Consider the following 113,106-nt stretch of genomic DNA (forward strand, 5'->3'; position numbering starts at 1 on the left):
AACACAGAATTTACATATGTTTTTTGAACATACTCAAGTTACTGTATACTTTCTTCTTATTTCAAAATCTTGTCGCCTCTAAAAAAAAAAAAAAAATTGCACCTGATTGATGGAGAAACCACAGTAGTGCAAACAATATCCCAGAAGTTCCAGAAAAGAGTGAGTGAAGAAGTAAGGCCCCCAAACACCCTGAACTCCAGGACAAGGGAAGAATATTTTTCCTGAAATTAATTGAAAATTATCTCCACCCACATGACAGAGTCAGAAATAAGCACCCACAGCCTGAGAGGTGTCCACATGTACACATTTATTTGGGTTTAGAGAGACAACACAGATAAAATACTTGGATCATACACCAGTTTACATTTGGTAAGAAGAACAGATTGCCACATGTTTGTATATTTTATTTTTAAATTTTTTTAAATGTCTTTAGTAATGGAGTAATGCTGGGGAAATGTCGATGTCATTCAGAAACACCAGTTGGCAACGGTATTTGGCACACATAACTAATAGGTACACAGTTTGCATTTAGCACTTGAAACAGAAGAGCACGTGCAAGATGATTCCCAGTTTGAGGTTCCTCAGTTCTTTGTCCTGCTACTATATATTTACACCTGTGCTTTCTTAGTCCGTATTCTGAGGAGTAGTACCTACTCCAAGGCCCAGCAGTCAACACCTGCAATGTTGGCCATTTGTGACACTCCACAATCGGTTTCTTCAGTTCTTAGAGACGAAGTAGTGTTCACCTTGCATTTTCTGAAATCATGCCAGTTCTCAAAGGAGATTTCTTAGGAGGGGGCTTAGCTCAGGGCAAGTTCTCTATTAGAGCTGATGTGGAGGGCGTACAGTTTATTTTGGCAGCGGGAAGGATGAGAGAGGAGAGAGAAAGAACAGGAACACAAGCAAATGCAGTTCTCATAATATCAAAGTTCAATACAGCTACCACACAGAAGAAAACATACCAATAATATATTGTACAAGCTTTTACAGCAACACGTTGATTTGCGACACTGTACAGTTCGGATATAAAGTGCACAACCCCAATCTGAGGTGACAAGACAGTACTATCAATGTAATAAAGGCAACACAGTCACACACACTCGATTTCCTTTTCTTGCCTTACATCCTGTGACAGTACGTGAAGTTCATACCATTTGCAGGTCTCAGAGAAAGACATATTGTACTTTTTTTCAAGTATTTAAAATAATGAACACAATATTGCTATAGAAATAAAAATGGCCATGTCAATTCTGATTAAAGCTAAAACCAAACATTTCTAAAAATTTTAAAGAATGGTCCCACATAAAGTCTTCTGGCATGGGGAATTTGGGCTAATGTTCAAATCAGTCTCCCTTCCTTCTTTTTTTCTTTGGTTCCTTTGTTCCTTTCTTCTTCCCTTCCTCCCTCCATCTTGTGAGGACTACAGATCTACCTTAAAGAGTACTTATGAAACTACTGGGACCTGTTAGGCTTTTATTTTCCTCTTTTCCTGGGTTATGGGTGGTAAGGATTTCCCTGTACAGGCCTGGGCAAATTTCCTAGCAAATTGAGAAAGGACCTGGAAGGGGCAGAGGTGGGAGAGAGATACCCTGTTGGTAAAAATTATTTTGCTGGAATTTCATACACAGGTACAAAATCTCTTTTTAAATTCCACAATGTCATGAAGCTCAAAACAGCTTCTGCTGTAGAATCTGTCCTCCAAATGCTAAGCATCCTGGAGTAGAGAGAGATTGGTGCCGGGCCCCACCATCTACTCCAAGTAGAAAGTTTGATAAATTAAGTCTCTGTCTCTGAAATAGGACCTCTGGGCCTGAGGCTCAAGAGGGATGGGCAAGGTTGTACTTCTCAGCAGCCAATTTCCAGAAAGGAAAGGGACGCTTGCCCATTAGAGAAAGTCTGAAATGGGAGGCTATTCCTTTGTGAAATTCTGCAAAGGAGGCAAAGATTTTTTTTTCCTAGTTCCATAGGGAATCCATTTGCTTTTTAGACAGAAAGGCCCAAAGTCATATGCATATCAAGTCTGAATGTTTTATATACAACCTGGGAGAAATAAGGGAGAGGCAAACTCACGGTGATTTTAGACGGCTACATCCCATGGTTGTATTATGGGTTATTTCTATTTGTGAAAGGACAGGGCCCTCTTTCTTCTGTACCCTTAGTCTTTCTGACCGTTGAACTCCCCTAATGTGGCTATATGTGTATCTGCACTCTGCATGGCAGAGGCTGCAGTTTTCCTACTAGCACTTGGAATCAGACATTCTGTGGCCCCTTAAATATCCATGGGAGCTTTGCTAGCTCATGTCTCTCCATCAGGTTTGCAGAGGAAGAAAGACATTTAAAAAATATTGTTTGGATTCTAATATTTTCTGCATATTCTGGTTGCTTTGGATCTTGATGGGAGACCTAGGATCAAAGGTCTTAGTATATCTCAAAATCTAAGGAGAAGAGCTTATTTCGTGAAAGAAAAATAACCACTCGTGGGATATGAATTCTTTGCTTAGGATCTAAGTGAGAGGGAGTCTAGCAGGAGAAACTTTTGTGTGCAGAAATGGGTAGGGAATGGGGATAAGTAATTACCCAGGAGGTAAATGACGCCTTCCTGGACGGTAGCAATATGGCATCCAGGATGATGTCATTCTTGTCACACAGAGATCTCTTCTCCCAAGACCCAGGTGAACATTCTGGACTCATCACATTCCGGGAATGTGTTTCACTCCCTTTTTCTCAGGTTGATTAGGTTTTATTTATTTATTTGTTTTTTTAGTTGATCCAAATGACCTAATTAGAGAATACTGTTAGGGAAGACACTTCAAGAATCAGCATCAACCTTCTGTTCAAAACAGGTCCAACTAGATAACAGAATAGAGATGCCTACCCTAACTTAATCTCAGATGAAGTTTGACTGGTCATGCTTATAGGGTGGGTCTGCTAAGGGAAAACTGGGTGAAAAACTTAAATGGGGAATAGAATCTTAATTCTGATCAATCGTTTTAATAAGTTTACAATATTCTTTTTTGTTGGCTTTGAAATACTAACTTTGGAGATGTGATAAGCCATAACATGTTCTGAAAGAGGGACCTATACCTTTTAAGAATTTTGTGGGCCTATGTGTCAAAATAACTTTGCTAACTGTTTTATTGTGCCTTCATTAAAAGAAAGAGAGAGAAAATAAAATCTGGCTTAGGTTTCATATCTGCCCCTGCAGTTTGTATAACCCATATAAAATAAAAATCTATATGTTACAAAATAGGATTTCTTTTTAATATATATATTTTCCTTTTGTAAAATTATATGTATTTAAATACATTTGAAATGTTGCTATAGGTAAATTAGAAATTTTTTTCTAATACTATGAAAAAGGCAAGAGTTTTTATTGTCAACATACATTTTGTATTTACTTTAACCTTTTCACCGCACCCCACAGAACCTTTTAGGATTCAGGGGCAATTTGGCACTATTCAATCATATTACTCTGACATGAAAATAAAGTTTGATTTGCACACTATATTAAAAGTAAAGGAAGTATTTATAACAATTTTAAGCGTTTCCTTATTGATTAGAACACAGCTGTTCGTCACTAATTATTAGAGAGGTATTCTGAACTTAAGAAAGGGATTTTAAAAGGAGCAATTTTTAAACTGTACTCTACTTTGACACCACAATATAGAAATAGATTTACTTTGGAACAAACTACAAATACATTTACACGGTTAATTGTCTACCTAGAGAATTGAAATAGCTTAGTGAGTGAAGTTATTATAAATCTTGTCCAAGGCGTTCTATTTCTTCAATCAGGAAGTCAATGTCTTGGTGAGTGGCTGCAGGATTTGAGATGACCATGCGAAAGAAATTGACTTTGTCTCCCAAGGGTTGGTAGCTGACCATAGTGGTCCCATACTCCATCATTCTGGCTTTGATCACTGGAGCCACCTGTGGGAAAGACCATATCAGCACAGCGGTTCTTTCCTCTGGGGACAATCCCTTTGCCAAGGAACCCAATAGCGAGAAGCATTTTTAATCTTTAACCCAACAGAACCATATTTCTTCTCTCTTGAAGGAATTGCCTCCAACTTTTCACGGGACCAGAACACCAGAACAGTTTAATCCACTCAAGATCCTGAAGAGGATAGGAATAATAATGGTAGGCTCTTAGATACTCGCTACCTTAGTCTTGACTTTCTAGTTAGTGTTTTGGCAGAATGAGAAGAATCTGGTTTGGGTCCCAAACCTGAGTGGTTCAGCAATACAACATCTAGAGGAGGTTCCTCAAGCCACTCTCCAGCAGAAATTATAAAATCACTGGAAATAAAACATAATTCAGAGAACTGTTACCAAGAGGTAACCTCAGTGATGTATGAAGATAACAGACTTTTGGCAAGTTTCTTGAGACCTTAAACCTTAAACTTTTCTAGTTTCTTTTTATTCTCTTTTGGCATTGCCTCTATTTGTAAGATATTTTGAAAAATTTCCCTTAATAGTAGGAAGAACTAGTTAGGGTAGAAAGCTGAACCCAATAGGACTTCAAAACAGAAGCATATCCCAGGCCAAGATTTTACAGGATTTATGCCAGGCTGCTCATGCAGCCTGAGTAGTTCTCTGTGGGTTATGAAATTGAATTTATGTACTTTAGCTTGGCACAGAGGCCTTCTGTCATCCAGCCCTGAGGAACCATCTTCCTCTGCTCACCAACATGAATGTTCAAGTCTGACAAGACTAATTTTTATAAATATCCCTTGGATGTACGTCCGTGTTTTCATCCTTCCACACTGTCATCAATCTAACTATGTCACGCTTGTTCACTCGGCTTAGAATCCCTTTCTCTTTCAGGTCACATCCTGCACAGGCTGCAGGACTCCTCCATGGTCCTACAACTACTGTAAAGCCTTTCCTGTCTTCTCTAGCCCATTAGTATCTTCTATGTTGTAACTACACGATTCCTACCCAGAGATTCAACTACATGCTAGTTTTCTATTGACCTGCTACTGATGAGCAAAGACCTTTTCTTTCTGTATCTCATCTGTAAACTTCTGGAGGACAGGTGCAATGTCTTTTGATTCTTTTGTTTTTCAGCACAGTGCTGAGTACACATTGAGGGCTTTCTGAGTTTTAACTGACTATAAAGAATAGCATAATAGCAATGGTTAGGAAGAGATTCATGGTGATTCCAATTGGATATATGATCTGACCACATATATTTACTGTTGGAATTGATAAATATAACTTCTGATCTTTTAAAACATTAATTGCTGCAAATATATAACCAGGAATGGTAGAAGTCAAAGAAGCTTTACTCTTATTTGAGATATACGTGGTTAGAAACTCAGTTGAAAATGGCAAAAAGCTTCTCAGCAAAAGAAACAATCAATAGAGTGAAGAGAAACCCTATAGAATGGGAGAAAATCTTTACCACATGCACCTCGGATAGAGCATTAATCTCTAGGATATTTAAAGAACTCAAAAAACTTCACATCAAAAAACCAAATAATCAATAAAAGGGCTAAGGAACTGAACAGACACTTCACAGAAGATATACAATCAATCAACAAATATGAAAAAATGTTCAACATCTCTACCAATTAGAGAAATGCAATTCAAAACTACTCTAAGATTTCATCTCACTCCTCAGAATGGCAATTATCAAGAATACAAGAAACAATAAATGTTGATGAGGATGTGGGAGAAAAGGTACACTCATATGTTGCTGATGGGAATGCAAAATGGTACAACCATTATGCAAAGCAGTATGGAGATTCCTCAGAAAACTGGAACCACCATTTGACCCAGTTATCCAACTCCTTGGTTTATATCCAAAGGACTTAAAATCAACATACTACAGTGACATAGCCACGTCAATGTTTATAGCCTCTCAATTCACCATAGTTAAAATATGGAAACAAACTACAGGCCCTTCAACAGGTGAATGGATAAAGAAAATGTGATATATAATGGAATATTACTCAGTTAAAGAAGAATGAAGTTATGGCATTTGTTGGTAAATGGATGGTTAAAGAATGTCATGTTAAGTGAAATAAGTCAAAACCAAATAACCAAAAGCTGGTGATATGTGGATGCTAATTCACAATAAGGGTGGGGGATAGGGAAGAATAGAGTTACTTTATATTAGGTAGAGGGGTCTGAAGGGATATGGGGGTAGGAATGATAGTAGAGTGAAACAGACATGATTATCTCATGCACATGTATGACTGCATGACTGATGTGATCCTACAATATGTCTAATCAGAAAAATGAGAGATTACACTCCATTTATGTCTGATCTAACAATATGTATAATTCATTCTTCTGTCATGTACAACTAATTAGAACAGATAAAAAAATTTTTTAAAAAGAAAATGGCAACCATATCTTATATTCCACTGGGCTTCACCTTAAATGAAAGCTAGATTCAGAAGGAATGCCCTTAAGAACATGTGATTTTTGAATGTCAACTTGTAAGTAATCATTGCTTTACAATGAGATTTTTCATCTTCAATGTACTCAATGAACAAAACCAACAAGGTTCCCATGAGGTCCAACCATGCATTGGTTACCAAAGAAAGACAAGGGGAATAGGCAGACTTCACCTTCACCTTCATTTCACATTCTGCAAATAGTTTCCTCCTCTAAAAATAAATGTGGATAATGATTCCAGCACTCATATTTTCTGACTCTAAAGAGTTCTTATATCCCTTACTGCCCTTCCTTGTCCCATGCGGGGTATAAAGAAGAATGTTTCTGCTGGATGGATCCTTCTTTCACTGAAGGGTTAAGGAGGTACTCAGAGCACTGGGCTCATCCCAGGTAATAAATAGTTTTAAAAATTTTAAACATCTTAAGTCTGGAATTAAGTTCTGAAAGTAGATCTACTAGAATATTCTAGCGTAAGGACATGAAATTTATCACTTTGCGCTAAGAGGCATCATAAGTCACTCTGTTCCTGGGAGGAAAAATTCCAAATTAGAAAAGGAATTCCAAATTCACATGGCTGCAGAAATTTAAGGGACAAAAAAATCATAACCATTCCTCAGTTTTATTTGTACAAGTCATACTTGATCTGCTAAAACATTGATAATGCTTGACTAAAGAGACTTGAACTCTGAATTCATTTTTATGGGCAACCCAAGCAAAAACACATAAGAATGGCAGCAGTAACTAAGAACAATAATCTTCTCAGATGACTGCAAATCATAGGTCAAAAGATTAATGCAACAGAGTTTGACATAAAGTGAGATTGAATCCCTTCAGTTCCTGAAGCAAGCTGGTTGGCAGGAATCACAGCTGTCTAAAAACATGACTCTTGGTTGTTTCCAAAAAATACTGATGAACTAAAATTAGCTGGGACATGGAATATCTACCTCATTGCATATTCACTAACTGCAAGTTAAAAAGGAAAATAAGATTCCTATGATTCTGATAGAGAGTTTTCTTTTATTTCTCATTTTTAAAAGTCAGAGTCTTGATTTTCTGAATAAAAGAAAGCAAATTGGGAGAGACAGGGGTTACATATTGAAGAATTCACTAAAGACTTAATCTGTAAGGGATTTGGGGGGCCATCTTAAGAGATATAGGGTGCTTTTCTCTCCATTGACTTTTTCAATCCTTTAGAAAACAGTAGCCAGGGAACTTTTCTGTAATTTAAATCAATGTTTGTTTCCTCCTAAGAGGGCTCATCTTTGCCATGAAATAGAAGCTATTTCAAGTTATCAAATATATTTTTGACTATGTGTTAGAAAGCCTTTTTGGTTTTTCAATCTTAGAAACCTGAGAAATTTTCAAAAAATAAGAAAGCAAAATAGTTATGTTCTGAAATGTTAAAATATCATCAATTAGTTCTCCCATTAGACTTAATAGCAGACTTTGAGTTATCTAAAATATGAGGCCAGATTACTTCCTTAACAATTTATTATTAAATCCAGAGTTGGTTTTTAAAAGCTGACAATCAATGTAGGTCTATAAAAGTTGGTAGAAGAGATGCAGCTAAAGATCAAGAAAAATTACATTTAAAATAAGAGGAAGGGCTGGCTTGAGGGCACGTGCCTGTAATCCTAACAACTCTGGAGGCTGAGACAGGAGATTGCAAATTCAAGGCCAGCCTTTTAGTGAGGCCCTTACTAACTAAGCCAGATCCTATCTCAAAATAAAAATTAAAAAGGGCCGGGGATATAACTCAGAGGTAAAGTGCTCCTGGGTTCAATTCACAGTGCCAAAAAAAAAAAAAAAAACCAACCAAACCCAAAAAAAGGAGTGGGGCTGGGAGTATGGGTTAGTGGTAAGACATTTGTCTAGCATTGCAAAGCACTCGGTCCAATTCCTAGTATCACAAAAAGAAAAAAAAAAAAAAAAATGATGAAAAAAGGCAATGAACAGAAGAACCAGAAGGACCAGAAACACAAGAGGTGATTAATAGCCCATCCTTTTAGGGTTGGGAGTGTAGTTCAGAGGTAGAGACTTCCCTAGCCTGTGGGAGGCCCTGGGTTCAATCCCTGGTACTTCAAAATAGAATTAAAAATAGACCAGCTTTTTCATTCTTTTAAAATAAACATCTGCCTGGAGTCCACCTGATGCCCCTTCCCTGTGTCTAAGGTGTGTATTTGTGGACTTGTCCTACAGGGTCCCAAGCATCCTTCATCTACTCCGCCAGTGTGTGCGCCACCTGCACACTCCTGCTGCACTGACCAGGCTCATCTCTACCTCCTCATGAGGATGTGACAACCTGCGATAGTTAGAACCACTTGTCATCTAGATATCCGTCCCCAAGTCTGTGCACTCTGGGCAAAGGCCTAGGATCCACTATCGGGTTTCCTAAATGCTGTTCCCCTTCCTTGTTATGGAATGTGCAAAAGGCACTTGCTATAGACTGAATGTGTACCCTCAAATTCATATGTTGAAATCTTAACCCCCAGTGTGATGGGAGTAGGAGGTGGGGGTCTTTGGAAACCTCTGTCTTCATGAAAGGGATTAATGCCTTATAAATGGGACCCCTGACAGCTTCTCTGCCCTCTTTCTGCCATGCAAGGACACAGTCAGAAAAGGACTATCTATGAACCAGAAAGCGGGTCCTCGGCGGGTACAGAGTCTGCCGGCACCTTGATCTGGGACTTCCCAGCTTCCAACACCGAGAGAAGTAAATTTCTGTTGTTTATAAATCATTGATCTTTAGTAGCTTGATAGTGAAGTCCAAACAGGCTAAGATGGTGCTTTACTCAGCAGATGACTTTTGAGTGCTTCCTAAAGCCCTATGACATCAGGCATGCAGACACAAAGAGTACTTTCTGTACTTGGCCTTGTGTTGTCTGGAATTGAACTTTGTTCTCTTGTTTCCCACACAATACACAGAAGACTCCATGTTTCCTCCCCTTTTGGATCTCTGACAGCCCTAGGAGAAATAAGAGAATGGTTCTTGTCTGCTCTATGACAGCTGCTAGTCACAGCTGGGCACTTGTGGCTAGTATGTCTGAAGAACCCAACTTCTAGTGGAATTTAATTTTAACTAATTTAAATGTAACTAGACACACATGTGGCTATTACTATCATACTGGACATTATGGATTATTTCCAGCTCTCTTCTGAGTGTGTGGGATTTTACTGGTTCTTGTACATTATAATTTAAGGGTTTAATACTTATGAAGGAAGTTTTCTGAAACTCAGACACATTATTGACTAGACAAACAAAAGCTAACCTTGATATTTCATGTGACTCTATTTTCATTTCCAAATCTGAATTGCTGAATTCTATTACAGTCATGAAAATTGAGTCGCAGCTGAGATGAAAAGCAGAATTCATTTTGCATCTTCATAGACTCTCAGATTTGAATGATCAATAGTATAAACACAGTCTACTAATATAGATTTTAATTGCTGCCTTCAGGAAATAATTTCCATTCCTATCACAGATTATGTGAGATGCTCAAGTACAAGAGGCATTTGAAGAGTTGTATTTAAATGCAGGAACCTCAGAACTGGATGTTTTTCTCAGAAAATGAAGAAAAAAAACTCTAGGGTCTATGTCCCTATTTTGCCCCTCTCTCAGCCCAGTGCTAATGAACTGCATGAACAAATGACATCAGCCAAACTTCTCTGTGGAATCTCCGTCTGGTTAGTGGGTTTATTAAAGAAGCAGAAGGCAATAAGAATGAAGAAGTCTAAATTTCTAACTAACTTCTAACCACCTACTTTGTTAAATAAAATTCGTCAAGATTAAGAAAATTTACACTATGGAGAGGAAACATCATAAAACTCTAGGCTTTTCTCTCAAATGACTGTAAACTCCACCCACTGTAGTTTGTTTGTTTGTTTGTTTAACTGTGGCTATCATCCAGTCTAATGTGACCTCTCTACTCCCTCCCTCCTGCCTCCGGCTTGATTTCTTGAGATGAATCACTTCAACGCAGCTGCAGCCTCTGCCACCCTAGACATATGCACCATGGATCCAAGTTCTAGATGCTTTCTACCGTGTTCCTTAGGTTAGTGATTCTCAGCCTAGCTGCACCCTGGAATCAACTGGAGAACTTCTAGAACCACTTCCAAAGTCATCCAAGAGTCATTGGGTTAGAGTCTCAGGGTCTTCTTGTATTTGTAAAGCTTCTGGATGATTCTAACATACAACCAGGGTTAGAAACCCCTACTCTACTTAGGAGGCTAAAGACCTCAGTGGCACGTTAAGTTTCTTCCTCGTGAGAAGTGTGGTCCTGGGTCCCTTAAGGACAGTGTTTCTAAGCTCTGCAGAGGTCTTTAGATTTATACAAACTTCTTTTCTTTTCATAGACAGAAATAAAATGTTATGAAAGGTCAACGAGGTGGTGCAGCTCCTTAGAAGGAGAGGAGCAGGCCTGTCCAGCTCCTGGCAGTAACTGGATGAGGGTCCTTCTTCTATGGTAAATGGAGAAACCCCCAAACCAACAGACCCTCTGAGATCCAAATACACACGATCGTCCCTAGTTCCTATTCCTACAGTGTCATGGAGAGGGTCTGGCATTCGTCTCCCCCGTGTGCATGGTAAACCATGTTGACCCACGTGTAAATGTATTAAAAAGAATTTAAAATAAAAGGTAACTTACTGATTAGAGTAAATTTTGAAGTTCAAGTTCACAGGCTCTAGAGCTAGCCTATCTTTATGATTCTGGGAAAAGTGACTTTTCCCCTCCATTCTTCAGTTTTTCCATCAGCAAAATGGGTGGCAGTAGTACTCCCCACATCAACCCATGCCAGTCTGCTATGAGACTTTAGTGACCTAATGCCCCTAACAAGTTTGCTGGGATCAATACACACTCTAAATAGTGGCTGTTATTTTATTGCTCTTTGTTGATATTTTCTGGGGCAGCCTTAACCTTGGCATCTCCAGAGGGTCAGCAGCGGCTCTGTTTTTTAAATGATTCTGGCACCTGAAGTCTCTTTTGTGCTTATAACTGAGTATCAGTTTTGCTTGGAAAATCAGTGAACTTCAACAAAGGTTCTTGCTGCTTTCTGGATGCCAGTAAACATTATCATGGAATCCTTTATATAAAGACATCATAAACTCAAAAATCAAGAAGACAGATTTGTGAAAAATCTGGATGTTCTACGGGAGCCCACAGAGGAGGCTGGGGCCCATGCCCTACGTGGGATGTCTCATAAAGACACACATATGTCACCTATCTGCACAGGTCGGGCTGGTGTGCACACAAATCAAAGAAACTCAGCACTTACGTTTGAGAGGCGACTCATTCTCTCTTCATTGTCTTCCAGAGCACGCAAACTGGGAGGTACATACCAGAAGCAGACATTTGTGTGCTGAGGCTACAAAGAAGAAAGTAAAATTCAATGGGGGCCCAAACTGGCAATTTTGAAGATTCCCTGGGCATTTCAAATCTACTTACTTGTCAGGTTCAGAATACAATTCCTACTTTTAAATCAGTAGTTGTCTGTGGAGCATCTCACTTTCGCATTACATTGGGTTATTTGCAAGTTTGGTCTTTATGCCAGCTCAGAAGAACCACCCTGTCATCCCTTGCCTCCCCTTTGTAATGATCCCATATAGCTGGACAGAACATTATGTTTTTTTTTTTTTTTCCTTTCTTTTTTTGTTTTTCAGTGCTGGTGATTGAACTCAGGGACTCACACGTGCTAGGCAAGTCCTTTTACCACTGAGCCACATCCCCAGCCCTGGACAGCACGTTATGTATATCAGAAAATATCAGTGATGAGGATTGGAGTCCTCTAAACTTTTGGGGATTGTGGAAATCTGAATACATACCTTTCCATCAAACACCATTTCATATCCTTCTCGGTTTTTTATGATATTGTATAAATACTCTGCCAGCTCCAAACACTTATCAATGTGTGCTTCAAACCCAGTAGTCCCCTAAGAATGAGAAGAACAAAACCCATTAGGCAGGCGAGGATGTCAGTAGAGCTTTTAAGCAGAGATGTGGGACAGAAGTGAGTCCTCTGGAGACTGATGGTGATTCTCAGTACTGCTCGGGCACTTCCTTTACACAAGACTATTTCTAGAGGCTTTTTATTTTTTTTATTTTTTATTTTTTGTAATTACTTCCCCTTGAATGCTCTCCCCATCAGGTGCTTTTGTTCCCTTTCATTACTGTTCTCCACAGCTGACTCCTTTTCTTCCTAAGCCTCCATTCCCCAGGCAATTATTTTGATTACTCGAGGGGAAAATTTGCCTCACAGTTCATAGAAGTAATCATGGAAGCCATTAATAACAGAAGGGCTGGGCCGGTCTCTTCCTGCAGATAAGAAGCAACATCAGAGACCACCTCCCCCCAGGATGCCTGCTGAGGCCTCACCACCGCTATGTAAATTTTCCATTCCCAGACCCCATCTTTGTTCCCTAATGTACCCTCATTATAGAACAAACGGGGTAGGCACTCACTAAATGTAAGTTGAACATATAAATGAAATAATCTTTTTTTGTGGGGGAGGTACCAGGGATCGAACTCAGGGGCAGTCAACCACTAAGCCACATCCCCAGCACTATTTTTATATTTTATTTAGAGACAGGGTCTCACTGGTTTGCTTAGTGCCTCGCTGTTGGCGAAGCTGGCTTTGAACTCGAGATCCTCCTGCCTCAGCCTCCCCAGCCACTGGGATTACAGGCAAGCACCACCATACCCAGATGAATGAATGAATCTTAGGGCACATGCAGTTGCTTTGTGAGCCTGTCATTCTGCCAAGATCTTTAGAGTTCTCTTTGTTGATGGATAAATGACTTGCATGTTTGCGGTGGGTGAATATTGATTGATACTAAGGTCTTTTAGTTTTCACTTCTGGAAGTCTTGGATTTGGACTTTCGTAAAACAACACAACTGCCTTGGATTGGGGTGGTTTGATGCCAGGACATGCTAGGGAACTATTTTCAAAATGGCTTTCCTCTAATCTTCTTCAGCATTTCCTAAGTGCGAATGGAACACTTAGAAAAACAGCTAGCCCTCATCCTGGGAACACTTAGAACTGGCTTACCAGGAACTAATCCAACATGGAAACTCAAGGGAGCCACTGTAATGGAGATAAGATGGACTGACTTTCCTGTTCACTCATGGTCTCATCACTTCACTGAAAGGGGGGCCCAGCATACTCCTGGGAATTGCAAAATGCAAAGCATGTTTAAGAACAAACTGCACGGAGGGAATCTAATGGTTTCAGTAATTTCTTTGGGGAGTCCTCTCCCAGCTGATGGGCTCAAGATGTCTGTTCTGATGACCCCTAAGAAGGGCTTGGACAGATATCTGAATGCTCAGGTCAGTACCTGTACCATGAGCTCCATCAGCCTGTGGGTGCTAATGAAATTAGAACTGGTTTAACCTGAACTGAGAGCTTGGGCCCACTTGGAATGAACTCTGACTCTGTAGAAAGAGTGGCCCATGTACCAAGATCCAATTTCTCCTAAAGGCATATGCATATCTTATTAAATGACACTTGCGAAATAGCTACGGAGTCTCTTGCTGTTATTTCCATTTTTACTGCTGCCACCCTAGTTCAGGCCTTCTTACTTTTTGTCATAGCTCCCTAATCACCCTTCAGTCAATTTAGACTCTCCACCACACTCTGAATATGCACTTGAGCTCCTCCTTGCCCTTGGTGGAATGACCTCTCAGCTCTTTTGCTTGAAATCCTATTTATTCTATCAATTCTGTTCAAATCCCAACTCAAAGTTGTCTCTTGTTATAGCTTTCTTGGTTCTCAAATTAGGAAGGTGCTCTCCATTCTTTAAATCCTCAAAGTTTATTTGGGTTTCTTTTGTGACCAGTTATATTCTGTTTTATATGACAGTATCTCTGCATTAATCTTATCTGGCCTGGAAAATGATAACCTCCTTATCTCATCCTGTTCAGCACCAGGCATGAAATCAGATACTCAATAGCTATTTTTTTAAATTAATTAATATTTTAGAGATAAGGTGAACTTTCAGTTGGCAAAGAATGCCAGACATCAATCTCCCTTTAAAATTTTTTCCTCAGTCTTTTGCCAGTTCCTTTGTTATCCACATTTTCAATTAGAAAGTCTGATCATGAAGAACCATAGGGAAATCTGCCAATTTGCATAACCACACAAAAACATGGAGATTTACTGTGAAACCTCTGCAGTTACATTTAATATGACTTAATAGTCATCCTTCCACACATTAAAAAAAAGGGAGTCATTTTAAGATTTATTTATTTATATATATTTAAATATATTTAAAATAAACATATTAATTATATATTAAATATAAATTAATATATTTAATTAAAATTAATTAAATAAAAATTAATTTAAATTAATATAATATATTATATTAATATAATTATATATTAATTTATTATATATATAATTTAAATATATTTAAATATATTTATGCCTGCCACCAAGTTTTAACCACTGAGGAAAATAATCAGCAGGCCTAGGATTCCGTAATAAAGTTCAGATGAAATGAAAGGCCTACTCAAGAGAATAGGTTTACGTGGATTGTTACCATGGAGAACATCTCCTTGGCATTCCATATCAGGAGGCTCATTTTTTGCATAAAGTTACTAATCAAGTTATCTTGGACTTAATTTGATGGCCCTCATCAGTGCATTTAGCTTTCTTGATGATTAACAGATTAGTTTGAAGAATGTAGTTTTTAACTTAGGTTACTATTTGTTCATGTGGTTTATCTCCTTAAAGAGAAGATGCAGATTGACTTGAACATCACAGTCTCCAGGCACATTTAATAACAGAGGACTTACTGAATTAATGCTCTACTCTTTCTCCTTCTCTGTATTCCCTTTCAGATCATTTCCTCATTGCTGTGGGGATACAAAATAGGCCTTCAGAGCCAACTCTTCTGGGGTTTTGCTTGCAGGGAGAAGGTGGCTCCTTTCAAGGATGGCATGAGTAGGAAGCTTTTGATGGGATAATTATCCGTACTTCTGATTTAAGTTGTAGGACTGAGCTTATTACTTTAATAATTATTATCACCTCATTTTGCAAACAATGCAGCTTTGAGGTTGAAAAATCAAATGGAAGTTTTTGCTATTTAGATGTCTGATATTTGAAGTTCTATGTAACCAATTAAAAGCATCTGCACTCCTAAGAGGTGCAGCTTCTGTGATTTTTCTTTTCTCCATCATCTCTAGGGGCCTTTATTTCAGTACTTTAAAAATTGGCTCCCCTAGTTTTATTTCAGGATCACCTCTTCCTATTGTTTGATACACATCTGATGTCCTCCAAGTTATTTCTCTGAGAAACAACCAGCTGCCCCATGCTGGAGAGGAAGCTTCAGATGGAAAAGGAGCAGCAGGAACTGATGAACCGTGAGAGGAACAGTTTTATGTAAATATAGCTAATGATCATCATCTTAATGAAAGCACCACAGGAAAAACAGACAAAAAGGATGATACTCAAAGTAAGAGGGATCTAGCTCATTGTTTAGAGATCAAGTTTCCTCAGCTTGCTACCTGATATTTACACCCATAGCTTTGGAGTTCTTTCAGTGAAATAAAACCTACTCATTTTAAAGCAGATTGGGAATACCCAACAACCTATATCCTTGATTTTGTTTTCCCCCAAATGAAAGCATTGTGCACAACAGAATGAGTCTCGGGTTGGGTAGCAGGGACCAGTTGCACATCCTTATCAAGTTCTCAACTTTCAAAACAGGAAAGGAGTCCCTGCCCAGTGTAAGGGACTGGAACCCATTACATTACTGGTATCAGGCATCATGGAAAAGTGACTTTATGTGACTGCCTGATACTTAGGAATACTTGAGGAAAATCTGTCTGGGGTAAGTTCTCTTACAGAAATTTGCCTGAAGGTTATGTATGCAGTCCAGCCAAACCTGGAAGCTGTCTTAGAGTTATTTCTGTATTAAGACAGACGGTGCCGGGTGCAGTGGCACATGCCTGTAATTCCAGCGGTTCAGGAGGCTGAGGTAGGCAGATAGTGAGTTCAAAGTCAGTCTCAGAAACTTAGTGAGGCCCTAAGCAACTCAGCAATACCCTGTCTCTAAATAAAATAAAATATAAAAAAGGCTGGGGGTGTGGCTCAATGGTTAGGCACCCCTGGGTTTGATCCCTGGTACAAAAAAAAAAAAAAAAGAGAGAGACAGACTGTCTTTGTATTTGAACAACCTCTTTCATCCAGAATAGATTTAAAGAAGGTGCCATTAAATACTTGTGTTTTGCATTGTTTCTCTTCCAAGTCCCCTCCTTTTCTTGTCAGCCCACCTCTGAACTGCTTTAACGCAACTATGTTTACAGGAAAACTTTCACAAACAACAGTCTATGGAACTTGTCCCCAGGGACATGGCTCCCATCTCCTTATACTTTTGGGAAGCAGCCATTCTATGGTTTCACCTTGGTGCACCTCACTCCTGCTGGCCAAGTTGTTTGCTGGTTCCTGGGGGACTGAACCTGCTACCTCTGTATGGAGGCTACCGACAAAGCTTAGAGCCAGATATGTGTCCTCTCTGCCTGTCATGCAGCACCTCAGGGCACACCAGCTTCCTTTCATTTTTCCCTTTCTCATGTCCCTCATCAGATTTTCCTGGAATACTCTTTTTGAAGATGTGTGTTTGTATTATACAGATGGCTTTGGCCATTGCCTGGAGATAAATGAAATCTGGTGGAAACCACTGATTTGTGACCTGTAAGTTGAGAATCTGGTCAAAATTAAAAGTAAAACCTTTGCCTTTTCCAATCTGCTTTCATTGACTATAAACATATTCTCTCGAAAGGCCCCAGTGAGGTCCAGCCAGTTCTGCACACCATTAGTTTCAGAGTTTACCTTGCAGGGAGAGGAGAGGTAATGTACAGGTGAACTCTGAGCTAAACAGAACCCACAAGAAGGAGGTGGTCAGGTACTTCCGGAGCTTTAAAAAGAGCTCTATCATTAGAGGTTATCCTTCAAAATGTCAAAACCAAGTTATCACAGTAGAACAAGGCTTTTTTATTTTCCAAACATAGACTTTCAGATTGCATTAAACTACCCAGATGATCCAACACTGGCTAAAAACCAAGAGTAGGGAACACAATAAACCCAAGAAGGATAATGGTGACAACAATAAGAAACATCTCTCAAAAATCAAGATGCTCTGCCGGGTATACAAAAATTGATTTGTTTGCAAGATGAGTGTGGGCATTAGAAATAATTGGGCTTAAAAGGAAACAAACAATGGGTTTGATTATGCTCTTGCCCAGGTAGAATGCAGGTGTTGTAGATACAGGATTAAAGAAACTTAGTCTTGAGGGAGTGATTTTCAGTTTGATAATCAGCTCCTTAACACAGATAAGGTCTCTCTCTCTTTTTTGTCTTGGTTGACATTCAGCTGGTGGTACACACTCACCTTTGCCCTCCACATTAGCCACAACTTAAAAACATCAACATGGCGTCCACACTGCAAGGCCTTGTCTCCAGTGTCGTAGGACAGGTCGTAGTGTTTGTCTTGCTGGAAGAGGTAAGAGGCATGCATCTGGTTGCAACTCTGCATCAATCCCTGAAAGAATAAAGAGGAGGTTTAGGAAACTCTGCTGACTGTCCACTAGCTTTACATCATGGTAGGAATTATTAAGAAATAAATAAATAAAAGGAATCTGGTCTGTTTTTGGGGAAAGAAAACAGTGAGAATGAAAAAAGGAAGAGATAAGAAAAGTTGGGGCCAATTTCTGTCCAGGTTATTTCTGTCCAGGCTATTGTAATAGGTTAATCCTGGGATAAATAATAGCTCAGGGTTGAATATTACCAGAATTAACAAGGATATACTAATATTTCTACTCTTCCTTTTAAGAGAAGGCTTTTTTTCTTTTTTCTTTCTTTTTTTTTTTTTTATAAAAGTCAATAAGTAAATAAATCACAGTCAGTGTAATGCTCATTCTTTGGGAAAACATTCTGATGTTCTGAATAATGTTCTAATGAGAATATTTTGGAAACTCTGTTTCAGTAAAATACACTTAGTGTAGCATTTCCATCCATATCTAGTTCAAGGACTTTATCATGTAGCTCCAGTTGTCTTTGAAAACCATAAGTTTTCAGACAGTTATTGCTATCATTTTATATGTTAAAAATCTCAAAAAGCAAAGACATTGCAATTCTGAGATGAATTTAAATAACCAATCTTTCCCATGTCATGTTCCATCTCAGTGGTCAGGTTTCAGTATGATTTAACCACTCCATTGCTTACAGAAGTTGCAAAGGAAAGTGTCATTGTCAATGACCTTGGGTTTGCCTGGGTACCATAGCCCTGCCACAGAAATGAATGTCAAAGTGATCAAACTATTCCCAAGAACAGTGCATGAATCATGCTTTCTCACTAAAATAGCATTGCCAGTCTCCTCCCTAGAAACCCCACCATGTTTCAATTTGTCACGAACTACTGGAAGCCTTTGACTCTTGTTTTCTACTATGTAATTGTGATTTTATAAAAGCTTTGGCATTTGGATTTTGCTTCTCGTGTGACTCATGACAAGAGAAGAAAAGACTACAATGTGATCACTGAGTTGAAGTTAGAAGTGGGAACTCTTTTTAAAAAAATATCCTAACTCAAGTACTGTGAAATGCAACCAAAAGTTTAAACAGGTTTTGAAAGACAGGGTGTTCCAGTGGTGAAAAATAGAATTGGACTTTACCCTGTGGTTCAGACTTCCCGTTCATTGAAATTCATAAAATTACTTGTGTGAATAAGAAAAATGAAATAGAATGTATTTGTATTGGATCAGTAGAAAGACATTGAATTCAAAAAAGAAAATTTGCTGAAGACAAATAAGACATGAGAATTACAACATATGCTTCTATCCTGTTTCTTGGTCACAGAAGCTTTGTATGGTTCTTTCCCTGGCCATGCAAACTCACAGGTAGATGCCATTGATACTAAGGGAGACCATCTCAGAGAGTGGAATGGTGGATGGATCAGACCAGCTCTTCCCAAGATAAGAAAAATGACTCAAAGCATGTGACTCTAAATGTTGGGCCGCACCAGTCTCACTGCTATACAAAAGGACAAGGAAAAGTGGTGGCGATTTCCATGCATAAGGCTCTGGTGAGATAACTACCTGGTTCTGGGCCATGAAAAAACTATGAGCCATCAGCCTTCAAACTCTTTTAACATTTGCTGTACAAAATGGAATTCTCATATTCAAATAAATTTAGAAAACTCTGCATCATAAATACCTTCTTGTTAAGATACTATAATACCTATCAGCATATTGAAGTCTTCAATAATTCTAGAAATACTAAAACTTGTTTTAAACTCTAATTCAAAATACCTCCATCTTTTTAAAGCAGAGATCTCTATAACCCCAGAAAAAATTATTGCCATCTTATGGGATGCCATTATTTCTTGGACACCCCCACTCCAAAAAATAAAAGCTGTTTTTGAGAGCATGATAAACTCCTGGATTTGGAAGGAAGTTTAGAGCCCATTTAATCTATTTCTCCCCAGGTAAGGAATTCTGTCTATTCTGTTACTCACAGAGATTGTCCAATCCACATTTATTCATCTCTCCTGATGACTAATTTCTTCCTATAATTGAAAAGCTTAGTTTTTAAAAAAAGTGTTCCTCTTGTCAACCTCAAGTCAAACTTAAAATCCACTGTGCCAAATCTGTGTCATCCAAGGTTGCTAACTCAACCGCCTTCCCAAATCCTTAGGAAAACAAAACAAAATGAAACAAAACCAATCTCTGGAGTCCTTCAAACAGTGACAGCTCCTCTCCCCTTCTCGGTCCTTTGCATGAGCAACTTCCCTTTCTTGGATGTGGCTGGCAGGACCAGTCTGTAAACAGCATCTTATGCTCTGATTCTGTCACTACACACATCTCCTGTCTTCTAATTTCTTCTCATCTGAAACTAAAATAAGCTCCTGTGTTTTACTCAAACATCGATGAAAATTTTGAATGGAAGAGGGTTAGATGCCAAGCCATGAGAGCAAACATCAGATTACCAACCAGCAGGTCCTTCCGATGCAGTCATCTAGTCACTTCCAAACCTGCCTATTTTTAGTTGGCTCACATGGCACTTTGGTTCTGTAGTGACACACTGGGAGCCACTGCCAAACATCTAGCTGAAATCTAAGTAGCAAAAATTTATTTTTCCCTTCAGGTAACACAACTGAAGTTTGTATGAGCTAGAACAGATGAGAATATATCAAACTGGATGTTTATTTGATGAAAAACTGGTTTGAAAATATTTTTTTTCAATGCATTCATCTCGTTTTTGGAGGGCTGTCTGTCTTCAATTCTGTGTTAAATTTTTAATTTATTTGATGTATATATAGAAGGCATGTTGCTGAAATTTACAGTTGCCAAGAGGACGTATTAAGAAACACAGAAACAATACACTTTGACCCAGCAATTCCACTCCAAGGAATCTACTGTAAGAAAACAATCAGGAATGAGCTGGGTAAGGTGGCACATTTCTGAAATTCCAGTGGCTTGGGAGGTTGAAGCAGGAGGATTGTGAGTTTAAAGTCAGTCTCAGCAATTTAGCAAGACCCAGAGAAACTCAGTAAGATCCTGTGCCTGAATGGTTAAGTGCCCCTGAGTTCAGTCCTTAGTATAAAAAAAAAAAAAAAACCAAAAAAAAAAAAAAAACCCACAAAAACAAACAAACAACAACAACAACAACAACAAAAAAAAAAAAACAAAGAAAAGAAAAGAATCAGGAATGTGATCAAAGATCCATGTTTAAGGATTTTATCAAACCATTATGTCTTATGAAACAGGATATTATGAGGCCATGAAAAAATCACATTATGGAATATCATGTTTATAATGATATTAAGTATAAAAAAGAAAACCATGTATATACGACATAAATGATATCAGTTATTTAAAATTTGCATTTATTTACAAATAAATATGTAAACATATGATATATGTATATATATTCCTAGAAAATTATAGGAGAAAATATTTTAAAACAGTAATAATTTTTATCTCCAAATGACAGAATTTGGGGCAACCACAAATATATATTTTCTGTCCTGCCCAAATTTTCTAAAATAATCATACATTGAGTTTATAATAGAAAAATGCCAAATATTTAAATCAAGTAAAGATAAATACTCAGAAATTTCTTCTCCCCCCGGATCCCCCACCCAGGTCAAAAGCATTTTATTTTATTTTCTGCTGTGACCAACAGATTTATTTATTTATTATTTTTTATTTTTACAGACTGCATTTTGATTCATTGTACACAAATGGGGTACAACTTTTTGTTTCTATGGTTGTACACGATGTAGATTCATACCATTCTTGTAATCAATTAGAAGTTCCTTTAATGTGAAGTTGGCTTATTGATTCTATAAAATTTAATAGGGATAAACTGAAATTCCTTATTTGATGGGTCTTATCAACAAAATAAACATAGGAGTGACATGTGGCTCCTCCCTCCTCCCTCTCTCATAGGAGGGAGACACAGAGGCACAGTGCAGGAGGGAGTATCTACACAGTGACCTAGACCTTGTTCACAGAAGAATCTTGAATAAAAATGGCCATAGCTTATTCTCTTCTTTGCTGATTAATACAGATGCCTTACATTCTGAACGTGGCATTAAATATTAAACAGAATAAAATAGAATTATGAGATATGTAATACATAAACACATATACACACTTGTCTATGTATCTGAATCCTCACACTAACTTGAATCCTATATCATGCATAGTTTTCCTCATGGTAAAAATATATATTATATATTATATTACTATAATTTTTCTTATGGTAAACATTGCTCTTCTCAGATTCCAGAATTATACTGGAAATTTGATTTTTTGAGAGAGTCCCATGGAGGGTCTCGGGTCAGGGGACACCACGTGTAGTTGAGGAAGGGAGTCTTGGACTGAAAGCATGGAGATCAGGCTGAAGTTTCTACTCTGAAAGTTCAGGTGTCCTGAGCCTTTCTTGACCTCCTGACACCTGCTGCTCACCTCCCGACAGCAGTTTGGAAGAGTGCTTTCTGGGGAGGGTGAGCAACCGGCAGGGAAGAACTAACCATCCTGATGTTTCCAGAGAAAAGTCCCCTCGGCAAAGACCATCAAACCCCACCCAAGGGCTGACACAGAATCGGGGAACACGTACCTCTTCTCTAACCAGGAAGGCGGAGCACTGCAAAGGGACGCCCATCATCTTGTGTGGATTCCACGTCACAGAGTTGGCCCTAAGATAAACACATCAAGTAAGCGCAGGTTGCTGAGTTCTGCACAGGGGCCGCGGAGCCCTGGGGTGTGAGTACCATCTCTCTCACTCCAGGGTGACACCACAGTTACAAAACAAAGATGCACTCTTTAAATGTACAACTGTTCTGTCCAAGGAGGTGGCAGGTGAGGGTCTGTGTCTCCGTGTGGGGTCTCCTCTCCCAAGCTCCAGGGCAAATCTGTGTTCATGGCGGTCTCAGTCTCACAGAGACCAGGGCATAGAGCTTAGGGTCCTGCCTTTGGTCACTGGCGATCACAACCCGGGCCAGGTGAGAGGAGTACCTTGTGTGCCTACAATGCTCCTGTTCTGACATTATGGCAGTGACCTGGAGCTCAGAGGGGACACTCCTTCCACTGAGTACTTTCCCTCTTTCCTGGACACAGTTTCTCCTTCCTACTGGATTGGTGACCAGACTTCTCTACTGTGTCCTTTGTAGGAGCTTCTGCCTCGTCCCCTGCATCCCTGTCTTCTCTAGTCCAGAGCTGTCCTTCCAGTCCTGGGGTGAGCTGTGCTGTGACTGTTGCAGCAGAGACTTCTGATCTTTTCTGCCGCACTGAGAGGCACAGTGCTTCTCCCACCATGGTGGTGCCCAGCTCGGGGATTTATGCTATTTGAAAAGTCTGAACTGTAGTCCTGATTCAGATTTCTTTAATAAGAATTTTTATTATCTTAATGTGGGTATAGAAATTGTGTCTTAGCTGCATCTTTCCTCCGCCTGGCATCAGAATTATCTTCTAGTAGTTTATTACCCTCTTTTCTTTATTATTATTACTGTTATTATTATGGCAGTGCTGGGGATTGAACCCAGGGCCTTGAGCATGTGAGGCAGATGCTGTACCACCAAGCTACATCTCAAGTCCCTGCCCTCTCTTCTTAATTGTTGGTGGCTCCCTATTACCTTCAGCCTAAATTCCAAACTGTAAGGCATAGTTCATGATGCCCCCAGGGTGAACTCCAGTAATAGGTTCAGTTTTATGTCCCTTCACTTTATCTGTTTTCATCATGCTAGATTATTTCTTATTCCCTGAAAATTCTACTCTTGTGCTCCCAGGTCCTTTGATGCTGTTTCCTCATCCTAGAATGTCGTCTTCCTTGGCTTCGCTTGGTTAACTCTTACTTGTTCTTCAAGGCCCCAGATTTTTAAAGTATTATCTCTGCAGTCCTATTCAACCTCCTTCAAGGAAGGAGGGTTCCATCCCTTCCTGGCTATTTTATCTTGAACAAGTTACTCAACCTCTCTGTGCTTAGATGGGCTTCTCTGTAACAGAAGAATAGTAGTAGATAGTATGGGTAAGCGACTTGGAGCTGTGAGCATTAAATATGGTTGGGTCTTGCTCTTGATTTCAGCCCTGTCATTTATAAGCTTTGTGACAATGGGTACATGCATGCTGTTATTTTATACATTCTGTGACAACTTATAGCTGTCTGTCTAATCCTGATGAACTCAGCTTTGTCAATAAAGATGCCTGCTAGGAGAGTAAAACAGCAGTCCTCCATTCCTGTGAGAGTGAGTACTTGTTTTCATGCATTATCTATTTGTCTTTTTTGGGACAGGAGCTTCCAAGACCCACGACTACCTGGCTCTTGATTCTCTGCCTCGCCTTTCTCTCAGAAGCATAAAGATGTCTCATAAAGACGACAAAGAGCTGCACAGGATGAGTCTATGACATAGTCTATGACATGGCCTTAGTTTATTTGAGAAATGATGGCAATTTATGTAAAACAGCCTCAGGTTCATTTCAAAATGCTTTGCCATGGGATTCAGCTATGTGGCTTCTGTAGTTTTCCATAAGTTCCATAAGAACTGAATCCTCCAGGGCTGTTTCGAGACATACCCTTGCACCTCTATTTACACCTCAAATCAGCAGCCCCCAGATGAACCCCTGAGCTTCCAACCACTCATCCTTCCAGATCTATTCTCTCTTCTCTAGATCCTGGTTCGGATCTTTCAGCCCCCAAACTTCCGCACTGGGTTTGGTTTCATTCTCTCTTCCTCTCCTGGTATCACCCTGGCCGTTTCATTTCCTGGGCCGGCCACTCAGCACAGTCTCAGCTGCTGTGCACCTGGCTGGGCAGGTGCAGTCTCATAGTTTCAGTCCCAGCTTCCATCTGCTCCCTAATGTGTCTTTCTAAACACAAGGGAGGCACCTCTGCTCAACCTAGCTATGGTTCCTATGGCTGAGGGTCTCCATCTTTTTTGTCCCCACCCAAGGAATACAATGCTCCACTTTTAACTGTGGCTCATGCAGCCTTGATTTCCAGCTGAGGGGTCTATTGACGTGGCCAGCACCCCCTGGTGCTGGCTCTGGGGCAAGCTTTCAGCTGACACTCTCTGGACAGGACTTCTGCACCTTCCATCCGTCTCCTACCCCCCACCATGAATCTGAATCCACCTCTTCCTCCAACCAAACTCCTCTTAAATTTCTCCAAGGACTCCTATGCACATTCAAACTTTGGTGTCTCTGCTCGTCAGCCTGAAAACCATTTTTTTTTTTTTTTTTTCATTTCTATCCCTCATTACGTGCTGCTAAGCTCCAGTGCTGAGGCTTGATGGACACTCCCTGTAAAAATGCTGCCTAGGAGCGTTTTTCTTCCCCCATGCTCTTTAATCAGCTCCCCCTTCCCATCTCTTGAGACTTTACGGCCACTGCCTTGAATTTTAATCCATTGTGAATTGTCAGTCTTTCCCAGCAGATTCTAAACTCCTTCAAGATAGGCTTCACATCACACTCATTTTTGAGTCTGTTGGTACCTAGCGTATATGACAGAGGGTCAGCAACTGTTGAATAAATGTCCAGCCCCTGGATCTCAGCTGGAATGAGGGCAGCTGGTCCTGCAGCAGCTGCTGCCCTGGATCCTTCAGCTGGGCCTTAAAGCCTTGAGAGTGAACTTGAGAATGGCAAAGGACTTTTATAGGCAAGGGGCTGCCGGGAGAAGAGGGACTAAAGAAGTTGGTTAGTGATACAGCAACATGCTCTGGGGAGTCAGGGCTCCTGGAGTGCCCCTTAGCAACACCAGCTCTAGAAATTTCAGCAGAACTAGGAAGGATGAGAGGCATCTTCTGAGAATCTGGTTGGTTCTCAAAGGGGATCCCAGGCAGATTCCAGTGCTTTACCATCTCGAGGGAGGGCATTTGGTGATCCCTGTGACTATTGAGGAAAAGCCGGATTTGGGGGCAGAAATTAACCATAAATTTTCCTCCACTTTTAGAATGAGTCCTTTAGCTTGGTATATGATCCTTGGAAAACAGTAATTTCCTCACGTGAGGCACTTCCTGTATTTCAGCCCCCGCACATGAGGCCCCAGTAGATTACAGTGACCCTACAGCCTTAATTCATCAAAGAAGAGTGTGCCTTATGCTGGGAAGTCAGCAGGACTTACTCTCAGGTAAATGTAGCTAAGGGAGTTCTGCTTGAAGCAGAACCCTGGCAGTTCCCTTACTTTAGGCCTCCATATCTGGTTATTCCACTGGTATATTTAATTATAACAAGTTTCAGGAATTGTGGCAATAAGTACATAGGGGACTCTATGTTCCATGATGAACGTTCTGAGCTTTGCTCTCAAATAATAGTCTTCAGTACAAAAGTGTGTGGGTGTTTATTTTTCTGAGGCTCGGGATAGGTAATTCAGAGAGCTTTCACATGGAGGAGGCTCTGTGGTTTCCAGATTTGTTGCCATGGGTGGCATTAAAGTAAAATAATAGGTGCTCACATTTCGTTCCAGTCAGAAAGAAACTCACAGAAAAGAAAGTATTGTGCACAGTCTGCCTCTACTGAAAGTACTTGGCTTTAGTTCGTGTGTGTGTGGCACACATCTGGAGGAGTGATTTGAATCACCATCTCCAACTGTCTGGCGACAGAAGCATGCCTGAGCTGGGAATTATTGGTGCAAAGGCAGGAGTTGAGACTGCCCTGTTGCTATGGTGACACCCTGTTCAAAGGTGTCATTCTTGCCATAGGACTATCAATCTGAGTTCAAATACCAGCTGCTGGGGGTAAAGAATTATGAGCACAAAGTTGATAATTATAATCAGGATGCCCAGAAATTTATCCTTTGTCCTGCATGCTTTGAAGACACTTTCGCACCAAAAACTCCTTTCGATTTTTTAACCTATGTGATAAATGTGCTGAGTGAGCTCTGGGTCATTATATCTCTATCAGGGTGTAATGATCCACCAGGCCCCAGCCTTTTCTCTCTATGTGTGTCTGTTTGTCTTTTCTCCATCCATGGCCCCTTACTGGTTTCTGAATTAACGACTGTGCAGGTCACATTGTGTGTGTGTGTGTGTGTGTGTGTGTTGCTGGGGACTGAACCCAGGGCCTCAAGCATGCTAAGCAAATGATCTACTACTGAGTCATATCCATAACCCTGAATTTAATTACTGTTCTGATCACTTGGGCTGTTTTTTCTCTCTTCTTTGCCTCTCCTTGTTTAGTTCATTATATCTTCCTTAAGCTTCTAGTTTCATTTGTATCTTCTTTGTTGAAAGGGATTAGGCTTGGGAGAGGCCCAAAGGACGAAGAGCAAAGCCCTAGAACTGGCAGACTCTGGGAGGGTGATGATTCCTGCCCTTATTCCTCCTCATCTAAATGTGTCCTGCCATCCATGCACGGAGAGCTCTAGTGCTTCACTCAGTAGTGCCAAGGCCAGACTTCACCTTGTCAGCAGACTCAGGAATAGTCACCCTGTCACACAGGGTTTGGTTGGTCTGTCCCAACCCTTCCTAGCCTTCTTTCTACTAATTCAGCAGGGAACCCACCCCTCTCTCCACACTCGTGCATTCTCTGCTTATGATTGACTCCCCTGCCACCCAGCACACTCTGCACACTCCTGCCTGGGTGCCCTGTAACACCAGTGCTGACAGATGCTCTAAAACTTCATCAGCCCTCTCCTTGTCCTGGAACAGAAATTGTGCCAAGATGTCTGGGGGTAGAGCCAGTGTGAAGCTTTTCCTGAGTAGCATCTGGCTACTTGGCAGGGCATGGTGGGCATTTGGCAGCCTCTAATGAATTCAAGGCCTTCTCAGTGGCCTGGGCTGTCAGAGCTCACAATGGTAGTTGACCTGGTTGACTGACCGTGTCGCGATGGGAAAACCATCCTCCTTTTGCACATGGTCCAGAATCAAAGACTAAGGCTGTATTTTACATTCTGTATTCCCCCCCTTGGACCTTAATATGCTTTATGCTAATCAAATATTACTTCCTTTGTGTTTTATAGCTTTTCTCAATGGTCTACTGCTTAGGCTCTAAATAAAAACTACTTTCCAGTATCAATCGGAGCTATGTGAGAAAAGGGTTATTATGGAAATGAAGCCATGGCATGAGGTTATCCAAAGCATGCCTCACTTTAAGTTAACTGACAATATTTAATTCTGAATCTGGACTTTCAACATTGATAAGTTCCAAGGTGCTTATTTGCTTTGAAAAATGTATTTATTTTGAAAGCAGTGGAGTTTATCTGTTTAAGGAATATGAAAGCTATAGAACTTCTTCCTTGAAAAAATATGGACTGCCTAAAGATTTTAAATGATTTTAAATGGTTCAGAGAGCTTAGGAATGGAGCCCAGATAAGAATTTCTATGTCTGAGAAATGTTCTACTGAGGTCACTTGATGTGGAATTTTATTTTATTTATTTTTTGTAGCTTACGCGTAGCATTCCTGAGTGTAATTCACACAAGGCGAGAATGGGGCAGAGTGGGCTCAGCTCTGTCCCAAGAGTTCCTGGGACACAGTGCATTTGCTTTTCATTTAGCTTTTGATGCTTTACATTGTTAAAAAGAGAAAATGCCTGTACCTCTCCACGCCGCTCAGCTTCCACTTGTGTTTCCGGGACATCAGTAATCCCCCACCCCAAGCTGCCTGAAAAAGATCACACACACAAGAAAAGGTAGCAGTTTTTAATGACCTAGATTTCTCTAGTTTGGTGAAGAGTCTCAAGTATGAAAATGATCTGCCTGACCCAGGCAACTTAACTCGGGGTGGGGGCACTTCTTCTGGTACTAGACCTTTAAAGTTGAGTCAGAGAAACATTCTAAGGTCTCAGACACTTTCCTACATTTATGTGGGTATAAGAAGGGGCACAGTTCCTCAATTTGCATGTGATCCTACCCTCAACCCCATTACTATCAGTGAGAAACCCTGAGGTCACAGGTCACTACAATTAAAGTAGAGAAAGCGGACTGGAGAACTATTAGATGGCTTCCAAGTTACAAGACAAAATGATCCCAGCCAGTCCTACTCAAAATGCTGGGCCATAGCAGCATAAGGATCTTGCACCAGAATATATATATTAACTTATGGCTTCCTTAATTGAGAAAGTCTTACAATGAAAACAAAACAAAACAACAGAACCAAACATTGTGATTAGTTTGTGATGGTTTGTGATTAGTGATGGTTTGGCACAAACTCCTTACCTCATCATGGATCATTAACAAACAATTTGCAGATCAAACAATTTGATATTCAAACCAGACTTTGAGTAATAAGGATCTAAACTTAAATCCCTTCAATTCATACTTCTGAAAATCGACTTTTTTTCCCCTCATTTGAAAAAGGTGTTATACTTCCATTATTTTTTAGTGTGACTAAACCTGGAATCAAGACATCCACATTGTAATTTAGCTTCTTAGTTGCCCAAGCTGAGAAATTGGAAATTTGATAGTCCACATTCCCTAGTAAGTTGTCAAACTTGCCTTTCTTTCCAAATGTGTGAATATTTGACTTGAGCTCAGGTCATTTATTCTTTGAATTTCCTATATAAATGGAATTGGTTTTTATCCTTTTAGTCTTTTAAGGAAGGAAAATCTGCACGTGTGCTATCATGCAGGCTATGTTCCTCCAATGGCTCAAAGAATTGAGAACCATGATCAGTTTGAGTGCTGACCATAGAAATAAGAATATCTTCATGGGACCCTTAAGGCAGAATCAGCCTCAGGCTGCTTCCAGCAAATTCGCTATAACATGTCAGTTGTGTGTCAAGTTGCCTGCAAAACTGGTGAAAAGCTTAAATACCACTATTTTGGAAAATAAGTTGCTTAAGTTAAAAACAAAACAAAACAAACAAATTCTGTTCCATGAGCCCCAGATGAAAAACGTGCAAGGACATTTTATGGCCAGTCCCTGGGGATACTCACATCCACATGCATCCAGATCTTATACTTTTTGCAAATGTCAGCAACTGCCAAGAGGGGGTCAAATGCTCCATACACGGTGGTTCCAGCTGTGGCACTCACAAGGAAAGGAACATATCCCTATGCAAATGAGAAACCCAAATAATGTAAGTAGGAGTTCAAGGTTTCTTCTAAATGCTGATTAAAAACAATGGAACCCCTTCCCCTCTCATACTCATTTGCACTTTTAAAACCATCAGAAGGGTTAACACCTCCCTGAAGCTTGGTTCAAATCAAAGTCCACTGCACAGAATCTGAACTCTCCAGGTTATTCTGCTGGTCTGGACAGTTGTCTTTGGAGAACAGACATTCAGTTCTCCAAAGAAGTTAAATGGAACCAGAGGCTATCAGTGATGTCTTCCTTCAGGTACACTTTCTGGCCCCCTTTACTCTCTTTACTAGTTTTCCAGTCTTCCTTTTACACCATGGGGTCTTTGAACTTAATCCACATCCTAGCATGAGCAGGCGGAAGGAAGAGAAGGAACCCTGGCTAGCTTGTTTGGAAAATGCTATTTGGAAAATGCTCAGATAATGTATTAGGAGTCTTTCCGAAGGGATGGTTCACATGGGACTAAACAATAAGCCAGGGCTTACATCCATCCCAGTAGTCCTCAGTCTGGCTGGCCAGGGCTAAATGAAAATGGATGGAAATAATAGGCTGAAGCAAGGGAAGAATGCCACAAATAGGATCAGCCTAGTCACTCTATAATGACCGTGTCCTGTAGATTTATAGAACATGATGTTACAGAATCCGTCTTTAGGTGGCAGCAAAGGCTTAATTTTGTCTTTTGTGGGACTAGAAGTTGTTCTGGAGCAAAAATCCGGTTGTAGGGAGGAAAGGCATACGAGAATGCTCATTTCTGAGTTCTTAATAATAAAACTCATTTATACTGTGCTAAATCAGGAACCATAGATTGTATTGACTAAAAGCTAAACAGAGGAGTCTAAAGACAAACTCTCTGACTTGCAAACTATCCAGGTATGGGATGACTTTCCAGAGCTTCGTGGTGATTCTTCAGAATTTGTTACTTGTAAAAAGAATTCTAAATGACTGCCTGTAAAATGAGATGCATGGAGAGCCAATCATATAAGTATGTGTTTGGGGCAGGGAAACTTGGCCCGTTTAGAATATCCATATGACAGCAACTTACACACTGTATGAACATTCTGCTGCTTCCTACTTGTGAAGATGATCTTCCTAATGTGGGACTGCTTAATGCCAACCCTCATCTTAATGCCTCCCTCAGAGGGAGACAAAAGTTTTGGGAACTCTTAGAATATTTCTGTGCAAATATTTTATTCAGGAACTTACTAAGTTTCTGTAAGGCAGAGCCTATGCATAACACAGAGAAATGGACTGGATGCAGAATTCCATATTCTCATAGAAGCTAGGAGATTGGAATTTGGATCCTGTTTTAAAAGTAAAAGATAAATGAGCTCTCCTCTGGTTAGAAATAGAAATATGGATCCATAGTTTGTTATAGGCTAGATAAAGATCTCTGCAAAAACTTACTTTCTGTTTTGCTTCAAGAATTCTTCTTTCAAGATCAGATGGGATCATTTTTCCTCTGAAAGAAAAAATATATATATATTATAGGTTTGCTTGGAATGATTTACTTTCTTGTCTTCATGATGTAAGTGGCCACATTAGGGTAAAGTTCTGCCTTGTATTGCTGATTACAATGCTCAGTTAAGACAACTCATGGACTGTTTCTGAGAAGGAAACACATTTACTTCCCTGTGTGATACCAGATTACAATTTCTTGGCACATATGGGAGACTCCTGGCCATGTTGTGTTGTTCTTGGTAGGATGGCCAGGGTGTGGTGTCCCTTTACTCTGCTTTTTAGGTCATCCTTTTAATTCATGTAAGTCAAGTCTGATTCAGAGCAAGACATTTGACAATGAAAGAACATTTTTATTCCAAAATGGGTAAAAATGGTGAATGGATCTGCAATTTCACACAAAGATAAAATGCCAAGAAGAATTCATTTTGAAACATTCAAATGAAAATATTAAGTCCAAAGAGCTCCCTAAGTATATTTCAAGTGCTAAAAAGCAAAAAGCAGGCCGAGTACTCCTCGGCTTAAATTTCAAACAGTTAAATAAAATGGCATTGGAATAAGGAATGCCATTTCATTCCCCAAATATTTCTTTTCTAAGATAAAACCACAGATAGTGCTTTGCTGATTTTTATGATGCTTGGAGATGATTTCTAGAAAGCTAGAAATGGCTGGGTGTGTGATCTTACTAAAATTGCTAAATTTTCTGTGCCAAATATTCCTGGAAAATAATAGTACTTAGTGAATTATGAGGATTAAATAAGTTAACAAATTCAAAATTATTTAAAAGGACTTGGCATATGATATGTATTCAATAAATGCTAGCTTGAATTGTCCAGATTGTTTGTTTGTAGTGTGACATTCCTATTTCAAGACTTTAAGGAAAAAAATTAAAGAACAAAACCCAGAGTAGTTACAAGGTACTGTAGGCAGTGAAATATTCACTAAGGTTGCTCAACTTTTCACATCAGGATCATAAAGAATTTGGAAAAAATAAGTTGCACTGGGCAACGTCATTATATCTTATGTTGTCTTGCCTAAGCTTTTACATATTGAAATATGTTGTTTTATTACAAATTCCTTCTCCAATTTTTCTTTTTTTGGATCAGTTATTGAACCCAGGGATGCTTAACTGTTGAGCCACAACCCAGCTCTTTTCTATATTTTAGTTAGAGACAGGGGTCACTAAGCTGCTTAGGGCCTTACTAAGTTGCTGAGGCTGGCTTTGAACTAGTGTTTCTCTTGCCTTAGCCTCCAGAGCTGCTGGGATTACCGGTGTGCACCACCCTGCCCAGGTACTCACTATATAATGCCCAAATCATTTTTAAAAATAATTTGGGCATTATATAGTGAGTATTTTTCCATTTTTATTTCAGGCTAATAAAGGAGGTGTGACAAAATAATTAGAATAAAAAAGCAGACAATAAACCTCAAAGCACTGAGAACCACTGATTTAGGTGAAATTATTTTTCAAAGCAAAGCCATTCACATGTAATTACCTGGGCAACGGTAATGGACAAATCAATAATGATTAGTTTGTTGGGCTGGAACGAAACAAAGGGCTTTGCTGGTACATTTGGTGCAAAGGGTCTGGGCTTGGATTCGGAGCAGCCCACCTTTGGGGAATTCCCATGGAACTGGGGAGAAGAGGGAGGGTGTCTCACTCCATATTTTTGCTAGCTCCACAGCTGCAGGGGGCAACCTGGGTCAAGCAGTGACATTCAACCTTTCTAAGACCAGGTGGTGCTCCAGTCCTGCTATCAACACAGTGTTCACATTTCACAGGAAATTTGGGCATTATGTTTATCTTTTAAAAACAATTTTGAGCACATTGGGATTGTCATAGTCATTTTGTAAGTAAACATGGAACTTGAGAGAGGCACTCTCAGAAATCGTTTTATAAATCTTGAAATTTACCTAGTTTGTCAGAAGCTTGGGGAATTTTGAGAAGACGAGTTTGACAATCACTGTTTTCTCATCAAATCCATTCAGGGCATTTTATTAACTATAAGGCAGTAAAGTATCACTGAGAAGTCAGAGGTTAGTAGAGTACATTTGAATTAGAAGAGGTTCAAGACCTGATATGAGTCTAACCTCAGAACAGGAAACAGGTTAAGAGGTGCAGTGACCGTCAAAGTCAAGTAACTTGACCAAGACAAGTTGCTGATGGTTAGGGTGGATTGGAACTGGAAATAAAATGCCAAGCTTCCATAATAAACTCGAAGGGGCCAAATGTACAGGAGATCCATCTGGAAAGGTTAGATTCCTTCGGGATAAGATAATATCCGATTTTTGTGAATGAGAGTTGTCCTCCAAGCCTGCCTGGAAACAGTAATGAACATATAGTCTGTTTCATTTTCTGTTAGTGAGCTTTGGGCACAGGGAGGGAGGCTTGTCCAATAATCAATAGAATATTTTCATCTAGCTTAGTGGAAAGAGATGGTTGCAGCCCTACTCTTTCCTAGGCATTTTGTCTTCCGATCTCATTTGTATCTTGTTCCTGAAGAACCCAGACCTGGCATAAGGTTGGGGTTAGATAGACATTTGTCTCAGGCATAGACCAGAAGGGAAAAATTTAACTGAAGGATATTAATATGTTTATTATACTTTAATATCTGATCAGACAGTGAATATAGGGCCTCTGGAAATAATCTTTCATCTTTTCATCTTAGAATTAATGAATTACTTTGGAACACTGGTCCCTGCAACTTAGCATACATAAATATCAACAAAGTACTTGTCTAAGGTACAGATTCCTTGACTCCATTCCTGGGATTTTAATTCAGCAGGTAAGTATAGGCTTGAGAAGTTCATCTGTTTACCGAACACTACGAGCCAACAATTTTTAGGATCTGGTGTACAAAGGTAGAGAGAGCAGTTTCTACTCTGCAGGTCTTCTTACATGCTAAAAAGGAAGACAATAAACTGATTGACAAATATGCTTAGGCATCTGATTTCTAATGAGCACACTCAGGAATTCTGATGCAGGTAAAACCAGGTCCACATTGTTGAGAAAAGCTATTTAGAAATGGAAATTTTAGCCCGGGACATGTTTAAATAATCGTGTAATACACGAGTCAGGTGCTTTTTCTATGACCCAGGATTTGGAGCCATTATGGCTGTAGGGCAGCAAGCAGAAGGAGCTCCAGATGCAGCTTTGCACATCCTCTGCCTGCCCATATGCTGTGGGGCGAGAGAACATTGGGTGTCAACCAACAGGCTTCTGTAAGGATTAGAAGCTGTCTGTCCAGTCCTGGCCTTTCCCTGGGTGAATGGGAGGCTTGGAGGCCAGTGCTGCACTTACTGGTCTGGTCTGAAAGTATTTCCATGGCATAAATGATAGCATAAATGTGTATTTTTAACATTTACACATCCAGCCTTTAAGCCCCCAGGTAAGCAACCCCTGGTGCTTTCTAACACTGGTCTCAGTTAGTAGTTGTGCTTAGGAAGGGGCTACCACCAAAGAGAGGGCTGTTGCTTTGTATGTGGCCAGGGGGCCATATATGCAGAGGAATTCTTTCTTTTAAAAAGTCATTTGATGCTGTTGGGTTAGATAACTTTAAAATGTTGCCCAGCAAAATCCCAAGCAGCATGCCACGTAGAACTTCCTGAGAGAAAGATCTTTTCTTTTTGGGAAGAGAAAGATTACAATGTGGACTGTGGCTTCAGACTCATGTCTCTGTTCCCGTGGCTCCAAAGGAAAGAAATGGCTATCTTATCTATGGGGCACATCACTGGAGCATGTATACCCCCAGGCATTTCCACTGGCTGACCCTGCCCAAAGTGTTGAAATTCTATCAGACTCTCCTAAGTTAGTAGGGTTTGACTCTGTTCATAGCATATGTGTGCAAAGAAGAAAGGATGGTGAATGTTTCCTACTAGAAATTGACTGAGGTTTAGATCACTGTTAATAGGGGCACACCTACAGGGTTGATGAATAACCAGTCTTAGAAGCAGTTACCACACTATGCTTTACTACATGACCCCTGCTCCTCCTGACAAACCTACAAGAGAGTTTTTTTTCTTTTTTTTTATTGTAAACAAATGGTATACATGTTGTTTCTCTGTTTTTTACATGGAGTAAAGGTATACCATTTGTGTAATCATAAATTTACATAGGGTAATGTTGTTTGATTCATTCTGTTATTTTTTCCCTTCCCCCCACCCCTCCCACCCCTCTTTTCCCTCTATACAGTCCTTCCTTCCTCCATTCTTGCCCCCCTCCCTAACCCTAACCCTAACAAGAGAGTTTTTATTGTACTACCATGTAGATAAAGAGACAGAGGTTCAGAGAGGCAGCTAAATGTGGCTAAAAGCTTGGAATATGGAGTTGGAATAACTGAGTACCTACCCCAGATTCAATGCTAACTGAGTATATACTAGAAGAATTAACTTCTTCCTTTTACCCATTTATAAAATGATAACAGTACTTTCTTCATGAAGTTTGCATGAAGGTTAAGCGAAAGTAAGTATAAACACTACAAAGTCCTAAGTATAACACTCTGCCTCGCATGTGGTGACCACTCCATACAGGTTAGATATTCTCATTATTATCCCCAGTAGTAGAACAAGAATTATGTGGATGCCAGGATATCAAATCTAGAGCTGTCTGATATCAAAACTCAGGTTCCTAGCACCATATAACAGCCTGGCCCTAACAGAAATTTTCAAGTTGAACTCAGGAACTGCAGTGACGTATGCGAATTCCCCATTCGGTTTCCTGAAAGTCCCCTGAATTGAGTAGCTCCCTGACCCAGGCTCTTACTGCTATCCACACTGGCTAGTAAATAAGAAAAGCATGCAACTTCACTCCGAAACATATTGTTTTATCGTCCTTTGATGTTCTTTCCAGTGCAGCACCCAAATGCCACAGGAATAAGGGAAAATCTCCTGGCTTCTTGTTTTGTTTTTTCACTAGTCGATACTAAGCAAAGCTATGACCCTAACATGATTGCAATATGTAGATGGCAAGGGGAAGTCATAGACCCAAGAGAATTTTTGAATTGCTCAGACTAGAGAAATTGTACAGACTGACTTAGGGAAGGACTATTGAAGATGAATTGCACAGCAGTAGTAAAAATAGTAAAAATGACCAGTGTTTCCCTGCGGGGAAAGAGCTGCTTGTGTCTTCACCTGACTGCTGCTAGCTGAGCAACCTGTCTTAGGAAAGGTCCCTAAGAGAAATGAACAAGCAAATCAAAATAGATCATTTAGGAAGTCCTAGTATCACAAAAACCAATTTCTTTGTCAAGAATTTTACCATACTTAGAAAATGTGGAATTTCTTCATCCTTCGATAGATACTTCTATTTGGGAAAAAAAAAATGAACTGTAATGATTAACATTATTTTTCCCTTTAAGATTTGTTTTCCAATATGCACAATATGCATATGTCACTCCACGTTATGATCCGATTATGGGAGTAGGATTTTTTATTTTATTATTGTGTATAATTCTAGTAAAATGTATCCTTTTTGTTGACTTTCTCCAAAAGTATTTACTTAATGCACACCATTCGCACTACACAAGAATCCAAGTAATGTGCATCTAGGGACTCCAGATATGATGTGCTAAGAAGCTATTCTCCTTTTTATATGAAACTTCCTTTTTGCTTCCACTGAAGGCTAGTAGGAGAGCTGACAGGGAAGTAAATGGTGAGGGAAGATGTCTGTGTGGGCAAGAAGGAGCCCTGACAACCTCACACCACTTCCCAAAGTTTGGGAAACTTTTCTCCCGAAAGTTTCTATGGAGAGAAGAAAAGGATTATGACAAGAGTTTCCATTTGCCACACAAGAAATCATGTTTGGCTACTATAAATAACTTTTGATGTTAGGAGAAAATAAAACTGGCAATTAAAGAATATTAAAAATAGACAAAGGTGCCAAAAACATATATTGGAGGAAAGATAGCCTCTTCAACAAATGGTGCTGGGAAAACTGGAAATCCATTTGTAATAAAATGAAATTAAGTCTCTCACCCTGCACAAATATCAACTCAAAGTGGGTCAAAGGTTTAGGCACCAGACCAGAGACCCTGCGCCTAATAGAAGAAAGAGTAGGCCCAAATCTTCATCATGTCAGCTTAGAACCTGATTCCTTAACAAGACTCCTAAAGCTTAAGAAGTAAAATTAAGAATCAATAAATGGGATGGATTCAAACTAAAAAACTTCTTCTCAGCAAAGGAAATAATCAATTACATGAAGAGAGAGCCAACAGAATGGGAGAAAATCTTTGCTACACATACTTCAGATAGAGCACTAATATCTAGAATTTATAAAGAACTCAAAAAACTTAACACCAAAACCCACAAATAACCCAATCAATAAAGGGGCTAAGGAACTGAATAGACACTTTACAGAAGAAGAAATGCAACCAATCAACAGACCTATGAAATAATGTTCATCATCTCTAGCAATTAGAGAAATGCAAATCAAAACTACTCTATGATTTTATCTCACTCCAGTCAGAACATAAGCAACCGTAAGTGTTGATGAGGATGTGGAGAAAAAGGCACACTCATACATTGTTGGTAGCACTGAAGATTGGTGCAACCACTATGAAAAGCAGTATGGAGATTCCTCAGAAAACTTGGAATGGAACCACCATTTGACCCAGCTATCCCACTCCTTGGTTTATACCCAAAGGACTTAAAATCAGCATACTACAGTGACACAGTCACATCAGCTCAATTCACAATAGCTAAACTATGGAACCAACATAGATGCCCTTCAGCAGATGAATGGATAAAGAAAATGTGGTACATACACACAAAGGACTATCACTCAGTTTTAAAGAAGAATGAAATTATAGCATTTGCTGGTAAATGGATGGAACTAGAGAGTATCATGCTAAGTGAAATAAGCCAGTCCCCCAAAACCAGAGGCTGAATGTTTTCTCTGATAAGCGAATACTGATCCATAGTGGGGGGTGGGTAGGAAAGGATGAAGGAACTTTGGATTATGCAGAGGGGAGTGAGGAGAGAGGTGGGGAGGTGGGGATGGGAAGGATGGTAGAATGAGTCAGACATTATTACCCTATATACGTATATGATTATGCTACTGCTGTGACTCAGCACCATGTACAGCTAGAGGAATGAGAAGTTAGGCTCCATTTGTGTACAATGTGTCAAAATGCATTCTTCTGTCATATATAACCAATTAGAACAAATTTTAAAAAATTTTAAATTAACGACATGAGACTCTTACATATGAAAATATGAAAAACATACTAAATCATTCTCAGGGAAAAATGTATAGCCCTAAGTCTTTTTTAAAAAATTAAACAGAAAAAATAATGAAATATTTAATCCAAGAAGATTGAGAAACAATACCTAATAATCTAGCCAGAAGTGAAAGATGAAATACTGGGGAATGATGTTGGCCAAATTATTTTGTTTATTGTGTGCATGCGTAACAGCAAATCCTACAAATATATACAATTATAATGCACCAGTACATTGAAGGCAGAAGGAAAGAATACATTTTAAATTTAAAGTTGACAACTAAAAACTTAAAAACTGTGACATTGAGAAAAGACATAGTTGAATACACCACAGTGAATCTCACCTCCATGTACATCCACAAGTTTGGGGTTCTAATTAGAATAAGATATATTCCATGCTTATATAATTATATCAAAATGGATTCTATGGTCGTGTATAACTAAAAAGAACCAATAAAAATAAATTAAAGATTAAAATAAAACTGTGACATTGAAAAGTTCAATAGATAAATATCTGATTAGTCTAATAAAAAAGAAAGAAAATGAACTATTTGAAATGAGAAAGGAGGTTATCGATAAATATATTTTCCCCACATTTTTATTTGTGCATTATATTTGTATATAATAATGGGATTTGTTATATATTCATGCACGCACACGGGATGACTATATAATCTGGCCCATATCACCACCCAGCACGCTCCTCCTCCCTCCCTGTCTCCCACTTGTTGGTCCTTTTCCTATCCTGATTTCCCTTTGATTTTCATGAGATCCACTCCCTCTACCTTTCTTTTCCTTTTTCCTCTCTAGCCTCCGCATATGACCACCCTTGACCTTCTGAGTTTGGCTTATTTTGCTTAACATGATGGTCTCTAGTTCATCCATTTTCCTGCAAACGACATAATTTTATTTTTCTTTATGACTGATTAAAACTCTATTGTGTATACAAACCACATTTTCTTTATCTATTCATCCAATGAATATATTTGAATACTCAAAAGAACTCTGTATAAAGAATTATGCTAAATTTAATTTTTTTGAGGAAATGTAAATTATAAGGATTGATTAAACAATATAGAAAAATTGGAAAAAAAATAATTTCCAAGAAATAACTAGGAAGAAAGTTCCCCAAACTCTAACCCATTACCTAAGAAAAACACCAGGCTACATTATACATACATCATATATTATAGTGGTGAATCCTGGTCAGTATGCGATTGGCAAATAATGTGTTTTAAACTCATAGAGATGATAATGAGAAGCTGCAGAACTCATTTTCTGAAACAAAAATGTGTTAAATATATCCCAGAATAGCATGCAGGTGTATTTTACAAATAAAGCAACAAAATATACTGAATTTAATATTAGAAAATATAATCCAGAAGAAAATTAAATGTGAGCATAGGACCACGTAGAATTTGTTGCAAGGTTGCAAAGGTGTGAACTACTAGAAAATCTTTTTTGGCACAATTCATCCAATCAATAGACCAAAGTGAGAAAGTCATAGTGTCCTTTCAATTGATGTATAAAACACAGTTTAAGAAAGTCACCATCTATTTCAGAAGAGGAGAAAGGAAAGGGAGAAGAACAGGAGAGAGAAGGTAAAAAGAGAAGAAGAAAAGAAGAAGAAGAAACAGTTTTTAATGAATTAAGACAAAAAGACACTTCTTTGACACATGAGGAACATTCATTTCAAATCAAGAGTTAACATCATATCAATGCAACATCCTACATACGTTTCCATTAAATTTAGGAATAAGAACATTCTTCTTAAAGGAATAGAGAATTCAAACATTAACTGGTAAGGAAATTAAATCAGCAGCCAAAAATCTCCCATCCAAAAAAAAAAAAAAAAAAAAAAACCAAAGCCCAGGACCTAATGGCCTCTCTGCTGAATTTTACCAAACACAGAGACACTTATAGAAGGACTAATAACAATGCTTCCCAAATTCTTTCATATAATTGAAGAGGAAGGAACACTTTCGAACTTATTCCATAAGGTCAGAATTACCCTAATACCTAAGCCAGAAAAGGACATTACAAGAGAAGAAAATTACAGGTTGCTATCTCTGAAGGACACCAATGTTAAAATCTTCAACAGATTACCAGCAAGATTAATTCAACAGCGCTTGTTTTAGAAGGATCATAAACAATGACCACGTGGGATTTATCCTTGGGATACACAGATAATTCAACTTATGCAAATCTGTAAATGTGATATGCTGTATTAACAAAATGGAAGATAAAAACCATATGATCAGCTGGGTGCCATGATGTGTGCCTATAATACAGTTATCTGGGAGGCTCAGACAGGAGGATCGATGGTTCAAGGACAGCCTTGGTAACTGAGCAAAACCCTGTCTCAAAATAACAATTTTAAAAAGGTTGAAGATGTAACTCAGTGGCAGGGTGTCACTGGATTCAATCCCTATTTTTGAAAGAAGAAAAGAAAAAATCTCATGTGATCATTTCAAGAGCTATAGAAAAGAACCTGACAAGATTCAATAGCCCCTCGTGTTAAAAACTCTCAATGAATTAGGTGTGGAAGGAATTTACCTTAGTGCAATAAAAGCCATATATGACAAGCCCACAGCTAACTCATCATATTCAATGGAGAAAAATTGAAAACTGTTCCTCTAAGATCAGGAGTAGGACAAGGATGCCATCTCTTGGCATGTCTACCAGGCAGACTACAGGAAGTCTTAGCCAGATAAATTAGACAAGATAAATAAACAAAAGGTATCCAAATCGGACTGGAAGAAGTTCTCTCTGTTTTCATATGCTGTGATGTTATGCATAGTAAAACCTAAAAATTCCACCAAAAAGTCATTTTGAACTAATAAGTGAAATTACATAAAGTTTCAGGATACCAAAATTAACACATAAAAATCAGTTGCATTACCATATTCTAAAATGAACTATCCAAAAAAATTAAGAAAACAATTCCATTTATAATAGCATTGAAAAGAATAAAATACTTAGGAGTAAATTTAACCAAGGAGGTGAAAGATAAGTGCAATGAAAACTATAAAGCATTGAAAGAAATTGAAGAAGAAAAAAAGAAATTAATGCAAATAATGGAAAGATATCCTGTGTTTATGAATTGGAAAAATCAATATTGTCAAAATTTCCATACTCCTCAAAGCATTCTATGGAATCAGTGAAGTCCCTATTGAAATTCCAATTTTTTTTTCCACAGAAGTAGAGAAAATGATTCAGAAATTAATGTGGAAACACAAAAATCGAGAGTAGCTATAGCAATTCAAAGCAAGAAGAACAAAGCTAGATATATCACAATCCCTGGTTTCAAATTAAATCAAAAAACTGTCGTAGTTAAAAAAAAAAGAATATGGAACTATTGTAAAAACACACAAACCAAAGGAACAAAACAGGAAGCCCAGAGATAAATACATGCCTATGTGGTCAACTAATCATCTCTGAAGGTGGTCACAATGCACAATGGGGAAAGGACAGTCTCTTCAATAAATACTGCTTGGAAAACTGGATATCTGCATGCAAAACAATCACATTAGGTTCTTATTTTCCACTGCACACAAAAGTCAACTTGAAATGGATTGAAGACACATAAACATAAGACATGAAACTATAAAACTCTTGGAAGAAAACAGGGGCATTGGTCTTGGCAATGATTGCTTTTTTATGCGACCCCAAAAGTACAGGCAATAAAAGCAAAAATAAACAAGACTGGGAAGCCATCCTTATCTAGCAGAATCAGATGGTTCCCTGTCTAGTTCCCCTAAGAGAATGGCTCCCCTAACTCTGCCCTATCCTGTCCATCACAGAAGAAGCTCCTCCCAGTCTTGCCTCCTTTACCTGTCTGTCTATAAATAAAAGAGGGTTGGGCTACTCCAGGTTTTTGTTAGAGTCCAGAGCTGGCATGGCCAGACCCGTCACGCCCCCTCTCATTTAAAAAAAGAGTATTGGCTTTTGTGTGTTTATTGAGTAGATAAGTTTTTGGATAATTGTGTGATACATAGCCAACATCCTCCTCCAGCACTTAACCTTTTTCTTATCCACACGGGATGTGGCAGAGAGGCCCCCACAAAAGGCTACATGGAACTAAAATTTCCTGCACAGCAAAGGAAACAGTTAGCAAAAGGAAAAAGCAGTCTGTGAAATGGGAGAATATATTTGCAAGCAAATGATAGATAAGGAGTTAATATCTGAAACATAAAAAGAACTCAAACAACCACACAGCAAAAAAAAAAACCCCAAACAAACAAACAAACAAACAAAAAACTCCCCAAAACCCAAGTCAGTTGATTGAAAAATGGGCACAGAATCTGAATCGACAATTGTCAAAGAAGACATGGAAATGGGCATCAGGTATGTGAAAAGGTGTTCAACATCACCTAATCATCAAGGAAATGCAAATTAAAACCACAGCAAGACATAGCTTCACAGTGTTAGGATGCCTATTATCAAAAAGGTCAAAGACAAAAGTGTTGATAAAATATGGGGAAAAGGGGACTCTTGTACACTGTTAGTAGTAATGTACATATATTCATAGCAAGTATTTGGAAATCTGTATGGAGATTCCTCAAAAACTAAAAAAGTAGACCTACCATATGATCCAGAAATCCTACTTCTGGGTATATATCCAAAGGAAATAAAATTACTATCTTACAAAGATTTCTGCACTCCCATGTTCATTGCAGCTTTATTAATAGCCAAGATATGGAAACAAGCTAAGTGTCTACTGACATATCAGTAAATAAAGAAAATGTGGTAAATATTTTAATGGAATATTATTTGGCCTTGAAAAAGAAGAAAATCCTACCATTTGTGACAAGGATAGACCCGGAGGACATTATACTAAGTGAAATAAGCCAGGGGCAGAAAAACAAGTTCTTCATGAAAGGTCAAACTCAGAAATAGTAGAAGGGTGGTTCACAGAGGTTGGGGGAGGCAGAGAATAGGTCGATGTTGGTCAAATGGTACAAAATTCAAGTCGTATGATGAATAAGTTCTGGAGACTGAATGTACAGAATGGTGATTATAGCTAATGTATTGGGCTCCTGAAATCTGCTGGCAGTAGATCATAGGTGTTCTCACCTTGCCCAGAAAAAATGGATAATTAAGTGAGGTGATGGATATGTTAATTGACTTTACATTTTTCAGTGTATACGTATACAGAAATATCATGTTATTGACCTATTTAGATACAATTTTTGTCAATTACACCTTAAAAAGACTGTATTAAAAAAGAACATTCTTAAAATTTTAACCAATATACTAAGAAAAAGATAACTATTGGAAGGGAACTAGAATAATAATGAGCATGTGAGGTTATAAATGAGTAAGGCATAACTATCACAAGTTTAGAACAATTCAAAAACCAAGAAGCTTCTTATATTCCAATAATGATCAATTGGAAAGATAATAAAAAAGATAACTTTAACAATGGCAACAAATTTTTTTAAATATCTGGAAATAAAAGCTAACAGGACACTATGAAATCTACAGGAAGAGAAAAAATATCTTTACCAATACATACAAAAAGGTTTTGGATAAATGGAAAGATGTGTGCTGTTGTTTGATGAGAAAACTCAACATTGCAAATATATGCAATCGATATCATGAGTGCAATTCCAATAGAATCCCAAGTGGAATTTTTAGGGGAGTCAGAACCTGGGGAAGTAATTCTAAAATTTCTAAAAGGAGTAATTCTAAAAGAAGTAATTTCTAGAAGAAAATATAGGGGAAGAAACTTTCATGACATTGGATTTGACAATGATTTCTTGGTTATGACACCACGACAAGACCAAAAAAATTTAAAAAAGAAGAAGAAAACAAAGTCAAATTGGATTTCATGAAAATTAAAAACTTCTGTGCACCAAAAGACACTATCGACAGGATAAGAAGGCCACTACAAACTGGGAGAAAACTTCTACAAAAAATCTGATAAAGAATGAATACCTTGAATATACACAGATAATACCTAAATCTCACCACCAACAAAACAGATCAATTCAAAAATAAGCAAAGAACTTAAATATGCATTTTTCCAATGAAGATGCACAGATGGCGAATTGACACATAAAAAGATGCTCATCTTCACTAATCGTTAGTTCAATAGGATCTCTCCTCTTAGGATGGCTACTTATAAACTAGAAGCATCGGTGAGGATGTGCGGAAACTGGACCCTCTGTGCTCTGCTGGTGGGATTGTAAAATAGGCCAGCAGTTGTAAAAAGCAATATGGAGATTCCTTAAAAAGTTAAAAATAGAATTATCATTGTATGACCCAACAACTCCCTAGCTAGCATCTACCCAAAACAAATGGAGTCGAATCCTGAAGAGGTAATTGTACACCCATGTTTCTAGTAGCATTCATCACAATACCCAAAATGTGGACACTTCCTGAGTGTTCATGGATGGATGGATGAATCAACAAATGTGGGATGATCATATACAAGGGAATACTGCTCAGTTTTAAAAAGGAAGAAATTCTTCCTTTTACAACGTGGATAAACTATCGTGCTAAGTGAAATACACGAGTCACAAAAAGCCAAATATTTTATGAGGGAGGTATTAGAGTAGTCAAATTCATAGAAAGTATAATGGCGGTTGCCAGGGGCTGGGGAGAGGGAGTGATGTGGAGTTATTATTTAATGGGCAGTATTTCAGTTTTGGAAGATGAAAAGAGTGATTAAACCATCCTCTGATGGCTGTACAACTATGTGAGTCCTTAACACCCCTGAAATGTACACTCCAAGATAGTTAAGATGCTGTGTGTATTTTGCCACAATTTTTAAAATTGTAAAGGTGGGGAGGCCCGTTTAGCAGGTGAGTGCTAGAAGTTCTCTTCTGAGTCCAAGCCCTGCTCTTAGTGAACCAGCCGTGTGATCTTGGACACGGCACCTGGGAGGTGTTGAGTCAAATGGAGAAAGGAAAACTTGCCATACCGTTGAACACTGTTGTGTTTATTGACACCCTTCATAAAGTGACTTCATATCCTATATTAGCACCAGGTAAACGTAAGGGAATAACTCTGCTGTGTCTCTAATGAAATGTATTAGTTCATTTGTATAAAGTGCCTTGAACTGTGCCAGGCACGTGGTGAACACTCAATGATTAGCCGCCATTATTATTAAAAAATCTGTCCTCACAGAGGACTTAAGGAAGCACACACACCACTAGTGCCTGAGTTCTCTGCATTAAACTCATAGGAAAACTGACACTCAGGGAGCTTCTCTAAAGCCCTGCTTGGGAATGATTGATTCAGTGTCTCTTCCAAGTCTGTCCTACTACAGGGCTCTCCACCGCTCCCCAAGGACCTGAAAGAGTGAATTAGCATCCCTAACCTCCTTCAGGCCCTGGTCACAATTCAGTTAATTTAATACAAAGAGTCTAATGACCCCAGATTATTTGTATTTTGAATAGCCTAAATCAATTGTCTGATAAAATGTGATACTTAACAAATACAGAAAAATGTAATCTAATAGTGATTGATACAGCTAGTGATTTTTTTTAAAAAAAGTCTAAAATGATACAAAAGCCCTAGTAGTTAATTTGTGGTCTAAAAGCATTAATTAAAACAACAGAACTCTTATTAGCAGGAGATAGGACAGCAGTGACTCTCCTCTGCCAGCCAGGTTTCATAGTGTTTTGGTCACGTTTGTTTCCTGGAAGGTTTCAGCAAATTACTAGCACTTTGGCTAATGTAAAGGGAATCCTGAAGAGAGGATAAAGAGAAGGAGAAATGGAAGAGAGAGCAGAGAGTGGGAGAGAGTGCTCAAGAGAATTAATTTCTTAAAGTACCTGGAGTTCCTCACGAGTCCACATTGATAATAAATAAGAGAGAACAAGGTCACACACATGAAAAAAGATAGGTCTTCCCCACAGTAGAATGCGGGAACTAACACACAGGAAGAAATGACAGTTAGAAAAATCACTATTTTGCAATCATCATAACAATAATTCAGCAAGAATCATGAATAAATGCTAAACTATGGATGAATGTTTCAGGATATTTACAGTCTCAAGGCCTCTATTACAAGATACTTCTTAACTGCTGATGAAATAATAGACATTTTATAATGGGGGAACCTGGCAGGCAGCACCTTAACCAAGTAGTCAAAGTTAAGGTTACTGAAAAAGGGACAAACCTCCTGATGAGATGCACAGGAGAAAGACAAGCATCCCCTGCCTGGGAGTCCTGCCCAGGTGCATCATGGGAATCCAGCCATGAGGGAAAAGGAGACAAGCCAAACTAACTACAACAGAAATGATCTACACCTCAAAAATACCAACGTCATGAAAGACAAAGCAAGGTGAGGAAACACTCGAGACTAAAGGAAACTGGAGAGACAACTAAAGGACATGTCTGTGTGCGGGGCAGCGGGGAGCTATGAAGAATATTATTGGAACAATTGATGTAATGTTAGCAGTATTTGTGTCAAGTTTCCTGATTTTGATAATTGCCTGTGATTCGTGTAAGCGAACATCCTTGTTCTTAGTAAATACACACTAAGGTATTAAGGGGTAATGGGACTAATGCCTGCAAAGGATCCTCAGAAGGTTCAGAAAAATATAGGTATGTGTATATGTATGATGAAATTAATATATGTAGTATTTATTGTATTCAATATGGAATAATGAATCACATACATATATGGTGAGGAAGAGAGGGATAAAGCCAAGGTGTCTGAATGTTCACAATTGGTGAATCTGGGTGTAGGGAATGTAGGGATTCTTGTTACTATTCTTGCAATTTTTCTTGACGTTTGAAACTATTTTAATTATTCAAAATAAAAATAAAGTTGAAAAGGGGCGACATCTAAGAACCTTTCCAACTTTAAGGGGCATCTGGTTGGAAAGCCATTACCGAATGTCTCGCAGGCTAAGCTAGGCCTGTGTCTCCTCCTCTCTAGGACTCCACATGCTGCTCTTCCATCATGCCCCTGTTGCCTCCTCCCTGTTTCCCTTCCAGTTTTCTGATGTGAGATAATTTCAGAATAAGCTCCTCAGAGAAAGATCCTACACAATTTTATCCAAAAGAATAAGGAACTCCACTGTGCTGTAGAACACTAGATCTAATTTCTCCCATTCAAGTATCATCTAGTCCCCATAAACACGTACAAATATGTGTCCGTATTTTTCAAAAGAACAAATTAATAAGATACCTGTGCTATTTCAACCCCTTTTTTCACATGATTTACATTTCCTCTCTAGCCTGTCCCTCACCTCACAGTGAAACAGGCCTTAATGTTCTGCTTAAGACAACAAAACCAATGCCCACTGTCTACATGGATCAACGTATAACACCATACCCCATAAATCTCTACAATTAAAATACAGACATTACTAAATAAATTATTATTGACACTAGGGTCTACTATTCACCAATTTCTCAACTGAATTCTTTTTTATTGTTACATTTTATTTCTAAATCATATTTACAACATCTTTGAGAAAAAAGACTGTCTTTAATATTTACATTTTCCATGGGGCCTATCATTTTACACATAGCAAATGTTCGATAAATACTTACATACTTATTAAATGAAAACAAATGAATGAAAACACAACAAAACCCAAAACCATGGACTTAGCTGGCAAACGGAAGCCTGGCATTTACCCTTGACTCCTCTCTCGACCTGTGCACCACTCAATAGACACTTCCCATTAACTCAGAACTCCATCTCCTCTGTTCTCCACCCAGTTGGCCCACCACCCATCATCACCCATCATCTCCCGTTCCTATCTCCACGACCACCACTAACTTCCAGTCTCTAACCCACACGCCACTCTGCATTCAAAAATGCTCTAACGGGGAACTTCGATGTTGCCTCCCTGCTAAAACCCTTCAGTGATGTTCCATGTCCTCAATCAAAAGTCAATGGCTTAATATGCTCAGAAGGTCTTTCAGGACAAGGACATTCTGACCATATCTCCCCAGCACTTTGCTCCTGTTCTTTGAACAAGCCAAGCACCGGCCCGCTCCCTCCCTGTCCCCCGCCCCCGTGCGTGGTTTATAATGTGCTGTGACCTCTTCCTGGTCATTCTTTCCTTTCCTCTTCATTTGGTTTAACTCCCATTATCCTTCCTCTAGATGTTGAATGAATGAATATCAGTAATTCTCCTTTCCATAATGATTATTTTCCTCAAGTGTTATTGCTTGTTTCACAATAGACTAAGTTTCGTTGTGTCTGTGACTCTGTCCATCTTGTCTGTCTGGGCTCCATCCAAGGCCACTGCTACAGCCAAAACAGTCCTGCTGCCATCATACAGGAACTTCATATTTTTTCCAAATTATCATCCATATAATAGCCATTTACTTTCTTCTTCCCTGAGTGAATCTTTGGGAAACATCTTTTTTCTCAGTGGTCTAATCCAATCCTCAAAATACCACTCAGTTTTCTTTCCTCTAAACATTAATTTGCTCTTCTTCTCTATCCGTATACACAGCAATACATCATTGATTTGGATTCTGCTCATTCAAATTTTACAAATACTGGACCCAGAGACAGAGTAAAAATTCATTAATCCTATCACTGTGAATATTCAATATTTTTTGCTAACAGGGAAAGAGAACTCCTAACCAGGATTTATGAAGTCAAGGGTTCACTTTACACATTTCCCCTTTTGAATTTAATAGATAATTTTTAGAAAACAATATGCTTCTCATTAAATGTAAGCCATGTTGAACTAAAGTCTTGTATTATATCTTATTCTATTTATTAGAATACATATAATAAAATTAAAGTGCTTTTTGATTTTTAACTTCTGGGAGAACCTAGGCCAAACAAATGAAGATTAATATACATTTTTCTTTTTCCATTTTAACTAAAAACTGTGTTTCTCTTTGAATGGGTCAGCGAAGTAAGCCCCTGTGACTGCTAATTAAGGGAGATTTCTAATACCTTTCATCACACGGGGCTCTGTGTGTGTCACTAGAAAGGCACAGACTGTTTCCCTTCAGTTGTGAACCTTCTACTAAATAACAGATAAAACCTCTCTCCCCACTGTCAGACTGAGGTGCCGAGTCAGAAAGAGTAAATACAAGAAATGAAATCCTTAGAGAGCAGGTCCCAAGTTTGTGTTTGAGGAGAGCCTTGATGAGCTTCATAAGGCACATTAGGGAAAAGAAGCACCCAGGGACAGTTTGCCAACCTGGAGTGATCCAAACTGCATGTCTGTCCCCAAGGGTAACAAGAACAAAAGGGCTGCCTGGTGTTTTAACTGATTCTGACTGGAGTCGTGACTACAGATGACCGTTCAAGGCCTTCTCCTCCACTGCCAACCGCACGCACTTCAATTTTACATCAGCCACTGAGGCCTGGATCTTCGTCTTAAACTCATACAACAGATCATGTGAATTAACAATGTATAATTAAAGACCATGCGTAGACACAAGCTCAGCTCTCGTTTTCACTGGCAACATACTCAGGTACAACACTGTGAGGGGGGATAAATGAGTGAAGGCTTCTGAAAAGCAGCTTGGTCTGAGATATCACTTTCCTTAAAAGCATCCATATAATTTAAGCTAGTATTTATAATGAAGAAATAATCATAAATGGAGAAATCTTGGACAAAGGATGCTCACTGATGGCTTGAAACATTATAAGAGTAATATCAAAAATAAGGAAACATACAGTAGCAGGTTAATATTTTGTTCTTACCCCATTCTGGGTGTCCTTTCTGCGTTTTACATTTGTCCTTACAATAATCCTATGAAGCAGATGCATTACCTCTTTCCCTTATTCAAATAAAGAAACTGACGCACATAGAAGCATTTGCCTGAGCTAGTGGTGGAGTTGAGACTTGAAATCAAACAGTCCAGCCCTAGAGCCAGCTCTGTAAAATACTATGATACTTTCTGATATTACATAGTGAAGTGTGTTTGTGTTTGTAATAATGTGGGAAGATATTTATGTATCCTGTGTAGTTAGAAAAAGAAACATGATCACAAAACTATAAGGATAAAAGAAGAACAGAGAAAAGAAAGAATGGACCTGTATGCTTGAAAAAGAAGACTCAAAGGTTTAGACCTGTGATGGCATTAGTGATGAATGATCTTGGGGTGGCAAAACTATATTTTCCCCTATTATTTTCTATTTTTTAAAAGTAAGCAAGTCCTGCTTTGGGATGGTAAAACTTGTAATTTGTTTCTTTTAAAGCACTTAATGTGTCTCCTGCTTCTGCTCACGTGTCTCTTTTCTTTTCCTTCTATGATCTTGTTTTCCCTTATCCTTTTTTTCTCTTCCTTTCTCCTTCCTCCTTCCTACAGTGCCTCTTCCTCCTTCTCCACTCCTACAAGGTTCATGAACAGTATGAGAAACAAGACTCACCCTGGCTGCCTGAAGGCCTCTTTCCCTTGTTTCCTCCAGGGTGGGGCAATAGTGGGACATTTTCTTAAAAAGATAATTTTTAGCCTTGTATTTTAGTCTTTCTAATGACTTCTAAAATCATCAAAAGAAAAATCTTTACTTTAAAATTTGGGGCTACCTGGCCAGTCACAGATCGCAGTCTCCCCAGCTTCCCAGTGTTCTTTGCTTATGCCCCTTTCTCTGCCTCCTTGGGTGAATGACACCTCTGTGCCATCTGTGCTGGCAGCCCTGTGTCCCCTTTCTCTGCCACTCTTCTGCTTTCCCTCTTGCTCTTTCTTCCAGACCTAATTTTCTTTTGAGCATGATGCTGCCTTCGGAGAGACAGTAGTCAGGAGGTCAGCTCTTCCTCCTGTGAGTCCCTGGCTGGTCGGTGGGTGTGCATCCAAGACCACTTCCTGGTCACACCTGATTTCCACAGGAGTAGAAGTAGCAAGACAGATGCTTTAAAGAGTAGGGTGAAGAACCCCTCTGTTCTGCCCGGGAAACTATTAGCCCCCTGGAATTCAACTCAAATTCACCTGCTAACTAGGCTAAAAGGGAAACCTGACCAGGGCAGAAGACCAGGGGCTGTCTAGGTAATTTTTTCCCCTGAATTTAGGTCCCTAACAATGGTGATATTAAGAAAAATGTTAAAGTTACCTAAACCTTTTTTTTCTATGTATTCTATTGCTTTCCTCTTTACAAATAGATTTCTCTTTAGCAATTTATTCCAGCAATAAAGAGAATAAATATGAAAGTAGCATTTTTTTCGCAAGCTTTTCTTCAAATCTCAGTTTGTAAGTACCTCCTTAGGGAGGAACACTGGTAGTCTTAAAAACATCAAACACCCACAACTCAGAGGCTGAGGCAGGAGGATTGCAAGTTTGAGGGCCAGCCTCAGCAACTGGTGAGACCCTGTCTTAAAATAAAAATAAGAAAGTAAAGAGATTTTAAAAAGCAGGTAGGGATATAGCTCAGTGGTAGAGCACTTCCTGGGTTCAATTCCTAGTACCCACAAAACAAAACAAAAAATAGTTCTTTTTTCGAGATGTGTTTGCTTCACACCAATCCTCTATAACTTCATGCCTCTCTTATTGCTAAGGCCTCTTACTGGTCTAATGATCAGAGACCCTTCCCCTTCTTACTTCCTGAAGTGTGGCTTCATTCACATTCTACTTGGATAAAAATGCTTTTGAGTTACCTTGTTTCCAGGTCTATAAGGGTCAAATGATAAATTTAACTCCTCTTTCCCTAAAGGAAAAATACACCTTTTTCCACCCCTTGATTGTAAAAATATGTGTTCAGAGCTAATGATCAAACAAAATCAGCCAGTACATAGAGGTGTAAACAAGAAAGTGCAATCCTTTAATCTCACCACTGAGAAGGAGATGTGGTTATTAATTTGCTGGGTTTTTAGAGCTTTTAACTCCCACCTGGCCAACAGCATCTGCCATTACTGTCCCCTTCCACCTACCTCTGGTCAGCCCACTCCTTGAGTCCCCCAAGACGCTCATCTCCTACTTCCTTTGGAGGCTTTGCCGGGGGTGCTCAATCTTCTGGGATTGCTTCTGCCTTTCCCTTTCTCCATTCAACTAATTTGAAAAATCCAGCAAGTCCCCCTCCGCATGAAGCTTTCCAAGTCTTCCCATCATGGGACTGTGTGCTCTGTGTCACAGGACTGAACCATTCATTGATCACCTTCTGATACTACTGACATCTCCCCACCTAGATCACATGCTGTCAGGGACTGGGATGTGCCCTGTACTTTTCTGGTGGGAAATTCGTACACTGCTGTCTGACAGATATATATGAGTAAAATCAATGGTTAATTGAGTAGCTTTCTTTTCATTTAATGAAAGCCCTATTGAGTCTCCAGAAACTGAACCTAATTTCTGTAGGTTTCTGTAATTGGCCAGTGATATTTTACACACGGATATTCCGAAAATGCCTTCAAATCTATCTTTCGAAGCACCACATCTAATCCCCACAACCTCTGGGATTTGGGTGACAATTAAGACAGGGATTTCTCACAAGAGAGCTCTTTGATTTCAGCACAAAGTTGCTGAGTCAGCAACAACTCACAGGATGATTTACTTCCTGCTCACTAAACTGTCCCCAGTCTGTAATCACCCCCGTGGAGTTTACACAAGCCATGGTGCCTCAGTGACGATCCCTCATACATCAGGGCTTCGATTGCCTGTCATTGCTAAAGCACCCAGGTGATAAATGCCCTTCCTGCACCGTCTTGGTGAAGAATATTTTGATTGATTTACTAGAGGTGTGACAGAGTCAGTGGTATGGAGACACAGCATCGTGGACTCCATGCAGGAGCCTGTGTGAAGAGACTCAGAGAAAGGCAGTGGCTGGGTGACAGCAGGCCTCCTGTCTGGCAGTCATCACCCATGTGCACACCACGGTGCATGTGCATGGATTTGCAAATTGCTAACCTACAAGGGTTGCAGACTCAGGCTCACCTCTCATCACATTTAATCAGAATCACGCTGTCTGTTCCAATTCCTAGGCTGCGGCTCCCTTCTTGAGAGAAAAATGACTCTGTAAAAAAAGTAGATTTGTAATTAGTTTCATACAAAGATAAGATCCAGTCCCTCTGCTGGTTTTTAAAATCCTTTTCTTGTGTCCTTTCATTCTCCAAAACCTGAAAAGGTGGCATCCTTCACTTGCCCCTTTCTAAACATATGGTGGTGAAATACGTATAACTTCACTAAATATATCTTAAATACCATCTTAGCCACTTTTTAATCATGCCAGTCCAGTAACCTTAAGTCTTTCCACATTGTCATACAACCAGTATCACCCTCCATCCCCAGGACTCTTCCATATTGCAAAACTAAAACGTACTCATCAAACAGCCATTCTCTTTCTGTCACTCCAACCCCTGGTAAACCATCATTCTAGAATCTGTCTCTGTGAATTTGACTACTCTAGATATCTCATATAAGTGTACTCAATCATACAGTATTTGAATCTTTGTGATTGGTTTATTTCACTTGGCATAATGTTGGAAAGGTTCATCCATGTAGTAGCATGTGCCAGAATGTCCTTTTTGAAGACTGAGTGATATTCCACATGTGTATACACCACATTTTGTTTACACATTCATCCATTTCTAGGCAGTTGGATTACTTCTGCATTTTGGCTATTGTGAATAGTGTTATTAGAAACATGGGCATACCAATATTTCTTTGAGACTCTGCTTTAGTTTTTTTTGGGTAGATACCTAGAAACTGCTGTGCCACATGGTAATTCTATTTTTAATTATTTGAAGAACTACCATACTACTTTTCACAATGGCAACACCACTTTACATTTCCACCAGCAGCACACAAAGGCTCCCATTTTCCACATCCTCACCAACATTTGAAATTTCTTTTTGTTTTGTTTTGTTGAGGCAGGGTTTTTGCTGTGTTGCCCTGGCTGATCTCAAACCCCTGGGGCTCTGCCTCAGACTCCAGAGTAGCTGGGACTCTAGGAAGGAGCCACTGTGTCTGGCGATTTTCTATTTCTTGATAATAGTCATCCTACTGGATGTGAGGTGGTCACTCATTGTGCCTTTGATTTGCATTTTCCTAGTGAGGAATGTTGAACATCTTCTCATGTGCCTATTGGCTGTTTATACATTTTCTTTGGGGAAATGTCTACTCAAGTTCTCTGTCCATTTTTGAGTGGTATTGTTTGTTGTTGAATTCACTTGTTTTTTTTTTTTTTTTTAAGAAAAGATGTTGGCAATTGTAATTGGATCTGATACCCCAGGACACACAGACTCCAAGCCAATTTACATAAAAGGCGGAAGCACACATCAACCACCTCTAGTAGCTATGTATTGCATAGGCTTTTTTGGCTACCAAGAGATTACACTCAGTTTCTCCCAAGACCAGTGAAACTGCTTGCACTCAGGTAAGGAGAGAAGTTGGCCCTAAATCCAGCACTCTTCATCCCAGAGTTCTCAGAGGGGCTATTTGTCCAGGCAACTACTAGTCTGGGGGCCAGACTCAGGAATGTGACATAACAGTTACTGGCTGGGGGCACGGAGAACTTGTCTGGTGGAGAAGGGGGCCAACCCTGACGGACAAAACCGCCTAACCTTTGCACTTTGGGCTTGACTCTAGGTTAGGCTTCCGTGCTCAATGGCTGTAATCACGTGCCAATTGGATAGCTGGAAAGGCTAACCTAAGACCAGCTGCGCCGCATCTGCCCATCCGACCTCTTACCATTAACAACAGATCATTAAGCTGTCGAGAGGAGAGCAGAGAGCTGCTTCTGCTAATTTACACCTCCAAAGGGTGGCTGACTGGAATTTTAAGTTATGGTCCTGAAGAGTTATGTTTGTTCTCTTTTTCAAATGCCCATTTTGACTCACTGGAACTATTAAATATGTGGCATAAGAGTCCTTAACACACATATTTTTAGGGAGTATTGCAATAAGCAAGAAGGAATCACATTTATAACAGTAGCAAATAACATCAACCCATAAAGGAGGCAGTCTGAAGGAGGAGTTTTAAAAGCTAAGTGTAGGTAGAAATAATGAGAAGGGCCATTAGACTCATTTTACAACCTCAGAGTGACAAAGTATATCATTATTACCAAGATACCTAGGAAATAGGAAAAAGAAAAAAAAAAGCTTAATTGGGTCAGGGATTGTAAAGACGGATGACTCCCCCATCAAAAGACAGTGCTTTCTCTTTCATAATTAACAGAGGTTGGGTGACCCCAAAGAGAGGGAGTCCAGAGAAAAACAGTGCTAGAAGGACCCAGAACAGAGGAGCCAGCTGCCCCACCGAGCAAGCACAAGCTCCTCAAATTTGCCTCTCACTAAATGAGCACTTGAGCACTAAACTGCAAAATGTCAGATTGGGGCTAAGTAAGAGATCTGGTGAACCTGGTCAGTGAGAGGATCCGTTCCTTTCTGGTCTTTAATGAGAAAGAATAGGCATTCTTAAATGAGGAGCAATTACCCAGCTTAATTGATCACTGTAGCAAATGCCACAGAGTTACAGAAAAGCACATGCCCCAATAGAAAGCTTAAAGATGGGGAACGCAAGTGAGATGAGGCATGAAAGAGAAAATAGTACCCGAACATTAAGTCTGTTTTATTTTCAGGAAAAGGGAGAAGAGAAATAGCTAAATGGTGTCCAAGAATAGCAAGGGACCCGTGGAGAGGAAGGAGTTTGATTGGGTTGGGGGAGACACTACTTAATGAAGAAGAAACAGTGCAGGACAGCTTAAATGGCATGCCTCTCCATGCTGGTGGGACACACATGGGGAATCTTTTTCAATCCTTGGCACCAAGTTTAATGGAACCACTGTGGATGAACAAGAGGAGAAAGCATCCAAAAAACAACCTCCCAAATGCTGAGGAGCCTGGGAAACAGGTGTCTTGAGAGAGCTTAGACAATACTTGGTCAAGAGCAGAGGGCTTTAGGGACATATGGTGTAGGTGACTTTCATGCCTGGAGGACAGTGCCAAGGTGGGGCTAGGAAATAGACTGCTCTGAGTTGCATCTGAACAAAACTTGAAAGATGTAAGAATCCAGATTTTGCTCATACTAATCAACAATCAAGACTCTTGTAGCTAGATGCAGTGGTGCTGCCTGTTTCCCAGCAACTCAGGAGGCTGAGGCAGAAGGATCACATGTTCGAGGCTAGCCTCAGTAACTTAGCAAGCCCATCTCAAAAATAAAAAAATAAAAGGGCTGGGGATGTAGCTCAGTGGTAAAACACCCTGGTTTCCATCTTCAGTATGAGAGAGAAGAGAGAAAAAGGAAAATGAGAGAATGAAAGAGAACAAGAGTGCATTGAGCTGGTGGAGGGGCCCAACTTGATCATTCCATTCAGCTCTTTGGACCACTAGTTGACCAGTAGGTGCAACAGGAGTTCCTTTACTCTTAATGAGGACAGTACAATCTATTTCCCTTGGGAAGGATAGGAGAGTAAGCTGAATGATAAAAACCTTGAGACAACCTGTTCAAAAGTCTCCACATGCCAGTTTCTCTTCCTCTATTAGAATTCAGATAAGAAGATGAAAAGCCTTCATTAATTCTTTCAAACCACTGTTATTCATCCAAGTGTTTAACTGAGACTTGGATTCCACTGCCTAGGCAGATCACTAGGCTTCAGGGACAGCTTCTGCTAGGCCTGGAGTACATGAAGATGATTAAGACAGTATTCAATATCCACCTTCCCCCATCCCTCAAGCACCTCCCCTCTGCTCTCTCTACCTGGTGGTTCTGGCCATCCTTGTCTTCTGTGAGCTCGCAATACTTTGTCTTGCCTTTGTAATTGCTACTGAATTTCTGGAAAACTCTTCCACCAGATATTTACCTGGTTCTTGCCCTCATTTGATGTAGATCTCTGCAACCCTATCATCTCCAAAGAGAGAAGTTTTATGACCACCTTATAAAATAGCCCATTCCACCCTTCTCTTTTGTCACTATGTGATTGTGATAGTGTTTATTAATTTACTGTCTTCTCCCTACTAGACCATAGGAGACTGCACAAGGACAGATTTTGTTTTAGTATATAACCAGTAATATTGTTGAAACTTGTTTATTGTATGCTCGGAGAACAAGTCCTAGGAACTTTCTACTATTTTTTTTGCCATAAATCATCTACGCTACAAATCCCAATGTTGAGGTGGTTTTGGTGACATGAAGCCAGACAACAGTGAACTAAATGGATCCCATTGCGTCTAACCCAAGGCATTTCTAAAAGCAAGTCTAGAGGTCTTCTTGTACCCACACCAGAAGACTTAAAATGGGGTCCTTCCTAAGCAGGAGACAGTTACATGCTTTCTACCCAAACCAGCTGCTTGGCATGAAGATGGAATAATCCAGTAGAAATTAGAGAAAGGACCCACTAGTCTGGGAATCAGCTCTTAACTCTACAGTATTCTACAAATGTTCTACCTTGCTCTATCCATTGCCTTTGGACTTGATCCTTGTGTACAGTACTCCTCCCCTGGAGTGTGATAGAACAATGAGCAGAGATGAATGAGATCGTTATACATCAGAGATCCCCAACCAGTAGATCTTGAAGCTCAATCTTTGAATGAGCTGAATCTGCTTCTCTGACCCTTCCCCAAGACTTAGAGTGCCTTACCCCCTCAGTGACTGCAGTGCCAACAGTATTCCTCCTCGGCCACTCCTTCTTCACGCCCCTCCTACATACCTGTTGGTTTGCCTCCTAGACATCCTAAGATTGGAGGGAAATGGAATCTTCATCTCTTAGACTGACAAGCTCTCTTCTTACTCCTGATCATCAATTGACTTAAAAGAGATTCTGATTTCCAAGGTATCTGATTTACAAAGAAGGTTGGACTCTGTGAGACCACCTTATTGATTTCTAATTATTATTTGGAGGGGAGGAGATGACTCAGCTACATGTTTGGAGATTCTGTGTGATTCAGAGGTAATATGAATCTGTACACAGGACATTTCTGTGAAGCTACTCCCTTACTATTTATACCCAATTCTAATTATTCTTTTAAGGTCAGCCCATTGTGAGACTGCAACCTAAATGTGTAGTAAAAGAAAGAAATGGTGTGCACTCTTCACACTGGTTTGGAAAACTTTTTAACGAGGAAAGAGAACCAAGGATGATATTTGGTGGTAAATGCAAACACTGATATTGAGAATGCATTCGGTCATTTGAGGCACTCAACGAACAACAATTTATTTCCTTGATTTGGGATTCTGAGTGGAATAAATGAAAATGTGTAATGGAAGAGGTAATGTAAAGCAAAATGACCTGATTTGTGTACCTGGTTCTATTTAGACAAATTAATTTCTCATTCTGAGATACTTTTTGCTGAGCAGCAATGATGAATTCTTCTCTCAGCAGAATTGTCATGGGTCATGTAGATATCATGTGTGAAGTACCCAGCACTCAATGGGTGCACACAAAGGTGTATCCCTCTTATTCTCCCATCCTCCTACCTAATGTGATAAAATCCTCAGGTTTTCCTAGTTAGCCCGAGTGGAATTTTGAAATCTTCAAACAAAATTAATGAAAATTCACCTTATTTCTTAACACATATGTCATATAGAGTACGTAAAAAAAAAAATCCCAAAATTCTACAAGTAAAAATAGAGAACCTAAACTCTCTTGATCTTGATTATTGCTCTGATATCTTGGGACAAACTTTTAGGAAATAATTTGCCCCTAGACATGTCCCTGACTCACTATTTTCTCTGTTGCCTCCATTTTGACTCCTGGGTGGTCTCATCTTTCTCCTTGTGAGACACCAGTGGGTGGCTGGTTATAATGCCAACTATGGTGCCAACTCCAGTGTGCTCACTGAGGGCTAGACACTGTGCATATACGTATCACCACTTCCATCTTACAAACATGGAGGAAACTGAATCACTATTCTACATTCATGCCCTGGGAGGTGGCAGAACAGGGCTTGTCACCATTTCTGGTCAATTCCAAAGCTCATGGACTTGAATCTACTAACCTGAAAAAAATAAGTCTATCTGTTGCTTCTAATCTGACCTTGGAGCAAGGGACCTTGGATCACAGTCACCAGCTGTGATTTTGGGAGCACTGGGAAAGGTGACTGTCTCCTCCAGAACCTCTCTCCCTCTTCTTTTCCCCAGGACGACACATGTTCCCTGAGGGCAGGCACTGGGTCTGTGTTGTTCATTGGTGTCTCCCAATGCTTGACTCAGAGCAGCATTGAATGAGTGAAGAAAGGAACAGGAAAGCGTCTCACTGCACAGTGGTGGGAAATGGACCTTACTGCCTGGGTCCTTTGTCAGTCATTGCAGTGGAGATGCCTCCAGGAGAGGCAATACCTGGGTCCTAAGCACTCACACCTCAGCATGGCTTTCAGGTTCGTTCCCAAGATTGTGTTTTGATAGGACTGGATGGAGGAGAGAGTAACATGGAGTGATGAGCATTCTGAAATTAAAGGGAGTAGGAATGCCAAGGCAGAGCAGGTGTGTTGAGCTGAGCTCACATTTTCACTTGCCATCAGTTCTATCAGGCTAAGCTTTTGCCTAATAGGGAGAATTACATTTTGTGGGAGTTGGGATTTTCAAAGCTTCCTGAGTCATTGATTTTTTTTTTTATGCTTTTGTATTTTCTTGTTGCTTTTGAGATCTACCTTTGGAATTGAAACCCCCTCAGTCATATGCGGAAACCATTTTTCTGAAGCAACTGTGAGAATTCTCCATGGAAGAGGGCCAAGGCCGTGAGGGACCTGGGTAGACTACTGATGACCAGTTCCAGGAGATGTAGACATGAGCTGGGCTTGGTGTGTGAAGGGTGGTCATTTGCCTAAAAAATCCCATTGTCTGTTATGATTATGAAGAACATTTTTTCCTAGATGAATAGGCTGTTTCATGGAAGTTATTTCTGGAAGAGGTTATATCACATGAGCAAATAGAGGAATGTGGAATTAAGTGCATGGTTTAGGATTCAGAGCTATAAATGTGAATTGTGAATCTGTGATCTTAGCTTCCCTCTAAACCTACTTTCAAGAAAGAACCTAGAACTCATCAGCTTAATTTTTGCCATGCCTGTCATGGAAGAGTCAGGGAAATTCTAAGATCTCTTCCAGTTCTGAGATTTTTGTGGTTCTATATTTTGGGGGAAAGTAGTCTTAGGACTTTTTAGTTTTGGGCTAAATACTCTTATTTTAACTTCATGATTTATTTACTTCTTCTAATTGTCTTTATCAGCTGTATTATTTAAGTTAGTTCTATTAAAGTTTTATAAGAAAACAGTGGATCTCAACAATCAGAAATTTTAACACCTTGCCCTTCTTATCAGCTAGGTGAAGTTCTAGTCAGAGTTGGTGGCCCGAAAAGAGGTAGGTAGCCCTGATGTGATGTGACTGAGACAAAGTGAAGTGTCACTTAGAAAAGAGATGACTCTTCCCTTCCTGAAGTTTCTGGTTGGGTGCAGCAGACTACAGAGTCTCTCAACATCATCTCCATCTCTATAGTGCTAGACATGTCAAGTTATAAATTCAGTGCTCAGAATAGAAAAAAGAACAGTAACTAGAACTGCTTCAATAGGTCAAAAAATTATATTAGCACTAGAACAACCAATATGCAGAAAATGGAATTTGGGACAAGATGCTCCAAGAGGATTCAGAGTAGCCAGCTACAGGGGGCATTTGGTCATCCAGTCCAGTAGTGGTGTTGGATGAGTGGGAAATTGAGGCTCTAGGGCCAGTTCTGCCATTGACAGACTGTGAAACCTGGAGCAAAGCGTTCCCCATCTTTGAAGCTTAGTTACTTCAATCTTTAAAACAAAGTCATTTTTAAAAGTACCTACTATTTATGTAGAGTTTCTTATGTCCCTGGCACTGAGGCAAGGACATGTTTTCTAAGGCTTTCAGATGATTTTCCAGAAGTCTTGGGTTCTGAAAGCCTCTCAAAGAACAGGAATAAAGACCCTGCAGCGACACTTCCTCATCCACTGGCCTCCCTGTCCTCACTGGATTAACACAGCAGCCTCTCCAGGACCCTTCTCCATATGAGGAAGAACCTCCCCCACCACATAAGGACCGACATCATGTAGTTTAAAGAAAAGGCATTAGAGGAAGGACTTGGTAATATTCTTTTGTTAGCCCACGGAGAGTTATTTCTGAAACAGGTGGAAATAGAATTATTGGAAAAGACCAAAGGAATATGTGCCTTTAGCCTGAAGCCAGAAAGAACGACACTAAATAATTAATTGAACATAAAAGCCTGAGGTATAGAGCCCAAAGGAACTAGACTTTCAAAGGACCCAGAGCTATAAATGTGAATTGTGAATCTGTGATCTTAGCTTCCCTCTAAACCTACTTTCAAGAAAGAACCTAGAACTCATCAGCTTAATTTTTGCCATGCCTATCATGGAAGAATCAGGGAAATTAACACTTCCTAATCTGGAGTGTTAAGGAAAAGACTCACTGGTACGTGCTCATCTGTGCAGAAGGTATGGGTCAAGTGTTGAAAGAGACATGGAAGCACTTCAGATATGTTCGGAAAGTGCCCTCCCGTCATAGCCTAGGTCCAGGAGATAATAGGATGATTTTTTTGGTAGGGAGAGGGAATAATAAATAACTGTCACATTAAGAGGAGGAAATCCAATTAGGGATCAAGGTCAATTGATGAGACTGTTGTACATAAAGCTCTGATCTTTGAGTTTAGTTTTTACAGCATTAGTCAGGGCAAGAACTTCACTGGTTCGGGAGTTGGGAAATCCCATTTAATTCAGGGTCTACCTACCTGGCTACTTCAGCCTCTTCAATTTTAAAAGTCAAAAAACTTGCCTTATAAGGATAGGAGAATCAAACAAGTGTCTATATACATTGAAAATGTTTAGAGACTGTCAAATATTAATTCAATTTAAGGTATTTTACATTAGGAAAACAGTTTGCCTGTTATAAATGATAAGCCTAGGAAGCTGTAGCTCAGTGACAGAGAACTTGCTTAGCATGTACAAGGACTTGAGTTTGAACTCCAGCAATGTGAATGAATAAATAAAATAAAATAAGCCTATATTGGATTTTAGGAAAAGTTCATAATTCAAGCAATCTTTCATAATTATGTGTGAGAAGAGAGATACAGGAAGGAGGATGGAGAATCAAATGGTGGTTGTATACCCAAATTGTCTTTCTTTCTCTTAGAAATAAAAGAATAGACTCCATGTTCATAATATCTAGAGAAGAAAGTATAGTGAAATGATTTCAGACCCCAGGGACTGAGCTTTTGGGAATGGGCTAAGTCAATTTACATCAAGTGTGAGGCTGAAATACTCATAAAAAAACAGAGACACCTGGTAGAGAGCCCCGGACAGCTTATTGCTTGACAAATCTCCTCTGGGCTTGGAATAGTTTAGAAGTCAAAAGCAAAAGATGCCTGATATAAGATCATCTGGGCTTTTTAAAACTGAGAGTATGATGATATTTAACTATTTTGGGGTCCAGGTCCACTACAAGGAAATAGTAATTGAGAAGAAAAAGTATATCGTGATTCTTTTCCAAAAATTTTTTTTGGTTTTTAGATGGACCCAATACCCTTGTTTTATTTATTTATTTTATGTGGTGCTGAGGCTCGAACCCCATGCCTCACACATTAGGCAAGTGCTCCACCACTGAGTTACAACTGCAGCCCTGTGATTCTTCTTTTAACTCTTGAAGAAGCTGAGAAATGAAAATTATCTCCTGATGTGGTACTAGGTGTGGTTGGCTGAGAAATGGATTCCTCTACCCCCAGAGATGTCCACATCTTCATCCCTAAACTCTGGGAATGTGTTACCTTTCATGGCAAAAGGCAGATGCAATTAGGTTGAGGATATTGGGTAAAGATAATCCCAGATTGTTCAAGTAGGCCCAATGCAATCATAAGGGTCTTTATATAAAGGGGGAGGCAGGAGAAGCAGAGCCAGAGAAGGAGATATAGTGATGAAGGTGGGGGTGTGTGTGGGGGAGAGAGAGAGAGAGAAATTGAAATTGGAGACAATATACTCCTGGATTGGAAGGTGGAGGAAGAGCCATGAACCAGGAAATGTACGCAACTTTTGGAAGCTGGACCAAGGCAAGGAAATAGATTCTCCCTGAGAGCCTCCAGGAGGAACACAGCCCTGCTTTTCCCATTTTAGATTCCTGACCTCCACAAGTATAAGAGAATGAATTTGTGTTGTCTTAAGCCACCAAATTTGTGATGATTTGATTCAACAGCAATAGAAAGGAAAAAATGCTTGGTAATTTCAGGCTGTGGTTTTCTCTGCTAAATTTGACCCCTATGCTTTGAAGAAGGGCATTTTAAAAAAATTAACAAAACTCCCAAATGTAACTGAAAACAATCATTAGTTTCTTTTAATTCCGTGGCCACTGAGATGGTAGCAGACTGTATCCACTGGCTTCCAGTCTGAACTTTCCTTTTGTTTCCATGTTATGAACACACAGACACACGCCCAATTTACAACAGAAAGCAGAAACAGCCTGTGGTTGATCTGAGACCTGCTATGGCTCCCACCTTCTGCACACCAACATCTCCTTGAGAAGCCCTTAGTCTTCCTACAGACCTCTCTCTGCCCTCCCTGTCTTTCATTTCCCTAGCCATTAGAAGACTTTTTGGCCTTCTTCAAGACAGTTGTTTTGTAAACCCTGGGCTATTTGGGGGCAGAAGTCATTAAGGGACAGTTTGATGAATTACATGGCAGCTAATGCTTATCTGGCACCTGTCAAGGAATGCAGCTCTGGTTGACTGCAGGGTCTGTGTAGCAGGAGAGTTGGGAAACATCTATAGTGTGGCTAGCAACTTGCTTTCTGCTTTACCCTGGCATGTAAGAAGAGGGAGAGAGGGACAGAGAAAGGAGGAAGAGGGAGAGAGAGAGAGAGTGTTGCATGGGAGAGTTGCTTGACAGGCAGCCTAAAGCTGTTTGACTATGTGATCAGATTGGGCCACATTTTTTCATTGCCAAGGTGGATGTAGGAAGAATGGCATGAACTCTTTGAAGGCTGTTATGGTTTGGATGTGAGGTGTTCCGCAAAAGCTCACCTATGAGACAATGCAAGAAGGTTCAGGGAAGAATGATTGGGTTGTGAGAGTCTTAACCCAATCAATGAATTAATCCCCTGATAGGGATTAACTGGTAACTGAAGGCTGGTAGGGTGTGGCTGGAGGAGGTAGGAAATTGGGGGCATGGCTTTGGAGTATACATTTGTATCTGGCAAACCTCACTCTCTGCTCTCTGATCATCATGTGAGCTGCTTCCCTCTGCCACACTGTTCCTCCATGATGTCCTACCTCACCTTGAGCCCTGAAGAATGGAACCAGCCTTCTGTGGATTAAGACCTCTGAAACAATGAGTCCTCAAATAAACTTTTCCTTCTCTTAAATTATTCTGGTCAGGTCATTTAGTCAAGGTCACAAAAAAGCTGACTAAAACAAAGGCCATGGAAGAACTGTGAAGTTCAATGCCACAAGCATTCCACAAGGAAGACCAGAGCTCTTGGCCTCTGCCTGATCAGCATCCAGATGATAGGCAGGAGCCTGTGCTTGGCTGAGAAAGAGCTGGTCCAAAGATCAGAAATGACAGACCTCTATGTTATTTTTTTCATGATAATAAACCTCTGATCAAGTCAACCAAAGACTAACATTAAATGGCTCAAGGCACCCTGATCTGATCAACTCACAGAAATACTTACCAACAGGGTTCTGTGAAGTCGTGATTCTAAGAACACAGCATGGCTGATTCAAAGAGCTCATAGTCACTACCTTCTTCCCTCCGTCCCTTCCCCTAACACACAACCTCGTTACAGAGAAGTGAAGCGTGGGAACCAGAGGTGAAAACATTCTGTGGTATCTTTGTGTTTTTCTTGAATTTCAGAGACAAGGAGGACACTCCATTGTACCACTCGGCTCTTCTCTCCCCTCATTCTCTCCTAAGAAGTGTCTTCCAGAAAGAGAACCTCCAGGGTTTAAGCATTTCCAGGCGTGATCCCTTCAAGTGAGGTTTTTATGGAACATAAACTTAAACTTGGAAAGAACAGAAACACGTACATGCTCCGACGTGAAGGCAATGAGCCTGGGGACAGCAGCCATTCCTTTCTCCTTGACTTCCGGGAACATCTTAAAGCGAGCAATCAGCATGGCGTACATGTTAGATATGGCGCCACCTACAGGGCACAGCAACACACAGTGACTTTTTCTACTCATTACCACCAACGTTCCATACGCAAGCAACATCCCTTATTTTCACTGTCCTCCTTGGGTGTAGGCGAGAACCTTATTGCCTGTCCTTTGAACTGAATCCTCAGACTCAAGAGGCTCTAACAAGGGCACATTTGGCCTGAGAAGAATTATTTCTTTTCACTTCTGTTCATGCTGAGACAGACCTTCCCCAAAGGTCAGTTATGATGAACCTCTATGCTATTTCTTTTATGGCACTAAAATCCTTGGTCAAGTCAGTAAAAGGTTAAAACTAAATGACTCAAAGAGCCATGATGGTACAATACTTATAAGATCAACTGACTAAGTATCTAATCAGAAAGATCATATCAAGATGGACTGTTGGATTTTTATTACATAGAACATAGCATCAGTGGTCCCAATGAATTCATAGCTACTTGTGCTTGAATGGAGACAAACAAGCTGCCGTTAACAATGTGGATTTTAAATCAATGATTCGTAAAGAATTCAGGATAAATATCCAAGTTCATATCATACTCATCTATTCACATCTCAAACAGTTCTTTACTCTTAAAGACAATGTGGAAATATAATTGTATTCGTTAACGCAGTCTTATTTTATAATTATAGGAAAATACACAGCCTAGAAATGTTAAGCCCGTGTGGAACTACTTTTCTTACATTGTTCTAAAACTGTCAGGGATTTTATAAGATAAGGTTTGTATCTTATAAGTAACATCTCAATCAACAAGCAAAGAAAAGTAAACTTTCCCCAGGGTTGTTGGGAAGCTTAGAATTTTTGCCATCCAGGAAAAAGATTGTTATGAATGCAAATGAAAATGCTGGCATCAAAGGCATGAGACTGTCAGGCACAGTGACACCCAAAGGGAGATACCCCCAGGCCCAGCTATGATGTGAATGCTTTGAGTTGCCCTTTCTCCTGGTGGCTGAGGAGCAGGAGGGCTCCCTGCCAGGTTAATGGCACTTGGAGGGTTGGGACCTTTGTCTCACCAGCCCTGGGCTCTGACCCAGACAGGCCACCTGGGACAGAGCAATCATCACCCAGATCCTGGCTTCCTACCAGTCAGAACGAGGGCAGGTCTGGACCCCAGAGACACAGGACAAGCAGAATCCAGGTCAAACCGGCACCAAGCAGATAACCCCATCTAAAAGGCTAACTGTAGGATGCTGGATGGAGGGGCCAGCTGTGATAGAAATTTTCAATCTAGCTCATGGTTTCCCAATCCTGGAACTTATTCACATTTTGTGCTACAAAATTCTTTGTGATGAGGGAGATCCTGGGGAATATAGGTTATTATCTTTGTCCCTGGCCGCTATCCACCAAGTGTCCACAGCATCCCTCATCCCCAGTTATGACAACCAATATGACTACAGACAATGTCAAGTGTTCCTTGAGTGTGTGGGGTGGGGGTGGGGGGACAAAAACCTCCCAGTTAGAGCCACTACTCTAGTCATTATTCTCAAAGAAGCTGGGGGAAGAAGAGAGGGAGAAGAGAAAGGGGAAGATGTAGATGAAGAAAGTGATCTTCACAGTTATACAAGAAATGTCCATCCTTTCCCCTCAACTCCTCATTGTGTAGCTCAGTCTTGGCAGCCCTGAGTGGATGAAGGACCTTGTGTGCAAAACAGGTGTGAGACAGATGCACAAATTCTACATACACTTATCTCCTAGGATAGGAAAAGTTGTAACTAGGCAAAGCTTTCTCCCCCCACCCCTTAGTGCTTGTCCTTCACATCCTACTGGGCAGTACTCTAGTTGTCTCTGGTTCACAAGGAGATCACCTCCATGGTGAGATCACATAAGCACAATTCTTCCAGGAGTCTTAAAGGATTTTCCATGAAGTGAGAAGCCTCTGGGTGGTATAGGTGGGGGTGTAAGGTAAATTGAGCTGAGTTCTGTATTCAAGCCATAGACTCTTTGCAGTTAGTCCAAGGGATGGTACTTTTAGATCATAGGCAGATAGGATGTGCGACTTTTCCTATCCCTACCCCTTAAATCATAAGACACTTTGAACCCCAGGAGCAAGGCTAGATGCTACTTGGCAAAGCATCAGCAAATAAGGATGCTATGTATGCTTTCTCTCCTGTGACACCTTAGAGGAACAATCAGGTTGCCCTTTGGCTTCTCTGTTGACCCTTCCCCTTCAACTTTGGAATATCTATGTTACACTATAGCATGACCTCTAGGACTTCCATCTTGGGGTGAGAGCAATATGAGTCTTTACTCCCCAAGGAAGAAACTACATGATTAAGCTTCAGTCTACTCTGCCTGATAAGTTCCCATTATCAATGAGGATGGAAGGGTGAGTTACACTTAGCCTAGTATAAACTGTCAAAGAGAAATCTTGCTTTGGGTGTGTTTTCTAGGGCATGTAGGTTCTATGACCAACCAGGTTAATTAGGCCTGGCTCCCTGTCAAATTAGTCAAATTTTCAGGGTCAACAGGTGCATTTATTCTCTCCCCATTACCCCATTACTGGGAGCTATTAAAATAGAGATGAGGATGCTCTCAGAACATCTCGGCCTCTGGAAATAATCTTTCATCTTTTCATCTTAGAATTAATGAATTACTTTGGAACACTGGTCCCTGCAACTTAGCATACATAAATATCAACAAAGTACTTGTCTAAGGTACAGATTCCTTGACTCCATTCCTGGATTTTAATTCAGCAGGTAAGTATAGGCTTGAGAAGTTCATCTGTTTACCGAACACTACGAGCCAACAATTTTTAGGATCTGGTGTACAAAGGTAGAGGAGCAGTTTCTACTCTGCAGGTCTTCTTACATGCTAAAAAGGAAGACAATAAACTGATTGACAAATATGCTTAGGCATCTGATTTCTAATGAGCACACTCAGGAATTCTGATGCAGGTAAAACCAGGTCCACATTGTTGAGAAAAGCTATTTAGAAATGGAAATTTTAGCCCGGGACATGTTTAAATAATCGTGTAATACACGAGTCAGGTGCTTTTTCTATGACCCAGGATTTGGAGCCATTATGGCTGTAGGGCAGCAAGCAGAAGGAGCTCCAGATGCAGCTTTGCACATCCTCTGCCTGCCCATATGCTGTGGGGCGAGAGAACATTGGGTGTCAACCAACAGGCTTCTGTAAGGATTAGAAGCTGTCTGTCCAGTCCTGGCCTTTCCCTGGGTGAATGGGAGGCTTGGAGGCCAGTGCTGCACTTACTGGTCTGGTCTGAAAGTATTTCCATGGCATAAATGATAGCATAAATGTGTATTTTTAACATTTACACATCCAGCCTTTAAGCCCCAGGTAAGCAACCCCTGGTGCTTTCTAACACTGGTCTCAGTTAGTAGTTTGCTTAGGAAGGGGCTACCACCAAAGAGAGGGCTGTTGCTTTGTATGTGGCCAGGGGGCCATATATGCAGAGGAATTCTTTCTTTTAAAAAGTCATTTGATGCTGTTGGGTTAGATACTTTAAAATGTTGCCCAGCAAAATCCCAAGCAGCATGCCACGTAGAACTTCCTGAGAGAAAGATCTTTTCTTTTTGGGAAGAGAAAGATTACAATGTGGACTGTGGCTTCAGACTCATGTCTCTGTTCCCGTGGCTCCAAAGGAAAGAAATGGCTATCTTATCTATGGGGCACATCACTGGAGCATGTATACCCCCAGGCATTTCCACTGGCTGACCCTGCCCAAAGTGTTGAAATTCTATCAGACTCTCCTAAGTTAGTAGGGTTTGACTCTGTTCATAGCATATGTGTGCAAAGAAGAAAGGATGGTGAATGTTTCCTACTAGAAATTGACTGAGGTTTAGATCACTGTTAATAGGGGCACACCTACAGGGTTGATGAATAACCAGTCTTAGAAGCAGTTACCACACTATGCTTTACTACATGACCCCTGCTCCTCCTGACAAACCTACAAGAGAGTTTTTTTTCTTTTTTTTATTGTAAACAAATGGTATACATGTTGTTTCTCTGTTTTTTACATGGAGTAAAGGTATACCATTTGTGTAATCATAAATTTACATAGGGTAATGTTGTTTGATTCATTCTGTTATTTTTTCCCTTCCCCCCACCCCTCCCCCCTCTTTTCCCTCTATACAGTCCTTCCTTCCTCCATTCTTGCCCCCCTCCCTAACCCTAACCCTAACAAGAGAGTTTTTGTACTACCATGTAGATAAAGAGACAGAGGTTCAGAGAGGCAGCTAAATGTGGCTAAAAGCTTGGAATATGGAGTTGGAATAACTGAGTACCTACCCCAGATTCAATGCTAACTGAGTATATACTAGAAGAATTAACTTCTTCCTTTTACCCATTTATAAAATGATAACAGTACTTTCTTCATGAAGTTTGCATGAAGGTTAAGCGAAAGTAAGTATAAACACTACAAAGTCCTAAGTATAACACTCTGCCTCGCATGTGGTGACCACTCCATACAGGTTAGATATTCTCATTATTATCCCCAGTAGTAGAACAAGAATTATGTGGATGCCAGGATATCAAATCTAGAGCTGTCTGATATCAAAACTCAGGTTCCTAGCACCATATAACAGCCTGGCCCTAACAGAAATTTTCAAGTTGAACTCGGAACTGCAGTGACGTATGCGAATTCCCCATTCTGTTCCTGAAAGTCCCCTGAATTGAGTAGCTCCCTGACCCAGGCTCTTACTGCTATCCACACTGGCTAGTAAATAAGAAAGCATGCAACTTCACTCCGAAACATATTGTTTTATCGTCCTTTGATGTTCTTTCCAGTGCAGCACCCAAATGCCACAGGAATAAGGGAAAATCTCCTGGCTTCTTGTTTTGTTTTTTCACTAGTCGATACTAAGCAAAGCTATGACCCTAACATGATTGCAATATGTAGATGGCAAGGGGAAGTCATAGACCCAAGAGATTTTTGAATTGCTCAGACTAGAGAAATTGTACAGACTGACTTAGGGAAGGACTATTGAAGATGAATTGCACAGCAGTAGTAAAAATAGTAAAAATGACCAGTGTTTCCCTGCGGGGAAAGAGTGCTTGTGTCTTCACCTGACTGCTGCTAGCTGAGCAACCTGTCTTAGGAAAGGTCCCTAAGAGAAATGAACAAGCAAATCAAAATAGATCATTTAGGAAGTCCTAGTATCACAAAAACCAATTTCTTTGTCAAGAATTTTACCATACTTAGAAAATGTGGAATTTCTTCATCCTTCGATAGATACTTCTATTTGGGAAAAAAAAAATGAACTGTAATATTAACATTATTTTTCCCTTTAAGATTTTTTCCAATAGCACAATATGCATATGTCACTCCACGTTATGATCCGATTATGGGAGTAGGATTTTTTATTTTATTATTGTGTATAATTCTAGTAAAATGTATCCTTTTTGTTGACTTTCTCCAAAAGTATTTACTTAATGCACACCATTCGCACTACACAAGAATCCAAGTAATGTGCATCTAGGGACTCCAGATATGATGTGCTAAGAAGCTATTCTCCTTTTTATATGAAACTTCCTTTTTGCTTCCACTGAAGGCTAGTAGGAGAGCTGACAGGGAAGTAAATGGTGAGGGAAGATGTCTGTGTGGGCAAGAAGGAGCCCTGACAACCTCACACCACTTCCCAAAGTTTGGGAAACTTTTCTCCCGAAAGTTTCTATGGAGAAGAAAAGGATTATGACAAGAGTTTCCATTTGCCACACAAGAAATCATGTTTGGCTACTATAAAACTTTTGATGTTAGGAGAAAATAAAACTGGCAATTAAAGAATATTAAAAATAGACAAAGGTGCCAAAAACATATATTGGAGGAAAGATAGCCTCTTCAACAAATGGTGCTGGGAAAACTGGAAATCCATTTGTAATAAAATGAAATTAAGTCTCTCACCCTGCACAAATATCAACTCAAAGTGGGTCAAAGGTTTAGGCACCAGACCAGAGACCCTGCGCCTAATAGAAGAAAGTAGGCCCAAATCTTCATCATGTCAGCTTAGAACCTGATTCCTTAACAAGACTCCTAAAGCTTAAGAAGTAAAATTAAGAATCAATAAATGGATGATTCTCAAAAACTTCTTCTCAGCAAAGGAAATAATCAATTACATGAAGAGAGAGCCACAGAATGGGAGAAATCTTTGCTACACATACTTCAGATAGAGCACTAATATCTAGAATTTAAAGAACTCAAAAAACTTAACACCAAAACCCACAAATACCCAATCAATAAAGGGGCTAAGGAACTGAATAGACACTTTACAGAAGAAGAAATGCAACCAATCAACAGACCTATGAAATAATGTTCATCATCTCTAGCAATTAGAGAAATGCAAATCAAAACTACTCTATGATTTTATCTCACTCCTCAGTCAGAACATAAGCAACCGTAAGTGTTGATGAGGATGTGGAGAAAAAGGCACACTCATACATTGTTGGTAGCACTGAAGATTGGTGCAACCACTATGAAAAGCAGTATGGAGATTCCTCAGAAAACTTGGAATGGAACCACCATTTGACCCAGCTATCCCACTCCTTGGTTTATACCCAAAGGACTTAAAATCAGCATACTACAGTGACACAGTCACATCAGCTCAATTCACAATAGCTAAACTATGGAACCAACATAGATGCCCTTCAGCAGATGAATGGATAAAGAAAATGTGGTACATACACACAAAGGACATCACTCAGTTTTAAAGAAGAATGAAATTATAGCATTTGCTGGTAAATGGATGGAACTAGAGAGTATCATGCTAAGTGAAATAAGCCAGTCCCCCAAAACCAGAGGCTGAATGTTTTCTCTGATAAGCGAATACTGATCCATAGTGGGGGGTGGGTAGGAAAGGATGAAGGAACTTTGGATTATGCAGAGGGGAGTGAGGAGAGAGGTGGGGAGGTGGGGATGGGAAGGATGGTAGAATGAGTCAGACATTATTACCCTATATACGTATATGATATGCTACTGCTGTGACTCAGCACCATGTACAGCTAGAGGAATGAGAAGTTAGGCTCCATTTGTGTACAATGTGTCAAAATGCATTCTTCTGTCATATATAACCAATTAGAACAAATTTTAAAAAATTTTAAATTAACGACATGAGACTCTTACATATGAAAATATGAAAAACATACTAAATCATTCTCAGGGAAAAATGTATAGCCCTAAGTCTTTTTTAAAAAAAAACAGAAAAAATAATGAATATTTAATCCAAGAAGATTGAGAAACAATACCTAATAATCTAGCCAGAAGTGAAAGATGAAATACTGGGGAATGATGTTGGCCAAATTATTTTGTTTATTGTGTGCATGCGTAACAGCAAATCCTACAAATATACAATTATAATGCACCAGTACATTGAAGGCAGAAGGAAAGAATACATTTTAAATTTAAAGTTGACAACTAAAAACTTAAAAACTGTGACATTGAGAAAAGACATAGTTGAATACACCACAGTGAATCTCACCTCCATGTACATCCACAAGTTTGGGGTTCTAATTAGAATAAGATATATTCCATGCTTATATAATTATATCAAAATGGATTCTATGGTCGTGTATAACTAAAAGAACCAATAAAAATAAATTAAAGATTAAAATAAAACTGTGACATTGAAAAGTTCAATAGATAAATATCTGATTAGTCTAATAAAAAAGAAAAAATGAACTATTTGAAATGAGAAAGGAGGTTATCGATAAATATATTTTCCCCACATTTTTATTTGTGCATTATATTTGTATATAATAATGGGATTTGTTATATATTCATGCACGCACACGGGATGACTATATAATCTGGCCCATATCACCACCCAGCACGCTCCTCCTCCCTCCCTGTCTCCCACTTGTTGGTCCTTTTCCTATCCTGATTTCCCTTTGATTTTCATGAGATCCACTCCCTCTACCTTTCTTTTCCTTTTTCCTCTCTAGCCTCCGCATATGACCACCCTTGACCTTCTGAGTTTGGCTTATTTTGCTTAACATGATGGTCTAGTTCATCCATTTTCCTGCAAACGACATAATTTTATTTTTCTTTATGACTGATTAAACTCTATTGTGTATACAAACCACATTTTCTTTATCTTTCCCAATGAATATATTTGAATACTCAAAAGAACTCTGTATAAAGAATTATGCTAAATTAATTTTTTTGAGGAAATGTAAATTATAAGGATTGATTAAACAATATAGAAAAATTGGAAAAAAAAATAATTTCCAAGAAATAACTAGGAAGAAAGTTCCCCAAACTCTAACCCATTACCTAAGAAAACACCAGGCTACATTATACATCATCATATTATAGTGGTGAATCCTGGTCAGTATGCGATTGGAAATAATGTGTTTTAAACTCATAGAGATGATAATGAGAAGCTGCAGAACTCATTTTCTGAAACAAAAATGTGTTAAATATATCCCAGAATAGCATGCAGGTGTATTTTACAAATAAAGCAACAAAATATACTGAATTTAATATTAGAAAATATAATCCAGAAGAAAATTAAATGTGAGCATAGGACCACGTAGAATTTGTTGCAAGGTTGCAAAGGTGTGAACTACTAGAAAATCTTTTTTGGCACAATTCATCCAATCAATAGACCAAAGTGAGAAAGTCATAGTGTCCTTTCAATTGATGTATAAAACACAGTTTAAGAAAGTCACCATCTATTTCAGAAGAGGAGAAAGGAAAGGAGAAGAACAGGAGAGAGAAGGTAAAAGAGAAGAAGAAAGAAGAAGAAGAAACAGTTTTTAATGAATTAAGACAAAAAGACACTTCTTTGACACATGAGGAACATTCATTTCAAATCAAGAGTTAACATCATATCAATGCAACATCCTACATACGTTTCCATTAAATTTAGGAATAAGAACATTCTTCTTAAAGGAATAGAGAATTCAAACATTAACTGGTAAGGAAATTAAATCAGCAGCCAAAAATCTCCCATCCAAAAAAAAAAAAAAAAAAAAAAACCAAAGCCCAGGACCTAATGGCCTCTCTGCTGAATTTTACCAAACACAGAGACACTTATAGAAGGACTAATAACAATGCTTCCCAAATTCTTTCATATAATTGAAGAGGAAGGAACACTTTCGAACTTATTCCATAAGGTCAGAATTACCCTAATACCTAAGCCAGAAAAGGACATTACAAGAGAAAAATTACAGGTTGCTATCTCTGAAGGACACCAATGTTAAAATCTTCAACAGATTACCAGCAAGATTAATTCAACAGCGCTTGTTTTAGAGGATCATAAACAATGACCACGTGGGATTTATCCTTGGGATACACAGATAATTCAACTTATGCAAATCTGTAAATGTGATATGCTGTATTAACAAAATGGAAGATAAAAACCATATGATCAGCTGGGTGCCATGATGTGTGCCTATAATACAGTTATCTGGGAGGCTCAGACAGGAGGATCGATGGTTCAAGGACAGCCTTGGTAACTGAGCAAAACCCTGTCTCAAAATAACAATTTTAAAAAGGTTGAAGATGTAACTCAGTGGCAGGGTGTCACTGGATTCAATCCCTATTTTTGAAAGAAGAAAAGAAAAAATCTCATGTGATCATTTCAAGAGCTATAGAAAAGAACCTGACAAGATTCAATAGCCCCTCGTGTTAAAAACTCTCAATGAATTAGGTGTGGAAGGAATTTACCTTAGTGCAATAAAAGCCATATATGACAAGCCCACAGCTAACTCATCATATTCAATGGAGAAAAATTGAAAACTGTTCCTCTAAGATCAGGAGTAGGACAAGGATGCCATCTCTTGGCATGTCTACCAGGCAGACTACAGGAAGTCTTAGCCAGATAAATTAGACAAGATAAATAAACAAAAGGTATCCAAATCGGACTGGAAGAAGTTCTCTCTGTTTTCATATGCTGTGATGTTATCATAGTAAAACCTAAAAATTCCACCAAAAAGTCATTTTGAACTAATAAGTGAAATTACATAAAGTTTCAGGATACCAAAATTAACACATAAAAATCAGTTGCATTACCATATTCTAAAATGAACTATCCAAAAAAATTAAGAAAACAATTCCATTTATAATAGCATTGAAAAGAATAAAATACTTAGGAGTAAATTTAACCAAGGAGGTGAAAGATAAGTGCAATGAAAACTATAAAGCATTGAAAGAATTGAAGAAGAAAAAAGAAATTAATGCAAATAATGGAAAGATATCCTGTGTTTATGAATTGGAAAAATCAATATTGTCAAAATTTCCATACTCCTCAAAGCATTCTATGGAATCAGTGAAGTCCCTATTGAAATTCCAATTTTTTTTTCCACAGAAGTAGAGAAAATGATTCAGAAATTAATGTGGAAACACAAAAATCGAGAGTAGCTATAGCAATTCAAAGCAAGAAGAACAAAGCTAGATATATCACAATCCCTGGTTTCAAATTAAATCAAAAACTGTCATAGTAAAAAAAAAAGAATATGGAACTATTGTAAAAACACACAAACCAAAGGAACAAAACAGGAAGCCCAGAGATAAATGCATGCCTATGTGGTCAACTAATCATCTCTGAAGGTGGTCACAATGCACAATGGGGAAAGGACAGTCTCTTCAATAAATACTGCTTGGAAAACTGGATATCTGCATGCAAAACAATCACATTAGGTTCTTATTTTCCACTGCACACAAAAGTCAACTTGAAATGGATTGAAGACACATAAACATAAGACATGAAACTATAAAACTCTTGGAAGAAAACAGGGGCATTGGTCTTGGCAATGATTGCTTTTTATGCGACCCCCAAAAGTACAGGCAATAAAAGCAAAAATAAACAAGACTGGGAAGCCATCCTTATCTAGCAGAATCAGATGGTTCCCTGTCTAGTTCCCCTAAGAATGGCTCCCCTAACTCTGCCCTATCCTGTCCATCACAGAAGAAGCTCCTCCCAGTCTTGCCTTCCTTTACCTGTCTGTCTATAAATAAAAGAGGGTGGGCTACTCCAGGTTTTTGTTAGAGTCCAGAGCTGGCATGGCCAGACCCGTCACGCCCCCTCTCATTTAAAAAAAGAGTATTGGCTTTTGTGTGTTTATTGAGTAGATAAGTTTTTGGATAATTGTGTGATACATAGCCAACATCCTCCTCCAGCACTTAACCTTTTTCTTATCCACACGGGATGTGGCAGAGAGGCCCCCACAAAAGGCTACATGGAACTAAAATTTCCTGCACAGCAAAGGAAACAGTTAGCAAAAGGAAAAAGCAGTCTGTGAAATGGGAGAAATATTTGCAAGCAAATGATAGATAAGGAGTTAATATCTGAAACATAAAAAGAACTCAAACAACCACACAGCAAAAAAAAAAACCCCAAACAAACAAACAACAAACAAAACTCCCCAAACCCTCAGTTGATTGAAAAATGGGCACAGAATCTGAATCGACAATTGTCAAAGAAGACATGGAAATGGGCATCAGGTATGTGAAAAGGTGTTCAACATCACCTAATCATCAAGGAAATGCAAATTAAAACCACAGCAAGACATAGCTTCACAGTGTTAGGATGCCTATTATCAAAAAGGTCAAAGACAAAAGTGTTGATAAAATATGGGGAAAAGGGGACTCTTGTACACTGTTAGTAGTAATGTATATATTCATAGCAAGTATTTGGAAATCTGTATGGAGATTCCTCAAAAACTAAAAAGTAGACCTACCATATGATCCAGAAATCCTACTTCTGGGTATATATCCAAAGGAAATAAAATTACTATCTTACAAAGATTTCTGCACTCCCATGTTCATTGCAGCTTTATTAATAGCCAAGATATGGAAACAAGCTAAGTGTCTACTGCATATCAGTAAATAAAGAAAATGTGGTAAATATTTTAATGGAATATTATTTGGCCTTGAAAAAGAAGAAAATCCTACCATTTGTGACAAGGATAGACCCGGAGGACATTATACTAAGTGAAATAAGCCAGGGGCAGAAAAACAAGTTCTTCATGAAAGGTCAAACTCAGAAATAGTAGAAGGGTGGTTCACAGAGGTTGGGGGAGGCAGAGAATAGGTCGATGTTGGTCAAATGGTACAAAATTCAAGTCGTATGATGAAAGTTCTGGAGACTGAATGTACAGAATGGTGATTATAGCTAATGTATTGGGCTCCTGAAATCTGCTGGCAGTAGATCATAGGTGTTCTCACCTTGCCCAGAAAAAATGGATAATTAAGTGAGGTGATGGATATGTTAATTGACTTTACATTTTTCAGTGTATACGTATACAGAAATATCATGTTATTGACCTATTTAGATACAATTTTTGTCAATTACACCTTAAAAAGACTGTATTAAAAAAAACATTCTTAAAATTTTAACCAATATACTAAGAAAAGATAACTATTGGAAGGGAACTAGAATAATAATGAGCATGTGAGGTTATAAATGAGTAAGGCATAACTATCACAAGTTTAGAACAATTCAAAAACCAAGAAGCTTCTTATATTCCAATAATGATCAATTGGAAAGATAATAAAAAAGATAACTTTAACAATGGCAACAAATTTTTTAAATATCTGGAAATAAAAGCTAACAGGACACTATGAAATCTACAGGAAGAGAAAAATATCTTTACCAATACATACAAAAAGGTTTTGGATAAATGGAAAGATGTGTGCTGTTGTTTGATGAGAAAACTCAACATTGCAAATATATGCAATCGATATCATGAGTGCAATTCCAATAGAATCCCAAGTGGAATTTTTAGGGGAGTCAGAACTGGGGAAGTAATTCTAAAATTTCTAAAAGGAGTAATTCTAAAAGAAATTTCTAGAAGAAAATATAGGGGAAGAAACTTTCATGACATTGGATTTGACAATGATTTCTTGGTTATGACACCACGACAAGACCAAAAAAATTTAAAAAAAAAGAAAACAAAGTCAAATTGGATTTCATGAAAATTAAAAACTTCTGTGCACCAAAAGACACTATCGACAGGATAAGAAGGCCACTACAAACTGGGAGAAAACTTCTACAAAAAATCTGATAAAGAATGAATACCTTGAATATACACAGATAATACCTAAATCTCACCACCAACAAAACAGATCAATTCAAAATAAGCAAAGAACTTAAATATGCATTTTTCCAATGAAGATGCACAGATGGCGAATTGACACATAAAAAGATGCTCATCTTCACTAATCGTTAGTTCAATAGGATCTCTCCTCTTAGGATGGCTACTTATAAACTAGAAGCATCGGTGAGGATGTGCGGAAACTGGACCCTCTGTGCTCTGCTGGTGGGATTGTAAAATAGGCCAGCAGTTGTAAAAAGCAATATGGAGATTCCTTAAAAAGTTAAAAATAGAATTATCATTGTATGACCCAACAACTCCCTAGCTAGCATCTACCCAAAACAAATGGAGTCGAATCCTGAAGAGGTAATTGTACACCCATGTTTCTAGTAGCATTCATCACAATACCCAAAATGTGGACACTTCCTGAGTGTTCATGGATGGATGGATGAATCAACAAATGTGGGATGATCATATACAAGGGAATACTGCTCAGTTTTAAAAAGGAAGAAATTCTTCACGTTTACAACGTGGATAAACTATCGTGCTAAGTGAAATACACGAGTCACAAAAAGCCAAATATTTTATGAGGGAGGTATTAGAGTAGTCAAATTCATAGAAAGTATAATGGCGGTTGCCAGGGGCTGGGGAGGGAGAGTGATTGAGTTATATTTAATGGGCAGTATTTCAGTTTGGAAGATGAAAAGAGTGATTAAACCATCCTCTGATGGCTGTACAACTATGTGAGTCCTTAACCCCCTGAAATGTACACTCCAAGATAGTTAAGATGCTGTGTGTATTTTGCCACAATTTTTAAAATTGTAAGGTGGGGAGGCCCGTTTAGCAGGTGAGTGCTAGAAGTTCTCTTCTGAGTCCAAGCCCTGCTCTTAGTGAACCAGCCGTGTGATCTTGGACACGGCACCTGGGAGGTGTTGAGTCAAATGGAGAAAGGAAAACTTGCCATAACCGTTGAACACTGTTGTGTTTATTGACAACCCTTCATAAAGTGACTTCATATCCTATATTAGCACCAGGTAAACGTAAGGGAATAACTCTGCTGTGTCTCTAATGAAATGTATTAGTTCATTTGTATAAAGTGCCTTGAACTGTGCCAGGCACGTGGTGAACACTCAATGATTAGCCGCCATTATTATTAAAAAATCTGTCCTCACAGAGGACTTAAGGAAGCACACACACCACTAGTGCCTGAGTTCTCTGCATTAAACTCATAGGAAAAACTGACACTCAGGGAGCTTCTCTAAAGCCCTGCTTGGGAATGATTGATTCAGTGTCTCTTCCAAGTCTGTCCTACTACAGGGCTCTCCACCGCTCCCCAAGGACCTGAAAGAGTGAATTAGCATCCTAACCTCCTTCAGGCCCTGGTCACAATTCAGTTAATTTAATACAAAGAGTCTAATGACCCAGATTATTTGTATTTTGAATAGCCTAAATCAATTGTCTGATAAAATGTGATACTTAACAAATACAGAAAAATGTAATCTAATAGTGATTGATACAGCTAGTGATTTTTTTAAAAAAAGTCTAAAATGATACAAAAGCCCTAGTAGTTAATTTGTGGTCTAAAAGCATTAATTAAAACAACAGAACTCTTATTAGCAGGAGATAGGACAGCAGTGACTCTCCTCTGCCAGCCAGGTTTCATAGTGTTTTGGTCACGTTTGTTTCCTGGAAGGTTTCAGCAAATTACTAGCACTTTGGCTAATGTAAAGGGAATCCTGAAGAGAGGATAAAGAGAAGGAGAAATGGAAGAGAGAGCAGAGAGTGGGAGAGAGTGCTCAAGAGAATTAATTTCTTAAAGTACCTGGAGTTCCTCACGAGTCCACATTGATAATAAATAAGAGAGAACAAGGTCACACACATGAAAAAAGATAGGTCTTCCCACAGTAGAATGCGGGAACTAACACACAGGAAGAAATGACAGTTAGAAAAATCACTATTTTGCAATCATCATAACAATAATTCAGGCAAGAATCATGAATAAATGCTAAACTATGGATGAATGTTTCAGGATATTTACAGTCTCAAGGCCTCTATTACAAGATACTTCTTAACTGCTGATGAAATAATAGACATTTATAATGGGGGAACCTGGCAGGCAGCACCTTAACCAAGTAGTCAAAGTTAAGGTTACTGAAAAAGGGACAAACCTCCTGATGAGATGCACAGGAGAAAGACAAGCATCCCCTGCCTGGGAGTCCTGCCCAGGTGCATCATGGGAATCCAGCCATGAGGGAAAAGGAGACAAGCCAAACTAACTACAACAGAAATGATCTACACCTCAAAAATACCAACGTCATGAAAGACAAAGCAAGGTGAGGAACACTCGAGACTAAAGGAAACTGGAGAGACAACTAAAGGACATGTCTGTGTGCGGGGCAGCGGGGAGCTATGAAGAATATTATTGGAACAATTGATGTAATGTTAGCAGTATTTGTGTCAAGTTTCCTGATTTGATAATTGCCTGTGATTCGTGTAAGCGAACATCCTTGTTCTTAGTAAATACACACTAAGGTATTAAGGGGTAATGGGACTAATGCCTGCAAAGGATCCTCAGAAGGTTCAGAAAAATATAGGTATGTGTATATGTATGATGAATTAATATATGTAGTATTTATTGTATTCAATATGGAATAATGAATCACATACATATATGGTGAGGAAGAGAGGGATAAAGCCAAGGTGTCTGAATGTTCACAATTGGTGAATCTGGGTGTAGGGAATGTAGGGATTCTTGTTACTATTCTTGCAATTTTTCTTGACGTTTGAAACTATTTTAATTATTCAAAATAAAAAATAAAGTTGAAAGGGGCGACATCTAAGAACCTTTCCAACTTTAAGGGGCATCTGGTTGGAAAGCCATTACCGAATGTCTCGCAGGCTAAGCTAGGCCTGTGTCTCCTCCTCTCTAGGACTCCACATGCTGCTCTTCCATCATGCCCCTGTTGCCTCCTCCCTGTTTCCCTTCCAGTTTTCTGATGTGAGATAATTTCAGAATAAGCTCCTCAGAGAAAGATCCTACACAATTTTATCCAAAAGAATAAGGAACTCCACTGTGCTGTAGAACACTAGATCTAATTTCTCCCATTCAAGTATCATCTAGTCCCCATAAACACGTACAAATATGTGTCCGTATTTTTCAAAAGAACAAATTAATAAGATACCTGTGCTATTTCAACCCCTTTTTTCACATGATTTACATTTCCTCTCTAGCCTGTCCCTCACCTCACAGTGAAACAGGCCTTAATGTTCTGCTTAAGACAACAAAACCAATGCCCACTGTCTACATGGATCAACGTATAACACCATACCCCATAAATCTCTACAATTAAAATACAGACATTACTAAATAATTATTATTGACACTAGGGTCTACTATTCACCAATTTCTCAACTGAATTCTTTTTTATTGTTACATTTATTTCTAAATCATATTTACAACATCTTTGAGAAAAAAGACTGTCTTTAATATTTACATTTTCCATGGGGCCTATCATTTTACACATAGCAAATGTTCGATAAATACTTACATACTTATTAAATGAAAACAAATGAATGAAAACACAACAAAACCCAAAACCATGGACTTAGCTGGCAAACGGAAGCCTGGCATTTACCCTTGACTCCTCTCTCGACCTGTGCACCACTCAATAGACACTTCCCATTAACTCAGAACTCCATCTCCTCTGTTCTCCACCCAGTTGGCCCACCACCCATCATCACCCATCATCTCCCGTTCCTATCTCCACGACCACCACTAACTTCCAGTCTCTAACCCACACGCCACTCTGCATTCAAAAATGCTCTAACGGGGAACTTCGATGTTGCCTCCCTGCTAAAAACCCTTCAGTGATGTTCCATGTCCTCAATCAAAAGTCAAATGGCTTAATATGGCTCAGAAGGTCTTTCAGGACAAGGACATTCTGACCATATCTCCCCAGCACTTTGCTCCTGTTCTTTGAACAAGCCAAGCACCGGCCCGCTCCCTCCCTGTCCCCCGCCCCCGTGCGTGGTTTATAATGTGCTGTGACCTCTTCCTGGTCATTCTTTCCTTTCCTCTTCATTTGGTTAACTCCCATTATCCTTCCTCTAGATGTTGAATGAATGAATATCAGTAATTCTCCTTTCCATAATGATTATTTTCCTCAAGTGTTATTGCTTGTTTCACAATAGACTAAGTTTCGTTGTGTCTGTGACTCTGTCCATCTTGTCTGTCTGGGCTCCATCCAAGGCCACTGCCTACAGCCAAAACAGTCCTGCTGCCATCATACAGGAACTTCATATTTTTCCAAATTATCATCCATATAATAGCCATTTACTTTCTTCTTCCCTGAGTGAATCTTTGGGAAACATCTTTTTTCTCAGTGGTCTAATCCAATCCTCAAAATACCACTCAGTTTTCTTTCCTCTAAACATTAATTTGCTCTTCTTCTCTATCCGTATACACAGCAATACATCATTGATTTGGATTCTGCTCATTCAAATTTTACAAATACTGGACCCAAGAGACAGAGTAAAAATTCATTAATCCTATCACTGTGAATATTCAATATTTTTTGCTAACAGGGAAAGAGAACTCCTAAACCAGGATTTATGAAGTCAAGGGTTCACTTTACACATTTCCCCTTTTGAATTTAATAGATAATTTTTAGAAAACAATATGCTTCTCATTAAATGTAAGCCATGTTGAACTAAAGTCTTGTATTATATCTTATTCTATTTATTAGAATACATATAATAAAATTAAAGTGCTTTTTGATTTTTTACTTCTGGGAGAACCTAGGCCAAACAAATGAAGATTTAATATACATTTTTCTTTTTCCATTTTAACTAAAAACTGTGTTTCTCTTTGAATGGGTCAGCGAAGTAAGCCCCTGTGACTGCTAATTAAGGGAGATTTCTAATACCTTTCATCACACGGGGCTCTGTGTGTGTCACTAGAAAGGCACAGACTGTTTCCCTTCAGTTGTGAACCTTCTACTAAATAACAAGATAAAACCTCTCTCCCCACTGTCAGACTGAGGTGCCGAGTCAGAAAGAGTAAATACAAGAAATGAAATCCTTAGAGAGCAGGTCCAAGTTTGTGTTTGAGGAGAGCCTTGATGAGCTTCATAAGGCACATTAGGGAAAAGAAGCACCCAGGGACAGTTTGCCAACCTGGAGTGATCCAAACTGCATGTCTGTCCCCAAGGGTAACAAGAACAAAAGGGCTGCCTGGTGTTTTAACTGATTCTGACTGGAGTCGTGACTACAGATGACCGTTCAAGGCCTTCTCCTCCACTGCCAACCGCACGCACTTCAATTTTACATCAGCCACTGAGGCCTGGATCTTCGTCTTAAACTCATACAACAGATCATGTGAATTAACAATGTAGAATTAAAGACCATGCGTAGACACAAGCTCAGCTCTCGTTTTCACTGCAACATACTCAGGTACAACACTGTGAGGGGGGATAAATGAGTGAAGGCTTCTGAAAAGCAGCTTGGTCTGATATATCACTTTCCTTAAAAGCATCCATATAATTTAAGCTAGTATTTATAATGAAGAAATAATCATAAATGGAGAAATCTTGGACAAAGGATGCTCACTGATGGCTTGAAACATTATAAGAGTAATATCAAAAATAAGGAAACATACAGTAGCAGGTTAATATTTTGTTCTTACCCCATTCTGGGTGTCCTTTTCTGCGTTTTACATTTGTCCTTACAATAATCCTATGAAGCAGATGCCATTACCTCTTTCCCTTATTCAAATAAAGAAACTGACGCACATAGAAGCATTTGCCTGAGCTAGTGGTGGAGTTGAGACTTGAAATCAAACAGTCCAGCCCTAGAGCCAGCTCTGTAAAATACTATGATACTTTCTGATATTACATAGTGAAGTGTGTTTGTGTTTGTAATAATGTGGGAAGATATTTATGTTATCCTGTGTAGTTAGAAAAAGAAACATGATCACAAAACTATAAGGATAAAAGAAGAACAGAGAAAAGAAAGAATGGACCTGTATGCTTGAAAAAGAAGACTCAAAGGTTTAGACCTGTGATGGCATTAGTGATGAATGATCTTGGGGTGGCAAAACTATATTTTCCCCTATTATTTTCTATTTTTTTAAAAGTAAGCAAGTCCTGCTTTGGGGATGGTAAAACTTGTAATTTGTTTCTTTTAAAGCACTTAATGTGTCTCCTGCTTCTGCTCACGTGTCTCTTTTCTTTTCCTTCTATGATCTTGTTTTCCCTTATCCTTTTTTTCTCTTTCCTTTCTCCTTCCTCCTTCCTACAGTGCCTCTTCCTCCTTCTCCACTCCTACAAGGTTCATGAACAGTATGAGAACAAGACTCACCCCTGGCTGCCTGAAGGCCTCTTTCCCCTTGTTTCCTCCCAGGGTGGGGCAATAGTGGGACATTTTCTTAAAAGATAATTTTTAGCCTTGTATTTTAGTCTTTCTAATGACTTCTAAAATCATCAAAAGAAAAATCTTTACTTTAAAATTTGGGGCTACCTGGCCAGTCACAGATCGCAGTCTCCACCAGCTTCCCAGTGTTCTTTGCTTATGCCCCTTTCTCTGCCTCCTTGGGTGAATGACACCTCTGTGCCTCTGTGCTGGCAGCCCTGTGTCCCTTTCTCTGCCACTCTTCTGCTTTCCCTCTTGCTCTTTCTTCCAGACCTAATTTTCTTTTGAGCATGATGCTGCCTTCGGAGAGACAGTAGTCAGGAGGTCAGCTCTTCCTCCTGTGAGTCCCTGGCTGGTCGGTGGGTGGTGCATCCAAGACCACTTCCTGGTCACACCTGATTTCCACAGGAGTAGAAGTAGCAAGACAGATGCTTTAAAGAGTAGGGTGAAGAACCCCTCTGTTCTGCCCGGGAAACTATTAGCCCCCTGGAATTCAACTCAAATTCACCTGCTAACTAGGCTAAAAAGGGAAACCTGACCAGGGCAGAAGACCAGGGGCTGTCTAGGTAATTTTTTCCCCTGAATTTAGGTCCCTAACAATGGTGATATTAAGAAAAATGTTAAAGTTACCTAAACCTTTTTTTCTATGTATTCTATTGCTTTCTCTTTACAAATAGATTTCTCTTTAGCAATTTATTCCAGCAATAAAGAGAATAAATATGAAAGTAGCATTTTTTTTCGCAAGCTTTTCTTCAAATCTCAGTTTGTAAGTACCTCCTTAGGGAGGAACACTGGTAGTCTTAAAAACATCAAACACCCACAACTCAGAGGCTGAGGCAGGAGGATTGCAAGTTTGAGGCCAGCCTCAGCAACTTGGTGAGACCCTGTCTTAAAATAAAAATAAGAAAGTAAAGAGATTTTTAAAAAGCAGGTAGGGATATAGCTCAGTGGTAGAGCACTCCTGGGTTCAATTCCTAGTACCACAAACAAAACAAAAAATAGTTCTTTTTTCGAGATGTGTTTGCTTCACACCAATCCTCTATAACTTCATGCCTCTCTTATTGCTAAGGCCTCTTACTGGTCTAATGATCAGAGACCCTTCCCCTTCTTACTTCCTGAAGTGTGGCTTCATTCACATTCTACTTGGATAAAAATGCTTTTGAGTTACCTTGTTTCCAGGTCTATAAGGGTCAAATGATAAATTTAACTCCTCTTTCCCTAAAGGAAAAATACACCTTTTTTCCACCCCTTGATTGTAAAAATAATGTGTTCAGAGCTAATGATCAAACAAAATCAGCCAGTACATAGAGGTGTAAACAAGAAAGTGCAATCCTTTAATCTCACCACTGAGAAGGAGATGTGGTTATTAATTTGCTGGGTTTTTAGAGCTTTTAAACTCCCACCTGGCCAACAGCATCTGCCATTACTGTCCCCTTCCACCTACCTCTGGTCAAGCCCACTCCTTGAGTCCCCCAAGACGCTCATTCCTACTTCCTTTGGAGGCTTTGCCCGGGGTGCTCAATCTTCTGGGATTGCTTCTGCCTTTCCCTTTCTCCATTCAACTAATTTGAAAAATCCAGCAAGTCCCCCTCCTGCATGAAGCTTTCCAAGTCTTCCCATCATGGGACTGTGTGCTCTGTGTCACAGGACTGAACCATTCATTGATCACCTTCTGATACTACTGACATCTCCCCACCTAGATCACATGCTGTCAGGGAACTGGGATGTGCCCTGTACTTTTCTGGTGGGAAATTCGTACACTGCTGTCTGACAGATATATATGAGTAAAATCAATGGTTAATTGAGTAGCTTTCTTTTCATTTAATGAAAGTCCCTATTGAGTCCTCCAGAAACTGAACCTAATTTCTGTAGGTTTCTGTAATTGGCCAGTGATATTTTACACGGATATTCCGAAAATGCCTTCAAATCTATCTTTCGAAGCACCACATCTAATCCCCACAACCTCTGGGATTTGGGTGACAATTAAGACAGGGATTTCTCACAAGAGAGCTCTTTGATTTCAGCACAAAGTTGCTGAGTCAGCAACAACTCACAGGATGATTTACTTCCTGCTCACTAAACTGTCCCCCAGTCTGTAATCACCCCGTGGAGTTTACACAAGCCATGGTGCCTCAGTGACGATCCCTCATACATCAGGGCTTCGATTGCCTGTCATTGCTAAAGCACCCAGGTGATAAATGCCCTTCTGCACCGTCTTGGTGAAGAATATTTTGATTGATTTACTAGAGGTGTGACAGAGTCAGTGGTATGGAGACACAGCATCGTGGACTCCATGCAGGAGCCTGTGTGAAGAGACTCAGAGAAAGGCAGTGGCTGGGTGACAGCAGGCCTCCTGTCTGGCAGTCATCACCCATGTGCACACCACGGTGCATGTGCATGGATTTGCAAATTGCTAACCTACAAGGGTTGCAGACTCAGGCTCACCTCTCATCACATTTAATCAGAATCACGCTGTCTGTTCCAATTCCTAAGGCTGCGGCTCCCTTCTTGAGAGAAAAATGACTCTGTAAAAAAAGTAGATTTGTAATTAGTTTCATACAAAGATAAGATCCAGTCCCTCTGCTGGTTTTTAAAATCCTTTTCTTGTGTCCTTTCATTTCTCCAAAACCTGAAAAGGTGGCATCCTTCACTTGCCCCTTTCTAAACATATGGTGGTGAAATACGTATAACTTCACTAAATATATCTTAAATACCATCTTAGCCACTTTTTAATCATGCCAGTCCAGTAACCTTAAGTCTTTCCACATTGTCATACAACCAGTATCACCCTCCATCCCCAGGACTCTTTCCATATTGCAAAACTAAAACTGTACTCATCAAACAGCCATTTCTCTTTCTGTCACTCCAACCCCTGGTAACCATCATTCTAGAATCTGTCTCTGTGAATTTGACTACTCTAGATATCTCATATAAGTGTACTCAATCATACAGTATTTGAATCTTTGTGATTGGTTTATTTCACTTGGCATAATGTTGGAAAGGTTCATCCATGTAGTAGCATGTGCCAGAATGTCCTTTTTGAAGACTGAGTGATATTCCACATGTGTATACACCACATTTTGTTTACACATTCATCCATTTCTAGGCAGTTGGATTACTTCTGCATTTTGGCTATTGTGAATAGTGTTATTAGAAACATGGGCATACCAATATTTCTTTGAGACTCTGCTTTAGTTTTTTTGGGTAGATACCTAGAACTGCTGTGCCACATGGTAATTCTATTTTTAATTATTTGAAGAACTACCATACTACTTTTCACAATGGCAACACCACTTTACATTTCCACCAGCAGCACACAAAGGCTCCCATTTTCCACATCCTCACCAACATTTGAAATTTCTTTTTGTTTTGTTTTGTTGAGGCAGGGTTTTGCTGTGTTGCCCTGGCTGATCTCAAACCCCTGGGGCTCTGCCTCAGACTCCAGAGTAGCTGGACTCTAGGAAGGAGCCACTGTGTCTGGCGATTTTCTATTTCTTGATAATAGTCATCCTACTGGATGTGAGGTGGTCACTCATTGTGCCTTTGATTTGCATTTTCCTAGTGAGGAATGTTGAACATCTTCTCATGTGCCTATTGGCTGTTTATACATTTTCTTTGGGGAAATGTCTACTCAAGTTCTCTGTCCATTTTTGAGTGGTATTGTTTGTTGTTGAATTCACTTGTTTTTTTTTTTTTTTTTTAAGAAAAGATGTTGGCAATTGTAATTGGATCTGATACCCCAGGACACACAGACTCCAAGCCAATTTTACATAAAAGGCGGAAGCACACATCAACCACCTCTAGTAGCTATGTATTGCATAGGCTTTTTTGGCTACCAAGAGATTACACTCAGTTTCTCCCAAGACCAGTGAAACTGCTTGCACTCAGGTAAGGAGAGAAGTTGGCCCTAAATCCAGCACTCTTCATCCCAGAGTTCTCAGAGGGGCTATTTGTCCAGGCAACTACTAGTCTGGGGCAGACTCAGGAATGTGACATAACAGTTACTGGCTGGGGCAGGAGAACTTGTCTGTGTGGAGAAGGGGCCACCCTGACGACAAACCGCCTAACCTTTGCACTTTGGGTCTTTGACTCTAGGTTAGGCTTCCGTGTCTCAATGGCTGTAATCACTGTGCCAATTGGATAGCTGGAAAGGCTAACCTAAGACCAGCTGCGCCGCATCTGCCCATCCGCCTCTTACCATTAACAACAGATCATTAAGCTGTCTGAGAGGAGAGCAGAGAGCTGCTTCTGCAATTTACACCTCCAAAGGGTTGCTGACTGGAATTTTAAGTTATGGTCCTGAAGAGTGTATGTTTGTTCTCTTTTTCAAATGCCCACTTTTGACTCACTGGAACTATTAAATATGTGGCATAAGAGTCCTTAACACACATATTTTTAGGGAGTATTTCAATAAGCAAGAAGGAATCACATTTATAACAGTAGCAAATAACATCAACCCATAAAGGAGGCAGTCTGAAGGGAGGAGTTTTAAAAGCTAAGTGTAGGTAGAAATAATGAGAAAGGGCCATTAGACTCATTTTACAACCTCAGAGTGACAAAGTATATCATTATTACCAAGATACCTAGGAAATAGGAAAAAGAAAAAAAAAGCTTAATTGGGTCAGGGATTGTAAAGACGGATGACTCCCCCATCAAAAGACAGTGCTTTCTCTTTCATAATTAACAGAGGTTGGGTGACCCCAAAGAGAGGGAGTCCAGAGAAAAACAGTGCTAGAAGGACCCAGAACAGAGGAGCCAGCTGCCCCACCGAGCAAGCACAAGCTCCTCAAATTTGCCTCTCACTAAATGAGCACTTGAGCACTAAACTGCAAAATGTCAGATTGGGGCTAAGTAAGAGATCTGGTGAACCTGGTCAGTGAGAGGATCCGTTCCTTTCTGGTCTTTAATGAGAAAGAATAGGCATTCTTAAATGAGGAGCAATTACCCAGCTTAATTGATCACTGTAGCAAATGCCACAGAGTTACAGAAAAGCACATGCCCCAATAGAAAGCTTAAAGATGGGGAACGCAAGTGAGATGAGGCATGAAAGAGAAAATTAGTACCGAACATTAAGTCTGTTTATATTTTCAGGAAAAGGGAGAAGAGAAATAGCTAAATGGTGTCCAAGAATAGCAAGGGACCCGTGGAGAGGAAGGAGTTTGATTGGGTTGGGGGAGACACTACTTAATGAAGAAGAAACAGTGCAGACAGCTTAAATGGCATGCCTCTCCATGCTGGTGGGACAACACATGGGGAATCTTTTTCAATCCTTGGCACCAAGTTTAATGGAACCACTGTGGATGAACAAGAGGAGAAAAGCATCCAAAAAACAACCTCCCAAATGCTGAGGAGCCTGGGAAACAGGTGTCTTGAGAGAGCTTAGACAATACTTGGTCAAGAGCAGAGGGCTTTAGGGACATATGGTGTAGGTGACTTTCATGCCTGGAGGACAGTGCCAAGGTGGGGCTAGGAAATAGACTGCTCTGAGTTGCATCTGAACAAAACTTGAAAGATGTAAGAATCCAGATTTGCTCATAACTAATCAACAATCAAGACTCTTGTAGCTAGATGCAGTGGTGCATGCCTGTTTTCCCAGCAACTCAGGAGGCTGAGGCAGAAGGATCACATGTTCGAGGCTAGCCTCAGTAACTTAGCAAGCCCATCTCAAAATAAAAAAATAAAAAGGGCTGGGGATGTAGCTCAGTGGTAAAACACCCTGGTTTCCATCTTCAGTATGAGAGAGAGAGAGAAAAAAGGAAAATGAGAGAATGAAAGAGAACAAGAGTGCATTGAGCTGGTGGAGGGGCCCAACTTGATCATTCCATTCAGCTCTTTGACCACTAGTTGACCAGTAGGTGCAACAGGAGTTCCTTTACTCTTAATGAGGACAGTACATCTTATTTCCCTTTGGGAATGATAGGAGAGTAAGCTGAATGATAAAAACCTTGAGACAAACCTGTTCAAAGTCTCCACATGCCAGTTTCTCTTCCTCTATTAGAATTCAGATAAGAAGATGAAAAGCTTCATTAATTCTTTCAAACCACTGTTATTCATCCAAGTGTTTAACTGAGACTTGGATTCCACTGCCTAGCAGATCACTAGGCTTCAGGGACAGCTTCTGCTAGGCCTGGAGTACATGAAGATGATTAAGACAGTATTCAATATCCACCTTCCCCCATCCTCAAGCACCTCCCCTCTGCTCTCTCTACCTGGTGGTTCTGGCCATCCTTGTCTTCTGTGAGCTCGCAATACTTGTTCTTGCCTTTGTAATTGCTACTGAATTTTCTGGAAAACTCTTCCACCAGATATTTACCTGGTTCTTGCCCTCATTTGATGTAGATCTCTGCACACATATCATCTCCAAAGAGAGAAGTTTTATGACCACCTTATAAAATAGCCCATTCCACCCTTCTCTTTTGTCACTATGTGATGTGATAGTGTTTATTAATTTACTGTCTTCTCCCTACTAGACCATAGGAGACTGCACAAGGACAGATTTTGTTTTAGTATATAACCAGTAAATATTGGTTGAACTTGTTTATTGTATGCTCGGAGAACAAGTCCTAGGAACTTTCTACTATTTTTTTTTGCCATAAATCTCTAGCTACAAATCCCAATGTTGAGGTGTGGTTTTGGTGACTGAAGCCAGACAACAGTGAACTAAATGGATCCCATTGCGTCTAACCCAAGGCCATTTCTAAAAGCAAGTCTAGAGGTCTTCTTTGTACCCACACCAGAAGACTTAAAATGGGGTCCTTCCTAAGCAGGAGACAGTTACATGTCTTTCTACCCAAACCAGCTGCTTGGCATGAAGTGGAATAATCCCAGTAGAAATTAGAGAAAGGACCCACTAGTCTGGGAATCAGCTCTTAACTCTTACAGTATTCTACCAAATGTTCTACCTTTGCTCTATCCATTGCCTTTGGACTTGATCCTTGTGTACAGTACTCCTCCCCTGGAGTGTGATAGAACAATGAGCAGAGATGAATGAGATCGTTATACATCAGAGATCCCCAACCAGTAGATCTTGAAGCTCAATCTTTGAATGAGCTGAATCTGCTTCTCTGACCCTTCCCCAAGACTTAGAGTGCCTTACCCCCTCAGTGACTGCAGTGCCAACAGTATTCTCCTCGGCCACTCCTTCTTCACGCCCCTCCTACATACCTGTTGGTTTGCCTCCTAGACATCCTAAGATTGGAGGGAAATGGAATCTTCATCTCTTAGACTGACAAGCTCTCTTCTTACTCCTGATCATCAATTGACTTAAAAGAGATTCTGATTTCCAAGGTATCTGATTTACAAAGAAGGTTGGACTCTGTGAGACCACCTTATTGATTTCTAATTATTATTTGGAGGGGAGGAGATGACTCAGCTACATGTTTGGAGATTCTGTGTGATTCAGAGGTAATATGAATCTGTACACAGGACATTTCTGTGAAGCTACTCCCTTACTATTTATACCCAATTCTAATTATTCTTTTAAGGTCAGCCCATTGTGAGACTGCAACCTAAATGTGTAGTAAAAGAAAGAAATGGTGTGCACTCTTCACACTGGTTTGGAAAACTTTTTAACGAGGAAAGAGAACCAAGGATGATATTTGGTGGTAAATGCAAACACTGATATTGAGAATGCATTCGGTCATTTGAGGCACTCAACGAACAACAATTTATTTCCTTGATTTGGGATTCTGAGTGGAATAAATGAAAATGTGTAATGGAAAGAGGTAATGTAAAGCAAAATGACCTGATTTGTGTACCTGGTTCTATTTAGACAAATTAATTTCTCATTCTGAGATACTTTTTGCTGAGCAGCAATGATGAATTCTTCTCTCAGCAGAATTGTCATGGGTCATGTAGATATCATGTGTGAAGTACCCAGCACTCAATGGGTGCACACAAAGGTGTATCCCTCTTATTCTCCCATCCTCCTACCTAATGTGATAAAATCCTCAGGTTTTCCTAGTTAGCCCGAGTGGAATTTTGAAATCTTCAAACAAAATTAATGAAAATTCACCTTATTTCTTAACACATATGTCATATAGAGTACGTAAAAAAAAAATCCCAAAATTCTACAAGTAAAAATAGAGAACCTAAACTCTCTTGATCTTGATTATTGCTCTGATATCTTGGGACAAACTTTTAGGAAATAATTTGCCCCTAGACATGTCCCTGACTCACTATTTTCTCTGTTGCCTCCATTTTGACTCCTGGGTGGTCTCATCTTTCTCCTTGTGAGACACCAGTGGGTGGCTGGTTATAATGCCAACTATGGTGCCAACTCCAGGTGTGCTCACTGAGGGCTAGACACTGTGCATATACGTATCACCACTTCCATCTTACAAACATGGAGGAAACTGAATCACTATTCTACATTCATGCCCTGGGAGGTGGCAGAACAGGGCTTGTCACCATTTCTGGTCAATTCCAAAGCTCATGGACTTGAATCTACTAACCTGAAGAAAAATAAGTCTATCTGTTGCTTCTAATCTGACCTTGGAGCAAGGGACCTTGGATCACAGTCACCAGCTGTGATTTTGGGAGCACTGGGAAAGGTGACTGTCTCCTCCAGAACCTCTCTCCCTCTTCTTTTCCCCAGGACGACACATGTTCCCTGAGGGCAGGCACTGGGTCTGTGTTGTTCATTGGTGTCTCCCAATGCTTGACTCAGAGCAGCATTGAATGAGTGAAGAAAGGAACAGGAAAGCGTCTCACTGCACAGTGGTGGGAAATGGACCTTACTGCCTGGGTCCTTTGTCAGTCATTGCAGTGGAGATGCCTCCAGGAGAGGCAATACCTGGGTCCTAAGCACTCACACCTCAGCATGGCTTTCAGGTTCGTTCCCAAGATTGTGTTTTGATAGGACTGGATGGAGGAGAGAGTAACATGGAGTGATGAGCATTCTGAAATTAAAGGGAGTAGGAATGCCAAGGCAGAGCAGGTGTGTTGAGCTGAGCTCACATTTTCACTTGCCATCAGTTCTATCAGGCTAAGCTTTTGCCTAATAGGGAGAATTACATTTTGTGGGAGTTGGGATTTTCAAAGCTTCCTGAGTCATTGATTTTTACTTTTTTATGCTTTTGTATTTTCTTGTTGCTTTTGAGATCTACCTTTGGAATTGAAACCCCCTCAGTCATATGCGGAAACCATTTTTCTGAAGCAACTGTGAGAATTCTCCATGGAAGAGGGCCAAGGCCGTGAGGGACCTGGGTAGACTACTGATGACCAGTTCCAGGAGATGTAGACATGAGCTGGGCTTGGTGTGTGAAGGGTGGTCATTTGCCTAAAAAATCCCATTGTCTGTTATGATTATGAAGAACATTTTTTCCTAGATGATAATAGGCTGTTTCATGGAAGTTATTTCTGGAAGAGGTTATATCACATGAGCAAATAGAGGAATGTGGAATTAAGTGCATGGTTTAGGATTCAGAGCTATAAATGTGAATTGTGAATCTGTGATCTTAGCTTCCCTCTAAACCTACTTTCAAGAAAGAACCTAGAACTCATCAGCTTAATTTTTGCCATGCCTGTCATGGAAGAGTCAGGGAAATTCTAAGATCTCTTCCAGTTCTGAGATTTTTGTGGTTCTATATTTTGGGGGAAAGTAGTCTTAGGACTTTTTAGTTTTGGGCTAAATACTCTTATTTTAACTTCATGATTTATTTACTTCTTCTAATTGTCTTTATCAGCTGTATTATTTAAGTTAGTTCTATTAAAGTTTTATAAGAAAACAGTGGATCTCAACAATCAGAAAATTTTAACACCTTGCCCTTCTTATCAGCTAGGTGAAGTTCTAGTCAGAGTTGGTGGCCCGAAAAGAGGTAGGTAGCCCTGATGTGATGTGACTGAGACAAAGTGAAGTGTCACTTAGAAAAGAGATGACTCTTCCCTTCCTGAAGTTTCTGGTTGGGTGCAGCAGACTACAGAGTCTCTCAACATCATCTCCATCTCTATAGTGCTAGACATGTCAAGTTATAAATTCAGTGCTCAGAATAGAAAAAAGAACAGTAACTAGAACTGCTTCAATAGGTCAAAAAATTATATTAGCACTAGAACAACCAATATGCAGAAAATGGAATTTGGGACAAGATGCTCCAAGAGGATTCAGAGTAGCCAGCTACAGGGGGCATTTGGTCATCCAGTCCAGTAGTGGTGTTGGATGAGTGGGAAATTGAGGCTCTAGGGCCAGTTCTGCCATTGACAGACTGTGAAACCTGGAGCAAAGCGTTCCCCATCTTTGAAGCTTAGTTACTTCAATCTTTAAAACAAAGTCATTTTTAAAAGTACCTACTATTTATGTAGAGTTTCTTATGTCCCTGGCACTGAGGCAAGGACATGTTTTCTAAGGCTTTCAGATGATTTTCCAGAAGTCTTGGGTTCTGAAAGCCTCTCAAAGAACAGGAATAAAGACCCTGCAGCGACACTTCCTCATCCACTGGCCTCCCTGTCCTCACTGGATTAACACAGCAGCCTCTCCAGGACCCTTCTCCATATGAGGAAGAACCTCCCCCACCACATAAGGACCGACATCATGTAGTTTAAAGAAAAGGCATTAGAGGAAGGACTTGGTAATATTCTTTTGTTAGCCCACGGAGAGTTATTTCTGAAACAGGTGGAAATAGAATTATTGGAAAAGACCAAAGGAATATGTGCCTTTAGCCTGAAGCCAGAAAGAACGACACTAAATAATTAATTGAACATAAAAGCCTGAGGTATAGAGCCCAAAGGAACTAGACTTTCAAAGGACCCAGAGCTATAAATGTGAATTGTGAATCTGTGATCTTAGCTTCCCTCTAAACCTACTTTCAAGAAAGAACCTAGAACTCATCAGCTTAATTTTTGCCATGCCTATCATGGAAGAATCAGGGAAATTAACACTTCCTAATCTGGAGTGTTAAGGAAAAGACTCACTGGTACGTGCTCATCTGTGCAGAAGGTATGGGTCAAGTGTTGAAAGAGACATGGAAGCACTTCAGATATGTTCGGAAAGTGCCCTCCCGTCATAGCCTAGGTCCAGGAGATAATAGGATGATTTTTTTGGTAGGGAGAGGGAATAATAATAATAACTGTCACATTAAGAGGAGGAAATCCAATTAGGGATCAAGGTCAATTGATGAGACTGTTGTACATAAAGCTCTGATCTTTGAGTTTAGTTTTTACAGCATTAGTCAGGGCAAGAACTTCACTGGTTCGGGAGTTGGGAAATCCCATTTAATTCAGGGTCTACCTACCTGGCTACTTCAGCCTCTTCAATTTTAAAAGTCAAAAAACTTGCCTTATAAGGATAGGAGAATCAAACAAGTGTCTATATACATTGAAAATGTTTAGAGACTGTCAAATATTAATTCAATTTAAGGTATTTTACATTAGGAAAACAGTTTGCCTGTTATAAATGATAAGCCTAGGAAGCTGTAGCTCAGTGACAGAGAACTTGCTTAGCATGTACAAGGACTTGAGTTTGAACTCCAGCAATGTGAATGAATAAATAAAATAAAATAAGCCTATATTGGATTTTAGGAAAAGTTCATAATTCAAGCAATCTTTCATAATTATGTGTGAGAAGAGAGATACAGGAAGGAGGATGGAGAATCAAATGGTGGTTGTATACCCAAATTGTCTTTCTTTCTCTTAGAAATAAAAGAATAGACTCCATGTTCATAATATCTAGAGAAGAAAGTATAGTGAAATGATTTCAGACCCCAGGGACTGAGCTTTTGGGAATGGGCTAAGTCAATTTACATCAAGTGTGAGGCTGAAATACTCATAAAAAAAACAGAGACACCTGGTAGAGAGCCCCGGACAGCTTATTGCTTGACAAATCTCCTCTGGGCTTGGAATAGTTTAGAAGTCAAAAGCAAAAGATGCCTGATATAAGATCATCTGGGCTTTTTAAAACTGAGAGTATGATGATATTTAACTATTTTGGGGTCCAGGTCCACTACAAGGAAATAGTAATTGAGAAGAAAAAGTATATCGTGATTCTTTTCCAAAAATTTTTTTTGGTTTTTAGATGGACCCAATACCCTTGTTTTATTTATTTATTTTTATGTGGTGCTGAGGCTCGAACCCCATGCCTCACACATTAGGCAAGTGCTCCACCACTGAGTTACAACTGCAGCCCTGTGATTCTTCTTTTAACTCTTGAAGAAGCTGAGAAATGAAAATTATCTCCTGATGTGGTACTAGGTGTGGTTGGCTGAGAAATGGATTCCTCTACCCCCAGAGATGTCCACATCTTCATCCCTAAACTCTGGGAATGTGTTACCTTTCATGGCAAAAGGCAGATGCAATTAGGTTGAGGATATTGGGATAAGAGATAATCCCAGATTGTTCAAGTAGGCCCAATGCAATCATAAGGGTCTTTATATATGAAAGGGGGAGGCAGGAGAAGCAGAGCCAGAGAAGGAGATATAGTGATGAAGGTGGGGGGTGTGTGTGGGGGAGAGAGAGAGAGAGAGAAATTGAAATTGGAGACAATATACTCCTGGATTGGAAGGTGGAGGAAGAGCCATGAACCAGGAAATGTACGCAACTTTTGGAAGCTGGACCAAGGCAAGGAAATAGATTCTCCCTGAGAGCCTCCAGGAGGAACACAGCCCTGCTTTTCCCATTTTAGATTCCTGACCTCCACAAGTATAAGAGAATGAATTTGTGTTGTCTTAAGCCACCAAATTTGTGATGATTTGATTCAACAGCAATAGAAAGGAAAAAATGCTTGGTAATTTCAGGCTGTGGTTTTCTCTGCTAAATTTGACCCCTATGCTTTGAAGAAGGGCATTTTAAAAAAATTAACAAAACTCCCAAATGTAACTGAAAACAATCATTAGTTTCTTTTAATTCCGTGGCCACTGAGATGGTAGCAGACTGTATCCACTGGCTTCCAGTCTGAACTTTCCTTTTGTTTCCATGTTATGAACACACAGACACACGCCCAATTTACAACAGAAAGCAGAAACAGCCTGTGGTTGATCTGAGACCTGCTATGGCTCCCACCTTCTGCACACCAACATCTCCTTGAGAAGCCCTTAGTCTTCCTACAGACCTCTCTCTGCCCTCCCTGTCTTTCATTTCCCTAGCCATTAGAAGACTTTTTGGCCTTCTTCAAGACAGTTGTTTTGTAAACCCTGGGCTATTTGGGGGCAGAAGTCATTAAGGGACAGTTTGATGAATTACATGGCAGCTAATGCTTATCTGGCACCTGTCAAGGAATGCAGCTCTGGTTGACTGCAGGGTCTGTGTAGCAGGAGAGTTGGGAAACATCTATAGTGTGGCTAGCAACTTGCTTTCTGCTTTACCCTGGCATGTAAGAGAGAGGGAGAGAGGGACAGAGAAAGGAGGAAGAGGGGAGAGAGAGAGAGAGTGTTGCATGGGAGAGTTGCTTGACAGGCAGCCTAAAGCTGTTTGACTATGTGATCAGATTGGGCCACATTTTTTCATTGCCAAGGTGGATGTAGGAAGAATGGCATGAACTCTTTGAAGGCTGTTATGGTTTGGATGTGAGGTGTTCCGCAAAAGCTCACCTATGAGACAATGCAAGAAGGTTCAGGGAAGAAATGATTGGGTTGTGAGAGTCTTAACCCAATCAATGAATTAATCCCCTGATAGGGATTAACTGGTAACTGAAGGCTGGTAGGGTGTGGCTGGAGGAGGTAGGAAATTGGGGGCATGGCTTTGGAGTATACATTTGTATCTGGCAAACCTCACTCTCTGCTCTCTGATCATCATGTGAGCTGCTTCCCTCTGCCACACTGTTCCTCCATGATGTCCTACCTCACCTTGAGCCCTGAAGAATGGAACCAGCCTTCTGTGGATTAAGACCTCTGAAACAATGAGTCCTCAAATAAACTTTTCCTTCTCTTAAATTATTCTGGTCAGGTCATTTAGTCAAGGTCACAAAAAAGCTGACTAAAACAAAGGCCATGGAAGAACTGTGAAGTTCAATGCCACAAGCATTCCACAAGGAAGACCAGAGCTCTTGGCCTCTGCCTGATCAGCATCCAGATGATAGGCAGGAGCCTGTGCTTGGCTGAGAAAGAGCTGGTCCAAAGATCAGAAATGACAGACCTCTATGTTATTTTTTTCATGATAATAAACCTCTGATCAAGTCAACCAAAGACTAACATTAAATGGCTCAAGGCACCCTGATCTGATCAACTCACAGAAATACTTACCAACAGGGTTCTGTGAAGTCGTGATTCTAAGAACACAGCATGGCTGATTCAAAGAGCTCATAGTCACTACCTTCTTCCCTCCGTCCCTTCCCCTAACACACAACCTCGTTACAGAGAAGTGAAGCGTGGGAACCAGAGGTGAAAACATTCTGTGGTATCTTTGTGTTTTTCTTGAATTTCAGAGACAAGGAGGACACTCCATTGTACCACTCGGCTCTTCTCTCCCCTCATTCTCTCCTAAGAAGTGTCTTCCAGAAAGAGAACCTCCAGGGTTTAAGCATTTCCAGGCGTGATCCCTTCAAGTGAGGTTTTTATGGAACATAAACTTAAACTTGGAAAGAACAGAAACACGTACATGCTCCGACGTGAAGGCAATGAGCCTGGGGACAGCAGCCATTCCTTTCTCCTTGACTTCCGGGAACATCTTAAAGCGAGCAATCAGCATGGCGTACATGTTAGATATGGCGCCACCTACAGGGCACAGCAACACACAGTGACTTTTTCTACTCATTACCACCAACGTTCCATACGCAAGCAACATCCCTTATTTTCACTGTCCTCCTTGGGTGTAGGCGAGAACCTTATTGCCTGTCCTTTGAACTGAATCCTCAGACTCAAGAGGCTCTAACAAGGGCACATTTGGCCTGAGAAGAATTATTTCTTTTCACTTCTGTTCATGCTGAGACAGACCTTCCCCAAAGGTCAGTTATGATGAACCTCTATGCTATTTCTTTTATGGCACTAAAATCCTTGGTCAAGTCAGTAAAAGGTTAAAACTAAATGACTCAAAGAGCCATGATGGTACAATACTTATAAGATCAACTGACTAAGTATCTAATCAGAAAGATCATATCAAGATGGACTGTTGGATTTTTTATTACATAGAACATAGCATCAGTGGTCCCAATGAATTCATAGCTACTTGTGCTTGAATGGAGACAAACAAGCTGCCGTTAACAATGTGGATTTTAAATCAATGATTCGTAAAGAATTCAGGATAAATATCCAAGTTCATATCATACTCATCTATTCACATCTCAAACAGTTCTTTACTCTTAAAGACAATGTGGAAATATAATTGTATTCGTTAACGCAGTCTTATTTTATAATTATAGGAAAATACACAGCCTAGAAATGTTAAGCCCGTGTGGAACTACTTTTCTTACATTGTTCTAAAACTGTCAGGGATTTTATAAGATAAGGTTTGTATCTTATAAGTAACATCTCAATCAACAAGCAAAGAAAAGTAAACTTTCCCCAGGGTTGTTGGGAAGCTTAGAATTTTTGCCATCCAGGAAAAAGATTGTTATGAATGCAAATGAAAATGCTGGCATCAAAGGCATGAGACTGTCAGGCACAGTGACACCCAAAGGGAGATACCCCCAGGCCCAGCTATGATGTGAATGCTTTGAGTTGCCCTTTCTCCTGGTGGCTGAGGAGCAGGAGGGCTCCCTGCCAGGTTAATGGCACTTGGAGGGTTGGGACCTTTGTCTCACCAGCCCTGGGCTCTGACCCAGACAGGCCACCTGGGACAGAGCAATCATCACCCAGATCCTGGCTTCCTACCAGTCAGAACGAGGGCAGGTCTGGACCCCAGAGACACAGGACAAGCAGAATCCAGGTCAAACCGGCACCAAGCAGATAACCCCATCTAAAAGGCTAACTGTAGGATGCTGGATGGAGGGGCCAGCTGTGATAGAAATTTTCAATCTAGCTCATGGTTTCCCAATCCTGGAACTTATTCACATTTTGTGCTACAAAATTCTTTGTGATGAGGGAGATCCTGGGGAATATAGGTTATTTATCTTTGTCCCTGGCCGCTATCCACCAAGTGTCCACAGCATCCCTCATCCCCAGTTATGACAACCAAATATGACTACAGACAATGTCAAGTGTTCCTTGAGTGTGTGGGGTGGGGGTGGGGGGACAAAAACCTCCCAGTTAGAGCCACTACTCTAGTCATTATTCTCAAAGAAGCTGGGGGAAGAAGAGAGGGAGAAGAGAAAGGGGAAGATGTAGATGAAGAAAGTGATCTTCACAGTTATACAAGAAATGTCCATCCTTTCCCCTCAACTCCTCATTGTGTAGCTCAGTCTTGGCAGCCCTGAGTGGATGAAGGACCTTGTGTGCAAAACAGGTGTGAGACAGATGCACAAATTCTACATACACTTATCTCCTAGGATAGGAAAAGTTGTAACTAGGCAAAGCTTTCTCCCCCCACCCCTTAGTGCTTGTCCTTCACATCCTACTGGGCAGTACTCTAGTTGTCTCTGGTTCACAAGGAGATCACCTCCATGGTGAGATCACATAAGCACAATTCTTCCAGGAGTCTTAAAGGATTTTCCATGAAGTGAGAAGCCTCTGGGTGGTATAGGTGGGGGTGTAAGGTAAATTGAGCTGAGTTCTGTATTCAAGCCATAGACTCTTTGCAGTTAGTCCAAGGGATGGTACTTTTAGATCATAGGCAGATAGGATGTGCGACTTTTCCTATCCCTACCCCTTAAATCATAAGACACTTTGAACCCCAGGAGCAAGGCTAGATGCTACTTGGCAAAGCATCAGCAAATAAGGATGCTATGTATGCTTTCTCTCCTGTGACACCTTAGAGGAACAATCAGGTTGCCCTTTGGCTTCTCTGTTGACCCTTCCCCTTCAACTTTGGAATATCTATGTTACACTATAGCATGACCTCTAGGACTTCCATCTTGGGGTGAGAGCAATATGAGTCTTTACTCCCCAAGGAAGAAACTACATGATTAAGCTTCAGTCTACTCTGCCTGATAAGTTCCCATTATCAATGAGGATGGAAGGGTGAGTTACACTTAGCCTAGTATAAACTGTCAAAGAGAAATCTTGCTTTGGGTGTGTTTTCTAGGGCATGTAGGTTCTATGACCAACCAGGTTAATTAGGCCTGGCTCCCTGTCAAATTAGTCAAATTTTCAGGGTCAACAGGTGCATTTATTCTCTCCCCATTACCCCATTACTGGGAGCTATTAAAATAGAGATGAGGATGCTCTCAGAACATCTCAGGGACAGCTCAGTCTTACAACCAAACATGTAAGGGAAGGAGAAATCAAGGTAGAAATGATGTTGATCTCCTAATCCTACTGAGTTCCTCATGAAAAATGCCTTTAGTATCAATTTCAGGCAATGATGGCAAAGGTAAAAACTTAGTACCAAAGAAAACACTAAATTTCCTATAAAATAAAAGTCAGCTTAAAATTCATCACAGCTGGTGTTCAATGACTTTAAGAAAAGGCTAATTTTCCTTTCCATTTAACTAACACGTTTTTCCTTTAGCACCTGAAAAAATGTGCTATCTACTTAAAAACATAAAATAAAATGGCAGATCTGAACTTGCAGGCAAATATGCTTCATTTAAGCCTTGAGGTCACTGTTGCTTACTCATCTCATCTTCTCTTCTCTTCCCTTCTCTTCCCTTCTCTTCTCTTCTCTTCTCTTCTCTTCTCTTCTCTTCTCTTCTCTTCTCTTCTCTTCTCTTCTCTTCTCTTCTCTCTTCTCTTCTTTCCTTCCTTCCTTCCTTCCTTCCTTCCTTCCTTCCTTCCTTCCTTCCTTCCTTCCTTCCTTCCTTCCTTCCCTCCTTCCCTCCCTCTTTCCTTCCTTCCTTCCTTCCTCTCTCTTCCCCTCCCTCCCTCCCTCCCTTCCTTCCTTCCTTCCTTCCTTCCTTCCTTCCTTCCTTCCTTCCTTCCTTCCTCCCTCCCTCCCCCCTCCCTCCCTTCCTCCCTCCCTTCCTTCCTTCTTTTCTTATTCCTTCCTTCTTTCTTCCCCTCTTCCCTACTCTCACCATGCACTTGCTTTTGTAGATTTGCTGACACTCCCTTGGACTTGGCCTTTGCTATGTTTGACACCATGGCAGGTGTGGCCCCAGCCTCTTCCACTGGGCTGTCTCAGCCTGCTGATGCCCTCCACCTCTGTCACTGATTAAGTAATGCTCTGCACACCAGGTTTCTTTTCCATGGGTCAGTAACTCCCTTTTCCCATTGCCTTTCTATTTCTTCTCTGTAACAAACCAAGGTCACACTTGTGAACCAAGGGCACAGCGTTTTGTTTCAGGTTTTTTCTCTGGGCTGGGAGAGGTGTAAACATTGGAGCTTAGAATGCAGTGGCTGGTTATAAAAAGCAAGATGGGAAAGACTGAATGGCATGATAATGAAGAAAAGGAATGAGATGTCTCTTGAAGAAATCATCATCCCCCTTTTTTAGCTATAAGAAATGATCTCACCAGGCACTGTCTGCCCTCCTGGAAATTAATGTAAAACAGCTTCCCTTCTAGTTATTGCAAAGACTACAGCAGTACCTATGCTCTACTGAATAGATCTGCCTTGTTATGCACCCTTGAACAGTGAATGTTTTGTTGAATGAGACCACTCTTTCCCTTTTACTAATTCTGAGAAGAGCATCAAAGAGTGAATTCCCTTATTAGAACTTTTATTTCTGTGTTCCTATTATCCATAAGTCTTGCATGTAGGATTACAGGAAAAGTACTGGGTAAATATCATCTTTGTTTATGCTTCTTTTGAACATAAGTAACTAATGTTAAAACAGAGTGTAGGTATCATGTAGGCATGTTCAATGATACTGTACATTTAGCCACACTCCTTTTGATCAACAGTCTACATAACCTAAGCAGAATTATGAACTAGATATTTAATTTCTTAGGTTTATAACAAGGCATATAAGGAGGAAAAAAACACAAAGAAAAGGTGGAATATCATATACCAGGAGAAAATATCCCATCGCCAGAGCCCCCTGGCCAGCCAATTATTTCTCTCATTTTCTTTAGTGTGACATATTCCAATAGCACAAATACTGGGGCAATCTCATAGGTGAACCTGAAATGTAGAAATAGCCACATTTTATGTATGTAACTCAAAGAAATAATCTACCACTACAATATCTACAGAATGATTTTCCTCTTCCAATCTTACATTCACAGAATATTTTGATTATAACATTAAGCAGAGAGAAAATTCTTTTTAAAAGCTATTCCAAAAGGTTTGCTCATTTTTCTGTAGTCCTAATGTTAAGAGCTTTAATTACTGGCATAATATACAAGGGTGGTTTATCATGTTGAATAAAGAAGAGCAGAATAATACTGTGTCAAAACAATATCTGATCTCATTTCTCTTTCACATTATATGTAATTATAAATCCAAAACACCAAAATAAGCCCCCTTTATACATTAAAATATATGTATAGTTTGCATCAAGATATATCAGGACTGTTTTTTTAAGAAAGAGTAAAAACGCTCCTATACTCCTGAAGTTGGTATCACTATTTTAGAGACTACTTATTAAAAAGAGATTTTCAAGTAAGAGGTAAAGATGATGGACTCTCACTAATAATTATCCTGGATTACACAAAACCGTATTTATCTACTTACATATTAGTGTTAGCTGTTGATGTCAGCCAGTCTGCTGCTAATCCAACTATATCCAATCCAGTGGAAAGTTGATTGAAGTATCTGGGATGCCCTATGTAAAATGGGATAGCAGAATAAGGATGGCATTCAATGAAAATAAAGGTCTCTCAAGTTCATGACTTTTTTCTAACTAAAGAATCTTGAAAGATTCTTCAGTAATGGGAAATGCACAGAAACCCAATATGCACACGTTTATGTGCCCACAAACATACACATACACATGCACACAAAGAACATTGCCTCTAACCACAGAGGCCACTTGGGATTTTAGTATTTCTTAAAACACACTCTGAAAATTTTCTTTTAAACATGCCCTACAAAAAACAACAAATGTGGTTTGCAATCTGGACACTAGGTATTGTCCTCCCGTGCTTTCAACACTATTTGCAAACTAAAATGTTATTGCAACTCAAAGCAATTCAAAGACAGGTTACTCTTATTCTCATTCATGCTGCTGAAAGTCCTATTTTGTTGAGTTGTTCTGAGAATCAGTCATACCATGACATCTGCCAGGCATGCCAACATTCATAATAATATCAGTGACAAATGGCTGATGATTACAAATGACTGGGCAAAACTGAGAAAATGGAACACACTGCTGAGGGATTTGCCCTGGATTCAAAAGGTGATGAGCATAGAAAGATGGCACGGGTAATTCTTGTCAATTCTTCTCTGTCTGAATATTTGATTATAAATAGCAGAGCTCTCTTGTAGTTGAGATTTAAAATAAAGCTGAATGCAGTCACCATCATTGTCTTGTCAACAAGATACATGAAGATGTATTCAATGAACTGACCAGTCCATTAGCAAAGGCTTATCAAATTAACTTCTGGATTTCTCTAAAATTCTCTAAATGGGTTGACATACACATATTCCTGAGGCTATTTTAAAAAATATAACTATAAAATTTTCATTAGAATTGTGTTTTCTCATCATGGCCCATAAAAAGCCCATCGATAAGTCTGTGCTTTGCTTAGCAACAAAAATTTTGGAAGATGAACAATTATGGAAATAGCATCTGATTAAAAGGTATCTGCCACTTACTGGACACCTGTCTGATGCCTGGGGATGTGATAGTCTGTCATCACCAGCACAGGCAAAACAAGATAAAGGAAAGCAATGGGGAAAGCCAGCACAAAAAGCAATGCATAGCTTATCTCCTGGACAGGGTGCTTTCTTATCACTCCCAGGCATGAGGCTAGAGAGTTAGACACCGGGAGAAGATAGGAGCTGAGAAAGAGCACGTTTAGAGAGACTGGAATTTGTGCATCTGTTGTTCATTCTATGACATTGTTTTATGTCTTTTAAAGCCACATGAGGCACCCTTCTATCTTTTCTGCTCTTTTCCAGGCCCTTTGATGCTGAGCCCATCGGTTTACCCACTCAGGAAAGGCAAAAAGTCTTTCTGTGCTGCTGCTGGCATCTGGAACAACCCCCACCTCCTCTCTGCCTCATTGACTCTTCATTTCATTACTGCTCACAGCTGAAATCACAGCCTATTTCTCCCTCCTGATGCCCCTTCATTTCTTTGTCCCTAAGCCAGTTTTCTAGAGTAAGGAAATTATTAAGGATTAGCAAATCAATCCATTAATCTACTTCCCAAGTGCATGCATTTCCTAGATAAGCCTGGTGACTATTATCACACAGCAATCAACTCTGTGGAAAATTTGGCATGAAACCTCTGCATAAAACTGAAAGGGATTCCAAGGTATGTGCTGTGGATTGGATATTAGAAGACCAGTCCACCCAGATGACCACTATGAACACAAGTTGGATGCTTCCATTGCTGGCTTTGCCTCCCTATATATGTTATTTGACCTTGATCTGCTATTTCACCTGAATCTCTCCTGCCTCCAAATTTTCATTCACTGATAATAATGTGAAAATATGGAGGGGTGAAGTTTGACAGGTGAGAACAGCACGTCCTTTTGATTTCTGGCAGAAATATTCCCCTGATGACATTTGCTCACCACCTGCGGCCCCTACAAGCTACCTCCTAGGGCTGCCTAGTGAATGCAGACAGGGCTCTCTGGAAGTGTTAGAGACCTGCCTCTGAACCTGTTGGCTGTCCCAGCAGCCCTGGGCATCCAGCTGCCCCATCAACGTGCATGTGAGTTAGGTCTGGCTGCACAAGAGAATCTTGTGGGCATGCACAGCTCGTGCAGCTAGCGAGACAGCGACCATTTGTGATATGAGATTAAGATTGCTCCAGGCACTGCAACATTCACTACAGATCAGCAAATGAACCCAGAAGGATGCACACACTCTTTGAACTACCAGCCTCTGGTAATTCCGACTTGGTGCTCACAATCAGTTGAGAAGGGACCAAAGATGTTCAAACTGCTCTTTGTGTAGTAGTGACCCACACAAGGGCAGCCTCATTTACTGATATTTCAGTTCCCTTTGTCTGATGACTTGATTAAAGATTCAAGACTACATTAGCCCCTACTATCCTCACTTACCATCTCTAGCCCCACCATAATAATCCTTGCAAATGCTAACTATTCCAGAATTCTGTTAGTCACTGACGTTTCCTATTGCAACATTTAAAAAAAATATTAACACATGCAGACTTTGTTTGAATGAATTTCCCCACTGTCCCTACCTCCTCTTTAAGCTTGGAGCCCAAGTGGAAGTCAGCTAAGGACTCTCAGTGGAAACCAGGTGATAACAAGCATTTTCTGAAGGAATCTTCCAAGGATCATGAAAATGCTGGATGGTAGCAGGCAAGGTAACTACTTTGATGGAGACCCTAAATAGTACTGGTTGACAAGTATGCCAGAGCATAAGTATCTGCCAGTTGAAGAGAGAAGGTGTCTGTTGTTAATTTTTTGAAATACTATTTGGGAAGAGAAGGCCAGAAGACTACAAATGATATGAATATTTTTGAGATACTGGATTAGTATTGATATGCTTTACTTAGAAATCCAACTACACCCATCAGATTTTTATCTAAACTTTAAATTAAAATGCAACAGATTAACACTTGACAAACAGTTTCATGTGCATTGTGGCAAATTCTAAGTATTGAATTGGCCTATTTTTCCTGATGCTAAATGGAACATTGATAGAACTATTACTTTCATTGACTTGCATTTCCATTATCTCAACTCTTTAAATTGCATTTCGAACATCATCAGCTTTCAAGGATGAAGATGTAAAACACTGTATATATTCTTTTGGTTTTGTGTCAATAGACACCAATTTACTACTAACATCTAAATATTAGGTAAGGGGCATGGGTAAAACAAAAATAACATGAAAGTATTGCTCAGGTTAGCACCTACAGGTGTATTAAATGCTGGTGGGGGAGGAACATCTTTTAATGACTGGTGTATATACCACTTGTGAGTTCTCCAGGAATGTTAATTGATGGATAGCTAATAAAACTTTGAAAATCATAGTCCATGGTCTGATGGAAATCAACAAGTTAAATTTCTTTCTCTGTGTTTCCTCCTCTAAATCTCTAGTTTCACAAAGGTGGAAAATAATACAACAAATCATTTTTCCAAGGCTTTCTCTGTGCATATCTTTCTTCTCTGATGGTATAAAGGATGTACAAAATAAATAAATAAATAAACAAAAAAGCTGAAAATCCTCCAACAAACATTCTCCATATGATTGTCATTGATTAGAACAATACTGATAATTCATCAAGAATAATTGCAATATAAAATATGCCACATCTATGATAATTAATGTTTATGTTTTATTTCACATTTTTTTTATTTGCCAGCAAATCTTTTTAAAGCAAATCAATTTAGATTCATCGGGTCTTTTCTCTCCCCAGAAATTCATTTGCATTTATTTTTGTTGATTTAATGAAGTGCCATACCACCATGTATCAGGATGATAGAAGACAATGTAAAAAAAAAAAAACAAAAAGAAAAACAAACAAACAAAAAAAAAAACAAAAAAAACCCAAGAAGGGTAATCAGAACCTACAAACAGTTGATTTTGTGTAGACAAAAAGAAAGCTTGGAATGCACTCAAATAAATGTTACACCTGGGACTATAAACTGGATAGAATATAAAGAATACTGCTCAAATCCAGACTACAAAATCCATTTTAAAAGATGTGCCCATAAGGATATCAGTTTCCCCTACCCCTGGTCCATGAACCTGCCTTTCTTTATCTCTGCACACAAAGCCCATGAAGGACACATTCTTATATAATATGACTGAATTGCTAAGCTAGTATATATAGTGAGTTTGTGTGTGTGAGTGTGTGTAGTTCTTTAAAAATAAGAGAAAACCTGGAATTCAAATCTGAAGTCCCGGCATTGCTGAGACAATGCCACAACGTTATAATTCCAGTTCAATGATTATATAATATGGTTAGTCCCCTGTCTGACTAGTTCTATGCTTGGAAATTACCAGTACCATATTGGAATTCAGGCTTTTGTTTGGATGCCTTCTGAGCTTTCATTTGTATATTCCCTTTCTCTTTCTATTTTGGGTCACATCTACTGTCCTCTGCTGACAAATGGTTGCTTCTACACCAGTGGTTAATCTCCATGGTCAAATGCATGCAATGTAAATTCTGACAATTTATACTAAGATGACGTTTCTTATATTATCAACTTCAGATGCATTAACAATAACAGAAAGTGCTTTTGATTTGTATCATTTGAATCATTAATATTTTTAAAGGAAAATATCTTCACAATTTTGAAAATATCAGTAACCATAAACAAAACATTTTATAGAAAAAATAAAAATTGTAAAAGAAAAAAGAGTTTTATTATTTCTGATTGGACAATACCTGTTTTAATGGCATATTTTAGAGTTGTTTGGCAATGCATCAAAATTTCCTCCAAATTTTGTGGCTGGTCTGCCAATTCCCAATTATACTCTTGAAGAAGCTCATTAGGATAATGGAAATCAATCACTTTGGTTGATCTATCGAAACTTTTCACCACATACTGAAGCAAAATGTCCATAACATCTTGCAGAAATGTCAAAGTGGGCCTCTCTCCGTCACACGCTGGCAGTAGGTCTAAAGAATGGAATTAAAACGACACCATTTTACTATGGAAATACTCAGGCGAGATCTGGATCAGGCAATCAATTTCTCTTTGAACCCAGAGATTTTTACATTAAACAAACAAACAACTACGATAACAACAACCAAAAACTTTTGGGTAGGAAGATCATTTTCTTTAAAGGGGAGGCATTTTTCAAAGACGAAGGGAATGAATGAGAGAAATTATGATTTCTCCTCTTCCCGGAACTAATTTTTGCATTTCAATTCAGAACATGGTTTGCTGTCTTTCTTTTTCTTTTTCAGAGATTGTGCCTCCATTTATCCAATGACAGGAGTTTGTCCTAGAACATTTAAAATGTTCACGGAAATATTTCACTACCAAGGGTTTGCGAAATGCCTTCGGGCAAACCAGGATAAGTGCAATATGTACAGTTAGGATCTCAGGCTTGTTAAAGGTCCTCTGTTCACAAAGTCGTGTGTGTGTGTGTGTGTGTGTGTGTGTGTGTGTGTGTGTGTGTGTGTGTGTGTGTTTGCGCTAGCGTTTGCTAGATTGTGTAAGCGCACGGGGGTAAAATTTAGCGTGCAGGTCTCACGTATATAGAATCATTCCCCCGTGAAATCACAGTCACACATTACGCTCCCGATCTAATCTAAAGACCTAAAATTTCTCAGCAATTCTGAATTCAATGGCAGGACTTCTAGAGATTGAATCCCACCCGAGAACCCCAGCAACATAGGGCAGACCCCAACGAACCCCTGAGCGCCAGGCCCCTAGGCCACCGCAGCTCCAAGGACCGCTCTGGGGAAAGGGTGCTGCAGCCCAACAGACCTCTTGGTGCGCGGAGGCCAGAGTTGGGACTCCACCCAGCTTTTCGCGAGTACAGTTGAAAATTCTTATAGGGACGCCCGCTGTCAAACTCCTAACGCGAACGCCTGGCGTCGCCAAGGTTGAGCTGGGTGGGGCACAGCAAGGGGCAGGGGCGCCCTGGGGCCAGGTGGGTCCTTTACCTGTTGAGTGTAGAAAAGCATAGTTGACATCCGCTTTGGGGCAGTTGCAGGGTTTCCGGTCACAGGTGCAGGCGACCTTCCTGGCGGCGGCCCGCGGGGGTACATTCCCGGTGCTCTCTGCTGGCTTCTCAGCGTCTCCATAGAGCAAAGCTGGTCAAGGACACAGATCGCCGGCCTAGGTCAGCGGCCGGCAGAGCCCAGCTCTCCCACCCTCGCCCATCGCCGCCAATAAACCCCGACTGGCGGGCAGAGGTGAAAAGGCGGTTTTGCTACCGCGGGCCGCGAGCATCAGACCTTGCCCGCCCGCCTTCCCTGGGCTTCCGCACTCACCGCACAGCTTGTTTCCGATGCCGCCTGTGAACTTTTGGGCCACCTGGCACCAGGCTCTCGCTGCAAAGAAAGACAGGCAGGAGGACAGAGATCCATAAAGAGATCAGCTGATGGACGCGTGAAATTTTGTTCCAGGTGAACAACGTCAGTAAGCCCGTGTGGGAAGGGGACGCCCGGGACAGTGCACAGGCAGGTGCGGGGAGCAAGAGTGATCCTAACAGCCCGGACCATCCCTCAGGTCATTTATTTGTTTCCAAAGGAGAAGCCCACACCCGGCCCTTTGCACTTGCCTAGCAGGTGCGGATGGGTTCAGAAGAATTCCCATCCCTGCCTCTCTTGAGCTAATTTTCCTAGATACTGAGGCTGTCCATTTCCTCGCAAGCTCTTTCCAGACGAACAATTCTCTCCCCTTCCTATTTTTCCCTTCCCCATCGCCACTCGGTCCCAGACCAGGATCCAGACACCAAGATGCAGTGTCCCAGGTCCACGAATTCGTTGTTCTGGAGATGCCCCCATGTTTGAGGAGCTCTCTTAACCTTAGGAAGAAGGGGTCTGGCATTCTTTGGGCATCTTGCTGGGGGACAAAGGGCTGTGGGGCTCTTGGGGTTTTGGGCTCTTGGGTGGACAAGGACTCAACAGAGAGCAGTGCAAAGCATTCAAAGAAGTTTCTTGTTGCTGGCGGTAAACCTCCTTCTTCTTAGAGCCCCGCAAAAACCCCGGGCCACCTACAAAGCTCGCCAGCTGCAGATCCCCACTCTCTCCTACCTGTACCAGGGTTCTCCGGATCCCCGGAGCCATCTTCAGACCCGAAGGACCAAAAGCTGGAGCCGGGAGATGCCATCTGCGCCGCGAGACTGGAGCAGGTCTTGAGTGCGGGTTGCGGGGCGAGCTGCCTTAGGCTCGACCCTGCGCGCGCGTGCTTGCGAGTGTGTGGCGGGAGGAGGGCACTGCGCGGGGACTGGTGCGGACGCGCGGCGAGGGTGGGTGTCACACAGGGACAGGAAACGTGCGTGTCTGCGTGTGCGCGCTTGTGTTAGAGTCGGGGCTTTGGGATGTGGTAACGCTCTGGAAGCCCCAGAGGTTAAATGGGGAAGGGGTCCCAGGGCTCCTCACTTCCTGGAGATTGGAAAAGCGCAAAGCGCCAGAGAGATTTTGAAGGAGAGGGATGGATGTGGAGGCGGAGGAGAAAAAAATGGGAGAGAGAGGGAGCTGAATCTTAGGGTGCGAGGCAGACAGTACACTTGAGCTTGAGTCAGAGTGAGTGCGAGAGGGGCGCGCGTGCAGAAGAGTCAGCGTCCTGTGCTGATAGCTGCCCACGCCTGCCCCGGCGCGCTGTCCAGGGTCCTACCGCGATCGACCCTGCGCTGCCCTTTGCGAACTGCAGACCAGGGAAAGTGTGGCGAGGCGAGAAGGTTGACCCAGACGAATTTTACATGTGTATCGATTGGCGTAAGGTCTGGCTCCGGCTGCCGGGAAGAAAACAAGGTTCCCGAGCCCTCTTCCTCTAAGCGGGTGCTGAGGTCGCTGCAACCTCAAGAGCCCAAGCCGCCCGGCCATAATCAGGCGCAGTTCAGAAGCTGGGGAGGGTACAGTGGAGGAAGGGCCTCTGAGCGCCGAAGGGCTCATTTCTGTTCCTAAGTAGAACCTAATGTCTGCCTACTGAGTCGTGCTGGCCCTGGAGCATGCCATTCCTGCGCAGTCAAGCGCTGGGGCGCGGGACACACCGTCCAGGTTTTGAGCGATGGCGGGGGAGAAAGACTGCTGATTGAGGCAATTAAAATCCACGCTGGAGTCTATCACCGAGGACCTCCAGCTGGGGGAAAAAATAAATAAAACGAACGGAAACTTCTTGGAAGGGAGCGGGGCCCAGCAACCAGAGCCCGCTGGATTGACGATTGATGGGGGCTGGGATCCAGTCATTTGATGACCTTGGTCCACAGAGACCTGAAAGGGCCAGCTGCTTACGTGTGACTGGAATTTGTATGTGCGTGGGAGGGGTGCACACGGTTTCCAACTAAGCAATCTGGGCTTTCCAAATCCAAGAGGAGAAGAAGGTATCGCCTGCTGGACCCCTCTTTTTAGGGGACCTCAAAATGACTCCCTCTCCCCCTGTTCCAAGGGAATCTTCAAGTTAGGGGGATACCGCGGAGGATAAGATTGGCTGTCTCTGAGACTTGGTGGGAATTAGAGCCC

General features: G+C 40.1%; 1 protein-coding gene across 1 annotated transcript; it reads right to left on the bottom strand.

Annotated features, from left to right (window-relative positions):
- Positions 1-283: 283 nt before the first annotated feature.
- On the bottom strand, positions 284-112,077 carry GAD2 (glutamate decarboxylase 2). The gene is made up of 16 exons (XM_079107811.1): positions 111,679-112,077; positions 110,914-110,973; positions 110,584-110,733; positions 109,354-109,587; positions 104,550-104,640; positions 103,885-103,997; positions 99,499-99,614; positions 87,421-87,500; positions 31,327-31,381; positions 29,778-29,894; positions 28,439-28,503; positions 22,528-22,606; positions 17,798-17,947; positions 12,230-12,337; positions 11,683-11,772; positions 284-3,930 (listed from the first exon to the last, which is right to left on the bottom strand). The coding sequence occupies exons 1-16, from the start codon at positions 111,752-111,754 to the stop codon at positions 3,757-3,759; spliced, it is 1,758 nt and encodes a 585-aa protein (XP_078963937.1). The 5' UTR covers positions 111,755-112,077; the 3' UTR covers positions 284-3,756.
- Between the last annotated feature and the right edge of the window lie 1,029 nt (positions 112,078-113,106).

The sequence above is a fragment of the Sciurus vulgaris genome, assembly GCF_902686455.1.
Source record: "Sciurus vulgaris genome assembly, chromosome: 12".
NCBI classification, from domain to species: domain Eukaryota; kingdom Metazoa; phylum Chordata; class Mammalia; order Rodentia; family Sciuridae; genus Sciurus; species Sciurus vulgaris.

Bases quoted from the DNA above. Each gene is read 5' to 3' on its own strand.
- GAD2 (XM_079107811.1), bottom strand. From the start codon at position 111,754: ATGGCATCTCCCGGCTCCAGCTTTTGGTCCTTCGGGTCTGAAGATGGC. The intron at 29,895-31,326 runs GTAAGTTTTTGC...TCATTTGCATAG, and splicing joins TTCTTGAAGCAAAACAGAAA to GGATATGTTCCTTTCCTTGT. The intron at 11,773-12,229 runs GTATGTATTCAG...TCTTCTTTGTAG, and splicing joins AAATGGTGTTTGATGGAAAG to CCTCAGCACACAAATGTCTG.